This window comes from Danio rerio, chromosome 1, assembly GCF_052040795.2.
Source record: "Danio rerio strain M-AB ecotype USA chromosome 1, GRCz13ab, whole genome shotgun sequence".
NCBI classification, from domain to species: domain Eukaryota; kingdom Metazoa; phylum Chordata; class Actinopteri; order Cypriniformes; family Danionidae; genus Danio; species Danio rerio.
The window spans coordinates 57,052,501-57,167,500 of record NC_141021.1 but is presented as its reverse complement, the minus strand read 5'-3'; the positions used below and the strand labels follow the sequence as shown (position 1 = coordinate 57,167,500).

Below are 115,000 nucleotides of genomic sequence, written 5' to 3'. Positions count from 1 at the left end.
GTGAGTGGATGAATATTTTGTAATATAATGTAAATATTAAAGTTGCACAGTTCTAATCTGAATTTCCATCTCATTTGAATAGATTTCAGCTTTGGAGAGTCAAGAATGACCAACTGTATTGGATCTGAAAGGAAATCAAAGCATTCCATCCTTTGCATGCGAAGAGGTGAGCCAATCACAGCGGAGCTCATTTACATAAAGAACGTCATGTACATCACCCATACACTAGATATTGCACACAGGCCCTGAGCACGAAGCTCAGAGGGCAGGACGCTTCAGATTACACAGAGCATTTGATTGGACTGAAAATTTAAACTATAATAAATACGATCACTCTAGTGCAGGCATGTCAAAACTCGGTCCTGGAGGGCCGGTGTCCTGCAAAGTTTAGTTCCAACCCCAATCAGACACACCAGGGCTAGCTAGTCAAGCTCTTACTAGGCTTTCTAGAAACATCCTTGCAGGTGTGTTGAGGCAAGTTGGAGCTAAAATCTGCAGGACACCAGCCCTCCAGGACCGAGTTTGGACATCATTGCTCTAGTGTGATAAGTGTGTTTATTTAGTCTATGAAAATAAATGTTTGTTGCCTATAATTTGACACAAGAAGAAACTAGTTACGCTAACAATGTGACTGAATGTGTGTGAATGCGCACATAAGCCTATAAGCTGAGGCACATCGCCAAAGATGCGCTGTCTTTATAAATAAACTGCCGATTCAAGTTTAAAGCAACTATATTCTCGCCTGAAAAACTCCTAAAACTTCAATTTGTAACACAACAAGAGTGTTTTTAAAGCCGTGGGAGTTTTCTCCTCTGCCATTAGCTTTCACTGGTTACACTGCAATGCATTCGGGGATACCTGCGCATTGTAAGTTCGCACAAGTCACCTCTCGATGCATCCTTGACAAAAGGGGCAGAGCAAGTACACATGCGGGAACTTTATCTGTATTTGGCAAGATGCGAACTTTAAATTGGAACAGTATTTCGGCGACGGATGATGACGTTTCACGAGGACACAAGAAAGCACGTACAGATAAGAACGCATATTGGGAAACAGCCAATGTTTTGTCTTATTTTAAGTTTAGTCAGTTAATCAGGTTTCAATACTCAATTTTTTGGTAACTGAATATCGTTAGTCATTTTGACTGATATAGGGTGTTACGGTGGCGCAGTGGGTAGCAAGATTGCCTCACAGCAAGAAGGTCGCTGGTTCGAGTCCTAGCTGGGTCAGTTGGCATTTCTGTGCGGAGTTTGCATGTTCTCCCCGTGTTGGTGAGGGTTTTCTCTGGGCATCCACTGCGTAAAACATATATGCTGGATAAGTTGGCAGTTCATTCCGCTGTAGTGACCCCTGATTAATAAAGGGACTAAGCCAAAAAAGAAAATGAATGAATGGACTGGCATAAGTTGAGATGACTAAACAAGTTAATTAGATTCAATTTAAATGTTTTAGGCAGCAAAGATTTTTTAGGGTTGTAGACCTCTAGTTTAAAGTAAAAAAACATTTTAAAAACAGTGTTTACTGCTAATCATTTTTAATTATTTATTATGAAAAATGAAGTATTAAAAAGTCAGAGAAAACAAACTGCAAGATAAATAAGATCAACAGCATTATATTTTGATGAGGAAAACTTTTTCAAAGAGTATGGAACTCAGTTACAGTTAGCTGAACTCATATAATGCAGCAAAATAATATTAATTAAACACTAAATAATGAATTCTGAAATAAATACTGAACACTTTTGCACCCGGCTCAAAATATTTACCAGAAAAGTCAATGTGATTAAAGCCAACCTGACAGTTACTGGGCCCGTCTGTAGGGATCCAGTGACACGCTTTGGTTTATGAGATGATTAAGGACAGAGGAAGCGATGGACTGATATTTGGAGCGGCTCTTCATTGTCTTGCAGAGATTTTAAAAGGAGGACTGCAGCGTTCCAATGAACATCCTCTGTTAATGCAGGCAGTGTTGAAGAAATAACAGCTTAATTAGAGCCAAAGCTGAGCACTGGCAGATTATAATGAAGAGAATCAGACTTACACACACACACAAACAGGTGGCAGTGTTAAACAGCACTAATCAAGGTTAAAGCTGCAGCTGCAGAGACTTGAGGAGCAACCAGGGTGAGATTAAAGATCTGTCCTTGACCATGCTTTAGAAATGCTTGAATTTATTGAACAACACACTTTGGGCCGGGACACACCAAGTCAAACAACTAGAGGAGTTTTTTTGAATAGCTGCAAATGCATACATCACTACAGCCGCATGATATCAGTAAATGCTAATATATGTGCATGTGTTTGTCTACTGCAAACTGCATTAGTGTGAGACTCATCATTTCAGAAAGGCTTGAATAATCGCAGAATTCTGGCTTTTTTCTCAGATTTGCATGATACAAACTTGCAATTGTGGATGTAAACTCGAAACTTTGAGAAATAGTCACACTTGTGTCATCTCTGTCGATCTATATCATCAAACTTGGAGCAGCAAATCCAAAGAACAAATGTTTGTATTGTTAAACACAAGCACGAATAATAGCAAAAAGCTTCCTATCGCCTTCATTATAACTTCATTTATGGCAGTAAAATCGCTATGTAATTCTTAACTGCTATAATCACCACAGCTGCATGGTGTCAGTAAATGATCATTTGTGTGCTGCAAGCAACATTTGTGTGAGACTCGCTCAAAAGGCTTGAATAAACTCCACCACAAATACATCAAATAAACTTACTTGATATTTTTGGCTAATGAGCAGTATTTCAGCTTCATCCGAGTCCGTCTCTGTCACTGTTTAGTTTATCTGATGTAAGACATGATGAGAGACAAACATGCACGTGGTGGCAATGAGCGGGGAAGCAGCTCATTTGCATTTAAGCTCAAAATTGTGAGTTATATAGTCAGAATTAACAAATGTAAATTCTGAAACAAATAAGTCAGAGTTTACAAATTTGAGAAATTGTGAGTTATAAAGTCAAAGTTCCGATTTTAAATCTTGCAATTCTGAGAAATAAAGTCACGATTGCATCATATGGTCATCGATAATGCCAAACTAGGTGGACTAGCAGTGGGCGGGAAGAAGCAGCTCATTTGCATTTAAAGCCACAGGCTACAAAAACAGCTACACCTCACTCAGACACTAAAATGGAGATTCTGGAGGCTATAATAAATGATCTGATGGGTATTTTTAGCTGAAACGTTACAGACACATTCTGGAGACACTAAAGGCGTATCTTACATCTTGTAAAGTGGGTAAAATAGGTGCCCTTTAAGATAGCAGCAGTTTTCATGAAAAATCGGAGATTTTTTTTTCTCAAAATTACATGGTATAAGCTTAAAATTGTGAGTCATATAGTCAGAATTAACAGATGTAAACAGAATTCTGAGGAAAAAGAAGTCAGAGTTTACAAATTTGAGAAATTGTGAGTTAAAAAGTCAAAGTTCCGATTTCATATCTTGCAAGTCACAAATGCATCATATGGTTATCGATAATGCCAAACTAGTTAAATAAAAGCCTGTTTTCACCACTGAAATAAAAATATAAAAGTTCATTGCACCTTTTTTATGTCAGAATTCTGAGTTTTTAAAAAAAAAACAGTTACACCACACTCAGACACCGAAATGGACAGATTCTGGAGGCTATAATAAATTATCTGATGGGTATTTTGAGCTGAATTTTTACAGACACATACTGGAGGCACCAAAGGCGTATCTTACATCTTGTAAAGTGAGTAAAATAGTTGCCCTTTAAGATAACAGCAGTTTTCATAAAAAATCTTAGATTTTTTTTTTCTCAAAATTACATGGTATAAGCTTAAAATTGTGAGTTATATAGCCAGAATTAACAGATGTAAACAGAATTCTGAGGAAAAAGAAGTCAGAGTTAACAAATTTGAAAAATTGTGAGTCAAAGTTCAGATTTCATATCTTGCAAGTCACAATTATATCATATGGTTATCGATAATGCCAAACTAGGTAAATAAAAGCCTGTTTTCACCACTGAAATAAAAATATAAAAGTTCATTGCACCTTTTTTATCTCAGAATTCTGATTTTTTTACAGACACATACTGTAGGCACCAAAGGCGTATCCTACATCTTGATAAGTGTGGTTTATTCATAAACTAATTTCGAGAGGATCACGTGCTTATAATCAACACGGCTGGCTCCTTGTTAGCTCCGTAATCAGCCCTATTAGATGATTACGGAAGCATTATAAATAACCTGAGTTTTCCACTCCAGTTATCTTCGTCTTGAAGCTCCCCCCTTCCACCCCTACATCCTCCCACTTTTTCTGATCGGGCAACACGGTGGCCCAGTGGCTAGCACTGTTGCCTCACAGCAAGAACACCGCTAGTCCAACCCATCGGGCTGGTTGGTGTTTCTGTGTGAAGTTTGCATGTTCTCCCCGTGTTCGCGTGGGTTTTCCCCGGGTTCCCCGGTTTCCTCCCACCGTCCAAAAACATAAACCATAGCAATCGACTAAAACAAATTATCACCCAATACAACCTGAGTTTACACTTCTCACGGTGACCAGCAGGGGAGTTCTCGAAACCTACCTGACCTCGAATTCCCCTCTCGCCCTTCTAACGGGAGGGAGCCCCGGGCTCGAGGATATTACGAGCTCAGGGCTCTCTCCCGGGACAGCATGCCAAATACGCTTTATTGATTATCAGCTAAGTGTGAACTCTTGAAATGGGTAAAATAGATGCACTTTAAGATAGCAGCGGTTTTCATTTAATAATCTCAAACATTTTTTTCTCAAAATTACATGGTAAAAATTGTGAGTTATATTGTCAAAATTACGAAATGTAAACTCACAATTCTGAGAAGATGTCAGAGTTTACAGCGGATAAAAAGTTAATTGCTAATTGCTAATTATAAAGTCTGAGTTCTGATTTTATATCTCGCAATTATTTGATAAATAATATATGTGTAATAAAGTCGCAATTGCATCATATGTTTGTTTATAATGTCAAACTTGGTACATGGAAGCCTGTTTTCGCCACTGAATAAAAAATAAAATGTCAATTGCACCTTTTTATCTCAGAATTTGGACTTTTTTTCCCAGAATTGCATAATGTACATTCAAAATTCTGACTTTATATTCTTAAATTTAAAATTCTTCACTTTATATTTCGCAATTCTGAGAAACATTTCACAGTACCCTAGGATTGTTAGACATCTCAGTCTAACAAAAACACCAAACTTGGAGCAGCAAATCCAAGGGTCTAATTTTTTTAGTTTTAAACATGAGCACAAATAATCCGAACACCTTCATTATGACTTCATTTCTGCCTCTAAATGAACATTGTCATTTCTTTTAATTGCATACAAGCACAGATGATGGCTGTCTACTCTCATCAGCGCTCGTGCCACTCACAGTTTGACAGAGTTGTTGGCAAACGCTGTTCTCATCCGACCCGACGTGATGGAGAATGACAGGAACTTTGCAGTCGGCTAGTTTTAAAAGGGATGGTTCACGCAAAAATATTTGAAGCCCCAATAGTATTTTCCATCCCTTGTACCTACTATGGATGTAAATGGATGTTTTTTTTTTCATTCTTTAGAAAATCTGACTTTGTGTTCAACAGAAGAAAGGAATTTGTAAATGTAAATGATGAGGAAATTTTCATGAGTAAATGGTTTAGAGGTGGAAAATGTTCACGAAAATCATTTATACCTACCAAAAAAGTAATGAGAACAGAAAAGTAAAGGTGTCGGATATGACATTTACAGTGATTTTTCATGAAGAGAACACTGAAGAGGACATTTTCTCTCATCAGATCATCTGTCTCGTCTGGATGTTCACTTTCTCATTCAGAAGGATTTTATTTTTAGGAATAGACGTATGCATTTCATTTGTTTTATACATTTTGGATCTAATATATTCCATATTTTTTTTGTTCAGGCATTCATCTCTTCATCTGTGAGTGTCTTACAAACAACACAACACTAGAAGAAATGTAAGTATGCATGTTTCTTTGCTCTCAAGTGTGTTTGAGTGCTAATAAGGGTTTCAAAAAAGCAACCCACAGATGAACTCGCCTCTTCAAGCGGTCACGTTAAGGTAAGAACTATTATTAGTATACAATATCTTTAATACCCACGTCACTGCTGCAATACTGACGCAAAATAAAGTGAAAAATAACCCACGATGAGTCCAGCATTTGGATAATCATGCATTGATTAACATGCATTAATAGAATAGTTCAGTTTGTATGTAATTCTGGATCTGTGTGCTGTTTCTGAATTGATAAAGAATATATGTTGAATGTAATGAAAGGATTGGTGGACTGAGGCTAAAAGAACTTTTAAAAAAGCACCATAAAAGTGGTTTATACAACATTTTGTTTTATAGAAGTTGTGTAATAATAGCATGCATAATAAATTAACAGACAAACACATTGTAAAAATGAATTTACATGTTTTACAATTAATACATTCAGTTGATTTAAATATATTTGCATTATTTCTGATTAGTATTCACAGACTGTTTGAAATAAGATAAGTAAGTTTGCCGTATATACAAATCAGTTCATAAAACTTTATTTTCAGGGCATTTTTCAGTCCAGATCAGTGTTTTTGTTTAATAGTTCTGTTGAATCAGTTCCATACAAAATATGAAGCTGACCAGTCAGTCCTTCTGACTCAAAATAGCAAACTTGCACGTGGAAAAGACGCAATATGTGAATGGCCACCACCATTTACGATCTCCATCAGTTGATCATCTTCCTGCACTGACATGCTGGATTCGTCTGATTTGCTGACAAATGGGTTGTGGATCCATTTCTTGGCCGTTCACGAGTCCTTCACTGGACCTTTTCCTCTTCGCAAAGAGACTTTTCAAAGACATCTTACTCGTTTGGCTGCTTGTAGGTTAGATTTTGGCGCTCAAGTGACCATTCAAGTGGTTATTTTTCAAAATAAAAGATTTAAAAGAGTGTTCAGACTCAGATTATAAATTCAACGCAAATAATTAAGATTTCTTATGCAGCCCGGTACTAATTAATCTACGCACGGGAACCGGCCCTGGGGTTGGGCACCACCGTGTTAAATGGTTAATCACAAAATAAAAGTTTGCGTTTACATAATAGTTTGTCATAGATATATACACTAGATATCGCATAGAGACCCTGAGCATGCGATAATAGAGCCGCCACATTGGTACAGTGCTCCCAGGACAAATGTGATTCAACCGCACTAGTCAAGACAGTGTTATTACGTGAAGATGCGGGACTTTAGCGCTGTCTACGGGTGTAGTAACAAGCAAACAAAGAAAATAAAGCACAAAGACAGAACATTTCAAAGGTAAGATTAAGTTTTTTTCTGTTTTTGTATGTTCTGAACTTTTGTGCTAATCAGGTAACGTTATTGATGATAACAGTCACTTACTGCATTCACCAAAAAGCAGCTCCAACTCGCACTAAACACTCGGCTTATGCTAGTTTTGTTGAATAAAATCAGCAAACAATGCAAAAGAAATATGACAACGAGATGCTGTGCTGCCAGAAACTTGTATTATTGTCGGCTAACGTTAGTGAAAGAGTCGTTCGGGGGATTCATTCACAAACGAATCGCTCTCTCCGTCAGTATGAGCAGTGAAAGCAGGAGAGGAGGTGTGTTTCAGGACATGATCAGATCAAATTTAACAGGGAGGGTGAATAGTACATTTCTGTACACACAAACACAAGCTTTTTGTCAGGAATGCCCGTGCGGTCACTGATCAATCAATGTAGAAATGTGATGTAAAATTATAATTTTCGTAATTAGAAAAAAAAATACATACTAACATCCAGGAAAACTCCCGATCATAGATATATGTGTATATCTCTGGCTTTGGATGCCCACAGTCCTCCACTGTACCTTGGTCCCGCATTCATTTCAAGATGGCGGCGCTATTGACGCATTCCTTCCAATAGACAACAATAGGCCAGGCGACATCTAGTGTACATATCTATGATAGTTTGTACTATGGACAGAGGTGCCGCTGGGTGGGGAAAGTTAGTACATTTCTAAGGGCCCACGCCCCTAGAGATACTACTATGATACCACAACCTCTTACCTACACCACATAACCTGCTCTTCACTTTTGTACGCGACACAACCCCCACCGCCCCGCCGCTGTTCACTTTTGTCTGAGGCTGCTTTTACACTAATACGTTTTAGTTTTAATACGCATACGTTTTGCTACAGTTACACCATCCGTCCACTCTACGCCGGAGATTACGAGCGCCGAAAACGAAGCGTTTTGAAAACGCTAAAGAGGCCATTTATTAATTAATATTATTGCTCTGTTAAACATCTTTTAGGAATTTTTTTTTTAAATTCAAAGGGGAGCTAATAATTCTGACTTAATCTGTATATATATTTAAAAAACTTAAATATTTTAAAAATGATTAAAAATTCACAAGAGGGCTAATATTGTTTTTACATTTAAATGAAACAATTTTTTATCAAGTACTCTTGTTATTTTAATATATTAGTCATTATTAATGATTTAATTTACATTTACATTTACAGTTAGTCATTTAGCAGACGCTTTTACCTAAAGCGACTTACAAATGAGGACAAGGAAGCAATTTGAGACAAATGCAAATTGTTTTATTTCTATCGGAGTTTAAACTGACGAGGCTTCAAAACACATGCACAGGTTTTGTTTATTGTTGCCGGAGTATCCAAAGCATTTACAGGATGGTAGAATAAAGACAATATACAGGCTAAAACATCAAGAACATATCCTAGGAACCCAGTCTTGCCAAATATAAGCATAATATTAATGAATAAATACTGTACATGCAAAACAATACATGCAAAGATACAGATATCACACGCAGCAGCAGTAGCACCCGCGAGCCTCCAAATGTTTGTTTAACCGATGAAATCGCTAATTTTCATCCATTATCCAGAACTCTAAGCATTTAGGATGAGCTCTTGCTGCGTCTGCTTCTAATCGTCCTCAGTAAATCCAATCCAAATGCTGTAATGGCTTTACAGAGAGACAGAAAATATGAAAACATCACTGGAGACTGAAGGATGAGGAAAGCTCTTAATTGCATTTCCCTTGTCCGCACAATGCATTGTTCAGTAGGCTATTTTCATCTGAATCAATACATGCTCTCCGTAAAAAAAATCTAAACCTTTAGACTTTATAACAATAGTCTACATGTAACAGATCTGTTCTTTGTAGCAGTGCATGAAGCAGTGTGAGAGTTTGGGGTATGATCTTTAAGTACTAAATGGTTATTGATTATTGTATAAATATAAAATAAAGTTTTAGTGCACGGCTTCTGCAATATATCACTGTAACAATAAGGATGCTGACAACGGAGGTAGGGATCCAATTGCAGATTCCTTAAAAGACAAGTCAAGCAGGCAAGGGTTAGTCACATGCAGGAGCAAACAGAATAATCAAGGGCAATCCAAAAGAGTCATCAAAAACATTTTGGGAATGGGAAAACAATGCAAGGAAGACGCTTTGTAAAGGTTACATGTAAGACTCCACCACTAGTGTGAGAAACTGAGGTGTATTTATAGCCCTGGGAACAGGCACGTGCACACATAGGGCTCAACCTGTGCAGTGCACATGCCCTTTTTAGTCTTTAATAGAAAGTGCCCTTCCAAAATGATCAAAAGTGCCCCCGCAACAACCCCCCCCCACAGCTGTGTAAGTGTAATCAAAAATCGGAACAGGTGTGTGTGTGAGGTGCATCACAGGATTCATAGTCCATTTAGTGGGAGATTTGCAATTCTGCCTGACTGTAACAATACCAAGTGCTGTTAAAAGGAAGGACAGATCTCTGCAGAAGAATCTACTGTTATACAATGACTTGCCTAATTACACTATTTAAGACTTTGAATCGCACTGTGAATCTGAATGCTTGTATTTTGAAAAATATCTAGTAAAATATTATGTGCTGTCATCATAGCAAAGATAAAAGAAATCAGTTATTAAAAATGAGTGATTAAAACTATTATGTTCAGAAATAAGTAAAAAAAAAATTCTTTCCATCAAATAGAAATTGGGGAGGAAAAGGGTTGCTAATATTCAGGAGGGCTAATAATTCTGACTTTAACTGCATGTATACAGTTATTTTCCACCCTGCACAGGAAAGGGAAATAAATACAACAGAATAAAAATATGAAACAAACTGCGCTTTAAGCTTCTTCACTGTGAGAGACAAATTAGCTACAAAAGTTCTTCAGTCAAGAGCAGTGAGGGATTTTCTCCTTTTGTTGTTTGATTAATGATAAAACTGGCAGCAGTAGGAATTGCGGGCTGTCGCTTTAATGCAGGCCCGTGCAGAGACTGTCCAAAGGGCATGTGCAGGGAAAAGTTTTTGGAAGAGCGAGGGGGGGCTTGTTGTCGCGTACTGAAGTGCATTGTTGTCGCGCGCGTTCTGTAAAGCGGGTGGGGAGCGCACATACTCAAGAGCGGTGTTCTCGCGCGACTAGTACCTAGTAAAGGCTGGTTGGGGGGGAGGGGATGTGTGTCGCGGGGGCACTTTTGATCATTTTGGAAGGGCACTTTCTATCCAAGACTAAAAAGGGCATGTGCACTGCACAGGTTGAGCCCTATGTGTGCACGTGCCTGCTTTAATGGTTTCTCTTTCACGTGTCTTTTGATTAGGGATGTACGATATATCGGCAGCCATATCGTTATCGGCCGATAAACGCTATTTTTAAGATTATCATTATTAGTCTGATGCCTAAATAAGGCCGATATCTTTAAGCCGAGAAATTACATAATTGTACAGACCTGCCTGCCTCGCACGCGTGGGCGGAACATGTTCAGAATTGTTCAGTGCACTAGATCGCATGGTTGAGGTTGGCTCCAACCTCTTTTCATCGTTTTGGTTTTTGAGTTAATTCCAGCTAATTAAAACTCGCAAACTCTGATTGATTGATGATTGATTACAATTGATGACAATTTAACATTTATAAACTCTGATCCTAGTTGACTGAGTAAAATCCTGACGGAGAACAAAGGACATGACACACAGCAGCCCCGGGAAAAAGGAGCTTCCAAATGTCTTTGTGTTTTATCAAAGAGAAGCCTTTCAATCAGTCCATGTAGTGTTTTATATCAAACGCTCTATTAATGATCTGTAAACATTTCTGAAGGTCTGTGCAGAATTCGGATTGAACACTATTGATTTTTTTTTCTCCGTCTCCAACTTGCCAAGCTCAAATTAGCATTCTGATCAGGAACACTCAAAGCTTAGAAGATGAAATGCTCAGAACTTTCTGTCCCGTGTCTTGCCCTCATTGAGAAAGCTCTGGCTGTGTGTCATGTTGACCCTGCTGGAGAGAGAAGCGCAGGTCAGGCGGAGGAGGCTCTTATCAGCACGCTGAAAAAAACGCCAAATCTCCAGGAAACAAGCTATTTATAGCATCAAAAAAGTTGTGGTGTAGAGATATTTTAGAAGACAGATCACATGGTAGTTTGTACAAATACATATTTGTTTGATTATGAATTCATAAGGACACTGAGTTGAGTTTAATTGAATTTGCAGTGTTTATTTCCCCTATATGAAAACCCCTCAGCACTAAGCGGACCATGGATTTGGCTTGTAGAAAGGCAGCGTGGTGAGACTGTCAAACAGTGGCGCTACCAGGAAATTTTCTCTGTCTTCATCCCACTCTTTCCCTCCGTCTAATAACATTACAATCAAATTAGCAGCTGTGGGCGGGCGACCCTGGAGGGCTGTGAATCCTTTATCCTGTTCCTTTAAAAAAATATCCAAGAAATTGTAAAGATCACAGTTCAGGACAGGTGTAGACACACACACACACTCTTAAGCATATACAAGAGTGTGTGTCTGCTTTGTCTCTGAATGTTTATGTGTCTGGTCTGAGAAGTGTATAATGAATCTCCCGCGGCTCCGCTCGGGCACCTCCAGCTGAATTTAACCTGACAGTGTGTCCTGAAGCGTTGTGCTAAACAAGACTATACCCCGGCCTGTTTTTGTTTCCTCTGATCAGGTGCTTGTTGTCATGTAATAGTGGTTTCGGAGGGCTCAAGTTTAGATGCTGATCTCAGATCAGAGGAGAAGGGATTCGGCTTCCTGTGGTGCCCTGAAAAGGTCACACAGTTAGAGCTCCAGGCTGAATCATCGTCAGTTATATTTATATTACAGGTTCACATGTTATTCATGTTTAGAAATGTGTTTAAAAAAAAAACGACTCTCTGTTAAACAGAAATTGGGGGAAAATTATACAGGGGGGCTAATTATTTAGGGGGGATAATACTTACTTCAAACCTATCTACAATTTACATATATTTATTTAGCAAATTATTCAAAGCGACTGAATAGTGAGGATAAAAGAAACACTTCAGCATATTTGTGTTCACACAGATGAACAATAATGATCTGGTTATTTTTAGATATTGCTTTTAATTGGGCAGTATCCATTGTAACCAGCAGGTGTCCTCAGTGTGCTTCTACTACATCTGACCAGTGAATCCAGCTCATGTAATCAGTCCAATCACAAAGTCAATTTAACAATCGCAGTCAGTTCCCAAGCATTTTCAACACAAACACACTGAAACTAGCAGTAAATTCCTGCGCTACTTTTATTTTTAAATATTTCAATTTGCCAGCATGACTTTCATATCATCATTATTTACCACGGTTTAACCAAGTGTTTCTATGACATTTGTATATTTACATCTATTTGTTTAGCAGATTATCCAAAACAGCTTAATAGTGAGGATTAAAGAAGCACTTCTGATCGACAGAGAATAGCCGTATATAAAAGTCTACAGGCCTGTTCACATCAACCACGATAACGATATATATAAATATAACGCTAACCATATATTGTGTCCACACAGATGAACGATAATGATCTGTTTAATTTTATATATATTGCTTTTAATTGGGCAGTATCCCTTGTAACCAGCAGGTGTCCTCAGTGTGCGGCTACTGCATCTAACCAGTGAATCCAGCTCGTGTAATCAGTTTAATCAAGCAGTCAATTTAACAATCGTAGTCAGTTCTCCAGCATTTTCAACACTAACACACTGAAACTAGCAATGAATTTCTGTGCTACTTTTATTTTTAAATTTCAGTTTGGAAGCATGACTTTCACAACATTAATTTTTACCATGGTATAATCAAGTGTTTCCACAACATTTGTCGGGAAATGTTTATGTACATGTATTCATTTAGCAGATTATCCAAAGTGACTTAATAGTAAATATAAAAGATCGACAGAGAATAGCGATATGCAAATGCTATGAGGAATCTAAGGGCACATTCACATCAAGCACAATAACGATAAATAATTAATATGAAGATAAATATATTTGTGTTTACACAGATGAATAATAATCATCTGGTTATTTTTAGATATTGCTTTTTATTGGGCATTGTAACCAGCAGGTGTCCTCAGTGTGCTTCTACTGCACCTGACCAGTGAATCCAGCTCGTGTAATCAGTCCAATCACACAGTCAATGTGATTCAATGGATAACATTGAATTTCAATGGATTCTGATTATCTGTCAGCATTTTATCATTCATTAGCTGGGAAAAATTGTTCTGAAAATGATCCAAAAAATATAATTCCTCTGTGTCTTTATCGCTGTAGTTGTAATGTAGACTGTGCTATTCTTTAACACTGTGAGCTATTTTATAACTATATCTTTATCATTATCTTTATAGTTAGGCCTTTAGTTACTAAGGGTTCTTCCACACCTGCCTTATTTAGTTTGATTGAATCGCACTAGAGTTCGTTTCCCCTTTTAATACGGTTCGTTTGGGCAGGTGAGAATGCAGCAATCGTACTCGAGTGCGCACCAAAAGCGGACCAAATAAGCGTACCTGCTTGAAGAGGTGGTCTCGGTACGCTTTCAAACGAACCCTGGAGCGGTTCGTTTGTGGTGAGAATATGATCCGTACTAAAACCGCAAAAAGTACTGCGCGTTTTGGACTAATTCAGCTGCCGTAGGCCGATGCGCTGTGCATTATGGGATATGGAGGAAAAATATTTGTTGACAGCGCTTTACCAACAGAGAGAGAGAGAGAGGGGAAAACATTACCTGATGGATTGTTGGTAATATTTCCGCAAGATGACCATGTCGCAGTTTAGCCAAATTAATTCACGCCTCCTCCTGAAGTGACGAGCGATGCATTAAACACTGTTTTCCAGCCGCGGCCGCGCTTCATTTTCATAATGTATAGTTTGTCTAAAGCAGGGATACAATCAGCCAGCGCAGTCGTCCCTCCAGAGTAAAAGGTTTTGTTTACCTGCAGGAGTTCACTGGCATTTTCCCGCACGTGAATTCTGACCAATCAATAAGCAGTTTAGGAAATATGTTCAACAACATCTGGCCAATGAGAGATGTGGGTTTTGTCAGATGAGGGCATTTTGGTTCGTTTCAACTGGTTCGGACCAAAGCCAGCAGTGTGGTGTGAAAACGACCCAAAGACGGCAGAAAATGCAACAATGTATCATTTATTACCCTTGGTCCAGACCAAATAAAGCGCACTACAGATGTGAAAGCACCCTAAGTCTACAAGTCTAAAGACTCGTTCACACCAAAGGTAATGATAAAGATATAGCTCTAAAAATATTTTTATATCCTCAAAGTGCTGGTAGCCATCATTAACTTTCATTTTATGAATCATAAAGACTCAGGGTTTCATCTAAAATCCTCTCTAATGCTCTATTTCATAATAAGGTCACCCACATCTGGCATGGCCTGAGGGTGAGTAAATTAGCAGCACATTTTTATTCTTAGGGTGGACTAGCATTAGCTTTAATACCAGGTATAAGAAAACATTTTTGAGCTCTGCAGCTTATCTCAGTGATCTGTATTTAATTTACAAAACCCATAACAGTGATTCAGTGCACTCTGGAGATGTGGACCACAGTTAGCTGTTTTTCCAGCTCGACACACATCCATGAACAAAAAGCCATACAAAGTCAGACGCAGCCACCCGTATCTCCATATTTTCCAAGTTTCTGTTGGGAATGATGCATATTTGTTGCTGAATGTTTTTTCTTTGTGACAACACAGACTCTTGTGGGACCCAGTGTTAAGTGTGAATGTGTGTGTGTGTTTGGGTTATCTTAGATTACGCAAACATTGTCTTGCGAAAGTTTTAAATGCAACTGTTTAAATAATTTTTCCGGTGCTCCTTGTATTACCACCATCTGTGGTTATTGTTTTCACTACTGAGAGGGACAAACTGAACATGGCTTAATGATAAAAAAGAAAAACAAAAAGTGATTTTAATAAATGTCAGAGTTTGCACAGTGTTTGAAGGTGTTTCCATCTAATCTAATCATTAGCTTAAAGAGGATAGTTCACCCAAAATCATAAGCAAAATATAACCTAAAGGGGCTAATAATTTTGTCCTTAAAATGGCTTTTAAAAAATTAAAAACTGGTTTTATTCTAGGCGAAATAAACCAAATAAGACTTTCTCCAGAAGAAAAAATATTATCAGACATACCGTGAAAATTGCCTTGCTTTGTTAAACATCATTTGGGAAATATTTAAAAAAGAAAAAAAAAAGTTTGCCCATTCCTGATTTAGCCAATCTCCGGTTCTGACGGAAGTGCTTTTAGCTTAGCTTAGCATAAAAAATTGAACTGGATTAGACCATTAGCATCTTGCTAAAAAAATGTGTTCATTCATTAATTTTTTCGGCCCTTTATTAATATGGGGTCGTCTCAGCTGAATGAACCTCCAACTTACCCAGCATATGTTTTACGCAGCGGATGCCCTTCCAACTGCAACCCATCACTGGGAAACACTCATACACTTTCTTTCACACACTTATATACTACAGACATGTTTAGGGAATGTGTTTGACCGGAGCACCCGGAGGAAACCCACGCCAACAGAGAGAGAACATGCAAACTCCACACAGATATGCCAACCGGTCCAGCAGGGACTTGAACCAGCGACCAACTTGCTGTGAGGCAATAGCGCTAACCATTGTGCCACTGTGCCGTTACCCTGCTAATAGTATTTTTAATTGTCATATTTAAAGCTCGACTCTTCTGTAGTTACATTGTGCACCGATGGGAAATAAAGAGTTACAATTTTCTAGGCTGATATGGCTGGGAACTGGTGTAATAACCAAGGAACTTTGCTGGTGGACCAATGGCTGAAGCAGGAGCAATGTTATTACGTAGTGCTGTTGCCTAGCTACCTAGCTGGGGACTATTTTCAGATGTTGCATATTATCATAGTTCCTAGCCATGTTGACAAAAAAAAAAAATAGAAACTTTTCGTTTTTCTTAGTAGATAGAAGAGTAAAAAATTCCTTTAAAAATAAAAAATTATTAGGACTGTTTGGTCATTTTTAAAAGAATGAATGTTTTGGGGTTTTCACCTGTATTGGATAGGAAAGTAGAGAGAATTGACAGAAAAGCAGAGAGAGGGGAAGGATCGGCAAAGGATCATAAGCACCACTGGCGCCAATCTCTTTGGTCATTTTTGAACAATATTCTTATAGTCTTATTAAATTCGATGATCTATGCTAAGCTAAGCTAAAAGTGCTCCTGCCAGACACAGAGATCGACTTAATGCATTCAAAATGGTAAAACTGTACTCTTTGACTCTTAGAGAGGTGTTAAATGACCCTGAAAACTGGTCTATTCCTATAAGTCTGTTCAGATATTTACATTGCCAACTAGTCCATGTGATTTCCGTGTTTCCAAGTGTGACAAAAACCAAACAAACAGTAAAAACAAGCACTGTTTCCCATAGTAAACTCGTACACTAACTCAACACGCAGACATAGGCAATCAAAGTTGTTCTTACAGTTTTTTTGGCATGCAAAATTGTTATTGGAGCCTGAACTACTGAAGACACATGAGTGTTTTGACAATATTTTTTATTCCTTCTGTGAACTTTGAACATTTTTGGATCCTTTCTGTGTATGGAGGATGAGGGAGCTCTCAGATTACATCTAAAATACCTTGATTTGATTTGTGTTCTGAACGGAGCTCTCAAGAGCTTGGAATAACATGAGGGTCAGTAATTAATTGCAGAATATTTTATTTTAGAGTGAACTAACCCTTTAAAGATAATTGAAGCTTCAACCTCTAGTGATAAAGATCCTCAAGCATCAAACACTGGCAGAAAGAGTGTCTGCATGCGCTCAGAATGAGTAGCAGTGAAATCAGCTTCAGGCTCTCAGACAGGAAACCCAGCTTTAGCTTTTTAATGAGGTTTGCAAGGTTGCTCTTGTTGGGTTTCCAGCTTTGGCAGCTAAGTGAACGCTCAAATTCCCACACGTCGCTTCCAATGTGTCTGAATCCAGTGGCTTGACCTTCAGAACGGCCACAGAAGTGAAAGGTGTAAAAGAAAAAAAGCACTTCAAGTGTATCGAGAGCAAGGTTATTATAGTTTAGCATTTTTAATGATTTCTGTACTATTTTTAAATTTGCTGTAAATTTCAGTTTATTTTAACTGGTTTTATTAAAGGTTTTATTTTAGTTTTTATTTTGTGAATGCAATTTGTATTTAGTTACAGTTTTAGTCTTAGTAAATATAAGTGTTTGTCAGTTTACGTTAACTCTTATACAAACCTCTCAGTCATAAAGATAAAATAATTGACACAGAAAAACTGACACGGAAATCAAAAATGAAAAAAAGAAATGAAAACAAACGTCTTCAACATATGTTAAACATGCCTAATTGACATATTTTAATCATGTTTTTGCTGTCTGTTTGTCTCTATTAGCGCCATCTACTGGTGTTTCTATAAACAGCTGCAGGTCACATTTTCCACCACAAAATCAGCGCTTATTAATTCTGTAATACATATATTTATAACTTTTTTTAGTTATTTTAGTTAGTTTCATTTAGTTTAGTTGTTAATTTACTGTGATTTCAAACAAAAATTGTATGACAGTTAACAAAAAGAGACAAACTTTTCATTAACTAAAGTCCGTACAGATCACTGTATACACATTTTTGATATTTATAACTTTTTTCAATTATTTTTGTTATTTTTATTTATTTATTATGTTTTTTTAAACATTATGTTTTAAAAACAAAATGATTATTGATGAATAGTTTGTCTTGAGATTTATAACTTTTTTCAGTTTTTTTGTTATTGTAATTTAGTTTTAGTTATTATTTTTAACACAGAAACCACGGAGCTAAGCACTGAGCCACTGTTTGTCTGTATAAGCACCACCTACTGGTGTTTGTCGAAACAGCCACAGGTCAAGCATTCTGCCACAAAATGAGTGCTTAATAATTCTGAAAACTTTATTTCAACTTTTAATTTTTACTTTATTTTATTTTTTTTGTTAGTTTCATTTAGTTTTAGTTGTGATTGTTTAAAAAAACTGCATGTCAGTTAACAGAAGAAAGAAGTTAAAAGGCTTTTTTCAGCCTTTTTGGATGCAAGAAATCATACCTGCCAATACTTCCGTTTTTCCTGGGAGTCTCCAGTATTTCAGACCCATCTCCCTTATTGTTCTGTCTCCCGCAATACTACCTGAATTACATCCCCTAATCTCCCAAACCCTAATAAAGTGCACACAGCATGCCATGTCATCTGATAATTGCAGGAAATAATTCCAAAAGGCAACTGACTGTGTAAAGAAACATTAAACAAAACAAAAATACGATGTGTATGCCAAGTTCAGCAGCTGATCAGCTGGAATCAGCTGAGCTGAAGTGACGGCGACCAGCGAGACCTAGCTGTCACTCAAGTGGCCACGCCCTTAATTATGCAAACTTAATAAAACCTAATGTAAAGGAAACGGATGAGTTATAAAAAAAATTCACCCCTCTCACAGTTGTCATGAAGGGTAATATTAGCTGTATGAACCAAAATCGTTCTTTGTACCAGGCTGTAAACACGTTTTTTATGCTATAAACTTGGTCATTTTAACAGTGGGCTCAATAGAAGTTTGCTCCATATAGAGCCAGGACTTGCGGAATGTCCATAAATTGCAGTTACAGTTACTTCCGTATTGGGAGAGCGGGAGGTTGCCGCTTGGGACTGAGACAAAGTTGTCGGTGATTGTTCCTATTGTAAAGTCATACAATGTCAAACCCCCTGTCCCCAATTTACCTTGCAGTGTGAAAACATCTGTAATGCGACTACTTTAAAAATTGTGCAGTCTGAACTCTGCATTAGTTTCTGTTTACTAAAATCAATACCGATCCGTCATGTACACATTTTTGATATGTATACGCTTGTTAAGTGTGACGTCACGCGAAACTGCTTCCGGATCCCTCTATCAAACTGCATGGGAAGACTTAACAAATGGTAATAACTGTTTACAAAGTGCTCTAATACTTTCGAAAATCACGATTGCGATATATATCAATGCCTAATATCCAATCCCCAGAAAGTGAACCATATTTTATAAATTGCTAAAATATTGCGGTCAGTGAGACAGCAACTGTAAAAAATAAATCCGTAAAATTTACGGTAAAAAAACGGCAGCTGTGGTTGCCAGTACTTTACCGTAAAAAACACGGTACAAACCGTAAAAGTAATTTATAATTTTCATGGTAAACTACCGTATTTTATTAATTTATAAAGGTAATTAGTGATGGGTCCTTCATGAACGATTCGTTCATTTTGAACGAATCTTCAATATGACTCGGGAACTACAAATGCTCTCAGGGAGTGATTCGTTCATCCGCGCGTGCGCACATTTGTGCAGGTATCGTTAATTTCGAGTCTTCATTACATTGGCAGAAGCCAATCATACACGTTTAGAGCCGGAAAAAGTTTTGATCTGTTCATCTCTCGAGTCCTCTATCGGGTCTGAGTCACTCGTTCATCACGAGCCAATCATACGCGTTTAGAGCCAGAAAAAAACTAAAATTTGTTTATTGGCCATAAACAAATATTGTCTCAATTCAGATGAGTAGCGGCTTGGACCCGGGAACAGAATTTCATACATCACGATTTACCAAATGGATTATTTTTGTTAGTTTTATTTAGTTTTAGTTATTAATTTATTGTGATTTTACAAAATTGTATGGGGCTTAACAAAAATTATTTTTGACCAATAGTTAATCTTGGTTTTCCTTTGCCAATATCAGTACCGATCGGCCCTATACGCCCCGTCCTGCAATAGCGGTCACCCCTTTTTGTTTCCTAAAAATGCCATGTCAGTGTGTATGGAAGGTCAAAACGGAGAGAAAATATGCGTATGTAAAGGAAAACATGACTGTGTGGACTTTGCTTGAGAGTGTAATGTTTATATAGCAGTAGTTTCAGTTTCCAGATATTCATCAGAAGTGATCGGCCTTCGCTGTTGGCAGAATGAGGAATCCATCAGAGCAGGGACTCATTAAAGCCGGAGCTCTGCTGAGAATGGCCTTCATTTATTCAGAAAGAATGCTGGATATCAGAAAAGCTTCCCCTGGCTTATCGCAAACACCGGGAATGTAGACTCATTGTAGCTTCATTTGATATTCATGCATGAAGCCCTTGTGCAAGTGGATCTCAGGGCTGTAAATCACGTCGGCGCTGGGATTTTCTGAATTACGTCTGCTGGTTCAAAGAAGATCCCATGGAGATTAATTTTCCTCCACGCATTACCTCAGTGCTCATCGGCTCCAGGTTATTCGGGGCGTTTGCAGGCCTCCTGCTTTGTGCCAGAAGTTGAGGAAGCTCATCCAACAGCCCCAATGAGTGTTTGCAGCGATGAAATGTCCAGATATTGCTCAAGAGCGAAGTGTTTGGAAAATGTATCAACGTTACTGCCAGACATCTGTGGAAATCATTCAAATCCATGATTGCATTCATTTATCTCTATCTATCTGTCTATCTGTCTATCTATCTATCTATCTATCTATCTATCTATCTATCTATCTATCTATCTATCTATCTATCTATCTATCTATCTATCTATCTATCTATCTATCTATCTATCTATCTGTGAGTCTGTCTGTCTACTGTATTTGTCTTTTCTCCTTTTGACCATCTATTCTTTCTCTTTTACTATTCGTTCATCCATCCTCTAATTGACTATTCATCATCCAGCCATCCTTCGATTGACCTTGCCTCTATCCATCCATCCTACCTTTGACATCCATCCATCCTCCAATTGACTATCCATCCACCCATTCATCTATCCTCCAATTGACTATCCATCCACCCATTCATCCATCCTCCAATTGACTATCCATCCACCCATTCATCCATCCTCCAATTGACTATCCATCTATCCATCCATCTGTCCTCCAATTGACTATCCATCCATGCGGCCTCCAATTGACTTACCATCCATCTATCCATCCTCCAATTGACTATCCATCCATCCATCTTCCATTTGACCATCCATCCATCCATCCATCCATCTGTCCTCCAATTGACTATCCATCCACCCATCCGTCTTCCAATTGACTATCTATCCATCCATCCAGCCTCCAATTGACTATCCATCCACCCATCCACCTTCCAGTAGACTATCCATCCATCCATCCATCCATCCATCCATTCATCTGTCCTCCAATTGACTATCCATCATCCATCCTCCTTTTGACTATTTATCCATCCATCTTCCAATTGAGTATCCATCCATTCGTCCTCGAATTGACTATATTCTTCCATCCATCCTCCTTTTGACTATCCATCCATCCATCCATTCATCCATCCATTCATCCTCCTTTTGACAATCCATCCAATCTTCCATCCATCTTCCATTTGACTATCCATCCACCCATCCATCCATCCACCCATCCATCCATTCATCCATCCATCCATCCATCTTCCTTTTGACCATCCATTCATCCATCCATCCAAATTGTAAAAAACTGACAACACATACTGTAGTTCATTTAAAAAGTGAGTAAACCCATTGGCCATTAACCAAAGGTTGGGTTTGTCCACATTTCACCTAAGGGTTGGGTTAAGACCAGGTGATTTTTTTTAAATTTAGTGTTTACCCATTTTTTATTATATTTTGTCATCATTTAAAATATGTAATAATTTAGTATGAATATTGTAGACATTTTTGAGTAAAAATAAATGTATTTTTAACAAAAGCCAAAAATTTATCGCATAAGTCAAAATATACATTTTACACTTTTAGGCCAAAAAACATTAAAATATTACGTTAAAATCATGTTCCATAAATATATTTTGTGCATTTACTAGAGTAAATATATAAACACTACATTTAAACATTGGTTATCATTCAGATCAGTATATTCTAGTCTGTTCTTTGTATCAAACTGCACAGACAGTTGTCTTTAGAATAAGATCCACCAATGCAACTTAAAAAAAAAATACACATTTTTGTAGCCTTATATGTATTGTGTGCTGTTTCAGAGATGCGCTGCCATTTTAATCTGGTTTGTTTTGATGCTGCCATTTGTCTTTTTCTAATTCCATGCCCTGAATCCTATCTGCTTTATTAGTTTTTGGCTGCTTGCTTTCCTGTGTTATTGCCTGTCGGATTGAAACCTAAGATTTGTTGCCGTCACACAGGAAAGCGGTCGGCCTGCCTGCGTAGAGTGATGCTTTATTACTTCACTTCTTGTTTTTCTCCTAGTATATTCACCATTTTGAAGTCTCTGACAATCCTGGAGTGTTTGTAGCCTCTGCTATTTGACACTAAATGACTGCTCAGATAAGAGCCAGTTCCTCTGAAGGCACTTGAGCTATCAGGCAACGGAGAAAGAGATGACAATGTGAAAGTGCAGGGAAATTGAAGACGCACTGAGCCTTTTTATCCTCCCCAGGCGAATGAATGTGGAACGAGGGAATGTAAAGCGGGAATTGATTTAGGAATGAAGAAAACAGAGAGGGAAGAGAGCGAGTGTAATGGCATCACAGGTTGAAAACTTAATTGAGGTGAAACAGAGGAGCACAGAAAACTGAAGACCTGAACCAACCATTACCAAAAACTAAAGCAGGAAGCAGATTTTATTTTTAATTAGCCCTTTATAGTGTGATGTTTGCCTCTCAATATATTTGTCTTGATCTATCTATTAAATTATTAAACTTGCCAACAACATCAGCTTTGACAACAACAATATAAACAATACAAACAGTAAAATGAATGCCTTAATTCAATTTAAATGATACTTTGGTTTTGTCCATACTTGACCAAACTATCGGTTAAAACAACCCAGCATATATTAGAGTGTATTGGCTTTATCTAATGTGCTAAAATAAATCAAATAAATAATAAATAATTTAATAATAAATTCAAAGGGGCTCAACTGTGAACCCTAAATTGAGTCTTTTATCAGGTCATCAAGCTAACTAATTAATACCAAACTAATAAAACCTAATTAAAAATACCCAGGGAAAAAAAACTATTTATTCTGAGTAGAAAATGACCTCCCAGAAGTGTAAAAAAAAAAGTATTAAACTTGGCATAATATCAACATTAACAACAACAGTAACAACAACACAAATAGTATGCTGAGAAAAACAGCTAAATGAAAAGATTGCTTTATGCACTGTTATGTTGCTACTTAAATCTGCAAATAAATTATAAACTAAAAATCTTAAGTTGACTAAACTAAATCAAATGAGTAAACTGGTTGCCTCAATTTAATTGAGTTACGGAGTCCCCCAAATTTAAGTTTATGTAACTTGCTGCTTTTGTAGACTATACTTAAATTGATCAGTTCTCCAAACTTAGTACCAAGTTGATCTACTTTTTTGTTGATTTAACGACTTGCAAATAATTGAGGAATGAAGCTTCATAACGTCAAATCAGCATACCAAAACATTTTCCAAACATTCAGTTATTTGGATAATAAGAAAGTCCTTAGGCTGAGCTTAAAACGCAAGGTTTCCCAACTAGGACTTCACAATATAAACAGTTTAAAGAAGCTCCAAGGAACCATGCGTTCCTTGTATATATATATATATATATATATATATATATATATATATATATATATATATATATATATATATATATATATATATATAATTTTTTTATATATATAAGTTAAACATCTGTTAAACATCATTTGCCATGTTTGTAATAATATCCTATAAAAATGTTTGAATAAATTTTCAACAAAAAATGAGTAGCCATTTATTCACATTATAAAGAATAATTATACCTGAAGCCATTTGCTTTCTGATTTAAAAAAGACCTTGCACTTAAAAGGTTGCACATATTAGAATTTTACAGTCAAGACTACATTTGTGAAAATGGAAAAAAAAAAAATTCAAAGGATTAATTATGATTTTGAGCTCACTACACTTGATAAGTTTATGCATTTTCATTGTACATAGGTTAAATTAACTAATAAATAAGTGATAGGACCAAAATGCTAAATTTTAACCTATGTTTAGTCAACTTTACTTAATTGTTTAAGTAAAGACAACATTAGGGTTTACAGTGTACACTTAGCATATTAATAGGTGTTTGTTCTTTATTAAAACAACATTGTAAAAGAAATACATGTAAAAAGCGATTAGTTGACTTTACATAAAGCGAGTAATCCTGTTGTGAGTTGAAATGGTTAGGTTAACTTAATTATAATTATGCACAGTTTATTTACTTAATCGTTTTAAGGCAATGGATTTACTCACTTTTTTAAGTTAGAGTGTACTTATTGCTTTAAAGGGGACCTATTCTGAAAAAATCTCTTTTTAAAAGGGGTTTAAACACAGTTGTGTGGCTAATGTCTGTGAAAATAAGCAGCTTCTAATCGTAAAAATGTATTAATTGTATTTTTTATGATCAAACTTGATAAAAACAGTCTGCAGAAACACTTTGATTGACATTCTCTCCTTGTACGTGTCATCAGAGGAGGAAAGCCCCGCCCACTAGAGACCATCTAGTGACGGTAGTCTTGTTCTGAATCTGCCACTATGCTGACACACAGGCATCTGTAGCTCCACCCTCTTTTGAAAAGAGCACAATCTCATTTGAATTTAAAGCGACAGTCACAAAAACAACACAATTAGGATCAAAGCCTAAAACAGGGTCAGTTTCAAAGAGTTATAAAATATGATTTATGTGATATTTTGAGCTCTACACACTCTAGGGACATCAAAGATATATTTTACATCTTGTAAAAAGGGGCATAATAGGTCCTCTTTAAAAGCAATGGATTTATGCATTTGAACAGAGGAGCAGATGGAGGCAGAAAGCTGAACTCTGAGGATGAGAGCTGAACCAAGGCACTCAGTCAACCATTACCAAAAAACAAAAGGCAGATTATAATTTTTTAATTAGCCCTTTATTGTGTGATGTTTGCCTCCTGGTAATAGGATTAAATTTGGCTTGATGCAATGAAATACAACTAAGTTGTTGTTTTTGCATGGCTATTCAGCAGCTTATTATATACAGAAACAGCATCTATTGCATTTAAAGGGATGTAAAAAGTGCATCGACATGTAGCACTGAGGTACTCACAGCGACCCGAATAGGATTCCTGGCTCGAGGTCCTTTGCCGATCCTTCTCATATCACTCTTCTCTCCGTGATTTCCTGTAAATACTCTCAACTATTCTATGCATTGATTAAAGGTTAAAAAACCCTAAAACAATAATGATGATTTGATCAAACTTTATATTAAGTGTCCTTAACTACCATGTACTTACATCAAAAAAATAAATACAATGTACTTACTGTGTTTATAATGTATTTGAGAGCACTTGTGGTGTGTTTGAGTTGGGATAGAGGTTGGGTTATAGACAGGTTTGGTGCCATGGGTAGGTTTAAGGGTGGGTTGAGGTGTAAGGGATGGTCAACAATGTATTTACAAATGTAACTACAAAAGTTAATTACAGGTGTAATTACGTGTATTTAATCAAGCATAAGTACAATGTAAAAGCATGTATTTACACAATAAATACATTGTAAGACACTATTAATTCCTGTGTAACTATATATTAGTTCAGGTCACTTAATATAAAGTGGGACCAATTTAAAAAAAAAATAGTTAGGTCTTGTTTTAAACATAGTTAGGTCTTGTTTTAAACATTTTTGAGTGTAGACAGGCAAAGGTAATGTTGAATTTCAAATATAATTCTGTAACTTTTTTTAATATAATCCTCTTTTTTTACAGTTTAAAAATGTAATAATAATAAAAATGACTGCTGTTTAAGGGTGCTTTCACACCTAGACTCTTGTTTCGGAACCTGTCTCGTTTGCCCAGTTAGCTTGGTTGGTTTGGCATATGTGAAACCACCAATCGCGCTCGGATCCGCGCCAAATCAATTACACTGAGATCGCTTGAATGAGGTGGTCTCGGCTCGATTGAAACGAACTGTGGAGCTGATCGATTGTAGTAAGAAAGCGATACAATACAAGCCCGGCTATATCACAGTGTTTTATGGATATGTAATAGGCATATGGCTATAAGTAGAGAGAATTATGTGTAGGGCGGGAGGTCGTTACAGACATCCCAAGTCTCCTGGAAGTTTCGGTAGTGTCCCGCAAATGCACAGAGACTCCCTGATGCCCGCAAACGAGTGATAATCTCCTGGAAATCGCTCTCCTCCCTCCCGGTCCTCAAATACGTCACGCGCCCTTCTCACCCCTCCCCACCGCATCCCTCCTCGCTCTTCAGACACGTCGCGTGCACTTTGTCAAACACCACCAAACCACCAACCCCCTGACAGCTGAGCGAGACTCTGCAAAATAAACCCTGAAACTCTGACCAGTGTGAGGAGAGTTTACTCACACGTGACTTGTTTTAGCTCTTTTGGTCCGGTTAGAAACTTTGCCGTGTGATAGCGAACCGCACCAAGAGCAAAGAGCAACAATGTAACAATTCTAATCCCTGTTTCAGAACAAATGAATCGATTCACAGGTGTGAAAGCACCTTAAGTTCACCGTTAAAAGTGCAGTAGTTGATGGTCTTCAGAAACATTTGTTGTTGTGCTGGTTGAAAGTCTCTTCACAGTCTAATAGTAATGATTACAGTAAATGATCTTAATGTGTTTATATGTATTTTTATATTTTTAGTAAAGCATAAAACTAAAAAATGTTTATCCAATTAAATAGAGTCGGACCGTCATCTTCCATAATTCTGATAAGCAGATCAGACTGTCTGTCAACATATGTAGATTCAGGCTTCTGCGTATCTGTTCACGAAGATCCGCCTTAAGCGCGTGCCCGTCTGCATCACAAACGCATGTGTGTGAGTGAGCTGCGGGCCGCTCGCCGTTGCCGAGTCGGAGCCAGAGGCAGTGGCGCAAAAAGGGGGTATGCAGTGTATGCGGCGCATAGGGGCGCCACACGTGGGGCGCGCCATTGTGCCAAAACTATTTTTGAAATTATCCATATTAAAAGTTTTAAATAATAAATACACACACACACACACACACACATATATATATATATATATATATATATATATATATATATATATATATATATTTGTAAAAAATGTTTATTTAGCATTTTATACGCGTATAATATTGTATTTTATTCAATTTAAAAATCATTCCACCCCCCCACCCCCATTTTTCATACCATATACATGTTTTTATGAATTTATTATGTATCATATTGATTCATCAGACCTTTTGGTAACTTCTTAGCTCAAAACTATTTTAATTTTAGCTACAAACAAAGTTATAAAATTTCAGTTAAATAGAACATTTTTTTTGTTTTTTTACACTTAACATTTGACAGTCTTTTTTATTTCACTTTTAGCACTTTCAGTCAATTGTTCTGGCAAAGACAGACCTTACACTTCTCACAGTATGCAGAAGTAATCACAATGTTCTTTTGCCCTTTAGGACTCCCATGTCTATCATTTTGTTTTGACAAATGTAGTACAAAAAGTCCAAAAGCAAGGCTAGTCAAGGTGTTATAATCATTTAGTGAGGGAAAATTAAATTGAGAAGAAATTTGGGGTGGTATGAGATGCATTTCTTTGCGACTTAACATGCTTAATGTAATTATACTTTTTACTACTTCATTATACTATTTCAGTTGTGTTCAGAACTGCGAAACTGTATTTTTTAAGCATATTGATATATTTATGAAAAAATATCTTTAATTTATTGATGGAAATATTTTCCACATTTTATCACTTGCCTGTTATAAAATATAGTTGGATTGAAGGGGGGGGCGCGGAAAAGTTGAAGCCGCATACCCATCAGTAAATGTGCAGTTGCGCCCCTGGCCAGAGGCGCCGAAGGACAGCCGTGCTCGGGCCGACTAATGTAAAGCCAGGCGCGAGCATAATTCACCCTTAAAGCGGCCGCGCGGTCACGAGACGGACCGGGAGAAATCAAAAGCTGAATTGAAACTTTTAAAAACCTGAATCAGTATTAAAGTTTCTTTAGCAGGGAAGGACGACACCATGGCTGAAGTACTACTGTTAGACAGGTAATGTTGTTTTAAAATCAGTCAGGCTAAGCTTATGTTAGATTGTGTTGTTATGAATGACTTATATGCACAGACGTGTTGTTTAGCCACTGAAATCTCCCAGTGGAAGATTGATGTGATTATTTTCAGTTTCATAAGGTCCTTTGACAGCATCTATAATGTAGATTTATATTTAGTTTAACAACAAAATATTAGTAAATAGCGCTATTCCGCCTAACTGCTTTATTGAGCTGAAGTTGCTTCTATATTCACATTCAGTCATTTTTGAACAATGACAGCCTTCCTATACTGTTTACCATGCTACTCTGAATATTCGCTCTGAAATAGCATGTAAGTGTGGCAAAGTAATACATGTAATTCCTGCACGGCACTGGAACTAACTTACTGCAAATGACATGAACTAGTGGGTTGTCTGTCTGCTGTTGTGACGTGGTGCGCACGCTCGTGATTTCAGGGGGTGTGACTTTGAATCACAGTCCCTCCCCGCCGTCCAAAGATAATATGCTAAACGGTTAGCATTTTGGCAGATCACCTACTGCACCTTTAATTAGTTTGCTTGAATGAGAGTATATTTCCTAGCATTAATTGGTTAATTTACTCAAAAATGTAACTGAGTACTAATTACTAGAGAAGCGTAATCTGACTAGATTACAAATTACTGCATGTAAAAAGTTATCAGTTTACTAATGACTTACATTACTAATCGTCTTATATTATTCTGAACTATTTCTCAGCAGATGAGTATGCATTGCGGTCAGAAACTTTACTCGTTAAGGGTTAGGTCCGCATGTATCACGTTTGATTAATTGCGTGACACTTGAGGGCTTAAGCGGTTATGTCATCTAATGAGAAAATATGGCAGATCTGAAATTGCATACTTCGAGGTGGTCTTGCGCAAGCCAAGAATCTGCCATTGAGATGAATGGAAATGCTAACGGGCTAACTCTCTCCAGATTTGAAGAAACCTTGAGTTTAGCCGCATGTTTCCAGTGTAAAAACTCAAGCTTTAACAATGTACTTTATTCTGGGATGAAAAATTATTTCTTTTGATAAATGTGTAGCAGAAAAAGTGCCTGACGAGTCCGCAATGGTACAGTGTAACACAAATAGGTGGATATACACAACAGAATGAATGACCAATGGCTCATGCTGACTGATGAGTTTCATTTGACAAAATTAAAGTATATATACAACTTAAAGGGGACCTATTACGCAAAAATCCCTTTTGTAAGGGGTTTAAACACAGTTATGTGGCAGAAGTGTGTGAATATAGCCAGCCTTCAATGGTAAAAATGAATACATTTTATTTTTTATAATCACCGTTGATCAAAACAGTCTGCAGAAACACTTTGATTGACATTCTCCCTTTGTGCGTGTCATCAGAGGGGAAAGCCCCTCCAATTATTGACCATTTTTCCTTCATTAGCATATGACACAAGCCTAGTTTTTTAATCTGCCACTATGCTGACACGCAGGCATTTGTAGCTCCGCCCTCTTTTAAAAAGAGCACAATCTCATTTGAATTTAAAGCGACAGTCACAAAAACAGCACAATTAGGATCAAAGCCTAAAAGAGTTATAAATCATTATTTTTGTGGTATTTTTAGCTGAAATTTCACATGAACACTCAGAGACTTTACTCAGGGACTTGTAAAAAGAGGCATAATAGGTCCTCCTTAAAGTATTTGCTTTTACATACTGAGGTCTGTCTGGTGGTTGAGTTCATGTCTGTATGCTAATATTTACCTCATCATTTCGTGTATTTGTGTTGTGCACTCCAGTTCTCAGCAGTATGCCCTCAATATAGATTTAGCGGTCACACTTTCCAATATGGTTCATTAGTTAATGTTAATTAATGCATTTACTAACACAAACAAACAATGAACAATATGTCTACTATTGTATTTGTTCATGTTAGGTAACGTTAGTTAGTGAAAATACAGTAGTTCATTGTCAGTTCATGTTAACTCATGGTGCATTAACTAATGTTAACAAGCATGTACTTGGATGTTATTAATGCATTAGTAAATGTTCAACTATGGTTAATAAATGCTGTACATGTGTTGTTCATGATTAGTTCATGTTTGTAAATACATTAACTAGTGAACCATATTGTAAAGTGTTACCGATTTATCATTTCGAACAATTAAAAGCACATTTAAGGATATTTATTAGAAAACTGTCATTTGTGTGCTTTGTGCGTCTCTGTAACTAACTACTGTTACTAGTTCTTAATGAAATACTAAACTATTTTTAATAGATTTCATTAATAAGAGCATTCATCAAGTTCCCTCATCATCATAGGGTTAAATAATAAAGACAAATATTGTAATGAAATTATATATATATTCTTTAGAATTATCTCCTCACAGCAAGAAGGTCGCTGGTTCAAATTCCGGCTGGGTCATTTGGTTTTTCTGTGTGGAGTTTGCATGTTCTCCCCGTGTTGGCGTGGGTCTCCTCCGAGTGCTCAGGTTTCCCTCACAGTATAAACACATGCGCTATAGGGGAATAGGTTGAACTAAATTCACCATGAGTGTGGGTGAATGAATGTGCATGGGTGTTTTACAGTACTGGGTTGAGGCTAGAAGGGCATCCACTGCATAAAAAAAAATTGCTGAAGAAGTTGGCGGTTCATTCCACTGTGGTGACCTCTGATGGATCAGAGACTAAGTCGAAGGAAAATGAATGAATGAATCTATATTTGTAATTATTTATATTAGAATCATCAGCTTACACTAATCATGCACACACACACACACAAACACTATTACCAAATGATGTTAAACAGAGATCATTTATTCAGCATTTTTAAATACAATCCTTTTATTAATTAATTTCTTTTGTCTTTGCCATGATGACAGTGCATGATCTCGCTATGGAGCCAGATTAGTCTCAAATATAATACATTTACAAAATAAAATCCATGCAAGCAGAGCACAATTCACGTTTAGAAAATCCAATTTGTAAATTTGTAAATAATTCAGGAACTCACTTTTTGCCAAATAAATTGGATTTGCATATTTGTGAATAATGTTTTGAATTTACGAATTGAATTAGCATATTTTAAATAATTTTTTTGAAATAACCAATTTGATTTTGTAAATGTGAATTTTGCTGTGCATCTATGAACTTTACTTTGTAAATGTATTATTTTTGAGACTGAACTGGCTCAATATCTCACAAGCAGCTTAAAGTGTAACTTAAATAGTAATTAGGTTAATTAGGCAAGTCATTCATTGGACATCAGTGGTTTGTTCTGTAGACCAGGGGTTCCCAAACTTTTCAGCCTGCGACACCCAAAATGACAATGCCAGTTACTGGCAACCCCCAATATTCTCTGAGGTGGTTATAAATACAGAAACCCTGCATGCAATGGCGCACACACACCAATAGACCCAAGTCTATTCTTCGTTTAAGTTTTTTATGTATGCGAGTGTTGTAAATGGGCCTGAAAGTTTAAGCTGGTGTTATAAATTCAGCATGCTGCATCTGACGCTATTGCTGTGCAATATATAATGTAATCCAATAGAACTGTAAGCTACTATAGTAACTATATGGTAAATAGTAACCAACGTTTTTCTCTTAAGTAGGTTATGAATAAATTATGGTAATTCTGATGGTTTAATAAAAAATAAATAGATTTTTGGAAATCAATGCCCCCCCCTCCCTCCTTCATTGTCCTACGACCCCAATGTTTGTCTCGACCCTTACTTTGAGATCCACTGCTGTAGACAATCGGAAAAAAAAATTATGGGGGGGGGGGATGGGGGTCTAATAATTTTGACCTTAATTTTTTTTAATATTCCAACCAAACAAAAAAAAAAAACTTTCTCTAGAAGAAACATATAAAGTTTTTTTTTTAACTGTGAAAAAGTCTTTGCCCTCTTAAACATGACTTGTTAAATATCTGAAAATAATAAAAAATGTATTAAGGAATTACGGATCTTCATTCATTCATTTTCTTTTCGGATTAGTCCCTTTATTAATCCCTTTATTAACCACAGCAGATTGACCCGCCAACTTATTAACTTATCCAGCATATGTTTTACACAGTGGATGCCCTTCCAGCTGCAACCCATAACTGGCAATCATCCATAAACACTCATACACACTGATACACTACGGCCAATTTAGCCCACCCAATTCACCTGTACTGCATGTCTTTGGACTGTGGGGGAAACAGAAGCACCCGGAGAAAACCCACGCAAATGCAGGGAGAACATGCAAACTCCACACTGAAACGCCAACTGACCCAACCGAGGCTCGAACCTGCGATCTTCTTGCTGTGAGGTGACAGCTCTACTTACTGCACCACTGCATCACCCCATTATATATCACCTAAAATCTAAATTTTGGATCAATACCCAATGACTTTTTATAATTGAAAGCTGAAAACCAGGGCAGGTAACAATAAGTCTAATATAAGACTTGATATTAGACACCAGTATAAGACAACAGAACATAATCAAAAGGCAAACAAAAACAGTGGACAGCTGATTTTATTCTGAAACGAAAACAAGGAAAATCCAAGGAGACATTTAGATCTTTCTTTTTGCAAAATCATTCACGAATAGCGACTGAACGATCAAAAGCCAGAAGACATCCTGGCCTGCAGCACACATCTGAAGTGGTTCAACCCATGAGAGTCATTCATCATTTATGAGCTTTAATATACTGAACTAGTGTTCTTATTAGGCAGATAATGCAGACATTTAAAACAAGTATTGATTGGCTGCTGTGGCCCATATATTGTGCATCCTTAAAACACAAAGGTGTATAATACATATTATATATTTATTTTTTTCTTGCACAAATGTCCCACATAGAAGTCTAATATATGACAGTGTATATGCTGATTACTTGACATACAGCTTCATGTTTGGATTTCACAGATATAAAATTTACGTCATAAATGCGACAAATATTTTGCAATACTGGCCACTTACATACTTTTCCAACCATTGGAATATATGCTAAATTATATGTGTTCATGTATAAATGTTAGTCCTGTCAAATGAATAAATTATTAATTAATATATTTATTGATTTATACAAGAGTTCTGTCTGGTTCTTGAATCTGACTGGCTGATAGCCGTGCGATATTCTGCAATAACAGCACTCTTACAGCCTCTTCACGCTTGTGTATTTCTCCGCCCACATAGAGTGACAGCATATCAAGTAACTCACTACAGTTTGACAAATATTGCTGCTGTTGGAGAACATAATGTACATTTGAGACTTTTTTTAGGTGAGAATGTAGTTGTTTAGATTGCAGTTTATTTATGAGTTCACGCTGTTTATTTATAAGGACATTGCCTATTTTAAATATTTATAATTTCAAAGATTTAGCTCATACTACGCAGAGCAAAGACAGTTGACGTTCCGCCACAAGATGGCGTCAGAGGTCGCATAAGTCCATAGGGGAGAAAAACTCAGCATATAATTTAAACTACAGATAAACAAATCATAAAACAGACAATTAACATTCTAAGTCGATCTCTCTCTTTTGTATGTTGTAGTGCTGTATTTATACCATAGTAATCTGGTCGTGCTTTGCTTTGGCTTTTTCATGGTTAAATATAGTGATCTCCCAATTGCAACAGAGAAATACTGGGAAATCTCTGTACTGATGGCATTTCATGTAGTTCTGCCTTATAATCTTAATATGTGAGCAAAATCATCTGTTTTGTCATCACTTTAGACATTACGCTAGAGAATCATTCAAATACAAGCTCTAAAATGACAAGTTTTTAAGCAACGGTTTCTGCTGTTCAGACATCAGTTGCAGATGTGAAAGAATAGCGAAAGAAAGCAGGATTTTTGAGACGCTCCATGTTTGATCTACTTTTTTACATACACAGATGTGCCATCGAACTGTTGTTTAAACGCAATATCACACTTGTAGCAGTGCTACGTATATGGCTGTATATTGTCACCGGTGGGACACTAACGCAGTCCCATCAGTGGTGATATATAGCCATGTCACACTGCTACTCATGTGATATTAATGTAAAACTTTTATCTTGGATGCCAATTATCTTGTGACAACACGTGTTGAAAAAATCTTCACTCCGTTAAACAGAAATAAGATTTTTTTCAAGCTGTTTCTAACCATAATAGTTTAATAACTCATTTTTAATAACTGATTTATTTTATCTTTGTCATGATGACAGTAAATATTATTTGACTTTTTAGGTTAGGGTAATTAGGCAAGTTGGTTAACAGTGGTCTGTTCTGTAGACAATCGGGAAAATTAGCTTAAAGAGGCTAATAATATTGTCCTTAAAATGGCTTTTAAAAATGTTTTACTGCTTTTATTCTAGCCAAATTAACACAAATAAGACTTTCTCCAAAAAAAATTATAATAATTCAAAGGGGGGGGCTAATAATTCTGGCTTTAACTGTATATATATATATATATATATATATATATATATATATATATATATATATATATATATATATATATATATATATATATATATATATATATGTATGTATGTATATATATATATATATATATATATATATATATATATATATATATATATATGTATGTATGTATATATATATATATGTATTTATGTATATATATGTGTGTGTGTATATAATTATATATATATACATACATATGTATGTATGTATGTATGTATGTATGTATGTATGTGTGTGTGTGTATATATATATATATATATATATATATATATATATATATATATATATATATATATATATATATATACATATATATATACATATATATATATATATAATATATATAAATATTTCAGACTTGACAGTATATGTATACAGACTGTATATGTATTTTTGAACATATATGTACATATTTGTAACTCCAATGGTAGAAAAAGTATATGTAAGCAGACATTTTTCCAATATTTTGAAATATATGAAGAGTTCAGATGCAAAAACCTCTAAAAGCCATCTAAACATTACTTTTAAAATTAGCATTTTTCTCAGGCTTTTGTTATAGGTTTAGTAATTTCACTTTTATGTTGATCAATTGAGTATTGTCATTGCCTGTAATGTGACAAAACTTAACATAAATATAGGAGATTGAGAAAAACGCTTGTTTCTGTAAGAAATTTCAGATGGCATTTAGAGGTTTTTGCATGTGAACTCTTTTAAATGTTGCATAAATGACATTTTATATATGTGAAATCTAAAAATCAACTTGTACACATGTAATTTGCATATATTTCCATGAATCAGATTTCTACGTGGGCTCACAGATTCCTGACAAGGATCCAGAAACAACTGAACAATACAACGTGAGTAATCCCTTAAAAGTAACAACATTGCAAAACCTGACATTTGCTCAGCATTTTGTCAGCACAGAGTGATTTGTTAATGCGTCATTCACAGTTCGCAGGCGCTGACACACTTCGTACGAGCCTAGATTCAAACTAGTCTTTGGGTTTGATAGAAGAAGCTGGGTTATTGATTGTAAAGCTTGCTGGCGGATATGAACAGGCTTTGAACTGGCCCGCTGTGTTTTAAGTGTTGTCAAAGTTTATCTCAGAGGCACGTTGAGCGTTAATAAAGCAATGCACATTCTTTATAGCTTTTATGAACTGCTAAATACACATGCCAACACAATGACAGAACAAATAACAAACACAGCCGTCATCATCAGACTAGGTCGATCTGCAACTAAGGCATTGAAGCCGTTTCTAGAAGCTTCCACCAGTGATAAAAACTCTAGATGCGTTCATCCAGACCAAACCATTTTTTTTTGTTTGCTTTTATGCAAATAAGATCATTTGTACATCAAACATCAATAGAAATGACGGCTTAATAAAGGGATAGTTCACTCACAAATGAAAATTCTGTCATTATTCTCCACTTGTAAACCCATTCGAGTTTTTTTCTTCTGTTAAAAAGCAGCAGCCATTGATTTCCATAGTATTTATTATGGAAGCCAGTGACTTCATCTTTTCATGATATCTTTTTTTTTTTTTTTTTCATTGTAAGAAAAAAGGTGATAATTTTAGAAACACTTAAGGAATTAAGGCCTGTTCACACCAAGCATGATAGCGATATTTGGCATCCACACTGATGATCAATAATAATCAGTGTTTTTAGTTTCTTATATATATATTTATACATTTTTTTTGCATTACCCCTTTGTAACCAACTGATGTCCTCAATGTGCTGCATTTTAGCTTATCTGACCAGTGAATCCAGCTTGTGTAATCTAATCAAACAGTGACTATAGCAATCACAGTCATTATAGTGGAATTAAAACAACACAATGATGCAAAACTAGCACTTCATACCTTGTTTTGAATTACCCCGTTTTAAACAGCATTTATCCCAAGTCCGCCATGTTTTTATAAATATCGCAATAACTATATTTGTGTCTACACTGATTAATGATAATGGTTTGTTTAGCTTTTTATGCTTTTCTTTCTGCATTACCCCTTGTTACCAGCAAATGTCCACCATTTTTAGCTTCTCTGACCAGTGAATCCAGCTCGTGTAATCGAATCAAACAGTGAATATAACAATCACAGTCATGATAATGGAATTGAAAAGGACTCAATAACGCAAAACTAGCACTTCATACCTATTTTTAAAATACCCTGTTGTAACGAGCCAATATCCTCAGTCCGTTGTTTATATATACCAATAACTATATTTGTGTCTACACTGATTAATAAAAATGATTTGTTTAGTTTTTATGCTTTTCTTTCTGCATTACCCCTTGTAACCACTAGATGTCCTCAGTGTTTGCTGCATTTTAGCTCATCTAACCAGTGAATCCAGCTCATGAAATCTAATCAAACTGTGAATATAGCAGTTGCAGTCATTGTAGTGGAATGAGAATTTAATTTACCTCGTTGTAACCAGCAAATATCCTCAGTCCACTATGTTTAAATAAATATTATAATAACTTTATTTGTGTCCACACTGACTAATAATAATTATTTGTTAAGTGCTTTATGCTTTACCTTCTGCATTACCCATTCTAACCTGCAGATGTCCTCCGTGTTTAGCTTATCTGACCAATGAATCCAGCTCGTGTAATCTAATCAAACAGTGAATATAGTGATCACAGTCTTTGTAGTGGAATAAAAACAACACAATGACGCAAAACTAGCACTTGATACCTTTTTTGAATTACCCCATCGTAACCAGCAAATATCCTCAGTGTGCTATGTTTATATAAATATACTAATAACCATATTTATGTCCACATGGCTTAATGATATATTTTTTCGTTTCTTTCTGCATTGCTCCTTTTAACCAGCAGATGTCCTCAGTGTGTGCCGTTTTTAGCTCATCTGACCAGTGAATCCAGCTCAAGTAATCTATGTAATCAAACAGTCAATATAGCGATCACAGTCATTGTAGTGGAATTAAAACAACACAATGACACAAAACTAGCAATTGATACCTCTTTTGAATTTCCCCATTGTAACCAGCAAATATCCTACATAGTCCATTGTTTATATAAATATACTAATAACTATATTTGTGTCCACGCTGATTAATAATAATTTTTAAAATTGTTTTATGCTTTTCTTTCTGCATTACCCGTTCTAACCAGCAGATGTCCTCTGTTTTTAGCTCATCTGACCAGTGAGTCCAGCTCGTGTAATGTAATCAAACAGTGAATATAGCGATCGCAGTCATTATAGTGAAATTAAAAACAACACAATGACGCAAAACTAGCATTTTGTACCCGAGAAACTTTTCTTTTTATACTTCACATAACAAATAATTTCCAAAATAGTTCATTTTAAATCACACAAGGCTTTTATATTTCAATGGATTCTGATTGACTGTTTAATCGTTTATTATGTGAAACATTCAATCTGAAAGTGATTCCAACGATATAATTTCTCTGCATCTTTATCGTTATAGTTGTAGTCTCAACTTTTGTTACAATATTGTCTTTATAGTTCTCGTGCTTGGTGTGAACGGACTTTAATGCTGAGAAAAGGACAATTTTTGTGTGAACTATCCCTTTAAGAAAGGCAATGTTTGCTGGCGTGACTTTCATTACACTGGCAGTAACTTCATAACATCGTCACATAGTAAAATAGTCTTAAATTTAACCTATATGCACAGTTATAAACATTTAACAAACAGTCAAACAAAAGAATATAGTATTACCCCACAGCTAAACAAGAAAGAAGCCAACAAACAGAAATCACAAGGTTGTGTCTCTTAAGGCCTCCGCGGACGCCTCGCCATTTCCAAAACGTCTGCCTGATAGTTCGATCCGGGACAAGAAAAGGCACTTTGCTAACATTTGGCAGAGACAGTTTAAACACGTCAATACAGATCAGGAAACGCTATCTTGACCCTTATACTGAACACCACACCCTGAAGTACTTTAAAAAAATCCCAGATTCCCAACCCTTGCGGCCATGTGAACGCTCAAAGTTCAATCCTGACGTCCAGAAGCAATCTTTCACATCTCGTTCGACCTGTCACTTCAAGTCCCCTGATGAGGGAAGGGAAGTTTCAGCCCAGGCGCTGTCCCTGTGTTCAATTCATATGTCCAAACATAAAGGTGTTGAATGGTAAATGTTGAGTCGCTGACCCCTGGAAGGGAATATATGGAAAAAACAGCACGGCTACACCACTGTTGGCCTTGCAGATGTCCAGCTGTCAATAGAAGAGTTGACCTACATACTGCAAACTGCTGTCGTTTGGCATTTACACACGTTTTGCAGACATCGCGCTCTCCCTGTCTGTTATTTAGTATCACTTGATTAGATTTTGGTCACAGTTTCAATTCTTGCTATGACTTTTCGCTTAATTAACTGCTTATTTGCTGCTTGTTAATAGTTAGTAAAGTCGTAGTTGGGTTTAGGTATTGGGTGGGGTTTATAACTTTGAGTATAAATATTTTATAGGAACTAATAAACATAATAATAGGAAGGTAATAAGAGTAGTTAATAATGAGAATTGGCACTAAATAATTAGTAAACTAAATAATAAAGGTAAAAGATAATTAGTTAATTTGTTGAATTAGATTAAATTTGAATGTTTTAACTAAAATAATTTCATTGAGTTTGTTTATGTTTTTGTTATTTTAGTACTTCAACTGAAACTAAATGCAAATGAAAAAAAAATTGGCAGCTGACTGGAATAAAATAATACTTTTAAATATTGTAATACAATTTTAATTAATTTGTATTTTATTTCAATGGTTGATTTTTTTTTTTTTTTTTTTAGTTAAATGGTTTGCTTATACCAAAATAAAACTTTGTCATTTACTGGCCCTCGTGTTCTTTCAAATTCATTAGAAATTAATCGATTTTCAGAACACAAATGAAGATGTTTTTAATAAAAAATATAAGATATCAAAGTCTGTTCACCTAAAACACGTCTGAACTTCATGACCCAATGAGGTTTGAGGTTTCACATGAACCAATGATGTTTGAGCTTCATCAAGAACCAATAAGGTTTGAGTTTTCTGAGGTTTGGGATTTTGTATGAACCAATCAGATTTGTGCTTAATCAAGAACCAATGAGGTTTGAGCTTATCAAGCAGTCAGGGTTGAGCTTTCACATGGACCAATGAGGTTTGAGCTTTATCAACCAGTCAGGTTTGAGCTTTTGCATGGACCAATCAGCTTTGAGTTTCATCAAGAACAAATTGAGGTTTGAGTTTTCACACGAACCAGTGATGTTTCAGCTTCACCAAGAACCAATAAGGTTTGAGCTTTTGCATGAACCAATGAGGTTTGGGTTTTCACATGAACCAAGTCAAATTTGAACTTTTGCATGGCCCAATCAGATTTGATCAAGAACCAATCAGGTTTAAGCTTATCAACCAGTCAAGGTTGAGCTTTCACATGAACCAATAAGATTTGAGATTTATCAACCTGTCAGATGTTAGATTTTGCATGGACCAATCAAGTTTGAGCTTCATCAAGAACCAATAAGATTTGAGCTTTTGCATGAACCAATGAGGTTGCATTTTCGCATGAACCAATCAGATTTATGGATAACCAAGAACCAATCAGGGTTGAGCTTTCACATGGACAAGTGAGGTATGAGCTATTTTATCAACCCGTCAGCTTCGAGCTTTTGCATGAACCACTGAAATTTGGTTTTCACAGACAAGGTTAAGCTTCTGTCTGTGTTCAGTGATTCATTTTTTTACGTGAATAAACACCAAAGGTAATCTGTTAATGATTTAATGTGATTGTGTTTCTTTAGGAGATTAACCCAATCAAATGTTGAGTTTTGGGTGAACAGACTTTTCAGATTTTGAATATACAAATACTTAAACTGGGTGCTGAGATGTTTGTGTGACTTGCATTTTGTCAAATCGTAGAGTACATTCAAATAAGAGACCAAGTTTAAGTCAAATATCTTGCCTTTCTGTTGTACTTTTCCTAATTTAGGAATGTCCGGCCAGAATAAAACACTGAGTATCAGTCATGAAGGACAGTGAGACACAGGTTTTGGCATTCAGCTTTGACCGGTTTATATTTATGCATCAATAGATGTGTTCTCAGTGTCTGCATATACATTTCTGTTTTCTTCACATCAATCAGAAACTCGATGGCAGAGGAGAGAGGAAAAGTTGATTGTGTGTTGCAGGAAAATCGATTGAATGTTTCTCTTTTAGAGAGAAACATTTTGAAAAGCAATATACCAACATTCATCATTCCTAAATCCCCCTCACTCAGGCCTTAAGTCTTTTCTGTCTTCTAAATCCCTCTTCTGTCTTCACAAGATTTTTTTAAAAGTGAGGCCCAAAAGTCTGAGACCACGTCGAAAATCTGGGATTCAAAATGTAATTTAAACCTGAAAATAAACAGCAGTTGTTTAGGCTTTGAGAAACGTTTAAACAAAGTGACAGTGTTGTAAAATAAAGAGGCATTTTATACTCTGCAAATGTTTATTTTTTTAGGTTGCTGATAAAATAAGCTCATTTTAGGCGGGAAAAATGTCTTAATTAAGATTGTGGGGGGTTGTATCAACAGTCATTAATTCAATCAAAATGAACAATTCTCTTGTTTGTGGTGTTTATTTTAGATTATTTATTTTGGTGTTTGTATTTTTTTCATCATGTGTCCTCATAATGAATGAAAGAACTTCCCCGCCCTCTTCAAATACATCTCTTCTCTGATTGGTGTTTACTGGTGCGAGGGCGGGATCAGCCTGTCACTCAGATGAAATCCACCAATAGCAAACCACTACCATCAAATCAATGCCCAGTGGACAAAATCCATAGATATTTACATTAGATGTCGTCTACGCTATTGTTGTCTATTGGAAGGATTGCATTAATAAAGCTGCCATTTTGGTACAGTGTAGCACTCCTTTGAAATTAATGTGGGACCAAGGTGCAGTGGAGGACTGGCTATCCGGAGCTATATATATATATATATATATATATATATATATTATTTACTTATACTTATTTATTTATAGATTATTATTTACATCACTTTTCTACATTGATGGATAGTATTATCTACCCTCCCTGTTTAATTTGATTTAATCCCTGCCCTGAAACACACCACCTCTCCTGCTTTCACTTCTAATTCTAACGCAGGGAGCGATTCGTTTGGGAATGAATCTTCATCATGAACAATTCGTGTGAATCATCAATATCCCTGCATCTCAATGTGCATATCCACTTTTCTCATCTAAATAGTATATAAAAGTTTGTACTATTCAATCATTTAGGGTGGACAGTGTGCACATTGAGGCGCAGGCAGTGTTATGTTATAAGGCACCCTTATAAAGTAATGCCTAGTTCAGACTGTGTGATTTTAGCCCCGATTTTGGCTCGCCGACAGGTTTTGAAATATCGCTGACAAATGCCTGAAATCACAGGAAAATCGGTGCTCGTGCACGTGAGTGACAATCACACAGTATGAACTATCAAAGACGCGATCTGAGAGAATCGCCGATGAGTCGCCGATGCCTGCGAGATATTTGGCATGCTAAATATCTGGAGCTGTCGGCGATTTAAATCACGCCGTGTGAATTGAGTTTTGACTGAAAATAACATCAGCGATCGCCTACAGCCAATAAGAGAGCGGCATTCACTTGTGTGTGCGTGTGTAAACCTGCTGCAGGTCAGTGGGAGGCTGGGGGAGAAGTTAAAAGCGCTCTTTTTCGGATTATTTGGACTCACGAAATGGAGAAAAAACTAGTGGAGGTTTGACAGGACTCAGGAGCAACCGTGTCTGTTTGACGTTTCATACAGAAAGAAATTAGTTTATTATCAACGTTGAGGAGAAATGGCTAATTCCTTTTAAACCCAGGAGAGCAAATATGTAAATTTTCTACCCCATTAAAGGCTTCTTTCTCATTATGTAGTTAATAACAAAAGATATAGTATGTGTTTTTGGCTGTGAGACGTAGTTTGGACGAAGTTGTCGGCGATTCTTCCTATAGTAAAGTCATGCAATGTGAAAGTCCCTGTCGCTGATCCATCTTGCAGTGTAAACAAAGCAGCAAGGAAACGCTAGCCCAGATAGACATGCAGTGAAAACAACTGTGACACCACTACTTTGAAAATCATGCAGTCTGAACTCGACATAAGTTACTTCAAAAACTAGCCGTTACTTCACTTAGCAGACAATAATTCACGTTTCTGGCACCGCAGAGTCGTGTTGTCATATATTTTGTTCACATTGTTTGCTGATTTTATTCAACAAAACTAGCATAAGCCTAGAATTTGGTGCAAGTATGCGCTACTTCGCCTTATAGTCAGTGCAGTAAGAGACTGTATTATCATCAAAATCACAAAAGTTCGTAAAAAGCGAAATCTTACCTATAAAATGTTCTGCTTTTATACTTTGTTTGCTCGTTACTACACCCGAAAAGTCCAGCATCTGCAGATAGGCTTTAGTCTTAACTAGTGCGGTTGAATGACTTTTGTCCTGGGAGCACTGTACCAATATGGCGGCTGTATTGACGCATGCTCAGAGCCTGTATGTGATATCTAGTGTATGCATCTTGGACAAAAATGTTTGTAGTTGTTTTTGTACATAATATATTTTGTACATATATTGTACGTAACATCATTAAATTTGTTATATAAAAATAAAACCGTGAAAAAAAAAATGTCATATTAAATTCTAAAAAATAAACAGATTTTCAATAGTGATCTCAGACTAGATTTTGGTTTTAATTACAGCTAATATTTCGTAAATTATAAAATAAAATAAATCACTTTAGAGCTATTAAATTCAAAATAGAAGTTTCCATGATTTTTGCAGGCCTGTTCAAATTTCCTGGATCTTCCATGCTTTGCGTGACCGAGCAGACCCTGGTGCTTCCTGGCATTGTTGGGATGTGGTCAAAGGTCACGGCTGGAGCTGGGCGTGGCCACGGCGGGCACCGGGTGAAGACTGAGCTCTGCTGCACGGGTGGGCGGAGTCACTGGCACATTCAGGGGCGTGGCTTGAGGCTCAGGCCACACCTTCCATAAGCAGTCGGAGGTAGAGAGACAGGCAGACAGACATATTGAAGGGATGAACAGACAGACGGTAAGAGCACAGAGAAAGAGACGGAATAAAGATGACAGACAGAGAGAGAAACAGCGTTTAGAGTGTGGACTGGCCAATGATCAGGGGTCTTGCAGGAGGAGGCTTCTCAGATGCGCTCATGCAAGACTGTAACTGCAGATCCTGCAGAAACACAGAACAGGACAGACAGTGGCAGCTCTGCACTGCTGTGTGTAGTGCTCATGATGACTTCTGTCACCACATTCACTTTACCACTGATTTAACACTCATCAAATATCACAATACTAACACTTATCGATGCTATGGTGAAAATATAAACAGGAAAAGTCACTGAATAATACAGTTTATTTTCATTTATTAATAAACACCCAGTGTTTGATGTCAGAGTAGAACCGTTTGAACTTAAAATGAAGTCAAATAAATGAAGGCTATCAATAAAGAATATGAGCGAGGAATCTACTGATTTAATTGCTGGGATGACTTTGAAGTACTGTGGAGAAATGCTGAAACTGATTTCTGCTTTTATTATCAAGGAGTGTTATAAATGAAGGTATTGCTACAGATTGTTTATATTTGCTCTGAGGTATCATTTCTGAATGTGAGTTAATGGCGGAAAAAAAATAGAGAAATAGATTCTGCATCAATTACTGTTCAAAACTAGCCTAGAGCGCCGTCTGCTATTCAAAACTAGCCTAGAGTATCATCTGCTGTTCAAAACTAGCTTAGAGATGTTCAAAACTAGCCTAAAGTGCTATCTGCTGTTCAAAACTAGCCTAGAAATCTATCAGCTGGTCAAAACTAGCCTAGAGGTGTTATAAACTAGCCTAGAGTTGTGTCCCCTGCTGAAAAATCCAGCTTAAACCAGCCTAGGCTAGTTGGCTGGTTTTAGCTGGTTGACCAGCCTGGTTTTAGAGGGGTTTTGGCCATTTCCAGGCTGGTTTCCAGCCATTTCCAGCCTGGTCTTAGCTGGTCAGGCTGGAAAATGACCAGCCAAATCCAGCTAAAACCAGCTTGACCAGCCTGGTTTAAGCTGGATATAGCTGGTTTTGGCTAGACTCCCAGCTTGGCTAGGCTGGTCAAGCTGGTTTTAGCTGGTCATCTCCCATACTGACCAGCTAAGACCAGGCTGGAAATGGCTGGAAACCAGCCTGGAAGTGGCCAAAACCCCTCTAAAACCAGCCTGGTCGACCAGCTAGAACCAGCCAACCAGCTTAAGCTGGTTTAAGCTAGATTTTTCAGCAGGGCGATGTTAAAAACTAGCCTAGAGTTGTGCTGTTCAAAACTAGCCTAGAGTGCCGTCTGCTCTTCAAAACTAGCCTAGAGATGTTACAACCTAGCCTAAAGCGCCGTCTGCTGTTCAAAACTAGCCTAGAGCACCGACTGCTGTTCAAAACTAGCCTAGAGATGTTAAAAACTAGCCTAGAATGCAGTTAGCTGTTCAAAACTAGCTTAGAGCACCATCAATGGTTAAAAACCAGCCTAGAGTGCATCTGCTGTTCAAAACTAGTGATATCAGCTATTCAAAACTAGCCATTAGCTTTTCTAGCCTAGAGTGCTATTAGCTCTTTAAAACTAGCCATTAGCTGTTCAAAATCAGCCTAGAGCATCATTAGCTGTTCAAAACTAGCCTAGGGCACCATCTACTCTTAGCCTAGAGAGCCATCTGCTATTTAAAACTAGCGACATCAGCTATTCAAAACAAGCCTAGAGTGCCATTAGCTGTTCAAATCTAGCCATTAGCTTTTCAAAACTAGCCAAGAGCACCATCTGCTCTTCAAAACTAGCCTAGAGAGCCATCTGCTATTTAAAACTAGCGACATCAGCTATTTAAAACTAGCCTAGAGTGCCATTAGCTGTTCAGATCTAGCCATTAGCTTTTCAAAACTAGCCTAGAGCACCATTTGCTCTTCAAAACTCGCCTAGAGAGCCGTCTGCTATTTAAAACTAGCAACACTAGTTATTCAAAACTAGCTTAGAGTACCATCAGCTGTTCAAATCTAGCCATTAGCTTTTCAAAACAAGCCTAGAGTTTCATCTGCTGTTTAAAACTAGCCTAGAGCACCGTTAGTTGTTCAAAACTAGCCTAGAGCGCTGTTAGCTGTTCAAAACTAGCCTACAGCACCGTTAGCTGTTCAAAACTAGCCTAGAGCGCCGTTAGCTGTTCAAAACCATCCTAAAAGGCCATCTACTAGCCTTGAGAGCTTTTTGCTGTTCAAAACAAAGCTCAGAATTGATTGAAATCAGAATAGCATTGAATTTAGAAACTTTCCGAAGGGATGCAGAACCATTTTCTGGAACAACTTAGGTCAACACAACTCTACTGTATAACATACATTTTTGGGCTGCATTTGATTGTTGTTGAGTCTGACAACACATGGATCATGTTCATACAGTCTAAAAAAAGCTGCAATCAAAGTCCTTTGAAAATCACAGTGTGAGCTCAGCCTAAGCATACAGTAATGAAAATCCTGCCTTTACTGTAGGTTTACAGACCCTGTATTTCAGACCCCCAGTTTCTTCAGCGTTTGTGTTCCGTCAAGAAAATGACAGCCTACAGGTTTTGTGTCGACATCATGGTGAGTAAATGATGGCAGAATTTTATTTTAGGCAAACTATTACTTTAAATTGCACATGTAAGAATAAAAGAGCCGAAGACTAACATTGTCAGCCGCTTTCCAGCGTCCTGTTTCTCATTCTCTACAATGACATGTTCGTTCTTGTGCACAATGTGCTTGTAATTCGGTTTCAGCTCTGAGATTCCCTGCTGCTGCTCCACATAACTGAGCGAGGGAAACAGATTGGCAAAATTAACCCTTTTCCAGAAGAGCGACACCGGAGATGCTGCGCTGATGCAGGATCTGTGAGACCCTGATAAACCTGGCCTACATTTCCACTGACTGTGTTACAGTTCAAAGAAATGAAATACACAGCATTATTTTTACTTTAAGGTGAGATTTATGATTAATATTAATCAATTATATGTGTATATAGCATCATTTGTATTATCATTAAATAATATGGGTTATTTGTGCATTATTTTTAACATTTAAATGTAGATTTAAATAAATGTTTATTTATTAGATAAAAATGTATTGGTGTATTTTAATAAGTTAATGTATTTGTATTCAGTTATGCATTTTTTTTATATTATTAATCATATATGCATACATTGTTCAGTCAGTCATTTATTTTCCTTCGGCTTAGTCTCTATTTCAGAGGTCACCATAGCGGAATGAACCGCCATGCATATATTGTCAGTTATTAAAATTATTGTATATGGTGGTATATTTGTTAATTATGTCTCATTTTAATTATATCTCAAGGTAAATTTAAATGATTCATTAATTACAGTATATGTGTGCGTAAATACACTCACCGGCCACTTTATTAGGTACACCTGACAAATTGCTCGTTAACGCAAATTTCTAACTCAATGGATTTAGGCATGTAGACATGATCAAGACGATGTGCTGCAGTTAAAACCGAGCATCAGAATGGGGAATAAAGGTGATTTAGGGGGCTGATCACATCGAACGCGGTTTATGCTTCTCTTTTGAATGGTTTACTAACCGCCGGAAGTGTTTTGCGCACTGCTTAATCACCCTGCACACCTCGCGTTTTAACCGAATGCTGCGCCTCATGTTTTTGCATTTGATCGCCAGGCGCTCTCAGTTGAAAAAAGTTGACTCTGAGCAGAAAAAGCGTGTTACGGCAGTCGCGTCTTTTTCATTCTCCGATCAAAGGAAAGCCGAGGCTGGGTTTCCGTTGAGGTGCCTGCAGTGCTTGTGTTGTCAAGGCAACAAAGGAGACTTCTGAAGATGGAGGAGACTTGTGGTTGCTGTTTTGGGTTATCCAGAGCTGTATGACTTCACAAATCATGAATTTCACAATATTGTTAAATATTAAAATTATATTAATATCAAAAGCAACACATTACTTAGCTGATTCAATTGTTGCCTAGCGACACTCTTTTTTTTCTTGTCAACAAAAAGGAAGTGTTGTGCGCCACTGGTTTTTGAAACGTAAATGCACGTTCGATGTGATCGGCCCCTTAAGTGATTTTGAACGTGATCTGAGTATTTCAGAAACTGCTGATCTACTGGGATTTTCATGCACAACCATCTCTAGGGTTTACAGAGAATGGTCAGATATAGAGGAAATATCCAGTGAGCGGCAGTTCTGTGGGTGCAAATGCCTTGTTGATGCCAGAAGTCAGAGGAGAATGGCCAGACTAAGCACTCGTTACAACCGAGGTCTGCAGAAGAGCATCTCTAAACACAACACGTCCAACCTTGAGGCAGATGGGCTACAGCAGCAGAAGACAAGACAGGGTGCCACTCCTGTCAGCTAAGAACAGGAAACTGAGGCTACAATTCACACAGACTCACCAAAACTGGACAATAGAAGATTGGAGAAACATTTCCTGGTCTGAAGAGTCTCCATTTCTGCTACAACATTTCTTCAGGATGGTCGTGTCAGAATTTGGCATCAACAACACGAAAGCATGTATCCATCCTGCCTTGTATCAACAGTTCAAGCTGCTGCTGGTGGTGTAATGGTGTGGGGGATATTCTCTTGGCACACTTTGGGTCCATTAGTACCAATTGAGCATCGTGTCAACGCCACAGCCTACCTGAGTATTGTTGCTGACCATGTCCATCCCTTTATGACTACAGTCTACATCAATCTACTGATGGCTGCTTCCAGCAAAATAACGCGCCATGTCATAAAGCATGAATCATCTCAGACTGGTTTCTTGAACATGACAATGAGTTCACTGAACTCAAATGGCCTCCACAGTCACCAGAGCTCAATCTAATAGAGCACCTTTGGTATGTGGTGGAATGGAACATTCGCATCATGGATGTGCAGCCGACAAATCTGCAGCAACTGCGTGATGCTATCATGTCAATATGGAGCAAAATCTCTGAGGAATATTTCCAGTACCTTGTTGAATCTATGCCAGGAAGGATTAAAGCTGTTTTAAAGGCAAAAGGGGGCCCAACACAGTACTAGTAGGGCGTACCTAATAAATTGGCCGCTAAGTGTATATTTAAATATATATATATATTTTTGTCAATCACTTTTTAAAATATTAATAAATTAATTTATTGATTTACTATTTACTTTTGCATTTTTATGATAATATTTATGATAAATAAATAGCCTTTAATAAATATATATATATATCTATATATATATATATATATATATATATATATATATATATATATATATAATTATTGCAAGTTTATTTATCTATCTATCTATCTATCTATCTATCTATCTATCTATCTATCTATCTATCTATCTATCTATCTATCTATCTATCTATCTATCTATCTATCTATCTATCTGTCTATATAGCAGACGTATGTTAGCAGTCGTTAAATGTTCTTTTGCTTTGTTTTATAGTTGGAGTGATGCACTTTTGGTTTCGTCCCAGAGCAATCTGTAGTTCTAGAAAGCTCAGCTGGTAATGATTGGCTCCTGGTTGGAGATGAGCAGATTTAAGGATCTGCCAGTTTCTCTGCTGTGGAAACATCTAGAAGGCTGATAAATTGTCCTGGAGATCCAGCGGTGAAGCAGCAGCGCTAGAAAATGGCTCAAGTGTGTGTCTGCTGCTTCCACCAATTACAGCTGGCATCAGTAAGAGCCCGTCTGACACACACACACACACACATACACATCACAGCTGATAAAGACTTAAAGGCACTGCCGCTTCACATTGATCCCAGATCAGATGCTGTGATGTCCATCAAAACAAAGACCTTCTTCATTCAGTCTCTGATTCACTGTGTCTGATCTCACTCCCAGAGGAATACACTACAAACCACACACTCACTCTCACACACATACTTGCTTACATACGCATTAACACATACACTCATGTTCACAAAACACACTTACTCTCACACACATACATGCTCACATACACATGCTCTTACACACATACTAGCTCACACACACATGCATACACTGACATACACACACAAGGACACGCATACACGCTTATGCACAGTTGCACACACACACATATTCTCCCTCATAGACACATATACACACATATCAAACACACAGACACACACTTACACAAAAACTTACTCCTACATTACATACACACAAGCACACACACTCACGCATACATATTAACAAACATATGTACAAACACTCACGTATACACACATACCCTAACACTTACACACTCTTGCACACATACACACTAACATATTTATGCTCACACATTCACAGGCAAATGCACACACACACTAACACATACGCACGCGCCCAAATACTCACACACATACTAACACATACATACGCTCTCATTACACAGAGACTCATGTACTCGAGCAAACACACTCACAAGCACATGCGCACATTCATGCTCATTCAAACACACGCACACATTTACACACATACACAATCACACATGCACACACGCTCACACATACACACACACACACACACACACAGACGCATTCAGTACAGACACACATTCACACACACACAGTACATACACAAGCACACACATACACGTTTATACACACACATACATGCTCTCACACAATCTACACATGCTTGCTCACACACTCACACATACACGCTTTCGTACGCAAATACATACACACACATATTTATGCACACACATTCACATGCAAATGCGCACACACACACAAAAACTCAAATGCATGCACACACTTTCACACACAGAGACATATTAACACACACACACACACACACACACACACACTTTTTCTCTGTTTTTCACCGTCGTACTGTTACATTTTTCAAAAGCCTCGTCTCTTTATTGGTGTCAATCAAGTTCCTGAAGGTCCGTTGGCATTTCTGTGTGGAGTTTGCATGTTCTCCCCGTGTTGGAGTGGGTTTCCTCTGGGTGCTTCGGTTTCCCCCACAGTCCAAACACATGTGCTGTAGGGGAATTGGATGAACTAAATTGGCCAGAGTGTGTATGGGTGTTTTCCAGTACTGGGTTGCAGCTGGAAGGGCATCTGGAGGAAACCCACGCCAACACGGGTATAACATACAAACTCCACACAGAAATGCCGACTGACCCATCCAGGACTCGAACCGGTGACCTTGCTAACCACAGGGAACAGTGCTAACCACTGAGCCACCATGCCGCCAAAATAGCAAAATAATAATAAAAATTCTAAATAATAATGTCACAACTGTGAGAAATCAAGTCAAAATGCAACAAATTGTCAAGATTGTTTTTAAAACCATCGTGGAAATTGTTTCTCGTAACAATGTAATGATTTTCAATATCCAAAAATAGTACAAATAAAATCAAAATCGTATTGATTTTGTTCGCTCATATTGCTAGTGTTGTCGTTGACAATTCATCTGTGCATGTCATTAAGAGTTACCTCTTGTAATCTTTGATTGATGTCTGAAAATGCACTTCCTGTTTCTCAATTCCAAGAACGCAGAGAATGGACTTGCGTTCTTGTGGTGTCCTCGGAAGAACGAACTCGGGAGACCATGAGAACAGAGAACGCGACCTGTGAGAAATGAGATCCTGCGTTCTTCCTGATGGTCACATGACCTTCACGCATTTTAAATGGAATATTATTTAAACATTACAGCATTTATTGTTTTATCTCCTTTCCAAAATATATACTATGCATAAAAACTTTATAAATATACTCTGCAAAATATAAATTAAATAGATTTTAATACGAATTTCAGCAAACAAACACCCTTAATGTGTTTATTCCTTTATTAATATGTCCATGGTAATGTTTACTTTCACGGTTTCATTTAGGGAAACTCCTGAGGTAAATAAGTGATATCTCTGAACTTTAATAATAAATCTAAATTAAAAGCTGCGTTTCCCACCTCCCGTCGCAATGACTTCTGGGACTTCTAGAGCGAGATCGATCGGCATCGTTGTGTCATCGATATCAAGAACACATCCGGGAAGTTTCACGCGTCCTCTGTTGTTGTGGTCTTGAGTATTAGAATTGAACTTTGGAAAAAAAAAAAAAAAAAAAAAAATATATATATATATATATATATATATATATATATATATATATATATATATATATATATATATATATATATATACACACACACACATATATATATATACATATATATATATATATATATATATATATATATATATATATATATATATATATATATATACATACATATATATATATATATACACACACACATATATATATATATATACATATATATATATATATATATATATATATATATATATATATATATACATACATATATATATATATATATATATATATACACACATATATATATATATATATACATATATATATATATATATATATATATATATATATATATATATATATATATATATATATATATTTATTTTTTTTCTTTACAAAAAAAAAAAATTGAACTTTGACAGCTGATGATGACGTTACACGAGGACGCAAGACCGCAGAAGAACGCATACTGAGAAACAGCCATTATCTGTTTGAGGTATTGGGCGTGGCTAACATACATAACCACGCCCCTCCAGCTTGACAACAAACAGAAATGGTGAGCAGGAGGAGTCTGTTAGGCTTTAATATCTCCCCTCAAACCCTTTTCCAGATCTTTCTAAAAGAAATGCCTACTTTGCAACATCCAATCAGCTCACAGTAAAAATAACCAAGCCACGCCCACTGTTTGCTCATTTAATATATTTAGTGTCTCCAGCAGCTGCGTCACAATACAAGACAAAAAGGGTTGCAGCTTCAAGTTCATGTGGACTTTAAAGTGTCATAATTACAGTTATGCTAAACACATTATAGTTTAATATATAAAGCATTGTAATTTCCATAAACTTTCTTCATCGCTGGTCAAAAGCTGTTCTGACCGCTGCTTGACCGTTTCCTGCTAAAGTTGTAAAGTATCAAAACTATAAACTAACACATGTGAGATGATGTCATGACGAAACACTCTGATGACTGGCACTTACTGTGATTTACACCATTATATGATGTTTGCACATGCTAGCGCTCAGTCCTGTGTTTCTTCAGGTTTCACACACACACAGAGATACACACACAGTCACACACACACATATAGATGCTAACAGACGTGGACATTGGGAATGTTTATTGGGAACATATGAGTGCTGCTCTCCCTGAGGGCACTGAAGGAGGTTATGACTGACGGACAGGAAGAGACACACACAACACACACTCATGTAATACATATACACACACACACATATGTGCACAATCATACTCGTATATAGACATGCACACTCACACAAATGTAGACAATCATACACGCACACTCATATACACTCATGTGCACACACACATGTACACAATCCTACACACACACTCATTAACGCAAATGTGTACACTGACACATATGTACACAATCATACACACACACTCATTTACACACATGTGCACACTCCTACACATACACACACACTCATATACACTTGTGCACCCTCACACACACACACACACACACGTGTACACTAACACATGCCTACAATCATACACACACACACACACTCATACAGTACACAAACATGCACACGCACACATATGTACACAATCTTACACACACACTCATATACACACATGTGCAAACACACATATTTAAACAATCATACACACACTTATATACACGTGCACACTCACATATGTACACAATCATACGCACACACATACACACATTTACACACGTGCACAACCATTTACACAATCATACACACACACACACACTCTCATACACACGTGCACACACATTTGCACAATCATACACACACAAACACACACACTCACTCATATACACACGTGCACACACATTTACACAATCATACACACACTTATACACACATGCACACTTACATATGTACACAATCATTCACACACACACATGCTCACACATTTACACAATTATACACATACACCCATGCACACACACACAAACACACACACACATACACAAACACACTTAAATGCACACTCACTTCCACAGATACACAATCTCAGATACACTCTCACACACATTCACACTAGTACACAAACTCATCTGCACTCACACACACTAGTACACACACTCAAACACTCACACACATGCATATGTGCAATCACACATACAACAATACATACACACTAGTAAACACTCACAGAGACACACATTCATTCACACACTAGTACACACACAAACACTCTCTCACACACACACTCACACTGTATGTGCACTTACACATAACCAATACATACTAGTACTCACACATGACCACTCACATGCGCTAACACACATTCACACACTAGTCTAAAAGAAGCACACTTATATGTAGACACACATACACACTCACTCACACAGACACACAAATTCACACAATACACATACACCAGTACACACGCACTCAAACTCACATGCACTAAAACACATTCACACACACACACACACACACACACACACATACTTGCACTCGCCCATAGACCAATACATACACACTGATACACATACACACCCACAAACACTCAAATGCTTCCTGACTCACACAGACACACAAGTTCACACACACTCAGACTTACTTTCTCTCACACACACACACACACACACACACTCACACACACATCTCTCTCTCCCGCTCAGTCCATTTGCTGCGCTCTAAATCAATTTCAGTGAGCTGGTCTCTTTGGGGAGAGAGGAAGGAGCAACATGTTGGCAGCAGCCGTATCCAATGTGAAATTCTCAGCATGTTTGTAATCTTCAGAGATTTCACAAACACAGCAAAGCCAAGGGCCAAAAACCAACCGGCCCCAACCAAACGTTTGTTTTTCTTCTTCTCCTACAAGAGAGTTTTAAGAAACAGTTCACCAAAAAAACACAACCAATCTGACATCATTTACTCGCCTTCATGTTGATCCAAACTCCTCTGCGGGACACAAAACCACTCAACTCTCTATTCTCAACACTTAGAATCAGTCTTAAATGGTCATCATGTGCTCAATTTAAGCATTTGCTTGATTTATTTTTATTTTAAATACTCTGAGAAAGAAAAAAAAAATATATATATATATACACATAAATCCACCAGAGGCTGTTGTCGACTGACTGACAGCCCACTTGACTGACCCACCATCCTCCTTCTCTAAACCCAACCGACAGTGTTTTCGAAAGTGCTAACTGACCCACCCATCCCCTTCCCTAAACCCAACCGACAGTGTATTCAAAAGCGCAGATTGACCAACCCACCTCCTTCACCCAACCGATAGTTTTCAAAAGCACCGATTGAACCACCCACCACCTTCCCTAAACCCAGCCGACAGTGTTTTCAAAAACGCCGATTGACCCGCCCACTGCCTTCCCTAAACCCAACTGATAATGTTTTCAAAAGTGCACAATAAAAGCATTTCTTAATTTATAAATCAATATTACTAGCCCCCTTATGCAATATTATTTTCCACTGTCTATAGAATGATCCACTGTTAGATAATGACTTGCCCAATTACCCTAATTTGCCTAATTACCCTAGTTAAGCCTTTAAATGTCACTTTAAGCTAAATTCTAGTATATTAAAAAAAACATCTAGTCAAATTTTATGTGCTATCATCATGGCAAAGATCAGTTATTAGAAATACAACCCAGGCTCATTCTGATTACATACCCCTATATACACTTCTAGAGAGCACCAAATACGCCCCAGGAGATACGTTTTTTTTTTTTTTTAGCAGTTTTTGTTTTCACGAATCCACCAGAGGCTGCTATGTACACTTTTTAGATCTCAAATTTCTCTCGGGAGTGCCATTCGCGCCTGCTCTTCTCACATAAATCCACCAGAGGCTGCTGTCAACTGACTGACCGACCGACCAATCGACTGAACCACCATCCTCCTTACCTAAACCCAACCGATAGTGTTTTCAAAAGTGCTGACTGAAACACCCATCCCCTTCCCTAAACCCAACCGACAGTTTTCAAAAGTGCTGACTGACCCACCCATCCCCTTCCCTTAACCCAACCGACAGTGTTTTCAAAAGTGCTGACTGACCCACCCATCCCCTTCCCTTAACCCAACCGACAGTGTTTTCAAAAGCGCCGATTGACCTGTCCACCCCCTATCCTAAACCCAAGCGACAGTGTTTTCAAAAGTGCCGATTGAATCACCCACCCAGCCTGATCTCATGAGAAAACTTAAGTATTTTACATTTTGCCAGTTTAGTGGCTAATTCGCACAAATTTGAGTTCAGTCGTATGAAATTGTATGATTTTAAAAAGAAGGTGTGGCACCTAACCCCACCCCTAAACCCAACTGTCAGCAAATCGTACTAAATTGTATGAATTAGACTGTATGAATTTTTACAAATTAGCAACTAAATGAAAAAGTTACGAATTGACATGAGATTGAGTTGGCCCACCCTCTTCCCTAAAAAGCACCGATTGACCTGTCCACCGCCTTCCCTAAACCCAACCGTTAGTGTTTTCAAAAGCAATCCAGAAAAAGAAAAGCCCCCTGATTTTTAACACATTTTCAGATTGTACCAACTTCTCAGCCTGTTATTAACTTGTTTATTTTATTTATTGATTTATCAGCTTTCTGGAACTATTCTTTACTGGACTCGAACCCGTCATTGCAGTGAACTCCGCTCCACGTCACAAATCCGCTGACATCTATGGCGAGCCACTGGGCAATATGGTAACAACAGAAAAGCCATCCACACTGAGGTAAGCGGTCTTCTGGTAAGCGTGAAAAGGAACATCGTCATACCGCCTTGTAACGTATGTTTTAAAGACTAAATTCAGCCATATGTACCTCTGGCTACACAATTCGCGATCTCCACAAATGTATATAGGAATACATTTTCAGAATAAACCTGTGATGTGGAAATTAGTTATTAAAACTATTATCCTTAGAAATGTGTTGACAAAATTCTTTCCATTAAACAGAAATTGGGGAAAAATATAATAATTCAGGTGGGCTAATAATTCTGACTTCAACTGTATACACTTTTTTACCATGATTTTACACACTCAAACACACTCTAAAAAATCATTTAGTGCATCGTTACATTCTTACTATTTAAATAGTTTAATAGTTAAGTTATTTCCCAAATATTAAGATCAGATCATTTTTGCATGTCCTGATATGGAAAAACTGGATTTTCATATCGGGCGTCCAAACTTTTTCACACGACTGCGTATACACATAAACAAACATTGTGCATCCTGGTGCTTCAGTAGGCAGTTTTAGTGTTTTTGTTCTGTTGTTTCTGTTGCCGGAAGCTTATATAAACAGCCGGCCCTCTCATCTGTTCATTTTGGAGATAAACTGAAACCGAATCCCTTTATTTACTGACTCTCTCTCTCTTTCTCACACAACAGGAGTCCCTACAGTTTTCCAGCAATAGTGCAGCTTTATTACAGCCCTCAATGGAACTAGCATAGACAGTGTCAGCATCTCTCCACCCACAGCTCCCTGATTTGTTTGAGAGATTTCATGTTAAGGCCTAGAGATGAACTGATCCTTCTGACCCGAAACCCCTGGAAACATCGGTTTGTGAACCCACGCCGGAAACATGTCACACAGATCAGTGTCCTTCCTAAACCAAAAAACTTCCCACTGATCAGTTCGGTGGATTCACATGAGTAACTTCAACCCATCTGCCAAATCTGTGTGTTAAAGGGATAGTTCACGCAAAAATGAGAATCTACCTTTTACTTAACCTTCCCTTGATATTTTGTTTTCTTTCCTCTGTTGAACATAAAGGAATATATTCTGGATAGAAAACCTGTAACCATTAACTTCCATAGTATTTGCTTTTTCTACTATAAATGTTAACGGTTTCAGGTTTGCAGCTTTCTTCAAAATATCTTCTTTTGTGTTCAAAAGAAATAAGAAACCCATAGAGGCTTGGGGGTAAATTTACATTTTTGGGGGAACTATCCCTTTAATCTTCAGTAGTGATGGGAAATTCTTGACTCCATTGATTAGTATTGAAATGACTGGATTTCTAATGCTCAAAGTGTAAATGTGACTGTAGCTTTAAGGGTTAGTTCACACCAAAATGAAAGTTTGCTTAGGATTTACTCAGCCTCAAGCAGGCCCGGATTGGCTAATCGGGAGGACCGGGAGAATTCCCGGTGGGCCGGGCCGGTCCGTTTTTTGGGCGCGAGGGCCGGTGACCCTAGCTCCAGAATCTGTTGCTCTCAGCAGTCACACTTTTTAAATTAATTATTTTTTTTTAACTTGACCACAGTCTTCTTATTGATTATTTTACCGCAGCTCTGCTCTTTTTATCTATTTTCTCGCAGCCTGGAAAATGCTTTATTGGGCTTTAAAAATAACTAAAAGAAAAAAGTCATATTTAAAGTGAGGGTGCTTAAATCATAGGCTAATATTTACTTTTGAGTGGACTAACCCTTTAAAGGCATAGTTTAACCAATATATATTGTTCTGTCTGGTTCTCAAATCCGATTGGCTGATAGCCTTACGATATTCTGCAAAATCAGAACTCCTACAGCCTCTTTACCTTTTGTGTTTGACTCCGCCCACATACAGCCAGAAAAAGCAGACACTACAGATCTAAAGTTTAAAAGATGCTTGCTCAGCTGTTTAACTGTCAGCTTATGATTTGAATCCAATGTGGAAGAAAGTAGTTCTTCATACAAAAGGGTTTTTGAAACTCTCCGTGTTTGATTTTGTTTTTATATACACAATTATGCCGTCAAACTGTTTTATAAACGCGATATCACACTTGTAGCAGTGCAATATGGCTGTATATCGGCACCCACCAGTGCCGATATACAGCCATATTGCACTGCTACTCGTGTGATATTGCTCTTATATATATATATATATATATATATATATATATATGTATATATATATATATATATATATATATATATATATATATATATATATATATATATATATATGTATAAATTTTGTCATCATATACTCACCCTTCACTTGTCTCAAACATTTTTTGCCTTAAACCTTCTGTTGAATACAAAATAAGCTATTTTGAAGAGAGCTAAAAAAAAACATAACTACTGACTTCCATAGTATTTCTTTTTCTTATAATGAAAGTCAACAGTTACAGATTTCCCGCTTTGTTCAGAATATTTTATATTGTGTTCAACAGAAGAATGAAAATTGAGTAAACAAGTAATTTTTGGGTGAACCATCGCTTGATTAGACAGAAACACACCAAAATATGACCCTTGAACTCCTTGTATAAACATGTATATTGAGTGTTTGTGATGTGCTTTTGAGTGACTATACCTGGCTGCCCTGCATGTGTCCGTTAAATTCATTTTTTCGAGGTGTCAGGAACGAGTCGTTGGTGGTCGTTTTCTCGGTGCGCGGCAGGCTAGGATCGCCATCCTCCACACCATTGGCCTTGCGCACACACAACACCTTCCGGAAACTCTGCTTGAAGTTGTCCGACAGAAACCCGTAGAGCAATGGATTGGCACAGCTGTTGGCGTACGACAGGATGACGGCGAAAAAATACACACCCGCCATCCAGCTGTTCTCCGGCAGAATGATCACCAGGTTTACGATGTTGATGATGTAAAACGGCAGCCAGCAGAGGACGAAAACCACCACGATCACCACCACCATGCGGGTCACCTTCCTCTCCGAGCGCCTGCGCTTCGTAAATCCTGCACGCGCTCCGGACGACTTCACTTTAACCACGATGAGAAGGTAACACATGCAGATGACCAGCAGGGGGCCGAAAAACCCAAGCGTCGCTGTGTAAAGGATGAATGCGGTCGACCAGATGTCTCGTGGCTCCGGCCAGCTCATGTTACATGAGTTAAAAGTGTCCTGGACGTCGGAGAATATCACCACCGGTAAAACGACGATGAAGGAAAACGCCCACACCGCTGCGCTAACAGCTTTAGCTACTCGTGGTCGGCGCCATCTAGTGGAACGGATTGGATGCACCACTGCTAAATAGCGATCGATGCTCATCACTGTCAAGCAAAAGATGCTCGTGAATTGGTTTAGCGAGTCTGCCGTCATCACAACACGACAAAGGAATGAGCCGAACGGCCAGTATGACAGTACGTTTTGCGTTGTGAGGAACGGCAAACCCAAAATGTACAGCTCGTCAGCCACGGCTAGGTTCAAAATGTAAATGTTTGTGACTGTTTTCATCTTAGCGTAGCGCAGAACCACGTAGATGGCCAGAGTGTTGCCGGTGAGTCCAACGATGAACACGGTGAAGGATATGACTGCAGTGACCATAGTGCTGCTGCCTTGGAAAGGCATGCTCTGATCAGACACATTGGCAGTGTAATTCCCAAAGGAAGTTTCTGGAAATCCCAGTCCACCGGAGGAGGAGTTATAATCCCCCTGGATGAGCCCCGCCCCTCTGGATTGGTTAAAAGACTCCATTTTGGATCTGGAATGGATGGAGAGATAAAAAAATAGAGTGTTAGACTAAAAGGTGAGTGGACTTTACAAACCACCTGTAGAAAACAGTCTTTCAAATCTCTGATACTTTAACCAACACTTGCACCAGACACGTTTTTACAATTCAGCACAACAAAAGATTTATAAAGTGTGCCTCACACAGGTGAGTGGGCTTAACAAACCACCTGTAGAAACATTCTTCTCTCTCTATTAAAACACTCCCCCTTACTCTAGCACTAATATTAAATCTCTGAGCACTAAAAGTTCCTTTGTATAATCAGCACTTATTGTGTGTATTGCCTCTTCTTGTTGTATCACTGAATGCCTCCTCAATTCTAAGTCACTGTGGACAAAAGTGTCTGCTAAATGACTAAATGCTGGGGCGGATTTAACCAATAAGCAAGGTAAGCCGCCTCTTAGGGTGCGGGGAAATCTGAGGGCCCCCAAATAAATACCTAGAAGTATTAATTCTACCTATAAATTATAAATAATTTGTTTTCTATCATATTTAGTGTGATAATATATTTAGAATAGGGGGTCAAATTGCCTTTATTAATACTGTATTATTGACCTTTTAGCTTTAATTATTCACTTGTTTTAGTCAATAAACTAGAATATTCTTTAATAAGTGCCATAGTTAATGTGGATATAACTTTCACTTTAGAATAGGAGTCAAATATCCCTTATTAGCTCTGTATTAATGACATTTTAGCCTTAATTATTTTAGTTCAAGTTCATTTATTTAAAAAGCACATTTAAAAGTAGTCACAACTACTTTTACTAATCCAAAGTGCTGTACATAAGACAAGGTAAAAAAGAAATACACAGAATATAAAAATATAGAAATAAAGCAAGAGAAACGTCTGTAGAAATGTTTAAAAAAATTGCGGTAGAATGAATGAATGAACTTGAACTTAATTATTTTAATAATTATTTAATATTAAATAGTTCTACCAGTCAATAAACCTGAAAATCACTCAAGTGCCATTATAAACATTGACATACCTTCATCTTTAGGACATGAGGTTAAACTGTGTTTATTACATTATTTAGCCATACATAATTGCAAACAAGCAATAACTAAACATTATTACTAGGTTGTTGTTCAGTGAACTTACACAATGAATCAAAGAAATAATATAAGGCTTATCAAATTGTAAATCAAGGTTAAAATGCCTTTACTATATGCTCAGTTAATCATGTGTTGCTCATGTTAAACTAAATAATTGTGAACAATTTAATCATTATTTACATGTTTAACTGAGCTTAACTAATGCATAATCCATTAAAATGTTTAATTAATCATTAATTCCTAGTGTTTCTGTTTTAACTAATGCTTAGTTGTGAACAAATTAACCATTCATGCTTAACTAATGCATTATTTTGGACCCTTAAAATGGTGTTACCAAACTTCGACATCAACAAGCATGTATTATGTCTGCAATAATGCATCACTTTCAGACCAACACAGCTTTTTCTTATACTCCAAATGCCTTCAGACTTGCCTGCCTCCTTCCTCGACAAGCAAAAAGTAATATGATGTCTTATTCTTCCTTTTATAAGGCCTTGAAAAATCAATTCAACCTGGACTCACACGAAAGAGGAGAGCGAGAGAGATAATGGAGAAGCTATGAAGTCAGTTTTTCTGTATGTGTGCATTGTTTGTCATTTATGTCTTGACTTCATTTGGACGTGTTTGTCTTGGAGCGAGAGATCAGAGAGAGTGAAACCGTGTAGATGATCACACCTCGGCTATAAAGACCAGAGCCAAAAAACGCAAACCCACACGACTGAAGTGACACAGCGAGTGCTGCTTGTTTTGTTATTCTCCTCAGTCTTGCACAGAAGCCGAGCAGGTTTTACAGCCTCACAACCCTCGCATTAAAGCTTTTGGAAATGCATGGCTGAGAGTCACTATTGATATCCACTGGACCAAATAAGCCTTTTCAAGCTATCGTCTTATGATTTTGCCAAGTACGATGCGATCCTGGATTAACATCTATGTTGACCCTGGAACATCATTTGTGTTGGAAAATATAATCTATACCTAATCCCTACCCCTAAACCCAACCATAACTGTAAATTATTCCCAAAATCAAAGGGGAATAATAGTTAACAATCATGTAGAAGTGCATAACAGTAAGCCTAAATTAAACATAAACTAAACTTATCCCATTATTCTGATTGGCTGATTGGATTGTTATTCAAGGATCAAAATAGATGTTAATTCAGAAACATGTCCTATTTGGTAGTCAGGCGATCGTCTTACACAAATGACCAATAATTGCATTGATTAATCTAGATGTAACCCCGCCGGTCCTACGCCACCCAACCCGCTCCGAGCTGGTATCGAACCGGCGACCTTCCGCATGGGAGTCAAGTTGCTCTACCAAGGAAGCTAAAGACCATGGCCTCTAGCATCTGTCGCTAGAGCACCTTTAGAGGTCAGAGGAGGGAGGTTTACCTGCACAGCACCTACTAGCTGGCCTCCGTTACACTCACCCCCCTAAACCTCACTCCCATCCGGGTCACGGCACCAATGTAACCCCGCCGGTCCTACGCCACCCAACCCGCTCCGAGCTGGTATCGAACCGTCGACCTTCCGCATGGGAGTCAAGTTGCTCTACCAAGGAAGCTAAAGACCATGGCCTCTAGCATCTGTCGCTAGAGCACCTTTAGAGGTCAGAGGAGGGAGGTTTACCTGCACAGCACCTACTAGCTGGCCTCCGTTACACTCACCCCCCTAAGCCTCACTCCCATCCGGGTCACGGCACCAATGTAACCCCGCCGGTCCTACGCCACCCAACCCGCTCCGAGCTGGTATCGAACCGTCGACCTTCCGCATGGGAGTCAAGTTGCTCTACCAAGGAAGCTAAAGACCATGGCCTCTAGCATCTGTCGCTAGAGCACCTTTAGAGGTCAGAGGAGGGAGGCTTACCTGAACAGCACCTACTAGCTGGCCTCCGTTACATAGACGTCTAATTTTCTTTGAATTTCAGCACAGTTCAACCAAATCTGTCTATAGCATGTTGAAGAGTGTCAAAAACTGGACTTGAACATTATGTATTCCTGGTGTTGGGTTGTGGCTGGAAGGGCATTCGCTGTGTAAAACAAACGCTGGATAAGTTGGCGGTTCATTCCGTTGTGGCGACCCCTGATTAATAAAGGGGACTAAGGGAATGAACATTATGTAAAAATGGCTTGTCGTATTTTTTTGAAAATACAATGCTTAATAAGTGTGAAAGTGATAGATGCAAACATGGCTTGCCATATCAGTAAAAAATATGGAGTTTAAGTCAAAAATGGCTTGCCATATTTTGAGAAAAATAATGCTTAAAAATTATTTATTGGAAAACTATGAGTCTGATAAACCTTAAAGAAATAGCAACAAAATCTACCGCATCTTAATACAGCTTTTGGCCAAATTTGGGGCTTGTATAATTTTTTATATGCCCGGGTTACAAAAATGTAATATTTAACATTTTTTATAAAAAAAAAAAAAAGATAAGTCTTACAGGCATGAGGAGATATAGCAACAATCTTGAATGCAGAAGGCACATTTTGACCACATTTGGGCCTTGTGGCATGAACGGCCTAGGAGGAGATACGTTTGTTTTCAAGGACAGAGTAGTATAACAGTATGTTGGCTTTCTCAAGCCAACATAAAATATAGTGTAAGAGAGCTGATTTGATTTAAGTCAACATACTTGTAAGGTTTATATTGTGTTGACATGCAATTTTGGCTAGTAATCATTGGTTAAAGTCCAACAAATAGTGTATTATTTCTGCAAATTCACACATCCAACAGTTGTCACCAATCTAAAACCACAACTATGAGCATTTATAATATACCTATAGAGCAAGTCTCAGTGCAGGGAGTGAGATTGGGCTGTCATATATCTTAAATGTTTTTTATATGATTTAAAAGAATAAGTTTACACGATGAAACTAATAGCTATGTGTGTTAAATATCTTTTACCTTTTAGTTGTACGTTATTAGCTACTATTTACTGCTTGATAATGCTGAAAAGCAGGCTGCCACACGATTGATAAATTATTAACAATATTAACAGATAATAGTCTCATGGCAAACAAATAGGCTTGACTTCATACTTTAAATGTGTAGACATCCAGCTGGTACGTTCATATTTACTGTCAGAACTGACCATTTTGGCTAGTAATTGGTTAAAGTCCAACGAATAGTGTATTATTTCTCACACTTTTAACAATCGTCACCAATATAAAACCACAACTTTGAGCATTTAATATACATATAGAGCAATTCTCAATGCGGGGAGCGAGATTGGAGCTGTCACATATCTTAAATGTTAGATATTTAAACTCTTTAGTACTAACAGTACTTAAACACATGACAAAACTAATAGCTAAACGTGTTATAAAACTTTACCTTTTTGTTGTTCATTATTAGCTACTATTTACTGTATGATAATGCTGAAACGCTAGCTGAAGGCTGTCACAAGATTGACAATTTAATAATAATAATAACAGCTAATAGTCTCATGGCAGATCAATAGGCTTGACTTGCTGCTCGTAAGTTAATATTTACCGTCAGAACTGACAAGGAAAGAGTGCACTAAACTTGAAGATGGATTACAGTGTAAGAGAGCTGATTTGATTTCAGTCAAAGCTGATTACATTTAATTTTATATTGTGTTGACATGCAATTGTGGCTAGTAATTATTGGTTAAAGGCTAACAAATTATTTATAATTACTTTAAATTCACACCTCCAACAATAATCACCAATATAAAACCACAACTATGAGTATTTATAATATAAGTATAGAGCAATTCTCAGTGCAGGGAGCGAGATTAGAGCTGTCACATGTCTTAAATGTTAGATATTTATACAATTTAGTACTAACAGAATGTGTTTCACATGATGAAACTAATAGCTATTGTGTTATAAACCTTTGCCTTTTTGTTGTTCATTATTATTCACTCCTTAATAATGCTGAAAAGCTAGCTGACGGCTGTCACACAATTGATAATTTAATAATAACAACAGCTAATAGTCCCGTAGATTAATAGGCTTGACTTCATACTTTAAATGTTTAGACCTGCTTGAAGATGGATTACTATGTAAGAGAGCTGATTTTATATAAGATTTTATATTGTGTTGCCATACAATTTTGGCTAGTAATCATTGGTTAAAGTCCAACAAATAGTGTATTATTTCTTTAAATTCACACCTCTAACAATCGTCACCAATGTAAAACTACACCTATGAGCATTTATAATATACCTATAGAGCAGTTCTCAGTGCAGGGATGTGTTAGATGTTAGTTGTTAAATGTAAGATATTTAAACAATTTAGTACTAACAGTACTAAAAACACATGATGAAACTAATAACTAAGTGTGTTATAAACCTTTATCTTTTTGTTGTTCATTATTATTCACTGCTTAATAATGCTGAAACGCTAGCTGAAGGCTGTCACACGATTGATAATTTAATAATAATAACAACAGCTAGTAGTCTAGTGGCAGATAAATAGGCTTGACTTGCTGCTGGTTCATAAGTTCATGATATTTACCGTCAGAACTGACAAGGAAAAAACAAACTGAACTTGAAGATGGATTACAGTGTAAGAGAGCTGATTTGATTTCAGTCAAAGCTGATTACATTTAATTTTATATTGTGTTGACATGCAATTGTGGCTAGTAATTATTGGTTAAAGGCTAACAAATTATTTATAATTTCTTTAAATTCACACCTCCAACAATAATCACCAATATAAAACCACAACTATGAGCATTTATAATATAAGTATAGAGCAATTCTCAGTGCAGGGAGCGAGATTGGAGCTCTCACATGTCTTAAATGTTAGATATTTATACAATTTATAACTAACAAAATGTGTTTCACATGATGAAACTAATAGCTATTGTGTTATAAACCTTTGCCTTTTTGTTTTTCATTATTATTCACTCCTTAATATTGCTGAAAAGCTAGCTGATGGCTGTCACACAATTGATAATTTAATAATAACTACAGCTAATAGTCCCGTAGATTAATAGGCTTGACTTCATACTTTAAATGTTTAGACCTGCTTGAAGATGGATTACAATGTAAGAGAGCTGATTTTATATAAGATTTTATATTGTGTTGCCATACAATTTTGGCTAGTAATCATTGGTTAAAGTCCAACAAATAGTGTATTATTTCTTTAAATTCACACCTCTAACAATCGTCACCAATGTAAAACTACACCTATGAGCATTTATAATATACCTATAGAGCAGTTCTCAGTGCAGGGATGTGTTAGATGTTAGTTGTTAAATGTAAGATATTTAAACAATTAAGTACTAGCAGTGCTAAAAACACATGATGAAACTAATAACTAAGTGTGTTATAAACCTTTATCTATTTGTTGTTCATTATTATTCACTGCTTAATAATGCTAAAAAAGCTAGCTGAAGGCTGTCACACGATTGATAATTTAATAATAATAATAATAATAATAATAATAATAACAGCTAATAGTCTCGTGGCAAATAAATAGGCTTGACTTGCTGCTGGTTCATAAGTTCATGATATTTACCGTCAGAACTGACAAGGAAAAACGAACTGAACTTGAAGATGGATTACAGTGTAAGAGAGCTGATTTGATTTCAGTCAAAGCTGATTACATTTAATTTTATATTGTGTTGACATCCAATTTTGGCTAGTAATCATTGGTTAAAGTCTAACAAATTATTTATAATTTCTTTAAATTCACACCTCCAACAATAATCACCAATATAAAACCACAACTATGAGCATTTATAATATAAGTATAGAGCGATTCTCAGTGCAGGGAGCGAGATTGGAGCTGTCACATGTCTTAAATGTTAGATATTTATACAATTTGGTACTAACAAGATTAGTTTCACATGATGAAGGTAATAACTAGGTGTATTATAAACCTTTACCTGTCACACGATTGAAAATTTAAGAAAAATAATAACAGCAGCTAATAGCCCTGTAGATAAATAGACTTGACTTTATACTTTAAATGTGTAGACCAGCTGTAAGTTTATAATATTTTCAGGCAAATTGACAGGGAAAAAAACGCACTGAGCTGATTTGATTTCAGTCAACGTTAATTACTTTTATTTTATATAGTGTTGACATCCAATTGTGGCTTGTAATCATTGACTAAAGTCAACAAAGAGTGTATTTTTTCTGCAGATGTACACTTCCAGCAATTGTCATCAATGTAAAACCACAACTATGAGCATTTCTAAAATACCTATAGAGTGATTCTCAGTGCAGGGAGTGAGATTGGAGCTGTCACATATCTTAAATGTTAGACATTTTAACATTAATATCTAACTAATAGCTAAGCGTGTTATAAACCTTTGCCTTTTCGTTGTTCATTATTATTCACTGCTTAATATGCTGAAAAGCTAGCTGATGGCTGTCACACGATTGATAATTTAATAATAATAACAGCTAATAATCCCGTCGATAAATAAGCTTGACTTCATACTTGAAATGTGTAGACCTGCTGCTGGTAGATTCATATTTACAATCAGAACTGCCTGCAGGAAAAAACGCACTGAACTTGAAGATGGATTAAAGTGTTAGAGAGCTGATTTGATTTCAGTCAGTGTTGATCACTTTTAGGTTTATAATATATTGTGTTGACATTCCATTTTGGCCAGTTGTCATTGGTTCAAGTCTACCAATTATATATTATTTCTGCAAATTCACACGTCCAGCAATTGTCACCAATGTAAAACCACAACTATGAGCATTTATAATATAAGTATAGAGCGATTCTCAGTGCAGGGAGCAAGATTGGAGCTGTCACATATCTTATCTGTTAGATTTTTAAACTATTTAGTACTACCAGTAATAGTTTCACATGGTGAAACTAATAACTGAGTGTATTTTAAACCTTAACCTGTCACACGATTGATAATTTAATAATAATAATAGTAACAGCTAATAGTCCCGTAGATACAGTAAATAGGCTTGACTTCTTACTTTAAATGAGTGGACAAGGAAAAAACGCACTGAACTTGAAGATGGATTACAATGTAAGGGAGCTGATTCAGTCAACGTTAATTACGTTTAATTTTATATAGTGTTGACATCCAATTGTGCCTTGTAATCATTGACTAAAGTCAACAAAGAGTGTATTTTTTCTGCAGATGTACACTTCCAGCAATTGTCATCAATGTAAAACCACAACTATGAGCATTTCTAAAATACCTATAGAGCAATTCTCAGTGCAGGGAGTGAGATTGGAGCTGTCACATATCTTAAATACTAGATATTTATACAATTTTGTACTAAAAGTATTTGATGAAAATAATAGCTAAGCGTGTTATAAACCTTAACCTTTTTGTTGTTCGTTATCAGCTACTATTTACTGCTTAATAATGCTGAGAAGTGAGCTGATGGAAATTAATTTTACAAATGTGTGACAGCTAAATAGTTCTGTGGCAGATATATAGGCTTGACTTCATACTTTAAATGTGTAAACCTGCTGCTGGTGCGTTCATAATATTTACCGTCAGAACTGACAATGAAAATACGAGCTGAACTTGAAGATGTGTGGAAAGTCTCACTACAAAAACATTGTTAAAACATCATTTCTCACACTGATAACATCAGTCTGAAGACCTCAAATACAGTGACGGACGCTGCATGCTTGTTTTTCTCGCATGATTACATTCTTCAGAACATTTATGAAGGATTTAAGTGTTGAAATAACACTTCACGAACTGCCTGAGAAAATAAAACTGCATATTAGTCTAGCATATATACGGTGACATTAAAACTTAAGTGCGTTTACACACTAGTTTCACTATTATAACGAAATTATTAAATTTTAATCTGGTTTATGTGCAATATATTGACCTAGTATAAACGAAACAGTGATGCATGAAGTTATATAATGATCATAAAATGGTTTGTTTGCTAAAATCAACTTAAATCATCTCAAATATAAATAATTTTACTGTTCTTCTTACCTGAATGTATATCAGTAAAACGCACGGAGTCCTGAAAACCCCCGCGAATGTGATGAGGAGAGTAGCTGGAAAAAATCAGAGACACCCCAAAACATTGTGGATGTTGAATCTGTCAGTATCTGTTGAACAAGCTCTCGGTCCACACTAGTGCTCAGGTAAAGGCATCTGAGCCCGATTCACTCTGAGATCCTACTAAACACACACAGAGAGAGAGAGAGGGAGAGAATGCGCGCGATCGCAAGACAGTCGCAATCCTGCAGTCGTGCGCGTGCACCAGTCACTGTCCATCCCCTCATAGTAATGAATATTTTAAACTCGTAACATGATCTGAAGACTGAAAAATACTAATAGGCGATGGTAATTAAAGGCACAGTTTACTTAAAAATTTGTCACTTCTTGTCAAGCGCTAAAAAAACATTTTTTTTTTCTGTTGAACATATTCTGAAGAAAGCTGAAAACATGACTTACTGACTTCCAAAAGTAGGAAAAACAAAATCTGTGGAAGTCAATGGTTTTTAGCTTTATTCAAAATATTTCTTACACCGTGTTGTTCAGCAGAAAGAAATTTATATTTGGAACAAGTAGAGAACAAAATAGTGAGAACTTTTAATTTTCAATGAAATCTCTTTAAATTGGCAGCTTATTAGTAATAAGTTATTAAATTATAGCTTCTGCATATTCAAATTTGACATCCGAGGCCAGTTTTGACTCCTCCTTTTTTACCTTATATGGTGTCGTGCGCTTGATATCGTCGAATGTAAACAAAAATGGCGGTCTCACGGCAGGATTTTTGTGAGTAGTTGTTAAAATTTTGGTTATTCTACAAAAAATGCTTATAAGAATACTTGTAATGTGCTACACAACGTGTTTATGCAGTTTTTAAATATCTTTAATAGCTTAAGGGTGTAATTTTTGTGTGAATGGTGACTGGTGTAAATGTATTAAATATCATATGTAGGCTATTGAAATATCAAAATAATGTTTTACACTTTCTGAAGGAAATATTAGCATTTTCTTGCTTTTAGTACTCTATTATTGGATTGCTGAATGCTAGATTTGGATTTGATAGTAATTAATTTATTCCAAATCATTATGCAAAACTGTTGTGACACAATCTTTCTTAATTAAGAAATAAACATGAATTAAATATCTGGTGAAATTCCGTTTAGCAAAAACAACCCAAACGTATATTTTTGATATGTAAATTAAAGTCACCACCGGCTTGAAAGTGAATGCATAAAAATACACTTCTTTTTTTGGGGAAAAAAAAAAAGTGTTTTGGGAACAATTTATTTGTGGTTATGTGATACTAGTTTTAAACTAAACCCTGAATTTTTGACAAGAGGATTTGGTGCCCTGAAAACAGAACTTTTTGTTCAATCTAAAGCCTTGTCCAAGATCTTAGGTGTGTCCCAAATTGCATATTTATGCACTTTTCTATGCTATTTGGTAGTATAAATAGTGTAAGTAGTGCATTCACACTGGAATTCTAAAAAGAATAGTGCACTTTAAATACCCGGATGTTGCACTTTTTCAACTGTTATAAAGAAGTGTGAAATGTTGCACACCTCACGCACTCAATGGCTGCTGCTTTGCTCACATAGTCGAAGGAACGTAGCTTTCAGGCACCGATGTTGGATTACTTTGTTTGTTTTGGATTTTAAAAGCAAAATTCTGCTACTAGAAAGTAATTAAAGCGCCCCCCAGTGGTGAATGCAGTTACACTCATGGCAGGTATTATTTGGTAGTTTAGTCATTTATTTCGCTAACTTGGCAGCCGACAAACGTCATCAGGGAAACTGTTTAAATTTCTGCATAGTACAAAATCATTAATGTTCCGTTTGGGACAACACTACATACAGTACTAAGCTGTTGAGTAAGTGCTTAAGTATATAGTGTTCCTTTTGTGACGCAGCTCTAGTCAACTAAAACAGCAATATGGTGGACTACAGGTGAGCATGTGCACTAATGCTTTTGTATCTTTACAAAATTATATCGCCACCTACTGGCCTGGCATATTGAATACAGTATATTTAGTCAGTTTTATAGATACATGTAGACGGGTAACTTTTTTACAACACTGTTGTCTGTAAACAAAACTTTTTAAAACTCACATTCCTAATTTAAGTACATTATTGTCATGTAAAAAGTATTGTGACAGTATGACAGCAATGTTTTCTTATGAACTTGAATGTGTGTATGCAAATCACATTAATATATGCTTCTAATTACAAAGACAGATGTGAAAAAACAAATAAATAAATCACGTAAATCAATCATGCACATTTTATTTCTCATTTCCAACCTTTTCTTGACAGGTTTTCTGAGATTCACCCCTCAAGAGTGCCAACATGACACCTGCAATAAGCTTTATCCATTAAAACGAATGGTGCAACTCTCACGAAGACCTCGGAAAGGTTTGAATCCTGATGTGAACTGAAGGTAGATGTGCCTTTAACAAGCATATAGTAGCTTGTAGGAAGAAGGTGCGAGACAAAGTTGAGGCGTACGGCTCACAGGTGTCTCCCTCCATGCCTGACAACTGCGCTGAAGCGCTCTGACAGTGGCATCTCATTACATAATTCAGTTCTCAGCGGGGAAGCAGAGCGCCTGGACTCATATCTTTTCTACAGCTGCCGGGTTTTACCATAATTATGAAGCAAACGGATACAACAAAAGTGCTTTGAGGATGCGCGGAGTTGAGGTACTGTACACAGAACACAGGTGTTAATCGCACACAAACAGATGGTGTCTTTCATCGGGCCATCACTTGGGGAAAATTATAATTTTTTTAAATACCTGACATTCAGAATTATTCCCACTTACCTGATAGATATCACTGAAATGAAGACATCTTGTCAGAAATTACTTTGCACTGTAAAAGAAATGGGATGACACAATGGATCAGTGGCTAGCTCTTCAGTTCGAGCGCGACATATCCCCCCCTCCCGCTCTTCAGTTCTAGCGCGACAACCCCAACCCCCCCACCCTCTTCAAAAAATTTTATCCTGCACATGCCCGTTTGAAGGTCTCTGCAAAGGCCTGCACCCCACGTACGCGTGGGTTTCCTCCGGGTGTTCTGGTTTCCCCCACAGTCCAAACACATGCGCTATAGGGGAATTGCATAAACTAAATTGGCCGTAGAGTATGAGTGAATGTGAGAGTGTATGGGTGTTTCCCAGTACTGGGTTGCTCCTGGAAGGGCATCCGCTGTGTTATACATATGCTGGATAAATTGGCGGTTCATTCCGCTGTGACGACCCTTGATAAATAAAGGGACTAAAGGCCCATTCACACGGGACGTTTTTTACTCATATTTTCCGTTGACGTTTAACGCCTTGTGGCTAAATAAAGGGTGGCAATGTGATCGTGCACACCATGTGCAAAATGGCAGGTGGAAAAGCGGCATTTTTAAAGAAACGCCTCGTGCTCATTTTTTGGTTTGACGCACCGCGTCAAAACCTTCTCCACCAATCAGATTGGCACTTTTGTTCACAGAGCTGCTGAAGTTACAGTAAACAGCACTTGGAGGCGCTCAAGCGCAACACTGTCAATGCAAGCACACATTGAAGAAGATGCCCAGAGGCGATATGAACATGGTGCTGCTTATTGCTCTGGTGAACAGTAATCATTTTATCATCGCTAGAGCTGGAGCTGCTACTTGAACCATCCATGCTTGTTCGCATCGGCAGTAACTTTAACAACAATCATGTCTTCTTTCTCTGTGTTACATGCGGGTGTCAGAATAAGATTTAAGTTGTGTGGCGCCATCTAACATCAAGGAGTGATTCTGTATACTCTTCTGCTCAACACCAGTGAAAATCGATTGAATTTGAAACCTGTAAATCGTCTCGAAAAATGTTGACGATTAACGCAAATAAAAAGTGTCCCGGTGTATACGAGCCTTAAGCAGAAGAAAAAATAAAGAATGTAAAAAAAATGCTGGGTTACACGCAATAAATTACATTAAATTACACGAAATTACATTAACTAAACAAAATTTAAGTGGATTGAACATAAAACAATTAAGTTGTTAATTGTAATAACAACAAGTTTAGTTCTTCCTTAAAATAAATTAAAACTTATTATTTAAATTAAACTCAATATTAAAACTTGAATCAATAAAACCGGCTTGAAATGTCAAGTTAAAGTTTGTATATTAAAAAAATATTAATACTTATTAACTTATTAAAAAAAGTTAATGTAACACACACATAAAAAAAAACACATTGTCATGACCTTTTGAGGGGACGCTGATTTAAGTCCCGACTGGGTCAGTTGGCATTCCTCTGTGGAGTTTGCATGTTCTCCCTCTGTTTGCTCTGGTTTCCCATGCAGTCCAAACATGCGCTATAGGGGATTTGAACAAGCTAAATTGGGCGTAGTGTTTGAGTGTGTGTGAACGAGTGTGTATGGGTGTTTCCCAGCACTGGGTTGCAGCTGGAAGGGCATCTGCTGTGTAAAACATAAGCTGGAAAAGTTGGCGGTTCATTCCACTGTGGCAACCTTTGATAAACAAGCAACTAAGCGGAAGAACAATGAGTGAAAGATAATATTCTTTTGATAATTTGTCATTTGTACATTGATATTCTCTGTTTAGATTTCGAAAAAACATATCACATTTTTGATTAAATCAAGTCTTATTTAATTGAACAAGCAACCAAAGTGAGAGCTTTTTAAATCAGACTCGGATTGAATTAGGGTGTCTGAATCAATACCTAGCTCTAAGGACTTTGTAATAAATCATTTTTGTATGATGTATGATGGGGTTTATGCATGATTTTTGAGCTTTGAAAAGAGTATGCATACTTCCTGAATTGAACTCTTACATAATTGATGTTGTTGATATTGACGTTGTTGTTGAATGAAACTAAACCAGCACTGAAATAATTTAAGCCGAATGGAGACACTGTTGTCTTCTCAGAGCTAGATTACAGCAGGTTTGGTTTTATTAGATATCACCTGATGAAGAGTCACTTAAACAGAGACTTAAATATACAAATAACTTTCATCATTTGTGAAAAACAAAAGTTGACTTATAGCATCCAACATTTATAGATATTTTTTAGAGCTGTTAAGATTAAAACATTATTTTCATGCCAGTTAATCACATAATTCATTGTCTTCAAACTTTTACATTTGTAACTTCCATTATTTCTGATGATTTACAAGATTCTCATCACAAAGAATAATGTCAAAATGTAAGAAAATCTTAAATGAACCATGGTGACTTGATTAGATTTGATTTTATATTAGCATGCAAAAGAGTAAATTAAACTCATGACTATGCTGATTTCATTAAACACATTAAGTTAACAATGCTGAAATTTGTGAAGTGTGCAACCATGGCCGAGCTGAATATTTTTGTTGTTGTTGTTGTTGTTGTTAGTAAATCACAGGACAAATGATGGCAATAATAACAAGATAGCAGATAGAGTGTGTTTAGCAATGTAATTGCACTACATATTTGCATAACTGAAAAAAATCTGCTTCATTAACAGCTTGGAAGTTCATCAGTGGAGTGCATGTGTAATTATAGCAAAGATTGTAAAACAGCTTAAATTGCTTGCTGGAACTTCAACAAGTACATAAAACTACAGACCTGCAAAATACTGCTTAATTTAAAGTGCCACTATTATGCTATCTGAAAAGTTCCTCATTTAGTTTTCATGGTCTCCTACAGTTTTACATTCATACTAGGTAAAAAATCTGTGTAATTTGCTCATAATATCCTCTTTAGCATCAGCTCTTTCTCACAGTTCATTCAAGGAGTTGGTCTCTCTAAACCCCGCCTTTCAGAGAGCCTACTCTGCTCTGATTGGTCAGTTGGCTCTACTCTGTTGTGATTGGGTGACACCAAATGTTAGTTACCATATCAAATGCCAGTCTCTCTAAACCCCACCTTTCAGAAAGCCTAGTCTGCTCTGATTGGTCAGATGGCCCTACTTTGTTGTGATTGGTCAGCACTAAATGTTAATTATTCTATCAAATGTATTCTTTTATGATTGGCTGACACCAAATGTCAATTATTAAATCATATGCCTTTAAAGAGCCTACTATGCTCTGATTGGTCAGATGGCTCTACTCTGTTGTGGTTAGTCGACAACAAATGCCAATTACCATATTTTACCATTACCATATTACCATATGCCTTCTTTTCTGATTGGCTGACACCAAATGTCAGGTATCATATCAAATGCCAGTCTGTATAAACCCCGCCTTTCAGGAGCCTAGTCTGCTGTGATTGGTTAGATGGTCCTACTCTTTAATGATTGGTCGACAACATATTTCAACGACCATATCAATGCCAGTCTCTCTAAACCCCACCTTTCAGGGACCCTACTCTGATCTGATTGGTCGGATGGCTCTTCTCTGTTGTGATTAGTCGACACCAAATGTCAATTACTATATAAAATGCTTTCTTTTGTGATTACCATATCAATTACCATACATGTCAATTACCATATTAAATGACAGTCTCTCTAAACCCCGCCTTTCAGAGAGCCTACTCTTTAATGATTGGTTAACAACAAATTTCAACGACCATATCAATGCCAGTCACTTCAAACCCCGCCTTTCAGAGAGTCTACTCTGCTCTGATTGGTCAGATGGCTCTACTCCATTGTGATTAGTCGACATCAAATGTCAATTATCAACTGAAATGCCTTCTTTTGTGATTGGCTGACACCAAATGTCAATTACCATATTAAATGCCAGTCTCTCTAAACCCCGCCTTTCAGAGAGCCCACTCTGCTCTGATTGGTCAGATGGCCCTACTCTTTAGTGATTGGTTGACACCAAATTTCAGTTCACATATCAAATGCCAGTCTCTTCAAACCCAAATTTTCAGAGAGCTTACTCTGCTCTGATTGGTCTGATGGTCCTACTCTGTGGTGATTGGTTTACACCAATGTCAATTAACATATCTATTATTATATTGCAAATCTAAACCATGGTGCTTCCGCAGTATTTGTTAATACAGTAATACGAACATGATGCAGTCGATTTTACCATATGAATCAAAGTTTTTACCATATTATGTAATGAGACAATGGCTACGTCTGAAACTGCCTACTACACAGTAGGTACTGCATTTGAATTTAAACGTACTACTCGGCCATTAGAAAAGTACATCCTATACAGTATGAATGTGAAAAGTATGAATGGATTTCGGACGTACTACATCCGCCATTTTGTCATGGTCACGTGACCTACCTGCATCAGTTGCGTTGCTTTACTTCCATTCATGAATTCGTTCGCGGGGCATCATGGGATAGCGTAGCATGCATGGGATGCGCACTCCGGATTCTCGCCAGAAGTTGTAAGTCATCCGGGTACTTCTCGCATACTGATTTTCGAATTCTATGAATTCGGACATACTACTCGGCTCGCATACTAATTTTGGCGTACTATATAGTATGGAAGTATGCGGTTTCGGACGCAGCCTGAATCTTAATTTCTCTGTACTTTGAGACTCTTCAGATCTTTCGCATTCTCAAAGAGCTAGACACCAAAAAATCATAATAAGGGTCACTTTAAAAACTTATTATAACTTGAAAGCATATAAGCCATCTGATTTAGTATTTCTCAGTCAACACATAGTCTCAATGTAAAACAGAAGGGCTAATTTTTTAAGTACATAGGCCTAAATTGGGGTGTTTACTGCTTAGAGAACCAAAAAACAAACACACACACATCGGGATCAATTGAAGTCACCTTCATTCATGCATGAGGCAGCTTTGAACCTGACAAGTACACAGTGGGATAATTACAGATATTGATTAAGCAGAATCCACATGTGTTCCTGCAAATCTGCCGTGTCTCCCTGCTTTATCGCCGGCTTTCCTAGACGCCTCTGACAGGCCGGATTCTGCTCCAGTAATCACCACATCACTGAGTATTTATTTATAGGCTACAAATCTCAGAAGCACACCGTCACGCTGAACGAAATCAGATTCACGATAATGCACTGCAGAAATTTGACAGAACTTATCCTCTCGTATTACTGCTTGACAAATATTAGCATTGCAGTGAGTCGTTTTGTGTGTGTGTGTGTGTGTGTGTGTGTGTGTGAGAGAGAGAGATTTTCGATTAAAAAACCTCTGACGTGTTTTTTTTTTTCTATTAAATGGGCAATTTAATCAGGCCCTTATGTTTGGTAATTGCACTTTAATCGCTATAAAAGGTTATTAGTCAGTTATTGAAATGCCCTTTTTATATTCACGCCATTAAAGTGCAATTACTGAACCTAGACCCCTGATAAAAAGGCTTATTTGAAAGAAAATAATGTCAGATTTAGAGACTTTCCATCTGAAAAAAATGTATATGCAGTATATAGTTTTCATTTAAATGTGTATTTAAATATTAGAGGAAATTAAAATGTGTGTTTTATGTCATAATATATGCATAATTAGTATTTAACTTGCTCAGAAAATTTAATTTAATGTATATAAAATGTATTTTTCTTCTATTTTGTCATTTGTGGGTTTAAGTTTTGACTTAAATGTTTTCACAAACATACAGATAATTAATTTTTACTTAACTTTTAGCGATAGTTTTTGATATATCGAACAAATCCACTTATATTGATGAGAGTAAAACCATCTCAAATGCCCCTTAACCGCTGTACATCTGCTGACAGCGTCCCCTACTGGACACAACACACACTTACTCTTATTATTAACCGGACCAGGTGCTTTTCGTCTCGTTTCCAAAGCTGTTATTACTCAGTAGACGACTTTTACAAACATAAAAGTGTCACAGATAAATCTAGTGAGTGAAACACGATGTAAAGACAGCAGGTCGTAGAAGCACAGACAGTAAAAAAAGACAGATGAAGGGTTCATGACGAGTTCTCTGCTGCTGTACGTCATGTTTAGCGCGCGAAGTGACCTCTGTGATAAGCGTATAATAATATCTGCAGTGCACACATATATTGAGTTTGTGAGTGAATTGAGTCGGTGTATGTTCAGACTGGTGGTGTGTTTACACTAAATCACCGCTGATCTGTCTCTGTTTCTCTGTAATTCGCTTAATTAGCATGGAAAATTCCACTCTGCAAACAGAAGAACAGCCTGAAGTGAGCTTTTATGACCGTCCCACACACGGTAGTTCAATACGTACACGGCCAACAATAGTAGGTTCTAAAAACATTCCCTTAATGTTCCTCTTAAGTTATACACTCACCGGCCACTTTATTAAGTACACCTTATTAGTACCGAGTTGGACCTCCTTCAGAACTGCCTTTATCCTTCATGGCATAGATTCAACAAGGTAATGGAAATATTCCTCAGAGATTTTGCTCCATATTGACATGATAGCATCACTGCAGTTGTTGCAGATTTGTCGGCTGCACATGCATGATGTGTTCCACCACATCCCAACACTGCAAAAAATGCTTTTCTTAATTAGATTTTTTTTCTTGTTTCTAGTCCAAATATCTAAAAGTTCTTAAATCAAGAAGCATTTTCTAGACAAGCAAAACAAGCAAAACATATTGTCTTGTTTTTCTTTAAATCAAGCAAAATTATCTGCCAATGGGGAAAGCAAAATAATCTTGTTTTTCGATATTTGATTGGCAGATTATTTTGCTTGATTTAAGGAAAAACTTAATTTTGGCATATTATTTCTTAAAACAAGACAATATGTTTTGCTTGTCTAGAAAATGCTTCTTTTAAAAACTTTTAGATATTTGGACAAGAAACAAGACAAAAAAATCTAACTAAGAAAATCATTTTTTTGCAGTGAAAGGTGCTCTATTGCAATGGTTCTCAAAGTGGGGGTCGGGACCCCTCAAGGGGTCGCGGGACACTAAAGGGGGGTCGCCTGGTGATTTCCAAAAATCTATTCATCTTTATTAAACTATAAAAATGACCATATTTTATCCATAACCTACTGAAGAGAAAAAATTGTTGTTTATAGTTACTAGTTCTGTTAGATTGCAACCCCTGGGGTAATTGCATTATATTAAAGACACAGCAGTAGCATCAGATGCAGCAGATTGATTTCATAACACCAGGTTAAACTTTCTGGCCCATTTATAGCACTGACATGCATTAAAAACATTAAACAAAGAATAGACTTGGGTCCATTGGTGTGTGTGCGCCATTGTATGCAAGGTTTCTGTATTTATAACCACTTCAGAGGATATTTGGGGTCGTGAGTCACTGGCATTGTCATTTTGGGGGTCGCGGGCTGAAAAGTTTGGGAACCCCTGCTCTATTGGGTTGAAGTCTAGTGACTGTTGTGGCCATTTGAGTACAGTGAACTCATTGTCATGTTCAAGACATGATGCACAATTGGTACTAAAGTGTGCCAAGAAAATATCTCTCACACCTTTACACCACCACCATCAGCCTGAACCATTGATACAAGGCAGAATGGATCAATATATATTTGAATTATTTTATTCAAAATGCTTTAAATGTTGTTAGAACATTACATTCACTTTGTATTAATGTCAGGGTTCAACGCTAAGGATTTTTTCTACTAGCCCGATCGGACCAGTGGTTCAGATTTTTACTTGCCCTGCCAATATTTTCACAGTCCCTACCAAAAAAAAAAAAAAAAAAGTTAATAGCTATTTCTTAGCCACAAATTAAAAAAAGAAAAATGTGTCAAAATGTTTGTATATCTAGAATTTAAATATTTAAAAAATGTTAATAAATGTATAATGAGCAAAATTCTAAGTGTTTTAGAAACAAAAGTAGCAAAATGCACAGGTATTTTATTGCAAAACAAAAGATGGCTGACCTACCAAACTGACGGCAAACTGTACAAAACATCTCTTCATTTTTTTAGTCGTGGTGTACCCTCATAAATGTCTGCTTTCAAGACCTTAGAAACAATTTTTTTTCTTTAGCATCATCATTTGATGTTGCTGTCTCTTCACTCTACTGGTTGTTACGGGAAAAAATACCATGCTTACAACATCAAACCAGATAAAAAGAGAGGGAGCATTTGAAGGCTTAAAAACACAAACTGTTTTTTTATTCTAAGACTGTATTTGCAAGCAATTGACAAATAGTCACAGGCAAATTAAACTTTAGTGACAGGGCATCAGTGGCCCAATCGAGCCAGTGACAATCCTGTCTACTGTCCCAAGCATTTCACACGCTGGCCCCGGGCCATCGGGCAGTCCTTATTGTTGAGCCCTGAATGTGCTAAGAAGGCTTGCCAAATGTTCTCCTTATTCTTAGCCAATGAGCGGGTGCAGCCATTTGAATCTTTTTGGCTCAAGACTTCTGGTCTCATTCACTTCCATTCATTTTTAGACATTAAAAACTGCTCGTTTCACTGTTTGATGTTGCAAACTGTTATTTTCTTATTATAAGATTCTATTTGGGGGCGAAGCAGTGTAGGTAGTGCTGTCGCCTCGCAGCAAGAAGGTTGCTGGGTCGCTGCGTAAAAAGTTGCTGGATACGTTGGCAGTTCCTTCCGCTGTGGCGACCTCGAATTAATAAAGGGACTAAGCCGACAAGAAAATGAATAAATGAATGAATGTTAAGAAACGTTAAGGAATGTTCTGAGAATGTTCCCTGTTAGCTGTGTAAACAGTCAAAACATTTCTGCAGTGTTTTTCCTCACGCAATAGACATTCAGTCGAAAACTCATAAGAAGTCGCAGCGCTTGCTGTCACTATTCATTTACCTGGACCGTGTCGTAGAAGGTTAATGTAGTTTATCTGCTTTTGGGTAGAGATGGAGAAATTCAATACAGTTTGTTATGATGCACTTTCTGAATTATTAATGGAATCTTCTGTTCAAGCTATAGCAATGAAAGGCTTACAGGTCTTATATAATGTCATATAATCAACCTCATCTCATGTTGTAGCCTCAATAGCACTGATATTGTGTGGTTTCACCTCAATCTAAGCAGTGAAATTAAATGCTGCTCTGGGTTTTGGTCTCAAGATATTTATCATTAAACAAGTGCTGCTGCAGTTCTCTCAAGCACAAATATAGTGTATGTAATTAGACAGAGGATCAGACGACAACATCAATGGAAAAGTAGTGAAACGGACAGCTTGAGCTGCTGCAAATTTACAAATGAAATATAATGGAGTCAAAAACATCCAATGCAATCTGCAAAACAAATATATATCATGCAACTTTCATCTGACTGAAGGCTCATTTCTACTCTGCTGTTTTAATAATTGGTATTGATTTGCTGTGGTTGGCTGTAGTTTAAGCATGACTAAAGTGTACAGAGACCCTGTGGTGCAAGGTTCCTTTCATATTTGAGTAGTTTTTTTATTTAAATAGTTTTAAAAGTTTTTAATTTGAGCAGAAACATTAAAGTCAATTGGAATTATTTAATATTTCAGATGTAGAAATCTAGAAAACACTGTTTTAGCCAACCCAGGCTCATTCTGAAAACGTACCTCTGTATATATTTCTAGTGAGCGCCAAATACATTCCAGGAGCTAAGTTGTTTTTTTTTTTTTTGCAGTTTTTGTTTTCGTGACCACCAGAGGCCGCTGTGTACGCTTTTTCAGATCTCAAATTTTTCTCGCGAGGGCTATTCGCACCTGCTGTTCTCTAAATCTAGCAGAAGTGGCTGTTGACTGACCAACTGATCGACTGAGCCACCCTCCCTCCTTCCCTAAACCCGACCAACAGTGTTTTCAAAAGCTATCCAGAAAAAGAAAAGCCCTTGCCGCCGGCTGATTTTTACTATGTTTTCAGGTTTTACCACATTCTCACCCCATTATTTAATTGTTTATTTTATTTTTTGGCTTTTGTTAGCTGTCTAGAATCGTTCTTCATCGGACTCAAACCTGGTCATTGTGGTTAATTCGGTACCTTGTCACAAGTCCACAGGCGTACATGGCAAGCTACTGGACAAACAGTGGGAAAACTGTTTATACGAAGGAAAGTAGCCAGCTTGTAACCACGAAAAGCAATGGCATCATACCACCCTGTAGCGTTCGTTTTAAAGACTGAATACAGCCATACGTACCTCTGGCTACATATTTCGCGATCTCCAGAAATGTACACAGGGCTACGTTTTCACAATGAGTCTGTGTTGGTTTTAGCAGTATACACGCAAACCATGATGTTATTATTATTTTATTTTACCCTATAAAACTGAACTTCTTAAATATAAAACATTTTTAATACAATTTTTGCTATTTATTTATAATAAATAAATATGCCAAATGGTATGCAATTCATTAGTTTATATATTTATTGTGCATTTGGCATTAAGTTATTAAATGAGATAAAATTGCATCAAATAAAAAAAACTAAAACAAAAGAACAAACATATTTAAGCTAATGTTTAAGTTGCTATGGAAATATTTCAAATTCTTTTATAATTTATCATCATACTAAAATATATATCACTAAAAATTATGAATTAAAACAATTTTAAAGAAATAGCACAACCAAAACTACAAAGATTTAATAGAGAACAGAAATAGTCCTGTATTCACTGATTTACCTTCAGCGTCGTCCCTTATTTATGAGGGATTGCCACAGCAGAATGAACCGCCAACTATTCCAGCATATGTTTCATGCAGTGGATGCCCTTCCAGCTGCAACCCATTACTGGGAAACACCCATACATTCTCATTCACACACACACACTATAGATAATAGTGTATACACTATAGATACTTATTTTACCCAACCGAAGCACCCGGAGGAAACCCGAGCCAACACGGGGAGAACATGCAAACTCCACACAGAAATGGTTACTGGCCCAGCCAGGGCTCAAATCAGCAACCTTCATGCTGTGAGGCAACAGCGCTATCCACTGCACTGCCCTTCACCCAGAACAGAAAATCTAAATGCTAATAAACTATAATTAATATTATATCAGTTTAAATAGCAATTTAGTGAATATTAAAAACTTAATTATGACTTTTCAGTGATGTTTTGTGACCGTCTCTGAGCTCAGACATTCACTCATGCAACTTCAGATTAAAAAAAGCTGATTTAATCAATGTATTATGCTTCAGTCTGTGATAATATTTCAGCCTAATAGCGAGTAACTGCTTTATTCACTCAACGGAGCAATTTTAATCACATTTGGAGCAGCAATGTAGCATTCTGAGTGCAAAAATAAAGAAGCGTGACATTTCCATTTCCAAGCATACACTGTCATCTAATATGAGGTTTTCTGCTCCTACATAAAAGTGGTGAAATTTCAAATGAATGTCAGCGCTCTCACTGCTTTCAAAGAGTGCTGCCAATTTGCTGTGAAATTTCTCCTCTGGGCAATATATGACCAGCACAGCTTTTATGTACAAGTCGAGTCCATCTCTTCTAATCTCTTCAGTATTGTTGCCGAGCTCACCTGCTCACTGGTCTGAGGTCAGCAATGGGTTCATGCGGTTGACAGCGCTGGTGAGCTAAACTCCGACTCTGAGAGTTTCTGAGTCAGTGAAATGATGAGCCTTGACACACATGATCCTCTCACTTCACATTAGTAAAGCAGTGTTGGCTGATGTTTGGCGTTTAAGAGGGTCTGATGGTTCTTCTCGTGATGGGAGCACAAATGGTGACAAGCGAAAAGCTTTTTTTTAAAGATTCTTCACAGAGTAACAGCTCTGTTTATAGCCGTTTCATCTTGAAGAACTCTTTTATGGTTAGCTGCATGAGTTCTTTATTTCCCGCCTTTTTGTTTTTCAAATCTGTAGCTGATAAAGCCTGTTACTGAATTTCTGAAGCTCAAACACTTTTTTTTGACTACAGCATGATATGATATCAAGGTACTTTGCACATTTAATCTATTTGAAATTACACTATTAGGTACAACTTACTAGTACCGGGTTGGACCCCCTTTGCCTTCAGAACTGCCTTAATCCTTTGTGGCAGAGATTCAAAAAGGTACTGGAAATATTCCTCAGATATTTTGGTCCGTATTGACATGCATCACACAGTTGCTGCAGATTTTTGGCCTGTATTTGGTGTTCTATTGTAATGGTTCTCAAAGTGGGGGTCGGGACCCCCCATGGGGTTGCGGGACAATGAGGGTGGGGTTGCTTGGTGATTTCCTTTACACAAAACAGTTTTCTTTAGAACTATATATTCCTCGGAAAACCTTTTATGCTGACATATCTCTACATAGGGTTCTTTATTTCCCGCCTTTTTGTTTTCAAATCTTAACTGACAAAGCTGCAGCTCATTCATTTTCTGGAGCTCAACCTTCAAATAAAAAGGAGGTTCTTTCAATGTTCTTTGAACTTAGTAACAGTTTCAATTAGAATGATATCAGCATAAAAGAACATCTTTTCTCTTACGTTTTGAGTTATTTTTCTAATCTTTTTGTTTTTCAAATCTGTAACTGGCAAAGCAGCTTATTACTGATTTTCAGAAGCTCAGCTTTTTTAGACTACAGTCAAATTTTTTTTATTTTTCAGCGTTCTTTACTTATAGCAGTTCTATACAGTTATATATCCCTGAAAAAAACATTTATACTGACATGTTTTTTGTGTGTGTACAGTTTTGGGTTCTTTATTTTTTTACCTTTTTGTTTTTTTAAGCCTATAACTGACGAAGCAGCTTATTCATTTTATAGAGCAAAAACTAAAAAGATGGTTCTTTGAATTGTACTGTAAATGAACAGTTCCAGTTAAAATGATATCATCATAAAGGAACATGGTTCTTTGTGGTTAAAGTTTAGGGTTCTTTTTTTTTATACTTTTTTGTTTTGCATATCTGTTCTTGACAAAAACACTTTTTACTGAATTTCTCAAGTTCAACTTTTTTTTAAACTACAGTCATTAAAAAAATAATTTTTCAAGGTCCTTTACACAAAACCGTTCTCCTTAGAACTATATATTCCTGGAAAACCCTTTTATGCTGACACTGTTCTTGTACAGTGTTTACAGTTTAGGGTTCTTTATTTCTTTGTTTTTCAAATCTGTACTGACAAAGCTGCAGCTCATTCATTTTTTAGAGCTCAACCTTCAAATAAAAGGATGGCTCTTTCGATGTTCTTTGTACATAGTAATTCCAATTAAAATGATATAATCATAAAGGAACATGTTCTTTGTGTTTAAAAATTTTGTTTTTCCCTGCCTTTTTGTTTTTTAAATCTGTAACTGACAAAGCAGCTCATTGCTGAATATCTGAATTTCAACCATAAAGTAACATAGAAAAAAGACGGTTCTTTTAAGATGCTTTCGACCATACTAGAGTTAGAACTAAATAAACCTTTTATGCTGAATTGCTTTCTTGTGGGGTTCTTTATTTCCCACCTCTTTCTGTAACTGTTAAAAGATCCTATTACTAGTACTCATTTTCTCATTTACTCATTAGCTCAACCATTAACTACATAAACTGTCAGCATTTTCTATGCAGGTCAGTTATAACTTTTTTATATTTTAACTTTTAAATTGTACCTGGTTTCCTACCAATTATGTCTTTTTCTGTTTTTAGTTTAACAGAACACATGTGACCTGCTCGGATCAGTTGAGGATGCCAGGTAATTAATAGAGATGCCTATTCAAGAGTTTTATATAACTATCACCATACCAGGTATTCACATATTACTCATTTTTCCACTTTTGGCCTTCATCATTCAACTCAACTGTGTATTTCAGCTGTTTGACAGCATGCTCATTAAAAGTCAAACTAAGTTACACTAAAGTACACACATAATAATAGACTTAAAGATATCATAGAGCAGTATGAAGATAATTATATATATGGAACCTTATAAAAAGACTTCTATTTGGCACCAAAATTGTTCTGCTAATGTTACTAGCTGAATAGTTCTAATCTGGTACTTTTTAAAAGCATTTTTCTAAATTTTGTTTCCTGATTGAACCTTATACCTCTGAGAATCATGTAAATGCCATGGAATATGAATCATCCAGCAATCAGAGTGTGAATGGCATTTGCTTCAATCCTAGTGGAGTTTTCTGTCTTTCTGAGGAATATGTGAGATTGCATCAGTCTTGAGGGGGGAAAAATCAATACTGCTCCGCTGGACCCTTATTTTGTTATTCTTTGGATACATTTTTTGTTTTATTATTTTGTTTTCTTACTTTATTTTGACCCGCAAATCTTGCCTCATCATCTTCCTCTGGGAATCTTACCGTGACTTTCGGTCAGTAATGTTCTTATGCTGGAGATGTTCTTTCTGATGCTTTTTTATTATGTATGAAATGCATTTATACCGTAATATAATATAAATTTAATTTAAAAGTTTAATTCATAGCATCGATATTCCAGTTTCGAGTGTCATGATCCTGCAGAAATAATTTTAATATGCACATTATTGTCAATGGTGAAAACAATTCATATTCTGAAGAATCATATCTTGAGGAAACTCTGCAAAAATTCACAGAAACTTTTATATGTCTAAGTTCAGCCCTGTAAACATATATTCTAATAACAAATAAATACACCACACAAATCTCCACAAGAACACAAATAAACTCCATCAACATTCACTTCCCGCTGACGTGGAGGCTGGCAGAGCACACGAGCCTAAAATAAACAGATCAATGTAATAAAGAAAGGTTAACTTAATAAACAAAGCAGGTGGGAGAAGAGACGGACGGATGGATGGATGGAAACGTCCTGCGCCCTGTCAATGAACTCCTCGTGCTGAGCCTGAAATCGGTTTATTTTGGCCTTGTCTTGGGATGATGAGACCAACTAATCTCCAGATCATGTCAGGATCAGATCAGCGAGCTGTAAAACACACGATTAACTGTTTACTCACTGTGACACAGACTAGTGGGTCTACGATCCACTATAAACACTGCAGAAACACCCTAGCAACTTCCCAGAACAACCTACTAACCAAAAAGCAATGTCATAGCAACCATCCAGAACACCATGGCAAAACTAAAACCACCCTAGTTGCTATAGCATAGCCAATTCACTACAAACCACTTACAAACATCATAACAACAACACTCTAGCAACTGTACAGGACATCCTAGATACCACCTAACAATGCCGTAGCAACCATACAGAACACCCTAGAAACCAAATAGTGAAGGTCTACGATTCACTAAAACACTTTAGAAACACCCTAGCAACTTCCCAGAACAGCCTAGTAACCAAAAAAAATATCACAGCAACCATCCAGAACACCATGGCAAAACTAAAACCACCATAGCAACCAGAGAGCCAATTCGCTACAAACCACTAAAACATCTTAGCTACACCCTAGCAACTATTCATGACATTCTAGTAACCAACTAACAATGCCCTAGCAACTATCCAAAACACCCTAGAAACCAAATAGTGAAGGAATACAGTCCACTAGAAACACTGTAGAAACACTCTAACAACTTCCCAGAACTGCCTAGTAACCAAAAAACAATACAATAGCAACCATCCAGAACACCATGGCAAAACTAAAACCACCATAGCAACCAGATAGCCAATTTACTGCAAACCACTTAGAAACATCATAACAACGACACTCTAGCAACTGTACAGGACATCCTAGTTACCACCTAACAATGCCCTTGCAACTATCCAGAACACCCTAGAAACCAAATAGTGAAGGTCTACGATCCACTAAAACACTTTAAAAACACCCTAGCAACTTTCTAGAACAGCCTAGTAACCAAAAACTATATCACAGCAAAAATTCAGAACACCATAGCAAAACTAAAACCACCATAGCAATCAGAGAGCCAATTCGCTACAAACCACTAAAACATCTTTGCTACACCCTAGCAACTATGCATGACATCCTAGTAACCAACTAACAATGCCCTAGCAACTATCCAAAACACCTTAGAAACCAAATAGTGAAGGAATACGGTCCACTAGAAACACAGTAGAAACACTCTAATAACTTCCCAGAACACCAAAAAACAATATAATAGCAACCATCCAGAACACCATGGCAAAACTAAAACCACCATAGCAACCAGATAGCCAATTCACTACAAACCACTTAGAAACATCATAACAACAACACTCTAGCAACTGTACAGGACATCCTAGATACCACCTAACAATGCCATACCAACTATCCAGAACACCCTAGAAACCAAATAGTGAAGGTCTACGATTCACTAAAACACTTTAGAAACACCCTAGCAACTTCCCAGAACAGCCTAGTAACCAAAAACAATATCACAGCAACCATCCAGAACACCATAGCAAAACTAAAACCACCATAGCAACCAGATAGCCAATTCGCTACAAACTGCTAAAACATCTTAGCTGCACCCTAGCAACTATGCATGACATCCTAGTAACCAACTAACAATGCCCTAGCAACTATCCAAAACACCCTAGAAACCAAATAGTGAAGGAATACAGTCCACTAGAAACACCGTAGAAACACTCTAACAACTTCCCAGAACAGCCTAGTAACCAAAAAACAATACAATAGCAACCATCCAGAACACCATGGCAAAACTAAAACCACCATAGCAACCAGATAGCCAATTTACTGCAAACCACTTAGAAACATCATAACAACGACACTCTAGCAACTGTACAGGACATCCTAGTTACCACCTAACAATGCGCTTGCAACTATCCAGAACACCCTAGAAACCAAATAGTGAAGGTCTACGATCCACTAAAACACTTTAAAAACACCCTAGCAACTTTCTAGAACAGCCTAGTAACCAAAAACTATATCACAGCAAACATCCAGAACACAATAGCAAAACTAAAACCACCATAGCAACCAGATAGCCAATTCGCTACAAACCACCAAAACATCTTAGCTACACCCTAGCAACTATGCATGACATCCTAGTAACCAACTAACAACTCTCCATAACACCCTAGAAACCAAAAGTGAAGGAATACGGTCCACTAGAAACACTGTAGAAACACCTTAGCAACTTCACAGAACAGCATAGCAACTAAAAACAATACCTTAGCAACCATCCAGAACACCATGGCAAACCTAAAACCACCATAGCAACTACATGGCCATTTCACCACAAACTACTCAAAATATCTTAGGTACACCTTAGCAACTATACATGACATCCTAGTAACCACCAAACAAGGCCCTAGCAGCTATCCAGAACACATAAGTGACTTTTATTCAAAGTTCACACTGTGTAAGCAGTATGTAGGAAACTCAATGTTCTCTTAACTTGTGGATATATTTAGCATGACTATTGTTGTGTTAACGCTCCAATTACAGTGTGTTTTCCATCTGTCTGTGTGTGTCTTCCACTTCAGCTTCTGCTCGATCATCTCTCCTGCCTCTTCACGTGTTTTCCGTTCTTCCTTTTATCACACCTCTCTTTTCTGAGTGTCAAAGCCACACGCGGTCTGTGTGTTTCTCTTTTCTTTTATCTTCAGGGTGGATCACAGACGTTTGTGATGTGTTTTAATGACTTCCACCGGGACGACTGACTCGCAGCTGGTGCCAACTGGCAAGTTACCTCCTGAAATGCAGCACATGCTGGGGGACAAAGAGTCAAAAAAGACAATATAGTTGGGTGGTAAGACTTTTGTGGGTTGAGATGTGCTTACTCATGTGTCCTCAGATGACTTCCTTGTTTCGGATTGAATATAGAAGCACAGGATTCACAGACATTAGGGCTGTAACAGTTGTTTTAATCATAAGTGGTCAGTTACAGTGTCCATCCAAAACAGAAGAGTCAAAAATGGACATGGATTGACAAAACCCCCTTCTACAAACCCTTTATTAACACCCTAACAACTGCCCATTGACTCCTCAACATTGGTATCGCAACTGCCCAGGATGCCCTAAAACATTCTAGCATCTGCCAAAACCACCTTAGCCACATCCTAGCAACAGTCATTGACATCATATCAATGTCCCAACAGCTTAACAACACCCTATAAACTGCCTATGCACACTTTCAATGCCATAGCAACTGCATGTGACTCTATAACAACACCTTAACAATGCCTCAGCTACCCTGAACACCTTATCAACACCCCAGTAACAAACTATTACAACTTAGCAATGTCCTGGCAACTGCCTGTTACATGTTAGCAACACCATAGCAACTGCCTGAACACTTTAGTAACACACTAGAAATTGTTTATGACCCCTCGAAAGTGCCATTACAACTGCCCTGGATACATTAACAACCTATCAGTAGCAGCCGAAACCACCTTATCAACAACTTAGCAACTCCCCAGAACATCTCAGCAGCTGCCAAAAACGACCTAGCAACAAACTGCTTATGAGACCCCAGCAATCCCATAGCAACTGCCAATGACCGCATTGATACCCAAGTAGCTGTTAGTACCATACGTCCCAATACTTCCGTTTCAGACCCATCTCCCACCACCCTCCAGTTGTGTTATTTCTCCTGGAAAACTTTCGTAATTTCACCCTCCTCCATTTTTTATGTAGTACAGTCTGTAACACCCCCGGGTCGCTGACTTTGGTATAGTTTAATATCCAATTTGCTTTAGTATCCGATCTCAGCGTCCGATCAAAACACCGTGCATAGTCCAGTTACTCAAACACCTCACCCCGACACCAAGCCACCACCCTCAAATACTGACAGGTATGGCTAGTACACTTAAGCAATGTCTTAGCAACTGCCAATGACATCGTAGCAACTGCTAAAAACAATTTAGTAACACAGCGATTGCATTTGAACTGCCACTACTACTATAGCAACACCTTAGCAGTGCCTTAGCTACACAAAACTTAGCCCAGAGAACCTAATCAACACTCTAGTAACTAGTAACACTAGTAACACTCCGTTATACCTTAGCAACTGCCTGAACACTTTAGTACCACACTAGAAATTGTCCTTGACACCTCAGTAGTGCATTATAACTGCCCTGGATATATTAGCAATGTCCCAGTAGCTGCCGAAACCACCTTACCAACATCCTAGCAACTCCCCATGGCATCTTAGTGATGTCCTAGCAACTACCAAGAAAGACTTGCCAACAAACTGCCCATGACACCCTAACAACGACATAGGAACTACCATATTGACATCTTAGCAATGCCTGGGCTACCCTAGTAGCTGATAGTACACTTTAGCAATTGCTCGTTGCAACTTAGCAGCATCACAGCAACTGCCTGAACACTTTAGTGATACCCTAGACCAGTGGTCACCAAACTTGTTCCTGGAGGGCCGGTGTCCTGCAGATTTTAGCTCCAACCTTAATCAAACACACCTGAACAAGCTAATCAAGGTCTTACTAGGTATACTTGAATCATCTAGGCAGGTGTGTTGAGGCAAGTTGGAGCTAAACCCTGCAGGGCACTGGACCTCCAGGAATGAGATTGGTGACCCCTGCCCTAGACACTGCCCATGACACACTAGTAATGCAGCAGCAACTGAGAAAGACTCCATATCAACCCCTTAGCAATAACTTAAATACCCGGAACATCCTAACAACTGCCCAAGACACCTTGGCAACACCATAGCAACTGCCCAAAACAATTTAGTAAAATTCAAGCAACTCTCCATGGCACCTCAGCAATGCCATTGCAACTTCCTAGGATACCTTAGCAACTGTCTAAAACATTTTAACCATGTCCTACCAACTATCACTGCCCATGTGAATGCATAACAGTGTCTTAGTAACTACACAAAATGTGTAGACAATGGCAGCATGATCATGTGTCCGCATATTCTTCTTCCTTGTAGAGGAGCACCGATTTGGTAACAGACTCGTATATGAACTCTGCTGAAGTCTCAGGTGTGTAGTAGCGTGTTTATATTCAGCAAGAGTCCACATCAGCAACACATGTGAAGCGCTTCTGTAGGGCTCCCCCTAGAGTTTAAACACAGCACATGAATTATTCATCCTCCACACACAGCCACAGATCAAATTTGCTTGAGTTAGTGCAAAACAATGAGCATGAATGATGAATTAGCCGTTTCTGATCGATGTATCTGAGGAAAAAAGAGAAGAAACAGAGTCAACGCTTTATTCATGTCTGTAGGGTTATTTCAGGACCATTCCTGAACTCCTTTCTGAAACTTCTTTTGAAAAATGAATATTGGTGTGTTGTGATTTGACAGAGCCTGCCTATAAAAGGTTCTGTCAGGCTCACAGAAATGTGCTCTGGTCAAGCTTAGACTCTTAATCTTTATTAAACATGACTTGATTATTTATACGATGGATAGAAAATGAGCACAATGGAAATGCAGAGCTAAAGTTAGCGTTCCTCAAATAGCATGTCATGTTCATTCTGATTTTTCACTTCAACAAACCATTTTAAAGTTTTAAAGTCTTTATTTTATTGGTTTCAAGAGTTCACACTGATGATGCTGATGATTGATAATAAGCTTGTTTGGCAAGCTATCCTGGGAGAGAGCCCTGAGCATATAAGATCCTCAAAACCCTGGGCTCCCTTAAGTTAGCAGGGCGAGAGGGGAGTTTGAGCTCAGGTAGATTTTGATAAAATCCCCCTCAACTTATTTCTGGCTAATGACAGATAGGTATATGGATGGCTATAGAGAGATAGCTTACTAGGAGCTTGACTATGATGCCAATTTGGTACATTTAATTTACTTAAGTCATGTGTTTTTGGAAACCCACGCGAGCACACGCTCCACACAGAAATGTTGTTTGTTTTAGTAAGGACTTGAACCAGGGACATTCTTACTATGAGGCAACAGTGCTAATCACTGGACTGCCATGTCGCCCAATCTAGAAAAAAATGGGGGGTGGGAGGGGGGATTCTTCAAGACGAAGATACTGAGGTAAGAAACTCATTTATGTGAGTTCAGATTGGTAAAACGTGTTAGCTGATGTGGGACCAGCCGTGGACAATCTTAAGCATGTGATCCTCTTAAAAATTAGTTTATGAATAAACTTCTCTTAGTTTTTTTTTTTTTTTTTGGTCTACCTGAAAAACGGCCAAATTCCCTCAACAAAGAAAAAAGTTGTTGTACGATATCAACCAAATCCTTTTTCAGAAGTCTGTGATGTTCACTGCACATAGACTCTTTAGAAGACATCTAAAATGAAAGGTTTTATATCCTTAAAATGCCTATGGAATCAAAATTAAGTTTTTTAGGGTGCTTTCACACCTGTGAATCGATTCAGTTGTTCTGAAACAGAGATTACAATTGTTACATTGTTGCTCTTTGCTCTTGGAGCGGTTCGCTTTCACACTGCAAAGTTTCTAATCGGACCAAAAGAGCTAAAACAAGTCACGTGCGAGTAAACTCTCCTCACATTGGTCAGAGTGTCAGGGTTTATTTTGCAGCGTCCCGCTCAGCTGTCAGGAGAGGTGGTGGTTTGGTGGTGATTGACAGGGTGCGCGCGCGACGTGTCTGAGGAGAGATGCGGTGGGGAGGGGTGAGAAGGGTGCGCGACGATGCCTATTTGAGGACCTGGAGGGAGACACAAGATTACCGGGAGATCATCACTCGTTTGCGGGCATCCGGAGACTCGCGAAACTTCCCGCCATACTCATAATTCTCTCTTCATATAGCCGTATGCCTATTATATATCCAAAAAACACAGTGATATAACCGCGCTCGGATCGGATCGCTTTCTCACTACAATCGAACCGCTCCAGGGTTCGTTTTAATCGAGCCGAGACCACCTCATTCAAGCGATCTCGGAGCGATTACTTTGGCGCGGAACAGAGTGCGATTGCCCTGTTCACATATGCCAAACGAACCGCGCTAACTGGGCAAACGAGATACGTTCCGAAACAAAAGTGAAGGTGTGAAAGCACCCTTAGATGTTAGTATCATTATGCTGGTCTTATGGAACATTCACACCGAATTCATTGTTGCTTCTAAAAATGTGAGACGCTGCGCTGAGGAATTGGTTTAAAAAAAATGCAGCATAGCAATTTCCACGAGACGACATTATGAACATGATTTAATAATAAAATATTAATATTAATAATAATAACACTACCGTTAGTAGTAGGAAAACAATATATCACGATAATCACTTTAAGATACATCATGTAACTCACGATATCTGGGCAAAGCCACAGTGAGCAAAAACTCCACCAAAATATAACTAAATAACGAGTTTTCATGCCAACTTTTTACTATAAACAGAAGCTTGCCACAGTTGCCCCGCCTCCGAGCTCTTCTGATTGGGCGACTGCTATTGGACCTGACAGTGATGAGCTGCACTGCTTGTGAAAGTTGAAGATATTTCAACTTGACACTGCATATAAAATGAGCACTGTGCTTCAAACAACAGCATAACAGTCAGACACATCCATCCAGAGCATGTTTACATTAAAAAACAATAGAAAAGTAGCATGTTCATAGAGAATAAACACATTCTGTGTGAACGGCCCCTTAGGCTGCATGTCCACAGAAGCATTTTCTTCTTGTGCTGAGCGGTTGTTTTTCAGTTAATGTCAATCAACATCAGTGTCACTTTCGAGCTAGCCATCCAATCAAAGTTGAGGAGGGGCGGGACAATACAACGCAACTGTCAACAAGTAATCTGCTAAAGTCTTTCAACTTGTAATTGTACAGAGGGGATACTCTGTATCATAGCAAACAACTAAGGCCCCGTTTACACTAATGCATTTTCGTTTTAAAACGCATAAGTTTTGCTACGCTTACGCCATCTGTCCACACTACGCCGGAGTTCTCGAGCGCCGTAAACGGAGCGTTTTGAAAGCGCTGGAGAGGCCGTTTTCATTCTGAAAACGCTGCTGCTCCGTCTTAGTGTGGATGAGAAAAAAAGGAGCCATTGTGCAGTTATTCATTTGTTACTACACTTATTCATTTGTTACGTTTAGTAACAACTTGACCTCGTCGTCTGTCCACAAAAATACCTCTCTTGCTTTCTTTGTCATCGCAATTAATGTTCAACCGGCGTTTATTGACTAACAATAACCAAATGCCGAGCGAGACGCATGCTTTCTGTTTATACTAGAACGCGCATGCCCAGAGTGCGCGAATGGTCATGTGATATACGTTTTTGGTGGCGCAGTGTGGACGGAGATATGTTCAGAGACGCTAGGTAAAACATTAGTGTGGATGCGGATTGTTTTTTGATCTAAAACGCCGTTTTAAAACTAAAACGCAATAGTGTAAACGGGGCCTAACAATAGCGCTGTGCTGCTGCAAACAGCACTCGAGTTTCTGGTGCGCAAAAACTGTTCGGTGGACACACACCCTTAAGGATGCCTATAAGCTAGTGTACGACAAAACAGGGACAAAAGTCACATTAAGATAAACAATAAAAGCTTGTGTTTTGTCACTTCCACCAAAATGGATAAACTATTTTTTTCACTCCACCTCATATACAGGTTCTTATCAAATCTTCTGACCAACCAAATGCTCTTTAGTATCTGACATGCCCCGCCCCCTTGGAGAAACTTTTGCTATATGCGCTTGAACGCAACCACTCTGTGATTAAAGCGAAATGTTAGTCTTTTTTTTATAAAGGGGGAGGAGCTAATATGTGTCCCGCCCTCTCTTCGTGTTTCATTTCAAAATACATCACACATTTAACAAAAATTCACATTTCAAAGAACTTTATGGGACTTTTAAAGCATGATGTTGATCAAAACAAATTGTATTTAATGACAATCAAATGACAGTTCTAAATAATAATGCATGTTTTATTTAAAATAACTACCGGAGCACTCGGAGGAAATACACACCAACACAGGGAGAACATGCAAACTCCACACAGAAATACCAACTGGACCAGCCGGGACTCGAACCAGCGACCTTCTTGCTGTAAGGGGTAAGTGCTAACCACTCCGCTACTATACTGCCCTCACAACCACTTAATGGTCACAATAAATGCCTAAATGTCATCGTAGAGGCTATCAAAAGAAATGTTAACTTTATTTTTATAATTTTGGAAGTCTCTGATGAGATGATGTGTTGATGAATTTTAATGTCGAAGAGGTGCCATCATCTCATTACCAATCACCATGATCCACTAATCAAAATCAAATGCAAAGTAATGAAATATACAGTACATCATGCGCAGAAACAGCATGTCAAATGGGTGGAAATGGCAGAATTGCATTATTCATGCAACAGCAGGTAAGCGATACTTGTGTTTCTGTATCCAGCTGCTCGCTTTGATATTTTATCATCACCCAGCGGATGGACATACATTTAAAAGTGTGCCTTACAGGGACGGTGCATGCAAAAATAATAATGTGCTTTTAATTATCTCGCGCTCAACAATTTAGATACCTGCATGTTTTATTTCTTTATTTATATTTTATTCGCCGGTAGCTGTTGACTTGCATTATATAAATCCCCAAGGACCACAGTTTCACTATAAATCTCCATTAAAGTCAGCGTGAAGCAGACTTTTTGAATTTGGAGACTGAGAACTTTTTGATTGTAGATTTTTATACACAGCATTACTAGTATTAAAATTACTTTAATAGGCTGCTTTTGGTGCTTCAGACGTTTTCATTAGTCATTATTTTTCTCTCAAGAATAAGGGTCAAGATTTAAAATATAAGTCAGGCTACTTGTAAAATGTTTTTTTTTTTTAACAAGTCGGTCAATAGTGAAAGTTGACTCCACGTTTGTCATATTGTGCGTTTTCCTAAAACCTTTGATGGGTTATTTCCGCAATTTATGATGATATAGCAGTTAAAATAGGTCAAATGAGAACCAATGGCAATTTCTGGACCTTTGTCAGTGGGGAAGGGGAGAGGGTTTCTTTTGAACCACCTGGTTACGGGCCTGCTGAATGATCATAAAAGATTGCACTTACTTAGGCCTACTGTATAAGTTCAATATGCAGCATAGGTTTCTATTAAAATACACATTATAGTTTAATTTTACTTCACTTTTAGGCTAAATGTTGATACAAATTAACAAATTGATCCTATTTAACAAGAAAAAGTGTCTTTTGATCACTTATCTGTGGGCTAGATCTGTGTTTCAGGCAACAAACTGAATATTTGCCCACATACAGTTTAAATCAGAATTATTAGCCCCCGTGTTTTTTTTTTCCCCAATTTTTTTTTGAATAGAGAGAAGATTTCTCCAACACATTTGCATAATAGTTTTAATAACTCATCTCTAATAACTGATTTATTTTATCTTTACCATGATGACGGTAAATAATATTTGACTAGATATTTTTCAAGAAAGTGACATTTAAAGGCTTAACTAGGTTGATTAGGTTAACTAGGCAGGTTAGAGTAATTAGGCAAGTTATTGTATAATGATAGTTTGTTCTGTAGACTATCGAAGAAAAAAAATAGCCCACAGGGGGTTAAAAATATTGACTTTTAAATGTTTTTATTTTTATAAAAACTGCTTTTTATTCTAGCCGAAATAAAGCAAATAAGACTTTCTCCAGAAGATAAAATATTATCAGACATACTGTGAAAATGTCCTTGCTCTGTAGAACATCATTTGGGAAATATTTAATAAAGAAAAAAAATCAAAGGGGGCGAATAATTCTGACTTCAACTGTACCTGCTGGCCATGATCATTTATTAGCCATGATATGAACCAATTAAGCGTTTTATATTATGTAACCATTTATACAATTTATAAAAAACATTACTGTAATTCAGGCCCGGATTGGCTAATCGGGAGGACCGGGAGAATTCCCGGTGGGCCGGTCCGTTTTTTGGCCGCGAGGGCCGGTGTCCCTAGCTTCAGAATCTGTTGCTCTCATCAGTCACACTTTTTAAATTAATTAATTTATTTGACCAGTCTTCTTATTCATTATTTCACTGTAGCTCTGCTCTTTTTATATATAAGTAAGTTAGCCTGCAAATTACTGGTGATTCAACTACGACTGCTGTGGTCCAGTGGTTAGCACGTTAGATTACGACGCCACCGATCGGGGTTTGAATGTCACCTGAGTATGTTTTTTTTTTTTTTTTTTCCTCTCATTTTTATTGTTAAGACATATAATACTGTTAGAGTTGTTGAACATTTGAAGTTCTAAAGCAGCTGTTTTCTTAAAAAAAAAAACGTGATATTGTAATTAGAAACTGAATTGGAAATGTCCTTATTTTAATATAGTCAGTCGTGAACTGAGGTGGGCCGGTCTGAGGCTTGAAACTCCAGGGCTGAAAAGCAGTCCCACTCCGGCCCTGCTGTAATTAGAATATTATTTGAAATGATAATATATTATTAAATATTGTACAGTAAATGTCAATATTTGGGTGAGAAATCCCGCCCTAAAATGTTTCATCTGAAATAAAATCAAAGAAACATAATCAATATAATACAAGACTTATATTATTCTGGAATATAAGACTTCTAATTATGAATGTTTTGTCTCTGCACTCGGCATAGGCTGTGTGTACTGTTGTAGGCTATATTTAGTATTTTCTTTCTTTGTTTATTTAGAACGAATGAAAGCTCCACTGGATGAGGGCTTCATCCTAAAAACTCAAACTGATGTTCATCGAAACCCAATGTACTGATACTGTATTCCTTTTATCATTGACTTTCTTTCGTTGTTTAGCTGTGGATGATCTTTCATCTTTTGACTTGATGTGTTTCTACAGTGCTCAGTGTGAGGTTTAGGAAAACTATTTGACTTTTGCACCCGTTTTTCATTTTTTCCCGTTGCTTTTCTCCTCTTTATTATATTTGGTGAGTTATTTTTGTAGATTATGTATTAATATTTTGTAATAAAGTGTTGTGGAAATCAAACATTCTTTCTTTCTTAAAAAAAAGTCAATAATAAAACAAATACAGCATCAGTAAACGTTGAGTTTTAATGAACACACTGCAAAAAATGCTTTTCTTACTTAGATTTTTTTGTCTTGTTTCTAGTCCAAATATCTGAAAATTCCTAAATCAAGATGAATTTTCTAGACACGCAAAACATTTTGAGAAATAATATGCCAATTATAAGAGAGTTTTTCCTTAAAACAAGCAAAATAATCTGCCAATGGGGTAAGCAAAATAATCTTACATCAAAAGAAAAAACAAGATTATTTTGCTTACTTCATTGGCAGATTATTTTGCTTGCTTTAAGGAAAAACTCACTTATTATTGGCATATTATTTCTGAAAATGAGACAATATGCTTTGCTTGTCCAGAAAATGACTCTTGATATAAGAAATTTTAGATATTTAGACTAGAAACAAGACAAAAAATCTAAGCAAGAAAAGCATTTTTTGCAGTGCAGCAGTTTGTTTTCGGATGAAGCCTCGTCCAGTGGAGAGCAGCGGCACTGCATGATGGGGAACGAGAGGAAGTTCTTCAGGAACTTCTGGCAGAGCAGAATCCAGAGTTTTTTTTCCTCCCCTCCTTTAGTCTGAAGAAGTGAATCTAGTTCCGTTAACGGAGGAATAGCGGGGGAACGTCATCGAAGTTGGGGGGAAAAAACGCGATTTCCGAGCACTTTTCGATTTCTGCGCCGATTCACTTATGGAAAACCTGGGAAAAGAGTGAACTTTCCTCCGAGGAAAACTTCACCAACAGAAGGGGCGATGAGATGCGAGTGAGCGATGCCTTGTGGAAATGGACAGATTGCGTCTAAGCGAAAACATGGCGTCTGTCTCCCAAAGTTTGGATTATTTTCCAGCCTGCTCTTTGCACTGTGCTGCCTGGAGGCGCGCTCGGTCGTCAAGGCAGACGCGGCAGCGTGCACCCCGTGCCCGGGTAACTGCTCCTGCACGGCGGCGGGACCCCAAAACTCCTGCGTGGTCAATTGCTCCAACATCGGACTAGATCAGGCCCCGGCGGCGTCCGACCTGCCCTCCGACACACACACACTGTAAGTGGCCGTCGCTTTGTGTGAAGTCCCAGGCGGGTTTATGGGTGCTGATGTGGGTGTTTGTTGTGGTCTAGAAGGGATACAGCTGCAGATACTCTCATCATATAGCACATTTTTTGTGACACTGTACGACAATAATAAATATTAGGGGTGGACGTTATTGAAATATAATTTAAATGGGTAATTTAATAATTAATATGAATAATACTCGGTGTAGGCCTAATAACTGTTAATACTGTGTTAGGGAGAGTAGACGTTAAGTTTATGGGTAATTTAATGAATAGTAATAATACTCTGTGTAATCATTACTTTGTTTACATTACTGTGAGGTATATGGTTAGGGTTGACGTTAATAACTTAATTAGTAATTTAATAATTTTACTTGGGGTAATTGCTGTTTTTACATTGCTGTTTTAAGGTAGGGGTAGACGTTAATAAAATACAGTTTAATGGATAATTTGCTAAATAATATTAATATTACAGGGTGAAATTACTGTTTTTACATTACTGAGGGGATAGAGGTTACTTAGGTTAATAAAGTACAATTAATGGATAATTGATTAACTTCCGGTCGCAGCTGTATCCCTTCCAGCAACTACCTGATCTGGCTGTGGTGATGGCTGGGGAGTGTTGGCTGGTGTAATACTTCAGACTGCCACTGTTTATCTGTCAATCACAATGACTGTAAAAAATCAAAAGTCTCAGGATGTGTGGTACAGAGGCAAAGCTGGAGGCTTTTGGATTATTATTATTATTGTTTGGTTGTTAACAATTGTGCCAATGTTTTAGTTGCATCCATTTGAACTTTTTAAAAGAAATATAAAAACAGATTTTGGTTTTAACTTTGGACACAGTACCACTTAAAAAATATTTTAGATATTTTAGGTAAGTACAGTGCTCTTTGGACCATATTATAGCATAGTGTATTATAGTATAGTATTTAAAACAGTTATTGAATGCTACAGCACAATGGAGTATCAATTATAAACTGAAAAGATGTAGAGGTTATGCAGTATAGTTATAGTTTCTACTACAGTAAACTGTGGTGTAATGTATAATTTATATATGTAAAACTACAATGTTGGGTCATTTGTTTATATTACTGTAGTTGTCGTATTACCACAGCAATACAGCAACACATTCATTCAAGTACTTTACTATAGTTGGGTTCAAAAACACTATAAATTACTATAGTATTTTTTTATGTGAGGTAAATCTAATTGTCAAGCGGTGTAAATGGTCAAATTTACCTCGGTATTGTGATACTTTTGATAACTTGTGGTAATGGTGAAGGCTATTTTGTGGTTTTGTCACCTGATAACAAAATGGCTTCCTGCATAACTCTATATATCTCTGCGATCGTACATTTATACAAAAGTTTTTTTTATAGTAAATGCTATAGTGTCAATAATAGTAAAGTGTATTATACTGTATACATTATAGCATTTTTGGCTCTTTGTTAATTAATGCTGCAGCACACTGTAGTACTATTAACTACCGTGAACTCATAAACAGTAATAAATACTGTAGCTAAGTAAGCTAACATCATTACTATAGTTACCGAAAACATGATATAGCATCATTTGTTTATATTACTATAGTTGTTGTGTTACCATAGCAACTATAGAATAACCAGAACACATTCATTCTAATGCTTTACTATAGTAGGGTTCAAAAACACTATAAATTACTATAGTATTTTTTCATGTATGGTAAATTTAATTGTCAAGCGGTGTAAATAGTCAAATTTACCTTAGTGTTGTGATTCTTTTGATGACTTGCAGTAATGGTGAAGGCTATTTTGGGGTTTTGTCACATGATAACAAAATGGCTTCCTGCATGACTCTATACTCGTGGACCGATTGTTTATCCAAATGTTTTCATAGTAAATACTATAGTAAAGTGTATTATACTGTCTATACTATAGTGTATATGACTCATTGTTCATGTACCTATCGTGAACTCATTAACAGCAATAAACATTGTAGCTTTTTACTACAGTAAGCTAATATAACTATAGTTATCGAAAACATGATATAATTGCATCATTTGTTTATATTACTATAGTTGTCGTTTTACCATAGCAACTCAAGTACTCTACTATAGTATGGTTCAAAACGACTACAAATTACTATGGTATTTCTTCATGTATGGTAAATCTAATTGTCAAGGGGTGTCAATGGTCTAATTGACCTCAGTACTGTAATACTTTTGATGACTTGCACTAATGCTAAAGGTCATGTGACTTAAATATATAATATTTCGTGTGTTTTTTTGTCACAAGATAACAAAATGGCTTCTTGCATTCCTCTATACTTGGGAACCGATTGCTTATTCAGATGTTTCATAGTAAATACTACAGTAAAGTGCCTTATACTGTATATATTATAGCATTTATAACTCTGTTCATGTAAGCTACAACATATTGTAGTAGTATTAGCTATCGTTAACTCATAAACAGTAATAAATACTGTAGCTTTTAACTATAGTAACTAATATCCTTAATATATTTATCGAAAAACATGATATAGCATAATTATTTATATTACTATAGTTGTCATGTTACCATAGCAATTATAGAATCACTGCAACACATTAATTCTAGCACTTTAGCATGGTTTAAAAGCATTATAAATTACTATAGTATTTTTAATGTATGGTAAATATAATTGTCAAGTGGTGTAAATTGTAAAATTTATCTCAGTGCTGTGATATTTTTGATGTCTTGCAGTAATGGTAAAGGTTACGTGACATAAATATCAGCTATTTTGTGGTTTTGTCACATGATAATCAAATGGCTTCCTGCATAACTCTATAGGAAACCAAACTATTTATCCTAATATTTTATAGTAAATACTATAGTAAAGTTTATTATACTTTATATATTAAAGCATTTATAATTCTTTAATCAATGCTGCAGCATACTGAAGTACTATTAACTACTGTGAACTCATAAACAGTAATAAATACTAAAGCGTTTTACTATCGTAAGCGGTCCCACTTTATATTAAGTGTCCTTAACTACTATGTACTTACATCAAAAAAATCAATACAATGTACTTACTGTGTTTATAATGTATTTGAGAACACTTGTGGTGCTTTTGAGTTGGGATAGAGGTTGGGTTATGGACAGGTTTGGTGGCATGGGTAGGACGAAGGGTAGGTTAAGGTGTAAGGGATGGTCAACAGTGTATTTACAAATGCAATTACAAAAGTTAATTACAGATGTAATTACATACATGTATTTAATCAAACATAAGTACACAGTAAATACGCAATAAGTACATTGTAACAAACTATTATATCCTATGTAAGTACATGTTAGTTAAGGCCACTTAATATAAAATGGGACCTAGTAAGCTAATATCATTACTATAGTAATCGAAAACATCATATGGCATAATGTTTTATATTACTATAGTTGTCGTGTTAACTAAATAATTACAGAGTAATTCAAGTGCTTTACTGTAGTATGGCTTAAAAAACTAGCATGTTTTCATCACATGGATTAATGAAGCATACATTTTTCTTCAAATTAAACAGTCTCCGTTTCTTTCTCTTGACATTTATTTAACTTTATAATCTTTAAAACTGATTCATTCAGACTGCTTTTGCAGACTGCCGAACTGTAAAAAAAAATAATCCATCAAAAAAGTGATGCTTTGTCTGCATCCCTGAGTGCTGGAAAATGATCTTCATGCGAAAGTGTGCGATGGCTGCACAGGGTTATGTGAAATGTATTTGAGCACATGCGACTGCTCGTTGTTTACCAGTATATGCATCTGAAGTTATTGCAGGTAGACTTGAGGCTCGCTGTGAAACTGCGTCCTTGTGTCGAGAACACTGTGTTCTTTACTCTCGTTTTTGTGGCGCTCGAGCGTGAGCATGTGTTAACCATTCGCATAGGCAGCAGATGTATGCGCACAGCACAGAGAGCTGACACTTTCAACACTTTTCTTAAAAAAAAAGACCAAAATCAATCAGATTTGTAATTTTTATTAAGAGTGCAAAACATGCAACATACGTAAACACAGAACACATGAACAGCATATGTATGTGTATAACCAGAAAGGACAATCAGAATTAGGGCTGTGTGATATTGGTAAGATTTTAATTAATTTAATTTTACTGTGATATTATACTTACATTGCAATATGAATACAATTTCTCCAGATAGCTCTATTTGGAATGAATGTAGATTGATTGTGATGATTTTGTAGGGGAGACAATTATGCAGATTAAATGTAGTTAAAGGTGCAGTAGACTGTCTTCAGAAGCATCTGTTGTTGTGCTGGTTGAAAGTCTCTTCACAGTCTAATAGTAATAATTAAAGTAAATAATCAAAATATATGTATTTTTTAGGGGTGTAACGATATTAAAACCGAACTGAAATATCGCGATACACCAGCCACGATACGTATCGCGAAACTTTCGTGGTGTATCGCGGTACTCTCACGCCCCCTGCTGCCCATTGTTGAGGTTGACGTCACTTGTCTCTAACTAATTGAACCAATTTAAACACATCTTTATTATCACATTTAATTAAATTGTTTTAGTAATGATGAGGTTTTGTTCTAAATATTATATTCTAAAGTTAGTATTTTAGTGCATGTTATTTTTATATTTTGGGTAAGGCATAAAACTAAATAATGTTCATCCAATTAAATAGAGTCGGGCTGACATCTCTCATAATTCAGATTAGTAGCTCAATCTGTCCGTCAGCAAATGCAGATTTGAACAACTGCGCAGCCGTTTATAGGCATCTCCGCTCACCGCTGTTTGTGCTGCACGTTCACGAGAGAGGGCACGTGTGCGTGAGATCGGTAAAAACCTGCTGAATCAAAACTTTTTAAAAACCTGAATCAATATTGGAGTTACCTTTGCACGCTGGAGAAAGGATGACACCATGGCTGAAGGATTTCTCTTAGACAGGTAATGTTCTGTTTTAAAACTGTTTTAGCTTCACGCAGAGCTGATGGAACGTTAGATGTTGTTGTTACACATGGGTTATATCTTCACAGAAGTGTTGTTCAGCCACTAAAATCTTCCCATGAAAGATTGATAAGACTATTTTCAGTTTCAGGGACCTTTTACAGCATCGATAATGTAGATTTTAATTAGTTTAACAACAAAACACAAGTAAATACCGCTATTCCGCCTAGTCTCTCCTTATATTGTTTACCATGCAACTCTAAATATTCACTCTGAAATGGCATGTCAGTTTGGCTTGCACGCCACCGGACGAGCACTAGTCGCTTTTAACACATGAGAGAGGGTTCTTTTGCGGTGCTCGTGTTTAAGAAGGTGTGGCTGTAGGCGGCAGGGGAGGGACTATGATTCAGAGATTTATGCTAAGCTGTTAGCATTGTGGAAGATCACCTACTGCACCTTTAAAGATTTAACAGTAAGCACAGGTTACGATTAAAAACATTCAGTAGATAAACGTAATGGAAAAAAGATAAACGTGAGATAAACAGTGTTTTCTGCAGAGTCTAACGGTATTCAGAAGTTGAATAGTTGTAAAACACCAATGTTGGGTACGTTACTTAAAACAACAGCAAGTTGCTGGTCGATTTAAAGCATCGAAAGGTTTCTAGAGACTGGACATAGACTGCATTTCACAGCAATATTTTTGTTGTTACGCTGAATGAAATCAAAGTAGTGTCTGTATTTGCTCTTGAAGAAGCAACCACTTGCTGTCAGCAGCTATTTCAGCATTATTTTAACTTGCGTTCTTCAGCAATTTAGAAGTGAATTGCAGTGGAAAACATGATTTAAAAAAAGCAAATATTGTTTGCTAAAATCTAGATTTGTAATGTAAGTACAGTGCATCCGGAAAGTATTCATAGCGCTTCACTTTTTCCACATTTTTTTATTCCAAAATGGAATAAATTAATTAATTTTGTCTAAATTCTACATACAATACACCATAATGACAATGTGAACAAAGATTTTTTGAAACTGTTGCAAATTTATTAAAAATAAAAAATCTGAGAAACCACATGTGCATCAGTATTCACAGCCTTTGGCGTGAAGCTCTAAATTGAGCTCAGCTTCTGTTTCCACTGATCATTCTTGAGATGTTTCAGCCGCTTAATGGGAGTTCACATGTGGTCAATTCCAAAAGGCATCTGAAGGACTGTCAGACCATATGAAACAAAATTCTCTGCTCTGATGAGACTCAAATTAAACTCTTTGGAGTGAATGTCAGGCGTTAAGTTTGGATAAAACCAGGCAGCGCTCATCACCAGGCTAATACCATTCCTACAGTGAAGCATGGTGGTGGCAGCATCATGCTGTGGGGATGTTTTTCAGCATCAGGAACTGGATAACTAGTCAGGATAGAGGGAAAGATGAATGCAGCAATGTACAGAGACATCCTGAATGAAAACCTGCTTCAGAGTGCTCTTGACCTCAGACTGGGGCGACGGTTCATCTTTCAGCAGGACGATGACCCAATGCACACTGCCAAAATATCATCTGAGTGGCTTCACAACAATTGGTGAATGTCCTTGAGTGGCCCAGCCAGAGCCCAGATCTAAATTCTATTGAACATCTGAGAGGTACTGCAAAGAGGAATGGGCAAAAATTCCCAAAGACAAGTGTGTCAAGCTTTTGGCATCATATTCATAAAGACTTGAGGCTGTAATTGCTGCCAAAGGTGCATCAACAAACTATTAAGCAAAGGCAGTGAATATTGATGTGCATGTGATTTTCAGGTTTTTTATTTTTAGAAATTGGGGTATTGTGAGGTATTGTGTGTAGAATGTTGAGGAAATAACTGAATTTAATCCATTTTGGAATAAGGCTGGAACATAAAAAAATATGGAAAAGGTGAAGAGAAGAGCTATTTATACTTTCCGGATGCACTGTAATGAATCACACTGAGTTTATTAACTGTAATCAAATTACACAAATTAAAAATGTAATTCCTTACGTTACTGCACTCCCCAAAATGTAACTGGAACACAGTAACTTCAGTTTTCATTGTATAAATAACACTTATGAACACTTATGGTCATAAGGTGGGTTGCTATCATCAAATGTTTGGATCAAATATGGACAAACACATGCAGTTTGATGCAATTTTGGGTTACGACAAGCCAAGATTTTATAGAGTGTTCATTTCTCCATATTTGAAGAGTCATTATTGGCATATAAAGCAAGAAAGATAGCTAAAGTGACCTGATTTTATGAACAGACCTTCCAATATCTTAGTACAAATGTACAAACACAGTAATTCTGTTATCCTTCTAAAGTAATGTTGTCCCTTTATAATTTGGCTCCAGATATCAGGTGGTAACTGTGGCTGGACAAATTAGTTTAATTATAATTATTTTATATTATATACAGTAATTATACATCCATGATATTCACAACTTAGGCTTTTCTAACTATGCATGTTTGTCTTTTTATATGAAGAAAAAAGTAGCATAAAATAATTGATGATATGAAATGACCAAACTATGTTGTTAGTTTGGTAATGATATTACTAATAATAAAGGTTTTGTATTCATTTTTAAAATGCAATCTCTGAGGCATAAAGCGTAACATCAAACATTATTGGATTTTGCAGTATTATTGCCCACAAAAAGGACACAGTTGATTGAACACATACAGAGCTAGTAACAGAGCCAGATGTGATGATACTGCATTGGTGCAATTGGACCGTCAGCTTTTGATAGTTTCTGAGATTAAAAGTTTATGACAGTGTTCCTAGTTTTACGATTGTGAGGATTCATTATAATGCAGAAGTATGTTTCATTTATTAAGTTCATGAAGAAAATGAAGCTTTTAATAGACAACAGAAGTTGCCTATTAACAATGTTGCATCGTTTTTAACAGCATCCTTATTTTTCACCTAGCTTTTGGGGATATTTTTCAGAAATGAAAAGAAGGTGTTACAGATAATCCTTCCAAAAATAATGCAAAAATAATTGTTTCTGAAGTGGTTAATTAAAAGACATTGGAAGAAAAAATACTAACAACATTGCTATTAGCGACACCGGTGGCTGTTAAATGAACTGCAAGAACCCGAATGTGATTTAATTGGTGTGATTCTGGAGTCTGATCTAAGTTTCAGTAGTCATGTCAAAGCAGTAACTAAATGAGCATACTATGATCTCAGACACATTGCAAGGATTAGATGCTTTGTTTGCAGTGAGGACTTGTTCATGCTTTTATGATCAGCAGAGTGGATTACTGTAATGGGCTCTTAACCAGCCTTCTCAAAAACACAGACAGTTGCAGCTCATCCAGAACGCTGACTAGAACCAGAAACTCAAAGCACATCACACCTGTCCTCAGGTCTTTACATTGGCTCTTGTAAAATCAAAAAGTGCAATTAATTAAACAAAGCAAGTTACTTTGACTTACATTCTTTAACTAAGGGTGTCACGATCCTCCAAATGCTCGATTCGATTACATTTTTGATTCTAAAGGCACGATTCGATTAAATTTTCGATTATGAATAATTAATTAATTAATGACCAATTAACTATTTGTAGCCTACCGTTTAAACTACCTGACCTGCATGGTCTTTGTTTTACGCATAAACAAATCATACAGTAAATGAATAAAGGCAAGTTACACTCATAATTACCACCTGTCAATCACTTTTTCTGCGGGACTCGTGAATAGGCAGTGATCTGTGTCGTTATAATGGCGTCGGTAAAAAAGACGCACAACCAACAGGAACCAGCCAGCAGTATCTGAGGTGTTCGCTAAAATGACTAAGTACAAGTGAGAAAGATTGAAGCAGTCCTCTGACTGCCTGGACCTGCTGTCTCGAGCGCATGGCTGTGTGTGCGTCTGTGTCTGTGTGGTCACGTGATGTACATTTTCAGAGGTAGAGAGGAAGGAGGGCTGCTCAGAAATGCTACACGCCACTGTGGATGTCAAATCGTTGTCGTTCTAAAATGCCATTAAAAAACAAAGACAGTGTAAACAGGGCCTGAGTGTGAACTTTTCGCGAGCGGATTTGCAATGGGGGCGGGCGGAGGATTGCGATGCCGGTGTTGTCTATCGGACGAACCGTACGTAATACGTACATAGCAGAGCTTGCAAAACTGTGTTTTTTTTGTCGACAACACAAACGTTGTCAACATAACTCACTGGAAATCCAAAATGCTTACACACCGGCGACTTCATTGAAAGAGGAGAGGGTTTAAGTTCTGTCGACGGGTCTCCTGCTTCTGCAGTTTAACAAGCACTTCAACAAGCCTGTTTTTTTCCCGCTTGGCAAGCCAAGCTGACGTGACATGGGGGCGTGGCAGCATCGACGATTCTATTTTTTGATTCGATAATCGAAATTGAGCATAAATTTCGATCTATTTCGCCCTATCTTTAACAAAAGTTTATTGAACTTAATAGAAACAAGTTACGTGAACTCAATTTGATTGTATTAGACCGAACGTAAACTGACGAGTTCACTTAACCAAGCGGATTTCTAGCATGCTTTAATATAAATGTCAAAAACTTATTGTGTATTTTCTGAACCTGATTAACATGGGAGACACTATTTTGACTTTATTGTTCCGTTGTGTTGAGATTTACTGTACAGGTAAAATTGTAAAACTTCACTAAATCCGATTACAGATCCAGTCAAGTCAACAAAACGTAAAAGCTCACTTTGATTGAATTAAGGCAGGCGGCACGGTGGCTCAGTGGTTAGTATTGTAGCCTTACAGCAAGAAGGTCACTGGCTGGGACTCAAACCTGCTGTGTGGAGTTTGCATGTTCTCCCCATGTTGGCGTGGGTTTCCTCCGGCTGCTTAGGTTTTCCCCACAGTTGAAACACATGCGCTATAGGGGAACTGATGAACTAAATTGGCTGGGGTGTATGTAGTCTAGACTAAGTGAGCAACGGAAGTGAAAAATAAAGTGAGTTTTGTGGATTTTAGCTGCCACACACACACACACAGAGAGAGAGAGAGTTTGAAGAGCTGTAGGGCTTGTGTTAAATGAGTGACCTTTCCTGGTCTTTCTCCGCTGTGAAGATCGCTCATCTTTAAGCATCTTGAAGACGGAGATGGACGATCACCTTTGCTTTGTTGTGAAAATGAAAGGGTGTCTGGTTAAAATTAATTACTTCTAAAAGCCTGTCGTCATGGCGACCTTTTTGCTGTGACACACACACACACACACACAATCACACACAATTTAAGAGACAAACACACAGACATACACACGCACACACACAAAGAGATGCACACACACAGAAACACACACCCAGAGAGAAAGAGAGACACACATACACACAGATAAAGACAGACAAACACACAGAGAGAGACTCAGGCACACAGAAATACACACACACACTCAAAGAGAAAGAGAGAGACATACACAGAAACACAGACACACACACAAACACACAGACATGCATACACTCGCAGATGTACACACACACACACACACTGAGAAACATAGACGCACACACACACAGAGACAGACACACAGAGAGAAAGAGAGAGACACACACAGATGCACACATACATATACACAGAGAGACACAGACTCTCGCTCTCACACACACACACACACCCTACATAAGCGCAGCATATTTGGATGGAGCTGTATCTGGCAGCTCGCCTCGTCTCTCAAGTTCACATCTGCCGTGTGCTGGATCTACACACTTCTCTTTCCATCCGCTCCTTCACTCTACACACACACACACACACACACACACACACACAGACCCTTCCTGAAGAACGCTCCAGCTCCTGTTCTCATTCCTGAGAGCTTTCTTCACTCTTTTCCTCCCCTATACTCCAGTCATTCTGAACCACACGAGAGTTTGACTGCAGCTCTTAAAGCCTTTCACAGGAACATGGCCGATACCGTACAATAAAACGTCACGTTAGTTTACTAGCATAAACAAACACTGAACAGCACATTGATTTTGATTAAGTGTTGCATGCAGAACTGTTGTAAACAATTTATTTGTGTTAAATTTAAACCAACAAATTAAGTTTAATAATGTTCAACTTCATTTGTTTGTTTATATTCAGCCCAAATAAGTTGTTTACAACCACTTAACGTAAAATTTTTTTTAGTAAATCCACGGAATCATCTTTAAATATTTTTTTTCAGTGTAGGTCAGTCAATAAAATATACATAATATTGATACATATATAGATATACACACACTGCTACAATTCACCAAACAAGAAATGATCAGGGAAATATAATTATACACTAAATAAGCATATAAATAACAGGTAAAATACCACATACAGTTGAAAATCAGATTATAACCGTACGTTCACACCGAAAGCGGCGAGAGCGTCCAAGGTCGCTCTGGCCGCCCTGGCGACAACGCTATCTGCCTTCAGCTCCGGCGGCGAGAGCGTCAAAACACGCTACATTGATCTCATATTTAAAGGAGCCGTTGCAGCATATCAGTTACATTCCTGCATAAAACATGTTTCTAGCGTGAAAATGTTGCGCACTACACTAAATTCATACAACAATGGATGATCAAGTTGCGTGTGGTTTGGCTTTGCTCTATTTATCAAATATGTGTCCATATGTCTGAAATATCCTGAAGCAGCAGTACTGTTTTGTACTGTCACGTCGCGTGAGATTCCCGCTTTTTTAAGATAAATATATATAACAGTAATGAACATCAGTAACTCACCAGTAACTTATTTAATGCATGTTCCTGTAAGAAAACATTGTAAATAATTGGAAATCCGGCGACCGCAATAATCAAACCCTTGGGAACAACTGTGGTCGTAACCAAAGTTCACAGGTCTGTGTTCTCTGAACTGCTATCAAGCGGTGGACGTCTTCATTCTGATTGCTTGCCGACCAACCGCGTCATAGCTCATTACCATAAAGTTGACTTCATTTCAACTCTCCTCGACGCTCACGCCGGCGAAGACGCGCCGCGCTGCTCCTCGCCGCCTATCGCCGCCGGCTCTCATTGAAAATGAATGACTTCCGGCTACTTTGACGCTCTCGCCGCTTTCGGTGTGAACGTACGGTAATGTGACTAAGGCTGCGTTTACACTGCACTGTCCAAGTGCCTCAATTCCGATTGTTTTCTTCCATGTGGCACAGATCGGATTTGGCTCATGTACGTGTAAGCAGGAACAAATCACATGGATTCCGATTTACTCAAATCAGATTCAGAACTAATTCATATGTGGAAATGTATCCGATATGATTATGATCGGTTTTCTCGTGTTTGCAGTATAAGCAGTTGATCGGATTTTGACCTGTCAATGAGAGTCGCGCGTCATTAAAAACAATAGCGAATGACGTCAAGTTTGACACTTTCCTTTCAGAACAGACTTCAGCAGAGTCCCAAACCTTAAATCTCATACACGAGGACTTAAACAGCTTTTATATTGTCAAATAGCACAGGTATTTAAGCATGTTAACGAGAGAGACAGTGCGCAATGTCTGCCACGTAACCAATGTAAACTAATATAAAACTAGTGCATAACTACATCATATGCATAAATCACGCCATGGACATTACATTAAGATGCCTAAAGGTTAAAAAAAGCCTATATATCAAAAGAAGATTGATAAATTTCTGTCATAAACTATAATAAAACAGCTTGTCAAAAGCTGCGAACAAATTACATAGAGGAATATAGAAAAGAGCACTCTTTAATTATTAGCTGTTAGTCAGCGCCCGCTCTTTATTTTTCTTGGTCATTGCGCCTTTGCAGTGTGCTGTGTAAATGAACACGATCGAATACAAGTCACTTTTAAAAGATGATGTAAGCAGCTCTGCAAAAAAATCGGATACAGTCACAAAATCGGAATTGACCATCAAGATCTGCAGTGTAAATGCAGCCTAAACGTTTTCTCTTTTAGGCAAGTTTGGATTATCACATGTGTTTCTGTTCTGCTTAATAGCAGAAAGATGAGAGGGAGATTGTTTTGAGATATTGTTATAACTTTTCTTGAAAGTCAAGTTTACACACAATAAGATTATTCTGCCTCTGAAAAAGCTGAGATGATGATGTCGAGGTTTTGGAAGATTCTGATTGGCTAATTGAAAACATTTGAGTTAAATGGAGGCACAACTGTAGAATAGTATTTAAGGAAAAACTCAAACACACACTGCTTCCTTGTGTGACAACATGGGAAAATCAACAAGCCAGAATCAACAAAAAAGCCAGATTACAATTAGCTAAATTACACTGGGAAAAAGAATAATTGTTGTGGTCTGATGGGGCTAAGATTGAACTGTTTGGCCATAATGACCAGTGTTACATTTGGAGGACAAAGAGGAAAGCTTACAAGCCTAGGAACACCATCCCAACTGTGAAGTATGGGGGCGGCAGCATCATGTTGTGGGGCTGTTTTGCTGCAGGAGGGACTGGTCCACTTCACAGCATAGATGGCATCATGAAGACAGAACATTATGGAGAAATACTGAAGCAACATCTCAAGACATCAGCCAGGAAATTACAACTTGACCACAAATGGGTCTTAAACAGACCATGACCCTGAGCATACTGCCAAATTAGTTATGTGCTTTAAGGACAACAGAGTGAATGTTTTGGAGTGGCCATCACAAAGCCCTGAACTCAATCCTATAGAACATTTGTGGGCAGAGTTAAAAAAAACTTGCGAGCAAGACAAACCTGACTCAGTTACACCAGTTCTGTCAGGAGGAACGGGCCAAAATTTCTTCAAACTATTGTGAGAAGCTTGTGGAAGGAGACCCAAAACATTTGACCAAAGTTATACAGTTTAAAAGCAAAGCAAAAAAATACCAAGGAAATGTGTGTAAACTTTTGACTGTCTTTAAATTAAAAAAAAAAATTCAAAACAAATCTCTCAATATTCTGGCACTTAGCAAATATAAATCATTTAAGTAATCCTAACAGACCTAAAATAGTAAATGTTTAGTTAGTATGATTTACCATCAGATGTTTTTTAAAAATGGTTATGTTTCTTTTTTTTGAATGTATGTAAACTTCTAGTTTCAACTGCATATACACAAAGATATACAAACAACATAGTAATAAAAATAATAAAAAACGAAAAATAAATAAATAATACAAAGATGGCGACGTAATGGCGCAGAGGGTAGTGCTGTTGTCTCACAGCAAGAAGGTTGCTGATTCGAGCAGATTCTGGGTCAGTTGGCGTTTCTGTGTGGTGTTTGCATGTTCTCACTTTGTTGGCATGGATTTCCTCCGGGTGCTTCGATTTCCCCCACAGTTCAAACACATGTGCTATAGGTGAACTGATTAAAATAAATTTGCTGTAGTGTGAATGTGTGAATAAGTGTGTATAGGTGTTTCCCAGTACTGGGTTGCGGCTGAAAGAGCCTGTGTAAAACATATGCTGGAATAGTTGGCGGTTCATTCTGCTGCAGCGACCTCTGAAATAGAGACTAAGCCAAAGGAAAATGAATGGATGAATAAAAAAGCAAACTATGAGTCTTTTAATATCAGATGGATCCTCACAGAATAGATCAGGCTTTTTCCACTGTTCGTTTCTGTGTCTTTTTTTCCCTCCAATTTTCTTTTCCCTAATCTTGGAAATGGAGACATCATTGTGTGGAAAGGAAACAGTAGACTGAGAAGGGCTGAATTCCTGCACTCTCCTCTTCCCTCTCTCTCTCTCTCTCTCTCTCTCTCTCTCTCTCTCTCTCTCTCTCTCTCTCTCTCAGAAGTGGTTTAATCGCGCCAAGACGACTTTCAGTCTGTGTACGTGTGTTTTACAGACTCTCTGACCAGATGCACCGGAGGTTTATTTTGTTGCCATGACAGCCTTCGCACGATGACATCACTCGTACACAGAAGCAAAGACACACATGCTGCGTCCCAATTCGCCCACTTATACTACGTTCTTTTTGTCTTCGTTCACTTTTGAGCGTGTAACAGAGAAGAATGCAGGCTTTGGGAAATACTTCCAAAGTCCCTTTAGGGCAAGTCATTTCTGCGGCCACCTTTGAAAGGCCTCTCGGGCATTCTGTCTGAATGGGGAAACATCAAATTCTCCAAAATTGTTTACCAAGCTTACGATTACAATACTTTTTTGGAATCACCAATAAAATTAAACAGCTGTCTCATAGGTGAATAGGAGAATTGTCAGTCTATATCAATCAATGATCCTGTACTAGTAGGCGGAGCTTCATTCCCCATATTGACCATTACACTTTTCCCTATTCAAAACTATACGAGTGACACGTCTTGTGCATTCTACTTGTCTTTGATACTACTTCCTCAATAACGGACCGTTAGCAAAGAGCTTAGAATGACCAAGAGGCGACACTCAATAGAACGTTCCATTGCAACAGCAGCAGCCAGCA

At 37.3% G+C, this 115,000-nt stretch overlaps 2 protein-coding genes and 2 long non-coding RNA genes across 5 annotated transcripts in view; 3 read left to right on the top strand and 1 right to left on the bottom strand.

Moving 5' to 3' along the window:
- Positions 1-41,974: 41,974 nt before the first annotated feature.
- On the bottom strand, positions 41,975-69,312 carry LOC110439889 (somatostatin receptor type 5; the record flags this gene model as incomplete). Of its 2 annotated transcripts, none has more annotated exon segments than NM_001446801.1 (3): positions 41,975-43,907; positions 59,020-60,148; positions 69,146-69,312. In NM_001446801.1, coding segments are annotated over 2 exon segments (1,206 nt in total). In that variant the 5' UTR covers positions 60,142-60,148; positions 69,146-69,312.
- LOC141375098 (uncharacterized) lies at positions 46,229-58,411 on the top strand. The gene is made up of 5 exons (XR_015477282.1): positions 46,229-46,321; positions 46,495-46,693; positions 49,161-49,394; positions 56,325-56,456; positions 57,114-58,411. It is a non-coding gene; the product is annotated as an uncharacterized LOC141375098 (long non-coding RNA).
- A 566-nt stretch (positions 69,313-69,878) lies between the features above and the next one.
- On the top strand, positions 69,879-87,172 carry LOC147847022 (uncharacterized). Its single transcript, XR_015477262.1, has 3 exons — positions 69,879-69,937; positions 71,464-71,849; positions 85,534-87,172. It is a non-coding gene; the product is annotated as an uncharacterized LOC147847022 (long non-coding RNA).
- A 12,077-nt stretch (positions 87,173-99,249) lies between these two features.
- pkd1a (polycystic kidney disease 1a) overlaps positions 99,250-115,000 on the top strand; it is a 158,726-nt gene continuing 142,975 nt past the window's right edge. The window contains exon 1 of the mRNA XM_087237787.1: positions 99,250-99,714. Within this exon, the coding sequence (XP_087093913.1) occupies positions 99,446-99,714 (269 nt within the window). The 5' untranslated portion in view covers positions 99,250-99,445. The remainder of the gene's footprint in view (positions 99,715-115,000) is intronic.